The 135,572-nt window shown below is 42.4% G+C and overlaps 1 protein-coding gene across 1 annotated transcript; it reads left to right on the top strand.

Moving 5' to 3' along the window:
- Window positions 1-13,883: 13,883 nt before the first annotated feature.
- Window positions 13,884-75,253, top strand: gipc2 (GIPC PDZ domain containing family, member 2). The gene is made up of 6 exons (XM_059983775.1): window positions 13,884-14,235; window positions 48,794-48,979; window positions 61,620-61,800; window positions 70,193-70,302; window positions 71,264-71,345; window positions 73,037-75,253. Exons 1-6 carry the CDS (start codon window positions 13,951-13,953, stop codon window positions 73,186-73,188), a joined length of 996 nt encoding a protein of 331 aa, XP_059839758.1. The 5' UTR covers window positions 13,884-13,950; the 3' UTR covers window positions 73,189-75,253.
- The last annotated feature ends 60,319 nt before the right edge of the window (window positions 75,254-135,572 follow it).

The following is a 135,572-nucleotide window of genomic DNA, read 5'->3' as shown; positions in this document are numbered from 1 at the left end:
GGAGCCAGCAACCCTACCACATATAAGCCCAGGACTACAGAAACGGCAACTGAAGCTCCAAAGACCTCATTCATTGGAGAGGAGATCTTCACCTAGAAGATGTATGAATTCATGTGGTGAAAGAGGAATTACAGGGCCAATCGATCCTCAGCTCTGGACTGAGGACTCTGGCAAGCTGCTATCAGCAGCCTATGCCTCAGGAGTGATGGGCTGAAGAAGAAAAAGGAGAAATTTGAATTTTAAAGAGAAAGGCAAATTTTGGAGAGCAACAAATTGAAGCTACACCGCATAACTTGGGCTTGACCTCTCACCTTCTTTAAGTACACTGAATAGTTAAAAGTTGTGGACCAGGATATAACTTGAAACAGATTAAACCATAGACACAGAGATCTTGCAATTCACTCTGTGAATCTGGATGATGATATTTGGCAGGTCATCCTGAATTTGTCAGCTGGAAATGAAAGGCAGCTGTGAAGGAACAGAGCCCTCTTGTGGTAATCAGACTATAAGACAGCCACTCAGTGGCCACTTTATTAGGTACAGGAGGTACCTACTGTATGTTTGTGGTCTTCTGCTGCTGTAACCCATCTGCTTCAAGGTTCAAACACGAGGAAATCTGCAGATGTTGGAAATTCAAACAACACACACAAAGTGCTGGTGGAACACAGCAGGCCAGGCAGCATCTATAAGGAGAAGCACTGTCAACGTTTCGGGCCGAGATGTCGACAGCGCTTCTTCCTATAGATGCTGCCTGGCCTGCTGTGTTCCACCAGCATTTTGTGTGTGTTGTTACTTCAAGGTTCAATGTGTTGCGCATTCATAGATGGTCTTCTGCACACCACTATTGTAACATGTGGCTATTTGAGTTACTATTGGTCTGGCCATTGTCCTCTGACCTCTCTCATTAACAAGGTATTTTCATCCACAGACCTGCTGGTCACTGGATGTTTTTTTTTATTCACGCCATTCTTGTAAACCCTAAAGACTGTTGTGCACGAAAATCGAAGGTGAGCAGCAGCTTCTGAGATACTCAAACCACCCCATCTGGCAGCTAAAATCATTACATTTATTAGATCACATTTCTTCCCCATTCTGATATTCGGTCTGAACAACAACAGAACCTCTCGACCATGTCTGCACCCGTTTATGCATTGAGTTGTTCCATGTGATTATTCAAGGCCATGCTCTCCTCTCGCTGCAGCCATCAGGAAGAAGGTACAGGCGCCTCAGGACCAACGCTGCCAGGTTTGGGAACAGTTATTGCCCCTCCACCATCAGGTTCTTGAACCAAAGAGGATAACTTCACTCAACTTCACTTGACCTATCATTGAAATGTTCCCACAAACTCTGGACTCACTTTCAGGGATTCTTTCATCTCATGCTCTTGATATTCATTGCTTATTTATTATTATTATTTCTTTCTTTTTGTATTTGCACAGTGCATTGTCTTTTGGCCACTAGTTCAACATCCAAGTTGGTGCAGTCTTTGATTCTGTTACGTCTATTATTCAGTGATGGATTTATTGAGTGTGCCCGGAAGAAAATGAATCTCAGGGTTTTATATGTTGATATGTATGCACTTTGGTAATAAATTTATTTTGAACTTTGAATGTAATTGGCTGATTAGATACTTGGATTAACAAGAAGGAGTTCAGGTTATTACATAACATGAGAAATTAGTGTTGTTACCAAAAGCTAAGAGATTGAAATAATGTTTGGAAATTTAAAAAAAAAGCAATAAAAACGAACAAAATAATTTCATTCACCTCATTCCATTTGCATTTAGAACTAATTAGACTAGATTAGATTCAACTTTATTGTCGTTGTGCCGAGTACAGATACAAAGCCAAATGAAATGCAGTTAGAATCTAACCAGAAATGCAAAGAATTGTGTTATTTGCAAAATAACTGCGAATAAAAAGTAAGTGCTACAACACACAAATATAAAAATACTGAGACAGTACAATATGGGTACAATGCTGCTTAGTGCTGTGATGTGAGGGTCAGCAGGGTCACAGCCTCAGGGAAGAAGCTCTTCCTGTGCCTGCTGGTGCGGGAGCAGAGTAAAAAGTCCATGGTTAGGGTGAGATGCATCCCTGATAATGCTTTTCACCCTGCCCGGGCAGCGTTTATGGTAGATGTTCTCAATGGTGGGTAATTGGGCGCTGATAATCCGCTGGACAGTTTTCACCACGTGCTGGAGTGCTTTGCGGTCTGATATGGGACAATTGCCACACCACACTGAGATGCAGTTGGTGAGTATGCTCTCAATGGTACAGCGGTAAAAGTCCGTCAGTATCCTGGGACAGAGGTGAGCTTTCTTGATGCTCCACAGGAAATAAAGGCGCTGTTGCGCCTTTTTGATCAGGATGGAGGAGTTCAGGGACCAGGTGAGATCCTCGGAAATGTGGACACCAAGGAATTTGAAGCTTGATACACACTCCACTACAGCTCCATTGATGTAGATGGGGACGCGAGTGTGGCTCCTAGCATGCCTGAAGTCCACAATGATCTCCTTGGTCTTCTGGGTGCCAGGTTGTTGTCAGCACACCACGCTGCCAGGTGCTGGACCTCGTCCCTGTAGGCCGTCTCGTCAACCTCTCTGATCAGGCCAACCACCGTGGTGTTGTCTGCGAACTTGATTATGGAGTTAGAACCATGTACAGGAACGCAGTCATAGGTGAAAAGGGAGTACAGAAGAGGGCTCAGCACACAGCCTTGAGGCACGCCGGTGTTCAGGGAGAGAATGGAGGAGGAGAGGTTGTCTAACTTAACAGATTGGGGTCTGTTAGTCAGAAAGTCCAAGGTCCAATTGCAGAGGGATGAGCTGATACCAAGCTGGCGAATTTTGGCGATCAGTTTGGAGGGGGTCACAGTATTGAATGACGAACTAAAGTCAACGAACAGCATTCTGATGCAAGAGTTGGGGCTGTTTAGATGGGTCAGGGCAGAGTGAAGTACCGTGGAGATGGCGTCCTCTGTTGACCAGTTGGTGCGATAGGCAAATTGGTGGGGGTCCAGGGTAGTGGGATAGAACCAGTCTGTCAAAGCACTTTGCAATGATGGAGGTGAGTGCAACTGGGTGGAAGTCATTCAGGCCCGCGGCAGTGGAATGCTTCAGCACTGGCATGATGGTGGGGATCTTGAAGCTTACAGGGACAACTGCCTGGGCCAGGGACAGATTGAAAATGTCCGTGAAGACCTAATGACCTTTTTGAAATAGTTACTGTTACCTTGTCAAAAATGCACAATGATATGAATAATTCCCACAAACTAATGAGAATCAAATGAGATCATACCTCCTAATTGTTCAAATATAAACTGAGAATTTCTGTGGTTTCCTGTGGGTGTACAGATTTTGTGGCACTAGAAAGAATAGACAAGGCATATTAGGTGATTTCTAATTAGCTTATTATTGCCACATTCAAGATTCAAGATTGCTTGTTGTCATTCTTCAGTACACGTTCAAGTTTATTGTTATTCGACTGTATACATGTATACTGCCAAATGAAACAACTTTCCTCTGGACCAAAGTGCACAACACAGTACATATAACTCACACACAACACAAAAAGCAATACTGCCACAAATAAATTAACAAATAATAAATATATTCCAGAAGGTTGACGTCTAGCGTAAGGTGCATTTGTGACACCAATTGAAAAGTAAATAGTGTAATGTTATTGGCACCCTATACGTGCTGCGACCCGGCTGGTGGTGTGGAGTTCAGTAGTCTCACGGCCTGGGGGAAGAAGCTGTTTCCAGCCCAGTGCTACGGGGAGTGGGGGTGGCTTCCTCACCGACACATCGTTCAGTTCATCAAACCGTGTGTAGGATTCTTCAGTACACGGGGTAAAGGAAAACGAAATGATTCTTATCTGAATCTGATTTGTGTGACAAAAACACAATAGGCATTAGGAACACAATAAATAAACAAAAACACTGCAATGAATATGGATTTAAAAGCAATCCTATGAAACACAGTGTACAAATAACTGTTACATACTTTGACGCGTTGGCACGTGGCCAAGTGGTTAAGGCGTTGGTCCAGTTATCTGAAGGTCCCTAGGTCGGGCCTGAGCTGAGGCTGTGCGTGTGTCCTTCAGCAAGGCACTTAACCACACATTGCTCTGCGATGACACCGGTGCCAAGCTGTATCGGCCTAGTGCCCTTCCCTTGGACAACATCAGTGGCGTGGAGAGGGGAGACTAACAGCATGGGCAACTGCTGGTCTTCCATATACATACAACCTTGCCCAGGCCTCAGTCAACATTGAAATCGATGGAGAGCCGAAGAAGAATATACTTTGACTGTATAAAGTGACACTAGGTGATGTGTACGTAATGATGGGTGGGGGAGTGAGCTGGGTCAATGATGGAGGTGTTGATCAGCCTGACAGTTTATGGGAGGTAACTGAGGTCGAGTGAGAAACCTTTGGTTATTTGCCACTTAGATGCCTGTGATGCTGCCTTGTCAGTTTCTCTTTGTGCATCATGTACACACACCTGTGTGTTTGACAATAGACCTGCCTTTGACATTTCGCCACATCAGTACATTGAGGAAGTACAAGGAAAAAGCAGAATACAGTGTTACAGTTCTGGAGAAAGTCTGGCTCAGGCAGATAATAAAGTGCAAGGCCACAATGAAGTAGATTGGGAGTTTCTACCTTGCTACTCCGCGAGATTCCATAAGACACAGGAGCAGAATTAGGCCATTCAGCCCATCGAGTCTGGTCTGCCATTCCAGCATGGTGATCCCGATCCCAGTCATTCCATACACCTGCTTTCTTGCTGTATCATTTGATACCCTGATCAATCAGGAAACTGCTTTAAGTATACCCATGGACTTGGCCTCAGCAGCTGCTTGTGGCAGAGCATTCCACAGATTCACTGCTCTCTGGTTAGAAAAAAATTCCTCCTTAGCTCTATTCTAAAGGGTGGCCCCTCAATTTTGATGCTGTGCCCTCTGGTTCTGGACTCCCCCACCAGAGAAAACATCCTTTCCATATCCACCCTATTTAGTTTTTCAACACTTGATAAGTTTCAATGTGATGCCCTGCATACTTCTAAATTCCAGTGAATTTAGGCCATAACAGGCCATAACTGCCAAATGCTCCTCATATATTAACCCCTTCATTCTTGGAATAATTCTTGTGAACCTTCTCTGGACTTTTCCCAATGACAGCACATCCTTTCAGAGATATGGGGCCCAAAACTGTTAACAATACTCCAACTGTGGCCTGATTAGTGTCTTATTAAAGCTCATCATTATCTCCTTGCTTTTAGATTCTATTCTCCTTGAAATAAATGCCAACATTGCATTTGCCTTCTTTACAACGGACTCAGCCTGTAAATTAACCTGAGGAGAGTCTTGCACAAGGACTCCAAAGTCCCTTTGTACCTCTGTTGTTTGAATTTTCTCCCCACTTAGACAATAGTCTGCATTTCTGCTCCTTTTATTCAAGATTCATAAGAACATAAGAAATAGGAGGAGGAGTCAGCCATCTGGCCCGTCGAGCCTGCTCTGCCATTCAGTAAGATCATGGCTGATCTGGCCATGGACTCGTCTCCACCTAACTGCCTTTTCCCCATAGCCCTTAACTTCCTTACTATGCAACAATCTATCCAACCTTATCTTAAATATATTTACTGAGGTTGCCTCCGCTGCTTCATTGGGAGAGAATTCCACAGATTCACCACTCTCTGGGAAAAGCAGTTCCTCTTCGTCGTCCTAAATCTACTTCCCTGTATCTTGAGGCTATGTCCCCTAGTTCTAGTCTCACCTACAACTTTATCCATCTCTTTCATAATTTTATATGTTTGTATAAGATCTCCTCTCATTCTTGTGAATTCTGCGAGCACAGTCCCAGGTGACTCAATCTTTCACTCCGTCTGTGGACTCTCTTCTGTGAACTTCACGAGTGTCATTTGCTTACTCTATTGTTTGCATGATTTCTTCTTTTCTCTCTGCACATTGGGTGTTTGACAATCTTTTTTAATGTGTTCTGTTGGGTTTCTTTGTTCTGCGGCTGTCTGTAAGGAGACGAATCTCTAGGTTGTATATCATATAGATACAGTACTTCGATAATAAATGTACTTTAAAATTTGAACTTGAGGTTAAGAGTCCATTTTATTTTACAAGATGTCCATTTAAGAGTCTATGGGATAGAAGTTGTCCTTGAGCCTGCTGGTAGGTTCTTTCAGGCTTTTTAATCTCCTGCCAGATAGGAAGGGGAGAAAAGAGAATGTCTGTGGTGGGTGGGCTCTTTGGTTATTTTACTGAGGCAGTGAGAAGTGTAAAGAGAATAAAGTTGGATTAAAAAGATGCAGTGTGGGGGACACTGAAGTTCAGCACTCCCACGGTGCTATAGTGAAGTGTCAGGTAGATCTGCTCCAGTCGCAAGGATATCACCTGTACCCAGAATCTATTGACACAGTGACACCAATCCTGTCTGTGTATCTACAACTGACTGGCAAGTAGCTTTTACAGGTGGCTCAGAGTGATTGTGTCTTGAGTTACCAGACATACAGACTAGAAATAGCCCAGGGCTTATCCTGTAATTTGTGCTAAATTAACTGATCTTATTTCATCTGGAGATAGAGGAGGTCCAATTACACTGAATTTCCTTGGGTTAGGGAGGGGGTAATTGGACTAGCTTTCCTGCTCTTTGTTATAATCCTTTGACCACTGCAAGTGGTTTGAGTATAAAAGAGTTTCCATTCTGATACAGCTTTTGTACATTAAATTTAAAACCAAAATCTTACATTAAGCCACCATTTTAAGTCAAAAAGAAATAAAGATAGAAACTTGCCTAGTCCTGACAAAGGGTCTCGGCCCAAAACGCCAACTCTTTATTCCTGTCTGCAGATGCTTCCTGACCTGCTGAGCTCCTCCAGCATCTTGTGTGTGTTGCTCTCTCAGGGTGGAGGAGCAACACCTTATATTTTGTCTGGGTCACCTCCAGCCTGATGGCATGAACATTGATTTTTCCTTCTGGTAAAAATATTTATTTCCCTCCTCCTCCTCTCTTCTTCTATTCCCCACTATAGTCTTTTACCTCTTCTCAGCTGCCTATGAATTCTCCCCGGGCCCCCTCCTCCTTCCCATTCTCCTCTGGTCCACTCTCCTCTCCTATCAGATTCCTTCCTCTCCAGGCCTTGACCTTTCCCACCCACTTGGCCTCACTTATCACCTAGCCATCCTTCCCCTCTCCCCACCTTTTATTCTGGCATCTTCCCCTTTTCTTTTCAGTCCTGAAGAAAGGTCTCAGCCCGAAATATCAACTGTTTATTCACTTCCATAGATGCTGTCTGACCTGCTGAGTTCCCCCAGCATTGTGCGTGTGTTGCTGATGGTCATTTGTTACCCTGCCTGTACTGCTTTTCATATGGAGTTATTTTTCCCTCAGGGAAATCTATCCATTGAGGATTTTGATTTTTCTCATTATTTCTTACCATTGTTTATCTAACAAACAGCTTTTTGTCTCTCCTACCTATGTAATTTTCCCTTTTTTAAAGTTCAGTACATGAATTTCTTTCTGAATTGTGTCTCTCTTGAAACTGAATACGTTCCACCACTCGGTTCATGAAAAGTAAAGAGCCTGAATTAATTGAGCGTAACACACACAAAATGCTGGAGGAATTCGGCAGGTCAGGCAGCATCTATGGAGAGGAATAGACAGTTGATGTTTTGGGTGGTGACCCTTTCTTATTCTTTTGTCTATACACTTCTTAGCATTAACTCCTCTCTTAGAGTTATTTTTCAGCTCCTTGTTCAGTTTGCTCGGTATTTGTATGTTACAATGAGTAGCCATGGTCACTCATGTGGGTCCCAGCTATGCCAGTCTGTTTGTCAGCAACATGGAACAGTCTGTGTTCCAAGCTTACACTGGTGACCGTCCCGCTCTTTTCCTATGCTATACCGATGACTGCATCCAAGCTGAACTTGTCAACTTCATCCACTTTGCCTCCAACTTCCACCCTGCCCTCAAATTCAACTGGTCCATTTCCAGCGTCTCCCTTCCCTTCCTCGATCTCACTGTCTCTACCTCCACCGATGTATATTACAAATCCATGGACTCTCACTGCTACCTGGACTACACCTTGTCCCACCCCACTACTTGTAACAATGCCATCCCCTTTTCCCAATTCCTTGTCTCCATCACATCTGCTCTCAGGATGAGGCTTTTCATTCTAGAAGGAAGGAGATGTCCTCCTTTTTCAAAGAAAGGGGCGTCCCTTCCTCCTCCAGCAATGCTGCCCTCAACCACATCTCTTCCATTTCATGCACATCTGTTCTTACCATATCCTCCTGCCATGCAAACAGGGGTAGTATTCCTCTTATCCTCACCTTCCACCCCACCAGCCTCCGCGTCCAGCACAGAATTCTCTGAAACTTCTGCACTTCCAACGGGATCCCACCACTCAGCACATCTTTCCCTCCTCCTTCACTTGTTGCTTTCCACAGGGATCGCTCTCTTGTCCATTCGTCCCTCCCCTGTGATCTTCCTCCTGGCACTTATCCTTGCAAGCGGAACAAGTGCTAACCTGCCCCTACACCTCCTCCCTCACCGTCATCCAGGTACCCAAACAGTCCTTCCAGGTGAGGCGACACTTCACCTGTGAGTCTGTTGGGATCATTTAGTGTGTTTGGTGTTCCCGGTGTATCGGTGAGACCCTACGTAGATTGGGAGACCGTTTTGCCGAGCTTCTATGCTCAGTCTGCCGGAGAAAGCAGGATCTCCCAGTGGCCACCCATTTTAATTCCACTTCCCATTCCCATTCCGATATGTCCATCCATGGCCTCCTCTACTGTTGTGATGAGGCCATTCTGAGGATGGAGGAACAACACCTTATGTTCTGTTTGGGTAGCCTCCAACCTGATGACATGAACATTGATTTCTCAAACTTCTGGTAATGTCCCCCCAACTACCCCCCCCCCCCATTCACCATTTCCCATTTCCTTCTCCTATCTCACCTTATTTCCTTGACTGCTCATTACCTCCCTCTGGTGCTCCTCCCCACTTTTATTTCTTTCATGGCTTTCTCTCTCTTTCACCAATCAACTTCCCAACTCTTTGCTTCATCCTTTCCCCTCCAGGTTTCACTTGTCACCTGGTGTTTCTCATTCCCCTCTCCCCGCCCTTTAGATCCACTCCGCAGATATCTTCTCCAGTCCTGCAGAAGGGTTTCAGCCTGAAATGTTGACTGTACTTCTCTCTCGCTGTGAAATGGGAACACCTCTTTTTCCCTTAATAGAGAGACAGAGAGCCTGTGGTATGTCGAATTACTGGGTGAACAAGTAGTCTTTGGGGTACTGTGTCTTTATTGATGCTTTGTTGCATGCTTGAGTGCTTGGTTTGGGATGCTGATGCTTTTTTTGTTGGTGAGGGAGGGGGGATTGTTGTTTTGCTGCTGTTTACTTGTGGGAGGGGGAGCTGGGGGGGGGCTTTGGGGTTCTAATGTTTAACTGTCATTCATTCTTTGAGGCACTCCTCTGTTTTCGTGGATGGTTGCAAAGAAAGGGTATTTCAGGATGTATCAAGACGTACAAAAAAGCTGGACGAGCTCAGCAGGTCAGGCAGTATCCGGCTGAGTTCGTCCAGCTTTTTTGTACGACTTGATTTGACCACAGCATCTGCAGTGCACTTTGAGTTTAGATTTCAGGATGTATATTGTATACATTTCTCTGACATTAAATGTACCTTTGAAACCTTTGAACCTGAGCCTCTGTATCTCCCTCTGCAATTGGAAGACCTCAATCTGTATGTATTGGTGATAATATCTCCTCCTCGCTGACGATCAACACTGGTCCTCCTCAGGGATGTGCAATCGGCCCATTGCTCTACTCTCTCTATACCCATGACTGTGTGGGTAGGCATAGGTCAAATACCATCTATAAATTTGCCGATGATACAACCATTGTTGGTAGAATCTCAGATGGAGAGGGTGGACAGGAGCGAGATATACCAGCTACAGTAGTTCAGAAGTGTCGTAGCAACAACCTTGCACTCAGTGTCAGTAAGACCAAAGAGCTGATTGTGGACTTTGTAAAGGGTAGGACGCAATCCTCGTAGAGGGATCAGAAGTGGAGAGAGTGAGAAATTCCAAGTTCCTGCGTGTCAGGATCTCTGAAGATCTAACCTGGTCCCAGCATATGGATGCAGCTGTAAAGAACGCAAAGCAGTTGCTATATTTTGAGGAGATTTGGTTTGTCATTGAAGATACTCGAAAATTTCTACAGATGTACCATGGAGAGCATTCTGACTGGCTGCAACACTGTCTGGTATGCAGGTGTGGGGCTAATGCACAGGATTGAAAGAAGCTACAGAAAATTATAAAATTAGTTGGCTGGAGAGCGTCCAGAGGAGGTTCACGAGAATGATTGAGGGAATGAAAGTGTTAATTTATGAGGAGCATTTGATGTCTCTGGGCCTATACTTGCCTGATTTTGGAAGAATGTGGGTGGGTCTCATCGAAACCCATCGGTTATTGAAAGGCTTAAATAAAATGGATGTGGAGAGGGTGCTTCCTACAGTGGGCGAGTCGAGGACCAGAGGGCACAGCCCCAGAATGGAGGGGTGTCCATTTAGAACAGAGATGAGAAGAAGCTTCTTTAACCAGAGGGTGGTGAACCTGGGGAATTCATTGCCACATACAGCTGTGGACGTCAAGTCGTTGAGTATATTTAATACAGAAGTTGATAGTGTTTTGGCTGGTCAGGCGTCAAAGGTTATGAGGAAAAGGGGTTAAAGGGATAAAAATTAGCCATGATGCTCGATTTATTGGGTGGAGGGGTGGAGATCCATCTCTACCAAAGGCGGTGTAAGGCGCTCCTTCCCACCACTTGCCTGCAGGTCACCCTTGGGCAAGATGTAGCACCTGCTTAGCCCACTGATCAGGGTCATGTGAAGCCATGGAGCAAGTGGTAGTTGGTCGTATGAGCAGCTGGTGCATATTAGAAGTCTTGGTTAAGTGAGCACTGACACCAGGCAGACAATCTCTAAGGAGTATTGATAATGGCTGGGGTCACCCATCTTGTAAAGGCACTGCCCAGAAGAAAGCAATGGCAAACCGCTGCTGTGGACAACCTTGCCAAGGATAATCATGGTCTTGGGAAGACCATGATCGCCCATGCCATATGACACGGCACATAATGATGATGATGATGGCTGTTGATCTCTTGTCTCCTCATAAACATAAACATCCTGTAGCTGCTTCCGACACATATTCCAGCCAACATACTGCAATATTTTTGCTGCTGTTAATAATTCAGTTCTTCCCCTGGCCTGTCCTGTGATTGGAGAACTGTGTATGTGCATGGGTATGTGGGAGGGAGGGAGGAAGGGGGCTTGTTTTCCTTCTTACTCTGACTTCTCAACTTTTTCTCAAGTCCTGATGAAGGGTCTCGGCCCAAATTGTCAACTATTTATTTATTTCCATTGATGCTGCCTGGCCTCCTGAGTTCCTCCAACATTTTGTGTGTGTGTGTGTGTGTGTGTGTTTGTGTGTGTGTGTGTGTGTGTGTGTGTGTTGCTCTGGATTTCTAGCATCTGCAGATTTTCTTGTGTTTATTTTGCAATTGTTGTTCTGGTCTGTTGTCTGCATTAGTTTGCTGAGCATTCTGGGCATGCTATGTTGACTCCAGAATGTGTGATGGCTCCTGCGGGCTGTCCCGCAGCACATAAGACCGTAAGATATAGGAGCAGAATCAGGCCATTTGGCCCATTGTCTGCTCTGCACTTCATCATGGCTGATCCAATTTCCCTCTCAGCCCCAAACTCCTGCCTTCTCCCTGTAATGTTTCATGCCCTGACTAATCAAGAATCTATCAATCTTTGCCTTAAATATACCTAAAGACTTGGCCTCCACAGCCACCTCTGGCAACAAATTCCACAGATTCACAACTCTCTGTCCAGCGAAATTCCTCCTCAACTCCATCCAAAAAGGATATCCCTCTATTCTGTGTCTCCTGGTCTTTGACTCCCCCACCACCTTCTCCACATGCACTCCATTGAGGCCTTTCAACATTTGATAGGTTTCAATAAAGTCACCCCTCATTCTTCCGAATTCCAGTGAATATAGGCCCAGAGCCATCAAACACTCTTTATATGACAAGCCTTTCAATCCAATAATCATTTTTGTGAACTCTGTCCAGTTTCAGCACATCCTTTCTATGATAAGGGGTCCAAAACTGTTCCCAATACTTCAAGTGAGGCTTCACCAGTGCTTTATAAAGTCTCAACATTATACCCTTGTTTTTATATTCTTGTCCTCTCAAAGTTAATGCTGACATCACATTTGCCTTTCTCACCACAGACTTGACCTTAACCTTTATGGAATCCTGCACAAGCACTCCCAAGTCCCTTTGCAGCACATCCTTACGTTGTGTTTTTGTTCACACAAATGATGCATTTTACTGTATGTTTCAATGTATGTGTGATAAATAAATTAATCTGAACCTGCAGTAGTTAAGAAATGTGCCTCATAGAATCATAGAGTAACACAACGCTGATGCAAGCTCTTTGGCCCAACTCATCCATACTAAGATGTCACCTCTAAGTTAGTCCCATTCATCCATTTGTGGCCTCAACAGAGTGGATGTGGAGGGAATGTTTCCTCTGGTGAGGGAGTCTAGACACAGTCTCAGAATAGAGGAGTGTCATTCTAGAATGGAGATGAGAAGGAATTTCTTTAGCCAGAGAGTGGTGAATCAGCAGAATTTGTTGCCTCAGGCAGCTGGGGAGGCCAAGTCATTAAGTATATTGATGGCAGAGGTTGATAGATTCTTTTTTAGTCAAGGCATGAAAGGATATGAGGAGAGGGAAGGCAGGGTGGACAGAGAAAATGGATGAAATGGCAGAGATGGATGGGCCAAATGGCCTAATTCTGCTCCTTATATCCAGTCTAAACTTATTCTATCCGCTTACTTACCCAACCATTGTTAATGTACCTGTCTCAACTAGTTTCTCAAAATTATTTTGGGAAGACAAGAATCGCTGGACTTGTAAGGGAAACAATAGCTCATTTTTTTGTGTTTTGTGTCTTTGAAGTCTAGCAAAAAAAAAGGATACCTGCAAACAGGAGGAAATCTGCAGATGCTGGAAATTCAAACAACAACACACACAAAATGCTGGTAGAACACAGCAGGCTAGGCAGCATCTATAGGGAGAAACGTCTCGGCCCAAAATGTCGACATCGCTTCCCCCTATAGATGCTGCCTAGCCTGCTGTGTTCTACCAGCATTTTGTGTGTGTTGTTAAAGGATACCTGCATCTTTTCCTATGATAAATCTTCAATATTCATGTTTCCCCCAATTTAACTGGTCAAAAACTTTCACTGGTAGGTCGACAAAATGCTGGTGGAATTTAGCAGGTCAGGCAATGTCAATAGAAAGTCGACGCTTCGGGTGAAGGCCCTTCATCAGGATGTGAAAGAAAGGGGTAGGGGAAGTCTTCTGTGTGTGTTGCCCTGCAGAATCTATTGTGTTTATATTATTGGTAGGTCAAACATGTTAAAATTCCTGATTCTCTCAAGCCTAATTCAGAGGTTGAGAGGAGCGAATAAAAGTCTCGGTACTGCAATTATTCATATACGATGACATAACAAAAACTACCCTTTTCCAGATAACAGATTCAGTTTCTCTTCAGTAAAATAATCTCACTAATTCCTTTCAACTTCTTCCACCGCCCCAGGTGCTCTCACCTGAGACGCTATGTGCATGACGTCAATGCACACGGAATTACAAGGCAATTGGACGCATGCGTTGTGAGCGTACCCCGCCAGCACCGTTGCCGGCATGCGCAGACAGAGCATGCGCTGCGAGAATTCCGCCCCTTGAAGCTCGCTGCCCCGCCCATCGCCGGGGGCTGGGCAGATTGCGCATGCGCGTTACATGGGTAGTTGGCAGAGTCGGTAGCGGGGTAAGGTTCCGCTGCACACAGAGTGGAAAATGCCGCTGGGCTTAAAGGGGAAATGGAAGCACAGATCGCGGGACAGCACTACCTTGGTGGAGAACGAAGGTGGCGCAGGCTGGAGGGGTGGCGGGATCGGGGCGTCTACCCCGAGCGCGGCCGGCGGGGCTGGGCTGCCTGCGCCGCCGTCTTACGCCCGGCCCAAGCTGGTCTTCCACACGCAGCTGGCGCACGGCAGCCCCACCGGCCGCATCGAGGGCTTCACCAATGTCCGTGAGCTTTATGCCAGGATTGCCGAGGTGTTCGATATCCCTGCCTCGGAGGTAAATGGCCGCTAACGAGCTTTCAATTGCCCCCCTTCCCTGACCTTGTAGTGTCTCCTTTTACTTCCCATTCCTTTTTTCGATCAGCCCTCTACCCCCTTTCCCAATGACCCGCACACCCCCTCTACCCCGTTTCCCAATGACCCGCACACCCCCTCTACCCCCTTTCCCACTGACCCGCACACCCCCTCTACCCCCTTTCCCACTGACCCGCACACCCCCTCTACCCCCTTTCCCATTGACCCGCACATCCCCTCTACCCCCTTACCCATTTAAACCACCCGGCCCCTCTCATTGACGTGCCCCATTTTGCAGCCTTCCCATTTAAACCTCTGTCCCCTCTACCCCAGTTTACTCCCCTCCCACTTTTCTCCATCCAGCCCCTCCTTCCCTTTGACCCTTGCCCTCTTCCACTCCTTTTCCCTATGGGTTCCTAATCACCCTCTACCACCACCTTCCTGATTGGCGCCAACTTGGCTTTTCACACACCTCCCCAACATCTCATGGGCTCTTTTTCTCCTCTTGTTTCCATCTGTCAATAAATGACCCTCCTTAGCTCCCTTTCCAATAGGGTCCCTCTACTTTGTCCCTTCTCTGTTTGGACCACATCTGCCTCCTTTGCACTCCTTTCCTCCTTCCTCTTCAGTGGGGTATACTATTTATTGTATTCACTGTGGCTCATCCTTTGTCTCCCCCTTTTCTCCCTCTTCATTGAACCTGCCCTCCCCTTTTGAATTTCTTCTCCAACTAGCATATTTGTGAGTCTCCAAATGTTTCAAGCACCTGTTTTGAAACTTAAGCTGGTTTATGGGAGAGATTGTATAATTTTACTATGAACTGATACATCTTTTCTTTCATGGTAAATCTGCAGTGTTCTAAACATCTCCATTCTTAAGGGAGATAGATCTTCCCCTCCAGCAATCTCTGGTTTTTATTTGAATGGTTATGGGAAGAAAATGCAGTGCTGACTTACCAGAAGTGCTTATCGTAGCACATTCCATTTCTCATTGAGGGGATTGAACACTTAGACAGAGCAAGCGAAGTGTAACCACTGCTGTTGACTTGCCTGCCATTGGTTTGGGTCGACCACGGACATTCCGTCCTAGCTGTCTACATGGTACGAAGCCAGGGCAGCACGGTGGTTACTACAACACTTTACAGTGCTGGCAACCCAAGTTCATTTCCCACCACTGTAAGGAGTTTTTATGTTCTCCCTGTAACTGTTGGTTTCCTCCAGGTGCCCTGGTTTCCTCCCACTGATCAAAGATGTACTGGTTGCTCATTGTAAATTGCCCTATGATTAAGTAGGGTTAAGTCGAGGTTTGCTGAGTGGTGCAGCTTGAAGGGCCGATTCGGTGTTGATAGTAAATATATGGAGGGCAAGCAGTTGCCCATGCAGCAGCCTCCCCCTCTCCATGTACATGATTAGTCCAAAGAATGATACAGTTTGGCATCACAGGAGTTGCCAGTTAGCGTTGAACTCAACGTTGGACTGCCTGAGGGACCCCATCTGCTGATTTTTTTTTTCCCATTGGGGTTTACTCCTGAAGCCTTACTCATGAGTGGGTATAATTGCAAAGCAGGAGATCTGCTTTGATGGTGGCCATCAGTTTTCTTTCTCCTAGATGAGCTGCCAACCACAGCTGACGAGCCTCATCTGACCAGTCACTGGTTTTAAGATGCCAATAACCTGACTTTGCCCCTTATCCTATCATAAGAAATAGGAGTAGGCCATCCGGCCCGTCGAGCCTACACCGTCATTCAATAAGATCATGGCTGATCTGTCCGTAAACTCAGCTCCATCCACCTGCCTTTTCCCTATAACCCTTAATTCCCCTACTATGTAAAAATCTATATAACTGCATTGTAAGTATATTTAGTGAAGAAGCCTCAACTGCTTCCCTGGGCAGAGAATTCCACAGATTCACTATTCTGGGAAAAACAGTTTCTTCTCACCTCCATCCTAAGTCTTTTCCCCTGAATCTTGAGGCAATGTCCCTGTCAGTTGAATGGTTTTGCCAGGCTTAGTCGCTCAGCCACATGTGAAGGCCAGGAGCTGGACTTGATTGTCAATGGCTATTAGGTACACATGCCAGTGGGGGTTTTTCCCCATTACCACCCCTGGTTATAGCAGCCTTAAGGTTCCTGTAATACAATGGGCCCTTACATTGTTGAGCAGCCTCATATGCAGCACTTTGTTAAAAGTCTTCTGAAAATCTAAGTAACTAACATCCAATGACTACTTTGTCTATCTTGCTTGTTATTTCCTCAAAAATTCCCCTCTCTTCTCTCCACCCCTACAAGCTATAATAACCTTGAGGGGAAACAGCAGAGAATTTCCATGCAGTAAGCTCCATAAAAGGCCAGTGTAATAGTGGCATGTAAATATTGACAATACCCTGTTCTTTCTAGACATTGTTCCTTAAAGGGCAGGCATAAAAGCGATTAGGAAATCGCTGCCATTGATGGTGCAACACTCTCACAGTGCAGCTCGGACTTGTTACTCTGTGTTACACAGATTTGAATGTAGTGCTTAGAATTGATTTTGATGAAGACTTAAATGGGAATCAGTCAGAATCAAGTTGTTTATCACTGACATATGTTGTGAAATTTGTTGTTTTGTGGAAGACCCGTTTCACACAAAATATATGATATGTGCAAAAATAGTGAGGTAGCGTTCATGGGTTCAATGTCCATTCAGAAACTTGGCAGAGGGAAAGAAGCTGTTTCTAAAGCGTTGAGTGCATGTCTTCAGGTTTCTGTACCTCCTCTCTGATGGTGGAAATTAAAACTTGAGGTTAGTATATTTTAAAAGTTACTATAAGAAGATTGTTAATTTGTACTGAGGGAAGATGGTGTTGAATGCTGAGCTATAATCAATAAACAGCAGGCTGATGTAGCTATTGCTGTTGTCCAGGTGGTCTAAGGCCTGGTGGCAAGCCAATGAGATTACATCTTCTGTAGGTCTTGTGACATGACCAACCTCTCAAAGCACAGCAGATATGCCACTGGGTGATGGTTGTTGAGGCAGCTCACTCTGCTGCTGGGTACTGGGATGATTGACCTTTTGAAGCAGGTGGGAACTTCCTACTGAAACAGTGAGAGATTGAAGGTGACCTTGCACATTCCAGCCAGTTGATTGGCACAAAGTTTTCAGTACCCTGTCATTATGCCAGCAGGCCTGACGCCTTTTGATGGTTCACCCTTTAAAGAGTGTTCTGATGTTAGCTTCCAAGGCAGAGATCATGGGGTTGAAGGATGCTATGGGGATTCACATAGTGTAGTGTATTTCTCCCTTTTAAAGTGTGCACAAAAGGCATTGAGCTTTTTGAGGAGTGAACATTGCTGCCTTTTGTGTTATTAGGCTTTGTCTTATAGGAACTAATGGCATACAAACCCTATTACAGCTGCTGTGCTTCCAGTTGTGTCTCTAAATTCAGTTAATTGCCTTTTCACTCTTGCAATGGCCTTGGGTTGTACTTGGACTACTTGTGGGGTTCTGGATCGCTGATCTTCAATATCCCCGATTGAACTCTCAGGAGATGGTGAATCTCCTGGTTCTGAAAGACTATGTTCTGGCAACTGCACACTCACCTGCACAGTCAGTGACAGTAGCAGCCCATTCATTCGTATCTGAATATGGTCCAGTCAACTGATTCAAAGCAATTTTGTAAATGCTTATTCCCCCTTGATCATAACTTTAGTTTTAGTGTCTGTCTGTATGATTGGAGTAGAAGTACAGCCAGATTATTGGACTTGCCAAAGTGTAGAACTGCAATGACACAGTAAGAGTTGCTGATGGTTGTGTAACAGTGATCGCAAGTGTTGGGTACTCTGGTTCCACAGCTGACATATTGGTGGTGGTTGTTCATAGACTTTTTCAAGCTGTTGTGGTTGAAGTTCCCCATTGATCAGAACTGGATCCGTGAAAAGACAAACGTGGATTGGATAGAGGCATCAGAGGGAATGGCAAGGAAAGCATGCAGACCAAGGTTGGATTTCTGAATTGGCCATCAGATTTCTGAAATGTCAATGAACCCATTGTGTTTGCTCTTTTTGCACTATTTGTATATTAATTTATTATATATTTAATTAATTTATTATAAATATTTAAAAATTGACTACTTAAGCACTGTCCCAATTAGCCAGTTTCATGGAAATAAAGAAATACTGTTTAACTGAGTAACAAATTATGTATTTAAATGAAATGCAGAACAAATTAGAACCTTACTAGTACCACTACACTACTATAGTTATCAATGGAGGAGTTCATTCCATGTACTCTGCCCTGTTTTATTGATTGACTAAATGAACAAGATCAGTGCAGATGATGGACTGCCTTTGTCCAAATCTTAATTTTCATTATAACGTTCAAGATGATTGTCAATACATTCACTATTCCTAACTTGTTGAAGTCATGAAATCATTCGTTTTTCACTTCTGCTATTTCTGGCATCTCCAAGCCTGAAGGCTTGAACTGTGGAGAGCTAAACAGTTCTGAATTGTCATAATGCTTATTTCACAACTATCAGTGACAATAATTTCCGCTTTTTGAACACAAACGCACGCAACTGGTGCTAATTAAAAGCTGATTGCACTAAGCATGGTGACGCTAATCAGAAACTTTAGTAGGCCTCCTGTCCCAATTAAGCAGCACAGTGTCCCAAATAAATTAAGAGAATTACAGTTATTTTCTCAATTTAGTCCTTGTTATTCAGGAGTTGTTTCAAATAGATGGCTAGCCCGATTAACTGGAATCCACAAATGAGAAAATCAGCAGATGCTGGAAATCTGAGCAATACACACAAAATGCTGGAGGAACTCAGCAGGCCAGGCAGCATCTATGAGAGAAAAAAAAGTACAGTCAGCGTTTTGAGCAGAAACCCCGAGTCCTGCCAAAGGGTTTCAGTATGAAATGTTGACTGTACCTTTTTCCATGATGCTGCCTGGCCAGCAGAATTCCTCGGGCATTTTGTGTGTTAACTGGAATCTGCTGTCTGTGTGTGTTTATTTAGTAGACGCCATACACTGATGTATCACTTCTCAAACATCCTTGTTCAAGATGTTCATATTCAAAGTACAGAAGTACATTGTCTATGTACTTTGATAACAAATTTACATCTCTTGATTCATTTTCCTGCAGGCACTCACAGTGGAACAAAGAAAATACACTAGAATTAATGAAAAACTACACGCAAAGTCTGACAAACATCCAATGTGCAAAAGGCAATTTGTGTATATACAAAAAATAAATAATACTGAGCATGAGTTTGAGTCCTTGAAAGTGAATTCAAGGACATTAAAGCAGATAAATTAGTCCCTGAACTCCTTATTTTTGTCAATTTGTGTGCTTGGACCATTTCCTATATTAACACAGTGTTATATGTATAAATTTGTTACTGTATCTATGAGCACTTGAAATAGGGCTCTGATAATTTTCACTGCTTTAAAAATGTCCCTTCAAGTTACAGTCCCCTTGAGAATACTGATAGACGCACATCCTGGATTTTTCTCCCACATGATACACCCACAGCCTGCTCTGCAAGTGTATCTCATATCCTGTCTGGATCTGTAATTTGATCTGGCACATTGAGCCAATAATTCTGTCAATCTATTTTCCCCCTTGCTTAACATAATTATTTACACTAAAGAATTTACTATGAATAATTAGGCTTGAGCTCTTTCCTGGCTTTCTGTTAAGTTTCTTAAATAATCTTTGAAAAAATGTTTGTGATTGAAATACGTTTGGTCTTTAAATAAAATTAGTAATGTTGAATTGAAAAGTATATATTGTGCTGTTGAAGATCGGGTCTTCATAGTAATAATTAATGTAATTGTGAACTAGCAAGCAGGAGATCCTGGATGCCATGACAAACTGTCAGGTGCATGACGAGGGAAATCCTCTACATCCTGTTTCTAAGGAAAATGATTTTGTGCTTGAAGTAGTTATCAACTCTTAGAGTTTAATGCTGTTGCTAAGGAAGGTTTTCCTATTTTGTTTGAAAACTGTCCACAGAAAAACTATTTTCAGGAAACCTTTCTTGCTGATCTTGTTTCTCGGTGCTTATGAAATTAACACAGAGTACAGGTGTCCCCCCCCCCTTTGCAAAGGTAGAGTGCTCCTATGAAACCTTTCTTAAGCTGAAATGGTGTAAAGTGAAGAACCATTAATTTATATGGGAAATTTTTTTTTGTAAAAGCAAAAATCCTCTTCGTAATGTGAAAACAGGTTACGAATGTAGGTCTTTTGTAAAAGCGAAGTGGCATAAAGCAAACATTCGTAAAGCAGGGGACACCTGATACTAAATATCGTTTGATTCACTTACACAGCATTTGAGGTTACCTGTGATAATCAGTTGAACATGTTTGAGGAGAAGGTGCAGAGATGCAGATACTCAGGTAAATAAAGCTAACTTGTTTTATAAATTTTGATCCACAATCAATGTGGCATAAAATTTTGAAGTAAAAGGCATTTTAAAACCCATTTTTACACAATCATCACTGGTAATTTTTAATGAAAATTTGATTTTTGGATTCCTTTCTGAAAAAGTATTACATATTTAATATTGCATTTACCCAGTGCACAAGTTGTGGATCACTTTTGACTGTGCTTCATTTAAGAGCCCTTATTGCTGAAGTCTGCATTGTAAGATTAGTCATCAGTCACATATGAAATTGGATTTTGAACACTAATCACCCATTGGCCATTGCTGAGACAACTTCCATTCTTTGAGTATTTGCCTTTATGCTAGGTTTGTGAATGAAAATGAGAAGGGAATTCTGTCCACTTTGAGGCACAGTGGAGTTGATTTTCACTGCATGCCTTTTGTCTCACTAATGATCTTGGCTCCCTCAGTGAAAAGGACCTTGCGTTTGGTTTTCCCTTAGATGTTCATCTCAATTTTGTGTTTGCTCCTTGATGGTATGAAAACAAGCAGATCTACTATGGAAGCTTTCTATGTGTTGGCTGCTTGCCATTGCTGCCTGCCACACATCCAACAGTGCCCTTGGGTCAGCTGCAGGGTCATCAGACAAGGATCACTACCTTAGATCTGGTACATCTCCTGGTGGTGGAGCAGTGGCAAGGATGTCTCCCTGGCACTCCCTGCAGTGGGGTTAGTCAGTCCCCCAAAATCTGTCCTTTCTCCTTAGCCACAGCCAAAAGCTAACCTTTTCTGCCTCTTAAGCCAACTCTCTGGTGGCTGATGTGAGCCTCACTCCATTCGCTGCTATATCATGGAGTAACCTTGTCTTCAGTGTGCTGACAAAGCCCAGCATCCTACCTCCACAGGGTAGAAGATGGTCCTGTAGCCAGCTTTCTTACACTCTACTGCCAAGTCTGAGTACTTCAGCCTCTTCTGCTCATGGGCAGCCTCCACTCCTTCTTCCCATTGGATGGTTAACTCAATGAGGAGGACTGTCTTGGTAGCCCTGGACCATAGTACTATGTCTAGGCAGAGAGATATGATGGTGATTTCCATGGGGAGCTGCTGCTGCTCTGCCGAAATCTGCTTCATGTTCCACTCCTTGCCTGAAGGAGCTCTTGGGTGGGTGCATTGAGCGCTCTTACCACCCTTAACAAATGGGATGAGTTGTCGTCCCACTGGGGAATGGCTGTTTCCCACATCTTGACTGCAGATCTCCAGGATCTCTGCTTGCTACTTTAGGACCTGGTTGTGTCACTATTGGGAGTGCCCTTGGGACGATGCAGTCTTACACTCTGCCAGGATGTATTGGAGGTTGGCATTGGTGGTTTCACTCGGGGCGGCTATCCTTACTGCCGAACCACTAGTGAAGATTTCAGGGGCAGGGCAAGGTATCATAGATTACCCTCATGAGGAAGTTGAGTCTAATGTGGTATATTCCACAGGTTAGACTGGCTGAATGACCTATTGGTGGTGCCCTCCCATGTTGTCCAGCTTCCCTAGTGGCCTTGTGCCACTGCCTTCACCCTGTAGCGCTCTTGCTCTTTGTCACCTCCATGACCATTGCTTTCCTCTTTCTTTGAGGCCTTGGACGAGAAATATGCTGCCTGCCCCCAGCCAAGTCCTGTATGTCCAGACTGGACTCTGAAGGCATCATTTTGGTGCTGCAGCCTGCTGATGGCTTGAGCTTTCCATATATGGCTGGTATGGATTGGGGCATTGGCACTCCTCACCAGAAGTTTGGTTGTTTCTCTCAGCTCAGTGACCAGGGTTTTCTCATGCTTGTACCCGAGGCTGATGGATTTCAGTGGCAGTGGCAACATCTTCTGGAAGAGGCAGTGTCCAAGAAATACTGAGGTAGCTCCAGCTATTTCTGGATATATGAGATGGCCATCTCATCTGCCCTACTGGCTATTGAAGGAATTTTACACATTTTCAGGGTCCACATCACTTTTTGGTACAGTCTGAACTCATAATACCACACTTTATATTTTTCAGGTAGTTGGCTCTGGTTGATTCTGGCCAGACTGTCTGTGAGCTGTTTCTGTGGTACTTTTTCCCACCTGCCTGTCAGAGTGCTGTGTGGTGTACTGCTACCTCCCAAGGCTTTGGATGGGTTGCTTAGCCAGCAATGGGATTTCCTGACCTACAACAACCAAAGTGATGTTGTCACTTCTGACCCCTTTTTGAAGGGATAGGCTTTGCAACTTGGAGGGCTTGGATATTCATCCTTGCTCATGTTGTTAGCTCATCCGGCCTTTTCAGCAGCTTTCTTATGCATGCAGTCATCTGAAGGGTGCTTGTGACATCATCCATATAGCTGCTCAAAGGAAGAAGCCTCTGTCCTGATTGTAGCTTTATCCCTCCAACCACCTGCCTTGCTCCAGTTAGGATGATTTCAAAGACTGTCTTTGAGCAAGATGGTACATCCCATTACAGTGCCTACTTGGAGCTGCTGCCACCCCACTTGTAAAGTCTCAAAAAGAGAAGCCCATTTGTAGGTCGCTGAAGTAATTGGAAACCAGGCCCTGAATGCAATCGGGAATGTAAAAGAACTCCATTGCAAAGATGATGAGGTGGTGAGGCACTGATCCATAGGCATTCATTAGATCCAGCCATATGACGTGTAATTCACCTTTCTCATGCTTGCTTTGTTGGATCTTGTCCCATATCAGTGATGCATGCTGCACACCTGTAAAGCCTAAAACTCCTGCCTTCAGTCAGCTGGTGCCAGTGTATCCATTGCCCATGAGGTGGCAGGTCATCCTCTTAGCCACGACAGAGATGAAGATGTTCCCCTCCATATCCAGCAGTGCAGTGCTCCTGAACTGGTTGATAGAACTGGAGTTCTGCTGTTTGGGGATGAACGCTGCCACAGCTCTTTCCCACCCTGATCGGATGTGCTGTTTTTTCCAGGCAGATCTCATTAGGTTCCACAGTGTCTTTAGTACACAAGGTTTTGTGATGCACTGATGTCAAACAAGGCAGCAATATTGTCCCAACAGTTTTCTCAGGGTTTCTGGCTGATTGTTGCAATTCAACTTCAACAAACCTCCTGTGGGATGGAGCTGATCTTTGGAACTAATGGGAAGCTGTCCTATCTTGCATTGTATCGTGACTAGATTCCATTAAGAATTAGAATCAGGTTCAATACCATCAGCATGTGTTGTGAAATTTGTTAACTTTGTGGCAGCAGAAAAATGCAATACATGATAGAGAGAAAACTGAATTACAGCAAGTGTGTATGTATATAAATTAAATAAGTAGTGCAAAACTAAAAAAAGTAACGAGATTCAATGTCCATTCAGAAATTGGATGGCAGAAGGGAAGAAGCTATTCCTGAATTGTTGAGTATGTGGCTTTAGGCTTCTATACCTTCTTCCTGATAGTAGCAATGAAAAGAGGGTGTGTCCTACGTGGTGGAGGTCCTTAATGATGGATGTTGCCTTTCTGAGGCACCGCTCCTTGAAGTTGACCTGGATTCTGCAGAGGCTAGTGCCCATGATGGAGCTGGACAATTTCCAATTTTGCAACCCTCTGTGGCTTGTTTCGATTCTGTGCAGTAGTACTGCCCCCCCCCCGCCCCCAAGATGGTAATGCAGTGAGTTAGAATGATGTCCACAGTCCATCTGTAGAAATTTATGTTTATGGTGATATACCAAATCTCAAACTCCTAATGAAATATAGCCGTTCTCTTGCCTTCTTCATAGGTGTGTGATATGTTGGGTCCTCAGAGGTATTGACACCCAGGAACTTGAAATTGCTCAAGTTCTCCACTCTCTCCATTTCTGATCCCGCTGAGGACTGGTGTGCATTCCCTCATTTTATCCTTTCTGAAGTACACAATCAGTTCTTCGGTCTTACTGACGTTGAGTGCAAGGTGGTTGCTGCAACATCATTCAACTAATTGGTATATCTTGCTCCTGTACATCCTCTTGTCTCCATCTGAGATTCTACCAAGAATGCTTGTATTGTTAGCAAATTTATGGATGGTGTTTGAGCTGTGCCTAGCTACGCAGTTGTAGTGAGTAGAGCAGTGGGCTAAGCATACATCCCTGAGGTTCACCAGTGTTAATTGGTGGAGATGTTATTTCCAGTCAACACTGATTGTGGTTTGTGGTGAGGAAGTCAAGTGTCCAGTTGCAGATAATCAGGCGACCTACGATAATCCTATATCTGTTAGGGTTGATAGCTGGTTAACTGGTAATTTTGCAAGTTCTCAGTACTCTGATTTTGTTAGGCTGCCTTTTTAAAGCCCTATCTTGTGTGTGACATCTGTGTGAACTAGATGTGAAATTGTTTTCTAACAATGAGATGATTAATGGGTATTTGCCAAGAGTGGCACAGCATGAGAGATCTCTTTCAAATTACAAATTATGAAAGATGGCACATACAAAATGTCACCATTTTTTGAATGTAAACATGTTTTTCATTTTTTTTTCTCTTGTTGGCTTAGTCACAGACATTCAGCTTGTAACTGGATGGAAATGTTTGCACCTACCTGCTGAGATAGTTAACTTTGCTTTGGAGCCAGCTTTTAAACTGAGTGGTTCGTATGTCATTGCTTTTGTAATCCCTTGATATTTTAGAAGATTCAATCATTGTGTTTAAAATGGAGTCTGACTGCCTGAGCCTGTTGGTAGTTGAATTGAATGATTCTTTATTACTGTTCTTAATGCAAATATCCAGTGAACCAATCATGTGGCAGCAACCCAGTGCATTAATAGCATGCACACATGATGAAGAGGTTCAGGTGTTCAGACCAAACATCAGAATTGGGAAGAAATGTGATCTAAGTGATTTATACTGTGGAATGATTATTGGTGCCAGATGGGGTGGTTTGAGTAGCTCAGAAACTGGTGATCTTCTTGCACAAGGGTCTCTGCAGTTTACACAGAATGGTGTGTAAAACAAAAATATGTCCAGTGAGTAGCTGTTTTGTAGGCAAAGATGTCTTGTTAATGAGAAAGATCAGAGGGGAATGGTGATACTGGTTGAAGCTGACAGAAAGGTGACAGTAACTTAAATAAGTACACTTTACAAAAGTGGCATGAAAAAGAGCAGCTCTGAACACACAGCACGTTGAGCCCTGAAGTGAATGGACTACTCTGGGTTCTATTCCTGTACCTTTAAAAAAAAATAGTGGCCACTGTGTGTATGCTCTTGTAAAACACTTGGGAGAAGACCATGATCAAGACAAGTTTTAATTATATTTCAGAGTCATTTAACATAACTAGAAACAGTTCTATTGTGGGGTTAATACAGAGTGAGGGGCCATGACTATAGGTCATAGGTGAGAAGTAACATCAGGGAGCTGCTGGAAAGCTTCTCTGTAAAGGCAATTGGTGCTAGGACGATTGTAGCTTTTAAGACTGGGGTCACCTACATAATTCGCAACTGTGCTATGGCTTAAAAAATAAGTTACTATAACCGAACATATTAACCATGAATGTAGAAGTTTTTCAATTTTTCTATATTTTTATTATGAATAAATGTAAAAAAAAAGTAAGCAACACAATGCTGGAGGAACTGAGCAGGTCAGGCAGCATCTATGCAAATGAAAAAACAGTCGATGTTTTGGGCTGAGACCCTTCATCAGCACTGGAAAGGAAGGGGGAAGGAGACAGAATAAAAAGGTGGGAGATGGGGAAGGAGTACAAACTGGCAGATAATGGGTGAAACTGGGTGAGGGAGGGGTGATGAAGTGAGAAGTTGGGAGAGGATAGGTGGTGGAGAAGAAAGAATCTGTTAGAGGAGAATGGACCAGGCAAAAATATTTCAGAGTCAAGGAACAAAATGACCGACCATGATTTAAGTGAACAGTGAGTTAGTTTGAAGTAGATAAATGGCCGCTGTTGTTGCTATATTTTTCAGTTTCTTGAGCAGTTGAGCTGCTGTCAGACTGGGGAAGACTAACTGTAGCTGTGATAATGTTAGTGCATATTGACCTTTTAACAAGAACAAACCCTATCTGTAGTTAGTGTTTTTTCAACACTATACCTTGTTAAATGGACTACTAGTTTTACTTAGAGATACAGTAAGGACTGGGCCCTTCCTGCTCTTCGAGCCATGCCACCTACAACCCTCTGATTTAATCTTAGACTAATAATGTACTCCATAATGTACTAGTTAGGCACAGGAGTACATTCAGCCAGAGACTCAATCCACTGAGATGTAACACTGAGTGTCAATAGACAATAGGTGCAGAAGTAGACCATTCATAGACCATGAAGCCTGCACCGCCATTTTGAGATCATGGCTGATCAACTACCATCAATACCCGGTTCCTGCCTTGTCCCCATATCCCTTGATTCCCCTATCCACAAGATACCTATCTAGCTCCTTCGTGAAAGCTTCCAGAGAATTGGCCTCCACCACCTTCCGAGGCAGTGCATTCCAGACCCCCACAACTCTCTGGGAGAAGAAGTTTTTCCTTAACTCTGTCCTAAATGACCTACCCCTTATTCTCAAACCATGCCCTCTGGTACTGGACTCTCCCAGCATCTGGAACATATTTCCTGCCTCTGTCTTGTCCAATACCTTAATAATCTCATATGTTTCAATCAGATCCCCTCTCAATCTCCTTAATAGGAAGTCATTCCAACCTGTGGCCATCAAACTTTATAACTCCTCCCTTGGAGTGTCAGACACCCTGTGCCAATAGGCTGGTGCCTATTCCACTTAGCCTGACTAACTTATTATTTAATTATTTATGATTTTATATTGCTATATTTCTTCACTATTCTTGGTTGGTGCGGTTGTAACGAAACCCAATTTCCCTTGGGATCAAAAAAGAATGTCTGTCTGTCTGTTAATGGGACAATTTGCAGTGATCAATTAACTTACTAACTAGTACATCTGTGGACTGTGATAGCAGTTTAAAGTGATCTCCAGACATGGTCTAAGTCTGCAGAGACATTATTGTATCGTCTGATATTGGTCACAGCTCCCGTGCATGATGTATAATTTTTGGTTCAGTTTTTCTTGGATCCCAGTGGCTGTACTGTGAAGATTGAGTATGACTAATTTGATTCTGTAGATATGACCTTCCACTAACCAATTATATAGAAATCTAAGTTGCGTATTTTATAGTAAACACTGTCTGTTCAGGCGCAGATTAATCATTTTTTTCCAGTATTTTCTCTACCATTTAGCCTGTTAGCAATTCCCATATCCCAAAAATCAATAATTTAAAAGCCCACTTATCAATAACTTATAGACTTGGGGGGAGGGGAGGAGGGAGAAGAAAGAATGCAAATTAGAGGAACTGTTTAGCTAAATGTCTCAAATGTTCTGGTTTGTTGGTTTGCCAATGTTTGCAACTACATGCTAAATTCCAGCAAATTATGACATTAATGATGCACTCAATGATGGATAGAGCATATTTTTATTTTACAGAAATGGCAGATGCAATATTGATGTTTAGATTTGCATTGCTGTTGTCTTGAATTTGCATACATTTAAATTTGAACTGCAGCAGGGAATCAAATTTAATTAGGTGAACATAAACACATGCTGAAACTGGAGAGGGTTCAAAGGAGCTTAATGAAAATGATTCCAGTATTGAATGGATTGTCATATGAAGAGCATCTGATGGGTCTGGGCTTGTATTCACTGGAATTCAGAAGAATGAGGGGTGGCTGTCGCCCAGTAGCACTCACATCTACAGTGATGAAATGCTTTCAGAGGTTGGTCATGACTAGACTGAACTCCAGCCTCAGCGAGGACCTGGACCCATTGCAATTTGCCTTTTGCCACAAAAGATCAATGGCAGATGCAATCTCAATAGCTCTTCACATGGCTGTAGTCCACCTGGACAACACAAACTCCTATGTCAGGATGCTGTTCATCGACTATTTCTCAGCATTTTACCCCATCGTTCCCACAATCCTGATTGAGAAGTTGCAGAACCTGGGCCTCTGTACTTCACTCTGCAATTTGGATCCTCGACTTCCTATCCAGAAGACCACAGTCTGTGCAGATTGGTGATAACATCTCCTCCTCACTGGCGATCAACCCTGGAATACCTCGGGCATGTGCTTAGCCCACTGTTCTACTCTCTATATATGCATTGACTATGTGGCTAGGCATAGCTCAAATACCATCTATTAATTTGCTGATGATACAACTATTGTTGGTAGAATCTCTGATGGTGATGAGAGGGCGTACAGGAGTGAGATATGCCAACTAGTGAAGTGGTGCTGCATCAACAACCTGGCATTCAACGTCAGTAAGGCGAAAGAACGCATACCAATCCTCATAGGGGGAATCAGAAGTAGAGAGGAGTGAGCAGCTTCAAGTTCCTGGGTGTCAAGACCTCTGAGGATCTAACTTGGTTCCAACATATGGATGTAGTTATAAACAAGGCAAGACGGTGGCTATACTTCATTAGGAGTTTGAAGAGAGTTGGCATGTCAACAAATACACTCAAAAACTTCTATAGTTGTACAATGGAGAGCATACTGACAGGCTGCATCACTGTCTGGTATGGAGGGACTACCGCACAGGACTGAAAGAAGCTGCAGAAGGTTGTAAGTCTAGTCAACTCCATCTTGGGCACTAGCCTACAAAATACCCAGGACATCTTTAGGAAGTGGTGTCTCAGAAAGGCAGCATCCATTATTAAGGACCATGAGCACCCAGGGCATGCCCTTTTCTCACTGTTACCATCAGGTGGGAGGTACAGAAGCCTGAAGGCACATACTCAGCGACTCAGGAACAGCTTCTTCCCCTCTGCCATCCAATTCCTAAATGGACATTGAATTTTTGGACACTACCTCACTTTTTAAAAAAAAAAATACAATATTTCTGTTGTTGAATGTTTTTTAATCTCAATATATAATTGATTAACTTGTTTATTATTATTTTTATTTTATTTATTATTATTATTATTATTCACCCCCCCCCCCATTGTGTATTGCATTGAACTGCTGCTGCTGAGTTAACAAATTTCACGTCACATGTTGGTGATAATAAACCTGATTCTGACCTGAATGAAACCTATTGAATAGTGAAAGGACTTGATAAGAGTGGATGTGGTGAGTAGTTTCTTATGGTGAGAGAGTCCTGACTGAAAGACACAGCCTCATAGAGTGGAGAGGCATCCTTTTAGAATGGAGGTGAAGAAATTCTTTAACCAGAGAGTGGAGAATTTGTGGAATTCTTTGCCTCAGGAAGCTATAGAGGTCAAGTCTTCATGCATATTTAAGGCAGAGATTAATAGATTCTTGATTTTTTAGGGTATGAAGGGATATGAGAAGGCAGGAGATTGGGGCTGAGAAGAAAATTTGATCAGCCATGGTGGAGGGGACTAGACTGGCCAAATGGCCTAATTCTACTCCTATATCTTATGGTCTTACAAGAGATGCTGGAAGTCCAGACCAACACCCACAATCCTGGATGAGATCAACAAGTCAGGTGGCATCTTTGAAGAGGTATGAACAGTTGAATATTCAGGCCAAGACTCTTCATCAGGATTCATTAGGTGAAACTAGCTCTTGATGTAAAAATGTGGTATACATTTAGAACAATTAGTTTTGCTTGGTAAGAAATTCTAGTTCATGGTGTATTGAAATAAATCATGCATTTTGTTTCAGCTGGTGTGATTTTTAAATATCCCTGCTTGTATTTTAATCAATTTTTGAGGATGAGGGATTAGATGTTATTCCCAGTGGCTCTAAGAAGAATCGAGGTTTGTGTTGTTAATTTCATTGAGAGGAAACAAATGAGGGAGGGAGTGATTGGGTAGGACTAGAACAACCTGTGCATTTGAACTGGTTGATGTTGCTGCCAAGCGAGAGGCCAACAAAGTGTGCATTACAAATTCTTATTAACAAAGTTAATGGTACATCACTGCATCTGTTGATATATCAACCACCTGTCACACTGTAATATTTGCAGTAACTTAGTTTAGATGGACAGAAGGCTATGTTGCAGTTTGAGAGGAGTGGTAACTTTACCCAACTTGCAGTTCTCAAGCTAGAGTTCAAACTGCTTTTGTTTAATTTTGCATGTCTGCTCATATTAAGAGGATGGGAACAAAGAGATTGCTGGGATGTTTTGCTTATTGCTTATAATTTATAATTGCCTTTATGGTGTTTTTTTAAAATATCTAAAACAGCAAGAGGTTCAAACTGATTTATTTTCTGAATTAGCAGCTTTTTTTAGGATCCAATTTGGAGGGATGGATTATAGAAATGAATTCCTTTATTGAATTGACTATGTGAATTGAGCAATTGATCTACCGGGGAAAGAGGAGCAGAGATGGACTCGAGAGGGAATGGTCGCCTTCTTGTGTTTTTTTTTGTTGATGGTGGTTGAATCGCCTCACCCAATCCATTTAGCTTTCAGACCATAGTCTTTCTGTTGAAGTGTTTCAGATCTGAAACACTGTTTTTCTTCTCTTAAATGCGGTCTGACCTGATGAATATTTATAGCACCTTTTTATTTTATGTAGCCCATTAATTATTTGGTTATATTCTTCACTGCTAGTATACAGTACAGTTCTCTGAAGACTTTTTATGCAGCTCTGATTTTAGCTTTATTTTTACAAACTCGTACACATCTTAAATGGGCAATGTGAGGAAATACCAAAGGTTCAGTATAATTGTATAGAAATTCAATCCTGAGTAAATTATTTCAGCCTGCATAACTAAGATAGCAAGCCTTTCCAGGGGACTGAAACAATGTGAACTTTATAACAATTGGCATGAAACTGAATCAGTGAACATTGATGGTTGTTCGTCACACTGAAGGGTCATTGGATTCTCTCACCAGCCTTCAGTTAAGACTGCTATTCTGTCCAGAAACCCACTGGATTTTTGTTTTTGCATCCTATTCTGTAAACTCTAGAGACTTGTGTGTGAATATCCCAGTAGTTTATTGGTTTCTGAGATGCTTAAACCACCCTGTCTGGCACCAACAGTTATTCTATGGTTAAAGTCACTTAGATTTTGATGTTAGGACTCAACAAAAACTGAACCTCTTGATCATGTCTGCGTTCTTTTATGTACTGAGTTCTTGCCACTGATTGGCTGATTATTAGGTACATCAAGTTAATGTAAATATCTAAAGTGGTCACTGAGTGTATTTTACTTCATGTAAAAAGATGCTTGATTACAGGTTAGTCCAATATTTAACATCTGCGCATGTCCAGAACTTTCTTTTAACTGTTAAACATGAGATTCTGCAGATACTGGAAATCCAGAGTAACACAAATGCTGAAAGAACTCAGCAGGTCAGGCAGCTTCTATGGAAATGAATAAACAGTTAATGTATTGGGCTAAAACCCTTCTTCAGGACTGGAAAAGAAAGGGGAGGATGCTAGAATAAAAAGGTGTGGGTGGAGGATAGCTAGAAGATGATAGGTGAAACCAGGTGGATGGGAGAGGTAAATGACTGGAGGAGGAGTCTGGTAAGAGGAGTGGGCTCTGAGACAGTTAAAAAAAAAATCAGCATACTTTTGTGACTTCAAAGATGGGCCAGTCTGTATGAAGTCATTTTTTAATGCAGTGGATATTGATGAGCTTCGTAATGTACACATGGTTTTAACGCAGAGCTTTGTACTGGTAAACCACAGGTTCATTTGGAGATAAAGAAAGGCATTTTAGGAGTGAGGACACAAATTTCAGAGTTTGATTGTAATGGTTGTCTCTGAACTGGCAAGACTTCTGGCATTAAGATAAAGTTGAACTGCTTAATGTTGTGAGGAATTGGAACTTTAAAGTATTTGTGTTCCAAAGATAAAACACCAGTAAAGGATAAAGGCATATCTGGGAATGGTTATTGTATGAACAATAACAGAGATTTAGCTATAGTATGAGATGGTATAATTGTGAGCATTTTTAAGAAAGGAAACAAGTTCAACTGTGCTGACTGTAGAAGAGGTGGTGTGCTGTCTGCCACAGGGAATGTCATTGCCAAGGTGTTCTTCAGCAATCCTGTTCAGCAACCCTATGGCTGAACAGCTGCCCTGTAAGTCAATCTCATTTCTGTTCACCTTGATGCAAATTGGACATTACTTTTATTGCATGATATACAATATACATGACTTTCATCAATCTCACTATTGAACTTGGCTCCCTCAATTTGGAGGAGCTGACGTTGGTTTTTTCCTTGGATGTTTATCCTAATCTTATGTTTGCTCCTTAGTGACGTGAAAATGCTCGCCACTCTCCAGGATACATCTATAGAGATTTGTTGGAGTCTTTGGTGACATACAGGGGGTTAAACAGCCAGTGCAGAGTACCCCTGTGGCCATCCCCCTCAACAACAGGTTGGTTGTTGTTGATTGGGGGGGGGGGGGGTGGAGGTGGGGAATGATCCAGCAGAAAAATGTCACAGCAGTCAGGTCTCTGGCACTCAGTCTGGACCTGTTACTCAAAAGCGAAGGAGGGAGAAAAGGTGAGCTGTGGTGATAGGGGAGCAGAAAGGAGGTTCTGTAGACGAGAATGAGATTCCCGGATGGTATGTTGCCTCCTGGGTGCCAGGGTCCTGGATATTTTCGATCGGGTTTGCAGCATTCTTAGGTGGGAGGGTGCACAGCCAGAGATCGTAGTCCATGTAGGTACCAATGACTTGGATAGGAAGAGTGACAAGGTTCTGCAAAGTGAGTTCATGGAGTTAGTGTGAGGTTACAGGGCAGGACTTCCAAGGTTATGATCTCTGGATTGCTACCCATGAGGATAGAAATAGGAAGATTATAGAGTTTAACACGTTGCAAAGGAGTTGGTACAGGAGAAAGGGCATAAGACTTTTGGATCATTGGGCTCTCTTCCAAGGAAGTGTGACCTGTGGAGAAAAGACTAGTGGGGGTGTGTCTCTGTCTGTGTGTGTGTTTCATGGGGATGGGAACCTGAAGGGCATAGATCAAGAGATTGAGACCTGCAATTATGATACTGTAGCCATTAATGAGACTTGGTTGCAGGAGGGGCAGGACTGGTAGCTCAATATTCTGGCATTCCATTGTTTTGGATACAACAGAGCAGGAGGGATTAAAGGAGTGGTGGTGTTACTAGTCAAAGAAAGTGTCATGGCACTCCTCAGTCAGGACAGACAGGAGAACCTGTCTAGAGAGGTGTTATGGGTGGAACTGGGTTATAAGAAAGGTATGTTAATGGGGCTATATTACAGACTGCCCAATAGTATGAGAGATTTAGAAGAACAAATTTGTAGAGATCGCAGACTGTTGCGAGAAGCATAAGGTTGTTATAGCAGGTGATTTTTAATTTTCCACATATTGAGGTCAGGTTGAGAGCCCATTATTAAGTATCTCCAGCACACAGGGCATGCTCTTTTTTCACTGTTATCATCAGGTAGGAGGTACAGAGGCCTGAAGGCACACACTCAGTGATTCAGGAACAGCTCCTTCCCCTCTGCCATCTGATTCCTAAATGGACATTGAACCCATGGACACTACCTCACTTTTAATATACACCCTATCCTCATTATATGTAGGGGATATGTCCCTCGCGGTCGACGCATTATGTGAAAATGCATATTGTGAATAGTTATTTAAACGGAGAAAATAGGGATGCTTTCTGGAGGGCTTCCTAACTATGTTTTATCTGTAATTTATTCACATTTTCAATACCAATATGACACAAATGCAGTACCACAAGGCAACATTCATATTATAATCAATTTGAGGTAATATTCAACATAATAAATCATAGAAAGTTAACTTACTAGGGTGTATAGTACTCAAACCCTTAAGAGCATGGGAGTTTAGTGAATGGTAAACTGAGAGGCTTCATCTTACAGTCTCTTTTGGCATTGGAACACATAAGCAAAGTCAATCTATCCTTTGCTGCCTTGAAACCTGACAGTTTTTTCATCCTTACTTATGTAAGTGCATTTCGGCATATGTTTCCAAAAAAGCCTGGTCTTGTCTGCATTAAACACCTGCTTTGTTGTGATGCCTAATTCAGCTATCATAGCCCGCAACTGCACAGGGTAGTGTTCAACAGCTTCGTGGTCAGCATTAGGTTGCTCACTACACACAGCTAACCTGTGAAGCTTGTGATGATTAACAAACTTAGAAAACCATCCCCTACTTGCATTAAAGCTAACAATATCATCTGATCCTTCCTCACTAGCCTCTGAACAAAGGTGACCATAAATTTCCAAAGCTTTCACACGAAGATGATGGGAGCTAAGTGTTATTTTTTTCTTTGTTTCATGCTCAGTGTACAAACTCAACATTTTCTCCATTCTTGTCATAATTGGGTTATGCACTTTGGTAACAATCTTTGAAGACACTTGTGATGAATCAATCACTGCACTTTTTATTTTCTCAGCATTTTTCTTTGTTTCTGATTGTGGACTCACCCAGGCCAAAGTAGCGTCCCAGAGCTGTGTAACCTTCACCTGATGCAGCCCTGCTTATAATTTCCAACTTTTGTTCAAGTGATAAAATGGTTCTCTGCCACTTGGCTGATGGCCCAGGACTTGACATTGGATGCTTAGGAGGCATAGCTAAATATTTCAAGCACAAAATCACTACACCGTAGGTAAAAGCAACAAAAGTTTAAGAGCGCAAGATCGCACATCCAATGCGATGGTTGCCAAAACCAATGCGAGACTGGCAGGAGTGAGACTGTGAGGCGTGTACACGTGACTTCTATTGGCGGGAATGCGGTGCTTCTTGTCTCAACAGTGAGACTGCGAGGCGTGCGCACATGATTTGTATTGGCGGGAAAGCAGTGCTTCTCGCATAACTGAGTTTTGGATGCATATAAGGAGAAGTTGGTAGAAATAGGTTCCTGGCTTAACTGTGAATTCCCATTGTCTGAAGACGAATATAATAAGGATAGGGTGTGCAGTATTTCTATTTTTTGCATGTTTTTTAATCTATTCAGTTAACATATACTGTAATTGATTTACTTATTATTATTTTTATTTTATTCTCTATGTATTGCATTGAACTGCTAAGTTAGCAAATTTCACGTCATATGCAGGTGATAATAAACTTGATTCTATTTCTGATGACTGGGACTCCCATACTGTAAGAGGACGAGATAGGATTGAGTTTGTCAAATGTGTTGATGATGGATGTTGAGAGGTAATTCATAGTATGAAGATATGGTATGCTTGTCAGTTCCAGACCAGAACAACATACAGTTAGTTCCTCCTTCTCCCAACCTGGCCCTTTCACCAAAGCTTTGCAAATTATTCTTTCTGATTTATTTATCCGGTTCCCTTTGACAGCCATAATGGATTCTATCTCCACCACATCTGCAAGCAGTGTTCTGCGGATTTCAGCCATATGTTGTGCTTAAAAAAAAGTCCTTTTTGTGACACTTAGTTATCATGTCATTGGATTGTGTTGGTTGTTATCACTAACTATGCATTTCAGTCTGTTTCTATGTAGATGTGATAAATGAATCCAAATTTGTCTGAGCTGTAGTATGGTCTACCTTCACTTCCTCAGAATTTTATATACTTCTATTAAATCTCTCTTCAACCTCATCGTTAAGGAAAACTGTTTGGGCCTCTTGTAACTGTGTTCTTCATCTCAGAAAATCGTTCATTTATTATGTGCTCTATTTGATCATGGCCTTTCTGATGACCATGATTGTTCTTGGCAATTTTCTTTTGCAGAAGTGGTTTACCATTGCTGCCTTCTGGGTAATGTCTTTACTCTTGTCAATAGTCTTTAGAGGTTGTCTGCCTGGCATCAGTGGACATGTAACCAGGACTTGTGATATGTACCAGCTGCTCATACGATCATCCACCAACCTTTGCCCATGGCTTCTTGTGACCCTGATCGGGGGAGCTAAGCAGGTGCTACACCTTGTACAAGGGTGACTCGCAGGCTCGCTGAGGGAAGGAATGCCTGATGTCGTCTCAGGTAGAGACATATCTCCAGTCCACCACCCATCCCAGGAAATGTTCTTGTAAATTTTCTCTCATCCTATCACAAACACATTATTCCAGTTCTTATTTTGCTATGTTTCTATGTAAATTCCATTCTCCTGATGCAAACTTAACATAATGGGTGTGGGAGTTTCATATCTAGCAATGTACAAAACATTTTTCAAATTCTTCATGCAGTAAGAATTTGTCTTACTGTCTGGAGTGTACCACCAAGGTTAATATTTGAGGCAGATTTAATTGAAGTATTGAGAGATTTAATTGTTAGGTCAGTTGGATTGGTTGCCAAATGTGCATACATGTCCTGTGGTATGCTGAGTGGTGAGTAATCACATACCAGAGCTCTTGGCTTTATGCAATCCAGCACCCACAATTATATCTCTACGATCTTCACTCACTTTGGGTTGCTCTGTTATGATCTTGTGGTTGTTGCCCAAGTGATAAACTTAAAATTACTCGCTCCATTAATCTGCTGATTCATTGGCCACTAAATAGGACCTTCATATTGGTCCAGCCTACTACACTAATTACTGTGGTTGACATTTAGAGATGTAGTGGAACAAGCCTCTGTTCTCAATATAGTTACAATCAGGTATGTAAATCTCATTGAATAAATACAGGTGTCCCCTGCTTTATGAAAGTTCGCTTTACGCCACTTTGCTTTCATGAAAGACCTACATTAGTACCTGTTTTCGCTAACCGAAAGAAATCCGAAGAGGATTTTCATTTTTATGAAAAAAGGCACCAGCTTTAAACTTGTGTTTACCTCGAGAAAGACTACCATGATTGTGAAGCCTTGCGCGGGCAGGTGTGTGCGCATGCGTGTACGTGCTGATTTTTTTCCTACAAATCGGTTTTTGGCCGAATCTGGTAAGTGAAACTACACTGCACATACATTATTTCTACTTTATGTAGTCTGTGTATTTATCATATAATTCCTGTTTTTATTATATGTTAATGTTATTTTAGGTTTTATGTGCTATTTGGTATGATTTGGTTGGTTATTTTTTGGGTCTGGGAATGCTCAAACATTTTTCCCATATAAATTAATGGTAATTGCTTCTTCGCTTTACACCATTTTGGCTTACAAAAGGTTTCATAGGATTGCTCTACTTTCAGATAGTGGGGGAAACCCTTAAGTCAAAAATATAAGTTTTAGATACAATGATAATGCCAGACAGGTGATTGACAGCCCATCAGATGTGGACATAATCATTTTTGGTATGATTAAGTGTAGCACTTATTCCCTGCAAATGGCCTAAATGCTGCACCTGCTGAACACCACCTCCCTCACCTCAATTCAGGGACCCAAACAGTCCTTCCAGGTAAGGCAACACTTCACCTGCAAATCTACTGGGGTCATCTATTGTGTTTGGTGCTCCTGATGTGACCTCTTCTACGTTGGTGAAACCTGTTGTGAATTGGGGGACCTCTTTGTTGACTACCTCCACTGCAGCTGCCAAAAGCAAAACTTCCTGCTAGCCAAACATTTTAATTTTGATTCCTGATCTGACATGTTGGTCCATGGTCGCCTCTTGTGCTAACGTGAGGCCACTTTCAGGCTGGAGGAGCAATGCTTTATAATGCGTCTTGGAAGTCTCCAACCTGATGGTATGAATATTGATTTCTCCTTCTGGTTTAAAAAAAATTCTTCGTTTTCCCCTCCCTCTCCTGACTTTTTACTCTCTTCTAAACCTGGTCACTTCCCCTTTCTTTTTCTCCTATGGTCCGCTCTCCTCTCCTATCAGATTCTTTCTTCTACAGCTCTTTGCATTTCCTGCCCATTTGGCTTCACCTATCACCTTCCAGCTGGCAACACACACAAAATGCTGGTGGAATGCTGTAGGCCAGGCAGCATTTATAGGAAGAAGTACAGTCGACGTTATGGACTGAGACCCTTTGACAGGACGAAGGGTTTCGGACCATAATGTCGACTGTACTTCTTCCTATAGATGCTGCCTGACCTGCTGCATTCCACCAGCATTTTGTGTGTTTTGCTTGAATTTCCAGCATCTGCAGATTTCCTCATGTTTACCTTCCAGCTAGCCTCCTCCCCCGCCTTTTTATTCTGGCGTCTAGCTCCTTTCTTTCTAGTCCTGAAGAAGGGTCTTAGCCCAAAACATCAACTGTTAATTAATTTCCATAGATGCTGCTGGACCTGCGTGGTTCCCCCAGTATTTTATGTGTTGCTTTGGTGTGACTAGATGGCCAGATAGGTGAGGCCCTCCAGCGGTTGATTGGATGAATTTAAGACAGATATGCCCCTCCCATCCTTTCTGTACATAATACATGTCCCAAATAATCATAAATTAGCTAGGACTGTAGCATAGTAGTTAGCACAGTGCCAGCGACCCAGGTTGATTTCCCGCTGCTGCCTGTGAGGAGTTTGTATGCTCTCCCCGTGACCATGTGTGTTTCCTCCAGATGCTCCAATTTTCTCCCACAGAACAAAGACAAATTTAGCATCCTGTGACTAAAGAAATTCCTCTTCATCTCTGTATGTCCTTTCTGTTATAAGGCTGTGCCCTCTTGTCCTGGAGTCTCCCACTATCCATTCTATCTAGTCCTTTTAATATTCAATAGGTTTCAATGCCAATCCCCCTCATTCTTCTGAACTCCATTGAGTACAGGCGCAGAGCTGTCAAATGTCCACGTCCTCAAATCATGGTGCAGCTGTGTGAGTAAACACAAATGCACAGCTGGACCTTAGTGGTTTGAAAATGGATCACTCTATTTGTGTACACACAATGATTGGTTTCTCTGTGTACATGTGTATAACTATATACAAATAATTTGAGATGTAGCCTGGGACTGATGCCACAAGGCTGTAGCTCCATAGATAGCAAAAAACAGACAATAGGACTGAATCTATTGATGTCTGTTCTCAACCACCTGGTACATTTCACATTGTTCTCGCTTACCTTGATCTATTACTGTAATTTTGAGTTTTGACCTCAAGGAGTTGCTTGGACCTCCAATTAAAACAGACTTTTGTCTTATTCAACACACCCACCATGTTCCCTGTACGTTTGGCTGATTGTCTGAGAATGTCTCATAGTGGTGTCACTTTTGTTCCCAAAAACCAAGAAATGTAGGAGATGATAGCTGGAAAAGGCTGGAGAAAATGGCTGGAGAAGAAGGAACCTGAGGAAAATAGAGTGGACCATGGGAGGAGGAGGAGGGGCACTGGGGAAGGTAATAGGCAGGTGAGGTAAGAGTTGGGCCAGAGTAGGTAAATGAAGGGGTGGAAAAAAAAATTACAAGTATGTTCATTGTATCAGGTTGGGTTCCAACTAGACGGAATATAAGTTGTTGCTTCTTCAACCTGGGAGGAGCTCAAGAATGCCTGAGTGCTCTCCATTCACATAGCTGTACATTGTGATTTCTAAACTGGTCATTTCTTACAACTACTAATGCATCAGTAGAAGTAGTTTGAAGGGTGGCTCTTGTACCAGTGGTTCCGATACATTCTCTGACATCCCTGTACTCCATCACACACTTATTCACAAAGCAGCTTGAGGAATATTTAAAAGAAAATCAAAATTATACTGTGAAGACAGTGATAGAATTAGGGAGCAGCAGTAAGATGGCCGGCAAGTTGGATTAAATTGGTTGCTTTTTAAAACTGGTATGCTTTTGATGGGCTGAATGGTGGCCTTCAGGGACTTAACAATTTTTCCATTTCAGATTCCTGCCTCCTCCCAGATGATTGGAATAGAAATCTTGGTTATACTCTCAACTCTGTCCCTTTTGGAATGAACAGACCTGTGTGAGGCTGCTACTTCTCCCAATATCATTAAAACTTTCCATATCAAATTGAAGAAGTGGCATTATTAGTACGCAAGGACTATTTAAGTGGCCATTCCCAGTGCTTCAATGGGTGCTGAGTGAGTCAGGGTCAACATGGATGTGAGCTAGACTGCTCATCCTCTGATAGCACAATGGTGTCTGTTATGGGCTTGGACTTTTTGAATTACAGGTGGACATCAGGTCAGACAGCTGGCAAACAAAGTAGTCTTCTGCCTGAATTTTCAGGCGTGGTAACTAGCACCTTAGTAGAAATGCTCACGAAATAGAAAAGAATTGAGTATTTGGACCTTTGGTTGTTTTCGTCACAGTGGACCCTGAATGTTTGGGTATTAATATATTTTTTTGGATACCAAAGAACTGGCGCCACCCTGAAACTTCAGCTGTCTTTTGCTCTCTCCTCAGATGTTGATGGACCTGTTGAATATTTTCAGCATTTCCCATTGTGATTTTTAGATTTCCTGTGATTTTGCTTCTTTTTCCTAACTTGATATGGGGAAATTTGTTTTCTTTAGCACAGTCAGCTTAAGGGCACAATTAAAAGTATAGTGTTGCATTGCTTTCTTTATAATTTTTCTTGGTATAGCCTTTGGCTTATTTGTAATAGGGCAAAGTACAACATAGGCACAGCCAGTGGATTGGAAATTATTCTGCAGTCCAATGAAATAATCCTCCAGAGCCTGTTTCATCACACTTGAATGACAAATAACCAATGAATCATCAATTTAGAAAATTTATAATTGAACATTATATTACTGTATGACAACCTTTCAAACAATTTATCACAGTGCACTAAGTGCATGTTATTTACAGTTTGGCTCTTTGGTCTCAGGTGACTATTTATATTTGGACTGAATGTTGAAAGACCTGGAAATTGATACGGCACTGTTAGAATTGGTTTCAATAGTTATTACATTATACAGCTGAAGGAGTAACTCCAGTTTTAGAGCTGCTTTTCTTTTGGGTGAGTCATGAAATTGAGGGCCTATTTGTCCTCTTGGATGTATATAAAAGTTTCCTTTTTGTTTCATATACCAGAGGAGCTTTCCCCAATGTTTTGGCCAATGTTTATATATCAACCAACACCTGATTTCAGATCTATCTATCACATCTAAATCGAAATAGTGAAATGTGTTGTTTGCACTAACAATGAACACAATCCAAGGATGTATTGGGGGCAATCTGCAAGAGTCACCACACATTTCGGTGCCAACATAGCATATCCATAGTGGTCAGCAGAACAACTCAAACAACAGTAAAACAAGCCCCTTTGCCACCCACTTACACACAGACTCCTTCTGTGCCTCCGACCCCCAGTCCTTGGGTCTGGACCCTCAGGCATTTAGGCATCGGGCCTCCAACCCCTTGTCCCTGGCCCAGATGTCAGGCCTTCGACTTCCGGACACGCTGACTCGGTGGCTTTGACCTCTGGACTTGCTGACTTTGGTCATTGACCTTTGGATTTTAATCTCACAATTGACCCTGATACTATCCTTAAAGGTTGCTGGTCCTGATTTTTATTCTTGACTGTTCTGGAAAATGTGAAGATAATAGATTAGAATGCCTCTGCCATCTCCAGGTTTCTACATAAAGAGGCTTTTTCAATGAAGTTCTTAACAAGGGCATTGCGAGGGCTATACTCCAATAAAGAGGGGGTGCCCTTGTAAAATAAGGAGCAAATTTATCAGGCATCAGATGCTCACATGATGAATTCCTTCCCTAAAGATCACCTCCAGTGTCTCGCTTCCTTAAACTATTTAACTCTGCCCACGTACCCTATTAATTGATTACATGCTAAATTTTGTCTGACTGCATTCCTTTGAACCTTTTTATTTAGTTAAACTGTCAAAACTGTATGCATTCTTTTTATCAAATTCTCAAATGTGTGTCATGATCTATGTGGAAGTTTTACGCCAAATTCAACAACGTATGTTGAATCCACTTTTCTAAGAAATAACGAGGCACCAATGGAACATGTATTGGGGCTACTAAGTTTGGAATGTAGCACGTTGGAGATTGAGTTGTTCAGAGACACCAATTTAATCATACAATATTGCCTTTCATTGCAAGTAAATTATTTTTAGAAGCAGTTGTGGCTACAGGGGCGTGAGCATCTGGCATTAATGTATATTTAACTCAACCAGATTTGATGAGGTGACATTTAAAACTGAGTTTTCCTGCTTGTTGGCTACCACAAATTTGGCAAGTTTTCCATGAAAGAGTTGACCTCTAGTTTTTCTTTCTCTTGCTACAGACTTCAACATTACAATGTGTTTTAAATTGTGCTGCAAGGAACATTTTGTGCATTGTTTCAGAAAGTAAATAGAATCTTGGTCTTTATTCTCAGGTGAATGAAATGTAAAGAGATAGAATTCTTGTATTTCTTTTGAACAGAAATTACTATTGTAAAGCAGGAATCGGCAGTTATATTGTGCGCAGCGAGCTCCAGCAAATGACTGTGTAGTAAGGGCATGTAACTTGAATGTTGGGTGATATTGAGTAATATTTATAGAACACAGAATAATACATCACAGTACAAACCCCTCAGCCCACAATGTTATGCTAACCTTTTAACTTTAAGACCAGTCTGACCCTTCTGTTCTACATAGCCCTCATCTTCCTTTAATCCAAAAAGAAAAGCCTTAGCTTGCTCATCCTCTCATCATAAGATATGTTCTTCAATCCAAGCATCATCCTGGTAAATCTCTGCACCCTCTCTAAGCTTCCACGTACATCCTATAATGAGGTAATCGGAACTGAGCTCTGTACTGCAAGTGTGGTCTAACCAGTGTTTCATAAAGCTGCCACATTACCTCTTGAACTCAACCACCTATCAACTTGTGCAGCAACTTTGAGCGATCTAAGGATGCTTTAATGGCCAGCATTTTTAAATTAATTGCTCTTGCTTTCACAAAAGGGCCATTGAATCTTTTATAGTCATCTGAGAGAGCAGGCTTTGGGTTAAGTGTCATTTAAAAATACTGCCACCACCACCAGTGTAATTTACCCTTCCTATTCCTCTGGAATTTTTTTTATTGAAGGGTACTCAAAGTCACAACTTTAAAAAAGACCATTTCTCTTTACCATCTTCTCTTCCTTCTTCCCAGCCGTGTTCATACATGGACAGTCCTCTTACTCTACAAGAGGCCTTCAGGCCTCATGACTTCAGCTGTTGGACTATGAATTCTGGACTTCTGATCGCCTTCAGACCCTCATCTTTGGTATCAACCACCGGACTAGCTGATGACGCGATTCCGCACCTTAAACTCCGAGCATGCCGATTGACCGGCCCTTATGTTTGCTCTGACAGCCCTTGGATTATTAGATCAATAGCTAGAGGTGCTGTACTGGACTATCACAGTTCTTTAGTTTACAGAGTCCCATTTCCCCCCCCCCCTCCAAAATTTTGTACCTGCACTGTTTAAATCTAAAAAAAAAATACGTCTCAAAGTTGAAGTGAGTTGTGGCCATGGCTTTTCATTTTGGAGTGAGAGGATGAGAGGTGATTTGATGGAAGTGAATAAGATTATAAGAGACATAGATAGTGTGGATAGCCAGTGCCTTCTATCCCCAGAATGGCAATGGCCAATATCGTTGCTCATCCTTTTAAGGTGAGCGGTGAACAGTATAGCGAAGATATTGGAGGTAGCTTTTTTTTTGAATGCACTACCAGGGCTGATGGTAGGGGCGGATACTTGAGGACATTTAAGAGAATCTTAGATGGGCATGTGGATGAAAGGGGGAAAATGTAGAGGGTTGTGGGCTCTAGAAGGGAAAGGTTAAATCGATTGTGGAATAGGTTAAATGGGCAGCAAAACTTCATGGGTTGAGGAGCCTGAACTTGTTCAATGGTCTATAAATTTCAGTGACTTCTGGTTTAGATGGCACTAGACTAACTTCTGTCAAGATATTAAAATCCTCCTTGGTCTCGGCTGCAATTTAAATTCATCGAAGAACTGAGGGAATTGAATGAGAATCCCATGACATAATTCAGTAACTGATTTTTTTCTCTCTTTTTAATATGGAGCTAGTTGACATTTTGTTTATGTAACAAGCAATGCCATCACTCGAGTCAAATAGGGTTGACAGTTGTTGGGTCCTCGGATGGCTGTAGAGGCCTATACAGGATGCATGTATTCTGCAACAGTGTGGGCAAGAGTAAGTGGTGGTTGTATTAAGTGGTTGTAGTTTTTAGCTTTTCATTCTCTCCTTTCGCAGCTACCACTTGTTCTCTGCAGAATCACGGAGGATGCTCTCGTAGCACAGCTCCCTCTTGAGCAGGTTAACAAGTAGAGCCCTTCAGGCATCTAAAATACATGTTAGATTCCTTTCCTTGGTAGCTTGCATATCTGAACATGTAGAAACAAATACCGTGCCTCAACAACAACAGCCTCATTTTATTGAATCCTTAGGGCTTGCTATCAAAGTCAGAATCAGGTTTTGTATCAATGGCATAAGTTGTGAAATTTGTTTTGTGGCAGTTTTACACAGTAATACATAATTTAAAAAATGAATATACGTATACGAACACGCAAAAGTTTGGGCACCCTGGTCAAAATTTCTGTTACTGTGAATAGCTAAGCGAGTAAAAGATGACCTGATTTCCAAAAGGCATAACGTTAAAGATGACACATTTCTTTAATATTTTAAGCAATATTGCTTTTATATTTCCATCTTTTACAGTTTCAAAATTACAAAAAAAGGAAAAAGGTCCAAAGCAAAAGTTTGGGCATCCTGCATGGTCAGTACTTAGTAACACCTCCTTTGGCAAGTATCACAGCTTGTAAGCACTTTCTGTAACCAGCTAAGAGTCTTTCAATTGTTGGGATTTTCGCCCATTCTTACTTGCAAAAGGCTTCTAGTTCTATGAGATTCTTGGACCGTCTTGCATTCATTGCTCTTTTGAGGTCTATCCACAGATTTTCGATGATGTTTAGGTCAGGAGACTGAGGGCCATGGCAAAACCTTTAGCTTGCACCTCTTGAGGTAGTCCATTGTGGATTTTGAGGTGTGTTTAGGATAATTATTCTGTTATAGAAGCCATCCTCTTTTCATCTTCAGCTTTTTTTTTCACAGACGGTGTGCTGTTTGTTTCCAGAATTTGTTGATATTTAATTGAATTCATTCTTCCCTCTACCAGTGAAATGTTTTCAGTGCCACTGGCTGCAACACAAGTCCAAAGCATGATCGATCCACCCCCATGCTTAACAGTTGGAGAGATGTTCTTTTCATGAATTTCTCCACCCTTTTTTCTCCAAACATACCTTTCATTGCGGCCAGAAAGTTCTGTTTTAACTTCAGTCCACAGGACTTGTTTCCAAAATCCATCAGGCTTGTTTAGATGTTCCGTTGCAAACTTCTGACACTGAATTTTGTGGTGAGGACGTAGGAAAGGTTTTCTTCTGATGACTCTTCCATGAAGGTCATATTTGTGCAGGTGTCGCTGCACAGTAGAACAGTGCACCAACACTCCAGAGTCTGCTAAATCTTCCTGAAGGTCTTTTGTAGTCAAACAGGGGTTTTGATTTCCCTTTCTAGCAATTTTACAAGCAGTTCTCTCTAAGTTTTCTTGGTCTTCCAGACCTCATCTTGACCTCTGCCGTTCCTGTTAACTGCCATTTCTTAATTACATTATGAACTGAGGAAACGGCTACCTGAAAACGCTTTGCTATCTTCTTATAGCCTTCTACTTTGTGGGCATCATTTACTTTAATTTTCAGAGTGCCAGGCAGCTGCTTAGAGGAGCCCATGCCTGTTGATTGTTGGGACAAGGTTTGAGGAGTCAGGGCTTTGAAATTTGCATCACCTGGCCTTTCCTAATGATGACTGTGAACAAGCCATTGTCCTAACAAGCTAATTGAGGTCTGAGATGTTGATAAAAGTTATCTGAGAGCTCAAATCTTGTGTGTGTGTGTTGCAAAAAGAGAGCAAAGAAAAATAGGTAATGTACATGGATTCATTGTTCAGAAATCTGATAGTGGAGGGAAAGAAGCTATTCGTGAATTGTTGAGTGTCTCTCTTCAGGCCTCTTTATTGGGTTGCAATGAGACAAGGGCATGTCCTGGGTGAAGGGGGTCCTTGAAGATGGATGCTGCTATTCCATATTCCTGCAAATGATTAAAATTGATTCTGGTGATCAGGGTAGCAATGCCAATAGGTGACTTTTGCACTGACAATCCAGCTGTTCTGCTGCACCCTTATCAAATATAAACACATGTACAAGTAAGAAGGGTAGTTATAGAAGTCTGAGCTTACTCCACTAATCCTCCACAAATCTGTTTTTCTGCCCAGTCCTATTATCTGGACTTCAGCTGAGCCTCAACAATTGTTTACAAATGCAACATTTCAGTATTAAGAAATTTGGTCACCAAAAGAAATGAAGTCATTTATCTCAATGGCTCAATTTGCAAGAAATCCATGGTGCCGAGTCATGTAAATAGATAATTTTTTTTACAAACTGGCTAGCAATCGGAAAGGAGCCACCTACCAGTTAGTGGATAAACAGGAAATGCCGCTGCTTGCAATATATGCTGGTGTAGATCACACATTGCCTTAGGACAAATTACATCTTATCCTGTTATTCAGCTACTTTGAATAGTTGGGTTTGGACCTTCTGGACATGAAAGTGTGTCCTAGGGTGTTATGCAAAGCAAGGCAAGGGATAGCAGCTTCACATTCATTTGTGTTTGACATGCACATCAAAACTTGGTTAACAACCAACACAGTTAAAAATCGGGCAAGGTGTAGCCTGCAATTGTTGCCACATAGTCCAGTGACAACATAGCATGCCCATGATGTTCAGCACAAAAGCCGCAACATTATTTTGCGCAACACGCACACAATGCTGGTGGAACACAGCAGGCCAGGCAGCATCTATAGGAAGTACAGTCGATGTTTTGGCCTGAGACCCTTTGACAGGACTAACTGAAAGAAGAGATGGTAAGAGATTTGAAAGTGAGAAGGTGAAATCCGAAATTATATGAGGAGGCAAGAGGGGGAAGGGTGAAGCTAAGAGCTGGAAAGTTGATTGGCAAAAGGGATACAGAGCTGGAGAAGGGAGAGCATCATGGGACGGGAGGCCTAGGGAGAAAGGAAGGGGGAGGGGAGCACCAGAGGAAGATGGAGATCAGGTGGGGAGTGATTTTGAGAGTGACAAAGAGAAACGAGAGAAGAACAAAACGAGAGAAAAAAAGGGGGAAAATAAATAAATAAGGGATGGGGTAAGAAGGGGAGGAGAGGCATTAACAGAAGTTAGAGAAATCTGAGGTTCAGTGTGGAACTATCCTAATGGCAAGTAGAAGATGTTGGAAGTGGTCCAGTGGCTGTGGCTTGTCCCATTTTGAAAACTCTCCCGCACAAGTTTGACTATTACCATCGGATATCACAGATTTGGAAGTAGTGAAAAGGCAAGGGTTAACAATGTCCGGGCAAGCATACATTCAGATGGTCAACATCTGTAGCTGTTGGTCAGTTTTGTATAAAAATGGCATTTCTCTGTTCAAGACTTGAGAACAGTGTGGTGACAAGGGCTAGGCTGTTCTTGTGTGCAAGTAAAATTCAAGATTCATGAATATTTATTGTCATTTCCAGTACACGTCTAAACGAGAAAATAATTGTTACTCCAGATCTGAAGCAACACAAAGCACAATTAAGATGAACATAATAATAAAAACAATAAATATAAGTACATACATACAATGTATACAAGTTGAGTGACACTCGACAGAGGAGCTGACTGGCAGGAAATGATGTGGTGGTGGGTGTGTGAAGGGGTGGGTTAGTGGGTGTGGGACAAACAGTCCATGAGCAGCGTTGCCAGAGTCCAGTTAATCAGCGATGCATAAGCAATCACCATTTTATTAAATGATCTCCTTACACTAGCATTAAACTAATTGTGTACTGTGTCTATCATGAATGAAATATCTTAGTATTGTTGGCTTGAAAAATATTTTAAAAATAAATGAGAAAATTTAAGTAAAGCCAGATTTCAGTATGTCAGGTGAGTTCATTTCAGGTAACTTGTAACCCACGGTGCCTCTGTGTTGATATGAGTCTGTCTACTCTTTGTGTGTGGAAACAGTGATAGTTTAGTGTAGAAACTAACATTACTGGAAACACAGCAATCAGGCAGCATTGGTGGAAAGATTTAGTCAACATTTCGGGTTCATCAGATCTGGGAAAGAGGAAGCAAATGAAATCTGATGACTTGTCATTGAACTGCATGAAAAGTTCGATCAGACATTTAAAAACACCAGGATTGAGAGGTTTAAGGAGGTGAGCTTTATGCCTAGGCAGCAGATGATGGAGGGAAGGCACATGAATTCAAACAGTAAGATGAAGGGTTTTGAATCTGTTTGGTAACAGATAAAATGTTGGCAACAGTTGGCATGCTTCTTGTCATCTTCTAAGACCTCTTCTGTACTTATAATCAATGTAATTTTTTTCCCATACAGATTTTGTTCTGCACATTGAATACACACAAAATTGACATGGACAAACTCCTCGGCGGGCAGATTGGCTTGGAAGACTTTATTTTTGCACATACAAAAGGTCTCAGGAAAGAAGTGGATGTTTTTAAATCAGAGGAGGCTCTGGGATTGACCATTACTGATAATGGGGCAGGATTTGCTTTCATAAAGGTAGGTCTTGGTTCTATATCTGAGGAAAGTCCACTATTTGTGCAACAGGATAGACATTGCATTTTTCTCACTGAGGATTTAATTTGTCTTTGAAAATGAATGTTTCTAAAATGTTAAAATCCTTCTCCAACTGCGGTGTTCCCAGCTTTGGCTGTTAACAATAATAATCTAGTTATTTTGTATATATTTAGCGATACACCATGGTAACAGGCCCTTTCAGCCCGTGCCACCCAGTTACACCCATGTGACCAATCAACCTATACCAACCCATATGTCTTTGGAATTTGGGAGGAAACTGGAGCAGCTGGACGAAACCTGCACAGTCACAAGGGATTGCACATACACCTTACAGCCTGCTTTGGAATTGAACCTAGGTCATTGGCTCTGTAATAGTGTTAAACTAACCACTGCATAATCACTGTTTGCTAAAATCATGAGCAGGCTCAATATAACCAGGGCAGACCATCTAAAGTCAGCAATGTTGGTAACACTCGTGTCCCAAGAAGCAACATAGTCAATTAGGCATGATTGCTCCAATCAGCAAGTGGCACTTAAGTTCTCTCTCATTCTGCAAATGAACAAGGATGTTGTCAAAACCTGAGTTGTAGAGAAAGGATGAATAGGTTAGCAATTTATTCCCAGGAGTGAAAGACAATGAGGTATATAAAACTGAGGGGGTACAGACCAGGTAAATGCAAGCAGGCTTTTTTTCACTGGTTGGGGGAGACTAGAAGTAGGAGGTCACAGGTTAAGGGTGAAAGGTGAAATATTTAAGGGAAACGTAAAGGGGAGCTACTTCACTCAGAGGTTGGAGAGATTATGGAATGAGCTACCAGAGGAATTGGTGGATGCGAGTTCAATTTCAACATTTGAGAAATTTGGATAAAAGGGATATGGAGGGTTTATGATCCAAGTGCAGTTTGATGGGACTAGGGAGAATAATAGTTTGTATGGACTAGATGGGCTGACGGGCTTGATTCTGTGCAATTGTAATTTAAATCCTTTCACTTGTCAATATCTAAGCTTTCAGTGTATATCTTCACCCAAAAAACAATGGGTCTGGCTGTTGCTTCTTTAGTTTAAAAAAAAATTGATAAAACCTGTGAAGCGGTTTCAAAGCTACATTTTGACATGGCAGCAGTAAGATTTTGCAAGTATAGGTTGGCACTATCTGCCAACTGTTTTCTTTTTGACTATTGCCTTCAAAGTGTTGAGACATTTTTATTTGCCTACCCTAGAGTGTTGGAGAGGGATGTGTTTTCTGTAGATAGCTGTCAAAGCTGTGGCTTCTCTTCTGCAGCTTTGACTGCATTTCAGAAACTGAAATAAGTGATTTAAAACAAAAAATTGTGCTTGTTTCCTTGGGAAAAGGTGAAAGGAAACACCTGAGGCAAAAACATGGTAGCGTGGTGGCATTGTGCTATTACAGTACCAGTGACTCAGGTTCAATTTTGACCACATGGTTTTCTCCCAAATTCCAAAAATGTACGTGTCAATTGGTTTATGTATTTGTTGAGGTACAGTATGGAATAGGCCCCTCTGGCCCTTCCAGCCATGCTGCCCAGCAATTCCCCAATTTAATCCTAGCCTAATCATAGGACAATTTACAATGACCAATTACCCTACCAACATGTATGTCTTCAGACTGTGAGAGGAAACCACAGAGCACTTGGAGGAAGCCCCTGTGGTAACGGGGAGCAGGTAGGCAGTGGTGGGAATTGAATCTGGGTCATTGGTGCTGTTCTAACTACTACGCTACTGTGCCCCTCCCCACAGTGATTGGTCATTCGTGGGTGTAATTGGGCGGCATGGGCTTATTGGGCTGGAAGGGTCTGCTACTTAAATAATATTAGATTAAATTTAAAAAATGAAATAAAAAAGGGGTATTTTTATTTCAGTATCATAATCTGGATGTACTGCTGGAAGGGAATTGGAAGCAAACTCAATAATAGCTCCTACTTGCATAATAATTAGCAGGACTATATGGGGGTGGGGGGAAGAGAAAATCTCTTGGATAGTTCTATTAGTGAGATTGCACATTGGGCAAACATATTTTGTTTTTGCATAACATGAAAAACTTTTTTAAGCGCAAATAATGGTTTGGAGTTGGGTTTCATTTTTAAAAAGAAATGTATGCATGAATGAAGGGAGTGGGAATGCTGAGCTAGTTTCCTGTCAGGGGAAGTGTCTAAAGGGCTGGGTAAGGGAGTGTGTGTTTCCAGAAGGCAAGTAAAAACTGGCAAAAGGGAAGGAAGTCATTATTGCTCTGTATTTGTCATGAAAAATGATCCATTTATTTCTTCATTTTATCAAAAATGGAAAGAAATACAAATGGAAAGCTGTATTAGTCCGGCAGTAAAATTTATTGTAAGATTGGAGAATGAATGTAACTCTGAAGCAGGTTATGAAATTCACAGAACAACACCCACAAAATGCTGGTGGAACACAGCAGGCCAGGCAGCATCTATAGGGAGAAGCGCTGTTGACGAAGAGTCTCAGCCCAAAACGTCGACAGTGCTTCTCCTTATAGATGCTGCCTGGCCTGCTGTGTTCCACCAGCATTTTGTGTGTGTTGTGTGAATTTCCAGCATCTGCAGATTTCCTCGTATTTGCTCTATGAAATTCTCAGATTGGACTTTGTTAACTATTAGCAATAATTAAATACACACTCAACAGGTTTTAATGAGCTTTTAAAACTTCACAAAAAGTTGCACTGTGGCCATTTTATTAGGTATGGTCAAGAGGTTCAGTTGTTCTTTGGACCATACATCAGATTGGATGTGAGATGGGGAGGTTTGAGTTTCTCCTCCTGGACTTTTTCATGCACAGCAGTCTCCCAGAGTTGGCAGAATGGTGTGGAAAAACAAAAAGCATCCAGTAATCATTTCTGTGAGTAAAAATGCCTTGTTAATGAGAGAGGTCAGAGGAGAATGGACTGGTTCAAGCTGATAGGGAGGCAACAGTAATTCAGATAACCATATGAAACAACAGTTGTGCGCAGAAGAGCATCTCTGAATGCACAATACCTCGAACTTTGAAGTGGATGAGCTATAGCAGGTGATGCACTGGATTCCATTCCTGTGCCTAATAAAGTGGCCACTGAGTAAATTTTCAAGTTGTATTTGCTCGAATGCAATTGTGCTGGTTCCAGATGTGTTAGTTTATCAATCGTTTCCAAAGAACACATTTATCAGTTCCTGAGAGCAGTATGTTTTATGGGGGGGGGGGGGGGGGAGAGAATAGACTTTCTGTGAAGACACCAGATTACCCAAAACAGACAACCATCTTATTTCAAATTTCCTTGAAGTTGTGAAGGAAATCGTGTTAGTGGGAGATGGACTGAATCATTTGGGGCACTGATAAAGTTGCTTTGGTCTAGCAGTGGGTGATGGTAAACACAAGAAATTCTGCAGATGCTGGAAATTCAAGGAGCAACACACACAAACGCAGAGGAACCCAGCAGGTTAGACAGCCTGTATGGAGAGGAATAAACAGTCTATGTTTTGGGATGAGCCCCTTCACCAGGACTTGGAACAAAAGGAGGAAGAAGCCAAAATAAGAAGGTGGGGGAGGGGGATGAAGTGAGAAGCTGGGAGGTGATTGGTGGAAATTTTAAAAGGCTGAAGAAGGAATCTGATAGGCAAGGACAGTGGACCGTGGAAGAACGAGAAGGGTCATTAGAGGAAGGTGATGGGCAGGTGAGAAGAGTTAAGGGAGAAGTCAGAATGGGAAATGGAAAAAAGGGAGGGGAGGAAGATATAAAAATCAATGTTCATGGCAACTGTGTACATATTACAATTAAAGAGACACTTATTTTGCTACAAAGTGAATGTCACATAGAACCTTGAGTGTAATGTAAGCATGTATTTTGTAATTTAATCTGTGCTGTGCGACCTAAACAATTGGTGTTCTACAGTGCCATCTAATGGCAATGCATTGTCAGTAATGCCTGTTGATAATGAACACTCATAGCCTGCTGACTTTTTAATTAAGATGTTCACCATTTCTCATACATGGATCCCAGCAGCTGCTTTTACCTTTGCCAGGCTATCTGTCTGTAAGGTCCTTTTCATGACTAAGCCTGACCAGAATTACTCTTAATTGCTATTCACTAGTTGTAGTCAGTTGATTAGGTTTAGGACTGGAATCTGGTTTGGTTCCTGCTCAATCCGCTAGCACTAAGGAACAGAAATAGACCATTCACAATAGACAGTAGGTGCAGGAGTATGCCATTCGGCCCTTCTAGCCAGCACCACCATTCACTGCGATCATGGCCGATCATACACAATCAGTACCCTGTTCCTGCCCTCTCCCCATATCCCTTGACCCCCGCTATCTATAAGAGCTCTATCTAACACTCTCTTGAATGCATCCAGAGACTTAACCTCCACTGCCTTCTGGGCCAGAGCATTCCACATATCCACCACTCTCTGGGTGAAAAAGTTTTTCCTCATCTGTTCTAAATGGCCTACCTCTTATTCTTAAACTGTGGCCTCTAGTTCTGGACTCACCCATCAGCAGGAACATGCTTCCTGCCTCCAGGGTGTCCAATCCCTAAATATGTTTCAATCAGATCCCCTCTCATCCTTCTAAATTCCAGTGTATACAAGCCCAATCGCTCCAATCTTTCAACATATGACAGTCCCACCATTCTAGGAATTAACCTTGTGAACCTACGCTGCACTCCCTCAATAGCAAGAATGTCCTTCCCCAAATTTGGAGACCAAAACTGCCCACAATACTCCAGGTGGGGTCTCTCCAGGGCCCTGTACAGCTGCAGAAGGACCTCTTTACTCCTATACTCAATTCCTCTTGTTATAAAAGCCAGCATGCCATTAGCTTTCTTCACTGCCTGCTGTACCTGCATGTTTGCTTTCATTGACTGATGTACAAGAACACCTAAATCTCATTGTACTTCCCCCTTTCCTAACTTGACTCCATTTAGATAGTAATCTGCCTTCCTGTTCTTGTCACCAAAGTGGATAACCTCACATTTATCCACATTAAACTGCATCTGCCATACATTTGCCCACTCACCCAACCTGTCCAAGTCACCCTGCATTCTCATAACATCCTCCTGACATTTCACACTGCCACCCAGCTTTGTGTCATCAGTAAATTTGCTAATGTTACTTTTAATCCCTTCATCTAAATCATTAATGTATATTGTAAACAGCTGCAGTCCCAGCACAGAACCTTGCCGTACCCCACTGGTCACAGCCTGCCATTCTGAAAGGGACCCGTTAATCACTACTGTTTCCTGTCAGCCAGCCAATTTTCAATCCATGTCAGTACCATGTGCCCTAATTTTGCCCACTAATCTCCTATGTGGGACTTTATCAAAAGCTTTCTGGAAGTCCAGGTACACTACATCCACTGGCTCTCTCTCCCTTGTCCATTTTCATAGTTATATCCTCAAAAAAAAACTCCAGAAGATTAGTCAAGCATGATTTTCCCTTCACAAATCCATGCTGACTGACTGATCCTTCTACTGCTATCCAAATGTGTCATAATTTCCTCTTTTATAATTGACTCCAGCATCTTTCCCACCACTGACATCAGGCTAACCGGTCTATAATTCTCTCTCCCTCCTTTCTTGAAAAGTGGGACAATAAATTCACCCGTTTCTGTCTTCAATGACCCAATTTTGGCCTTAACTATTTTTTTGTTGTTCACATATCTAAAGAAGCTTTTACTATCCTTCTTTATATTCTTGGCTAGTTTACCTTTGTACCTCATTTTTTCTTGGCGTATTGCCTTTGTTATCTTCTATTGCTCTTTAAAAGCTTCCCAGTCCTCCGGTTTCCTGCTCATCTTTGCTTTGTTATACTTCCCTTATTTTTATACTGCCCTTTACTTCCCTCGTCAGCCATGGCCACCCCTTACTCCCCTTGGGATCTTTCTTCCTCTTTGGAATGAACCGATCCTTCACCTTCTGCATTATTCCCAGAAATACCTGCCATTTTTGTTCCACTGTCTTCCCTGCTAGGGTATTGTTCCATTGAACTTTGGCCAGCTCCTCCCTCATAGCTCCATAGTTCCCTTGTTCAACTGTAATACTGACACATCCGATTTTCCCTTCTCAAATTGTAGGTTAAAACATATCATATTATGGTCACTACCTCCTAATGGTTCCTTTACCTCAAGGTCCCTGATCAAGTCCGGTTCATTGCACAACATTAAATCTAGAATAGCCTTCTCCCTGGTAGGCTCCAGTACAAGCTGTTCTAAGAATCCATCTCGGAGGCACTCCACAAACTCCCTTTCTTGGGGTCCAGTACCATTCTGATTCTCCCAGTCTACCTGCATGTCAAAATCCCTTATGACAACTGTATCATTACCTTTGCGACATGCCAATTTTAACTCTTCATTCAACTTGCACCCTGCATCCAGACTGCTGTTTGGGGGCCTGTAGATAACTCCCATTAGGGTCTTTCTATCTTTGGAATTTCTCAGTTCTATCCATACTGACTCTACACCCCCAGATTCTATGTCCCCCCCTTGTAAGGGACTGAGTATCATTCTGCACCAACAGAGCCACCCCACCCCCTCTGTCAGTCAGTCTGTTCTTCCGATAAGATGTATATCCTTGAATATTCATTTCCCAGGTCCTGTCCACTTGAAGCCATGTCTCAGTTATTCCCACAACATCATACTTGCCAATTTCCAACTGAGCCTCAAGCTCATCTACTTTATTCCTTATACTTCGTCCATTCATATATCATACTTTTAATTCAGTACTCCCCACTCCTTTCATATCAATTCCTTTTTCACTTGGCCATACTGTATGATCTCTTCTTGAGCTTTTTACTCCATTGAGTCTGTTGTCCTTTTTAACTTTTATTTTCACTTTCCCTTTAACTCCATCCTTATATTTCCAGTTCATCCCCTCCCCCCACTACTTAGTTTAAACACATCCGTGTTGCAGTGGCAAACCTGTCTGCCAGAATGCTGGTCCCCCGCTTATTAAGGTGCAACCCGTCCCTTTTGTACAATTCATCCCTACCCCAAAACAGATCCCAGTGGTCCAAGAATGCAAATCCTTGCTTCCTGCACCAGTTCCTCAGTCACACATTCAGATCCATTATCTCCCTGTTCCTGCCCTCTCCAGGACGAGGAACTGGAAGCAAACCAGAGATGACCACCCTGGAAGTCCTGCTTTTCAGCCTTCGTCTGAGTTCTCTGAAGTCCCACTGCAGAATGTCCTTCCTCTTCTTCCGGATGTCATTTGTGCCAACATGCACTACCACTTCCGGCTGTTCACCTTCACCCTTGTGGATTCCCTGCAATCAGTGCGTGATGTCCTGGATCCTAGCACCAGGGAGGCAACACACCATCCTTAAATCTCACCTGTTGCCGCAGAAACCCCTTTCCATACCTCTTACTATGGAGTCCCCTACTACCATGGCTCTTCCTGATATCTGACTCCTCAGCTCTGCTTTTGCACCAATCTTCAGCCCATATACCTGTCCACCTCTCAGACTGGCAGTATCTTCTGTCCTGACAGCTTCCAAGAAGGTGAACCTGCTTACAAGAGGTACATCACCTGGGGTCTCCTGTACTTCAAACATCCTTTCCTTCCTCATGGTCACCCCCTTTCTCTCTTCCAGTATCCTCAGTGTAATGACCTCACTGTAGGTCCTGTCCAGAAAACCCTCATTTTCACAGATAAACCTGAGGTCATCCAGTTCTTTCTTCAGTGCTGCAACATGCTCCTTCAGAAGCTGAATCTGGACACACTTTCCACAGCTGTAGCAGCCAGGGGCACCATCAGTGTCCCTGACCTCCCACATCATGCACGTAGCACACTGAATCAGCTTAGCAGTCATGTCTTCACCCTCTGCAATTGTGCCTGGCGTAATCTCCTCACCAAAGACTAGCACTTCCCTCAACCAGGCCACTCCACTAGAGCTCTCCCTCTTTTTATTTGCTTGAGTTTTGCGAGCTGCAAGGTCACCTGACCTCGATTGCCCAATCAGCTGTTTTCTGTTGAGTCTGAGCTATTCAAATCTTGATTGCCAGTCAACTGCTAATCAATTCTTGATTGCACTATCCAACTGCAAAAACCTCTCGAGCCAAAGATTAGCACTTTTCACACTAGGCACTTCCCTTGACCAGGCCGTTTCAACCTGTTTCACTTGCTCTGCCATTTGACCAGATCAAAGAACAATTGAAGGAGGATGAGGGGTGACTTGATAGAGGTGTATAAGGTAAGAGTCATACGTAGGGTGGATAGCCGGAGACTTTTTCCCAGGACAGAAATTGGTAATACAAGGGGGACACAAATTTAAGGAGAATTGAGGAAATAGAGGTGGGGGGGAAATGTTAGAGTGGTGGGTGAATGGAACGCACTGTTAGAGTTGCTGGTAGAGGCAGATACATTAGGGACATTTAAGAAACTCAGTCATCCAATGCTCCTTGTATGTTAACCCTTTCATTCTCAGAATTCTGGTGAACCACCTCTAATGCTGTCCCTTGCTAAGTTGCTATTAACAGAAGCCTTCTTTGATTGCCTGCTGTACAAAAAAAAATTCCTGTTAACTCTGCTTGCTTTTTAAAACTGGCATGTCAAGTCTATAAGGAACTGTCTCTAATTCGGTTCACAATCTCCTGCTCCACAGACAAGTGCCGACAGGCCTTGTTTGTTTTTTTATCATATGCTTCATGAAATCATGAAATGGTATTAAAGGTCCATAACACCATAGGACATAGGCATTTTGGCAATTTTGTCTGCTCTGCCATTCAACCACGGCTGACCCTTTTTTCTTTCCCCTTCTACAGCCCAACTCCCCAGCCTTCTGGTAACCTGTGATGCTGTGGCCTGTCAAGAAGCTATCAATCTGTCTTAAATACACCTAACAACCTGGGCTGTGTAGATGCCTGTGGTAATAAATTCCACAAATTCACCAACTTCTATCTGAAGAATTTTCTCATCACAAGTGCCTTATAAAGCCAACAGCATCACATCCCTGCGCTTGAATACAAGACCTCTTTGAAATGAACGCTAACATTTCATTTGCCTTTCTCACCATCTCCTCAATCTTCAAGTTGACCTTTAGGGTGTTCTGCACATGGACTCATAAGTCCCTTTGCATCTGAGAGTTTTGGATTTTCTCCCCTTTTAGAAAATAGTGTACACATTTATTTCTTCTATCAAAGTGCATGACCATGCATTTTCCAACATTGTATTTCATTTGTCACTCCCTTGCCCAATTCTCCTAAACTGTCTTAAGTCTTTCTGCAGCCCTCCTGTTTCATCAACACTATCTACCCCTCCACCAATCTTTGTATCATCTGAAAACTTGGCAACAAAGCCATCTATTCCATCTAAATCATTGATATACAGCATAAAAAGAAGCAGTCCCAACACTCGTCACTGGCAGCCATCCAACACGGATTCTTTTATCCCCACCTGCTGCCTTCTTCCAATCAGCCAATGCTCTAACCATGTCAGTAACTTTTCTGTAATACTACGGGCTCTTAACTTGGTAAGCAGCCTTATGTGAGGTACTTGTTAAAGACCTTCTGAAAATCCAAATATACAACATGCTCTGCATCCCTTTTATCTATCCTACTTGTAATCTCTTCAACAAATTCCAACAGGTTGAGGGCAAGATTTTCCTCAAGGAAACCATACTGACTTTGACATATCTTGTACTGTATCACCAAATACTCCATAACATCTCATCCTTAACATCTTGCGAACCATTGAGGTCAAGCTAACTGGTCTATAATTTCCTTTCTGCTGCCTTCCTCAAAGAGTGGAGTGACGTTTGCAATTTTCCAGTCCTCTGGCAAATCATTAAAGATCATTGCTAGTAACTTCAGTCTCTATATTTCCTCTTTCAGAACCCTAGGATGCAGTTCATCTGTTCTGGGTGACTTTCAGCTTTTTGAGCACCTTCTTTCTTGTAATAGTAACTGCACACACTGCTCTTCCCTCACACTCTTCATCATCTGGCATACTGCTGGTGTCTTCCACAGTGAAGACTGATGCAAAATACTCATCTAGTTCATCTGCCATCTCCTTGGCCCCCTGGTCTCATTTTCTTGCGGTCTTATATTCACTCTCATCTTTTACTTTTTTACGTACTTGGAAAATCTTTTACTATTCACTTTGATATTGTTTGCTAGCTTGCATTCATATTTCATCTTTTCCCTCCTAATGATTCTTTTAGTTCTCTGTGTAGGTTTTTAAAAGCTTCCCAATCCTCGATCTTCCCACTAATTTTTGCTTTGTTGTATGCCCTCTTTTGCTTTTACAATAGGTTTGACTTCCCTTGTCAGCCACAGTTGTATTATTTTTTCCATTTGAGTATTTCTTGGTTTTTGGAATACATCTATCCTGCACCTTCTTCATTTTTCCTAGAAACTCATGCCATTGCTGCTCTGCTGTCACCCCTGCTAGCATCTCCCTTCTGATTTACTTTGGTCAACTCCTCTCTCATGCCACTGTAATTTCCTTTACTTCACTGTTATACTGCTGTATCAGGCTTTATTTTCTCCTTGTCAAATTTCAAGTTGAACTCAATTATATTTTGATCACTTCCTCTTGAGAGTTATTTTATCTTAGCTTCCTAATCACCTCCACTTCATGATATAACACCCAATCCAGCATAGCTGATCTTTTAAAAATCTTCGCTCCCACTCCAAACCTGTGTTCCCTAGTATTGGTCTACTCTAATAGAATCAGAGCAGGTTTAGTATGACTGGCATATGTCGTGAAATCTGTTGCTTTATGGCAACAATACGGTGTAAAAACCTGGGAAAAATCTATTACCATTCAGCTTATCTATGCCTCATAACTTTAAACTCTTCTGTAAGGTTCCCCTTCTTTCTCCTATATTCCATTGCCTGGGCAATCTTTTCGTATAACTCAGACATATTGATCAGCCATGATTTTGATGAAAGATGGAGGTGGCTTGAATCTAAATGGCTCAATCCTCCTTTCTCATAAGCAGTTTCCAATATGGTAAATATCCCTGGATGATTCACAGACTCAAACTTAGTTAGACTCAAACATCAGGGGATAGAAAGGAAAGTTACCAACATGATGGTAACTATGATAGCAGAATATAGCATTAATGGCAAGACTCTTGGCAATGTGGAGGATCAGAGGGATCTTGGGGTCTGAGTCCATAGGATGTTTAAAGCTGCTCCACAGGTTGACTCAGTGGTTAGGAAGGCATATGGTGCATTGGCCTTCATCAAACATGGGATTGAGTTTAACAGCCAAGAGGTAATGTTGCAGCTGTATACCCAAAGCCTGGACTGACACCTTGCCCTACTGTCCTGTTTATTTATTGTAATGCCTTCACTGTTTTTGTGCACTTTATGTAGTCCTGTGTAGGTCTGTAGTCTAGTGTAGCTTTCTCTGTGTTATTTTTTATTATTACGTAGTTCAGTCTAGTTTTTTGTACTGTCATGTAACACCATGGTCCTGAAAAACATTCTCATTTTTACTAAGCATTGTACCAGCAGTTACAGTCGAAATGACAATAAAAGTTGACTTGACTTAACGACTTGATATAGGACTCTGGTCAGACCCCATTTGGAGTACTGTGTTCAGTTCTGGTCGCCTCACTACAGGAAGGATGTGGAAACCATAGAAAGGATGCAGAGGAGATTTACAAATATGTTCAGTGAACTCGGCCTTTTCTCCTTTGAGCGGCAGGGGATGATAGGTGACCTGATAGAGGTGTATAAGATAATGAGAGGCATTGATCGTGTGGATAGTCAGATGCTTTTTCCCAGGGCTGAAATGGCTAGCATGAGAGGGCACAGTTTTAAGGTGCTTGGAAGTGGGTACAGAGGAGATGTCAGGGTAAGTTTTTTTTTACGCAGAGTGTGAGTGCGTGGAATGGGCTGCTGATGGCGGTGGTGGAGGCAGGAAAGATTGGGTCTTTTAAGAAACTACTGGATGGATACGTGGAGCTTAGAAAAATAGAGGGCTATGGGTAAGCCTAGGTAGTTCTAAGGTAAGGACATGTTCGGCACAGCGTTGTGGGCTGAAGGGTCTGTATTGTGCTGTAGGTTTTCTATGTTCTATGTAATGTTTGGGTGATTGGGAAGGTGGTAAATGGATTTATTTATTTCAGAGATGCAGAGCAAACAAGCTCTTTCAGTCCAACGAGCTGTACTGCCCAGCAGACCAAATATTTAACCCTAGCCTAATCACAGGACAATTTACAATGACCAATTAATTACTATCTTGGTAGTAATGACCAATTAAATACTGGAGCGCCTGGAGAATACCCAAGCTCTCCGGGGAGAGCTTATAAACTCCTCACAGAAGGCACAAGAATTGAACTCTGAACTCTGCCTCTGATGCTGTAGTAGTATTGTGCAAACTGCTATGTTACCATGGTGCCCCATTTAGGCTGGGAATTCCAGAGCTTATGGATGACATAGCAGAAGGCATGAAGAAATGCAGGGATATGAAAAAAATCCAGATCTGATGATGCTGCTGTAGATCTTTGTGTGTTGAATTTGCCATAAAGTAATAGTTACAAAAATAGCGGGTGAGTATTATCAGATCTGTCAGCATCAGTAAGTCAGGTCATGTCATGGCACCAGTTCCTCATGGATCCAAACTCTTACTGCTTTGTTTTAACAATGTTCACTCTCCCCTCTCTCTCAGCGCATCAAGGAAGGCAGTATCATCGACCAAGTGAAAGTAATTCTTGTCGGTGACCATATTGAATCGATCAATGGCAAGGGTGTGGTTGGCTGCCGGCACTACGAGGTGGCCAAGATGCTGAAAGAATTGCCAAAAGGCAAAAGCTTCACACTCAAGCTGGTAGAAACCACTAAAGCATTTGGTAAGTTTCAAAGCCTCACAAATGTCCACTTCCAGCCAGCTTTCCTCCATCAAATACAGTGGACCAATTTATTATTGTAATAATACATTGTAATGGTAACACAGACCAATGTCATACTTTTCGTTCAGCTTTCTTTCTGCCATGCTGAAGTGATCTTGAAATTGGGAAACCATTTGAAAACAATCGCAAGTGTCAAATAGGAAAGAGTGGCCCAAAAGTAAAATATTACAGGTGTTGGGAATCTGAAATGAAAGCAAAAAATGCTGGAAGTACACAGAAGATTGGTCTGTAAGTGTAAAGTGATGTTTCAGGCAAATAGTTTGCTAACCCTAACTTCCAAATCCCTAATCGTAATACTGTTTCTTTCTCTTTCAATTCCCTCTGATGTGCGAGATATCATCATGATTTTCTTTTCCTATTTACCACTCTACCACTGATTATTTGCAGATTAATTTTTGGTTTCCACTGTTAGCAGAATAATTTGGTTGAAAGGATATTAAATGCTTCAGTTTAGTGATTTTCAGCAAATCTCCAGCACTTCAACTGGTAAAGAACAGGCTTGAATGTTATAGGATATGTGACTATATATTTTTGCCACCAGTCACATGGTAAACCTGCTCTTCACAATACTTTTACTTCTTGTAAAATTATTTGAACAGAGGTGCAAACCTGACTTGAGATGAATTCTTTGATGTATTCGCACTCTGGTGGTAACATAGCAGTTAGTGTATTGCTTTGCAATGCCAGTGATCCACATTCAATTCCTGTCACTGTCTGTAAGGAGTTTGTACATTATCCCTGTGAACACAAGGCTTTCCTCTTGGCACTCTAGTTTCCTTCCACATTCCAGAGATGTACAGGTTGGGGTTGGTAATATGTGGGCATGTCATGTTGCTGCTGGAGGTGTGGCAACATGTGCAGGCTGTCCCCAGACATTCTTGGACTGTGGTCATTGACACAAATAACAATTTAACTATATGTATCGATGTAGGTATGACAAATAAATCTTTAATCTAGGGTGAGGATAGAGGACAGAGACAGAATTTTTTTTCAGAAAAAGATTTTTCTGCTTCTGTGTAATTTCTCCTTTTAACCCTCCTGTCAGTAACTCTGATCTGTTGTCCAGATCGGAAGCAGCATCTTCAACACCATCACAATGAGCACGGGGGGCCCCTGAGGCTGTGTGCTCAGCCCACTGCTGTTCCTGGGCTGACCCACGACTGTGCTGCAACACACAGCTCAAACCACATCATCAAGTTCGCTTATAACACGGCCGTGGTGGGTCTCATCAGCAAGAGCGACGAGTCAGCATACAGAGAGGAGGTGCAGTGGCTAACGGACTCGTGCAGAGGCAACAACCTGTCTCTGAATGTGAACAAAATAAAAGAAATGTTTGTTAACTTTAGGAGGGCATGGAGTGACCACTCTCTGCTGAACATCGACAGCTCCTTGATAGAGATCGTTAAGAGCACCAAATTTCTTGGTGTTCACCTGGCGGAGAATCTCACTTGGTCCCTCAGTACCAGCTCCATAGCAAAGAAAGCCCAGCAGCGTGTCTACTTTCTGCGAAGGCTGATGAGAGTCCATCTCCCACCCCCCATCCTCACTACATTCTACAGAGGTTGTATTCAGAGCATCCTGAACAGCTGCATCACTGCCTGGTTCGGAAATTGCACCATCTTGGATCACAAGACCCTGCAGCAAATAGTGAGGTCAGCTGAGAAGATCATCAGGGTCTTTCTTCCCGCCATTACAGACATTTACACTACACACTGCATCCGCAAAGCAAACAGAATTATGAAGGACCCCACGCACCCCTCATACAAACTCTTTTCCTTCCTGCCATCTAGGAAAAGGCACCGAAGCATTCAGGCTCTCACGACCAAACTATGTAACAGTTTCTTCCCCCAAACCATCAGACTCCTCAAAACCCAGAGTCTGGACTGACACCAACTTACTGCCCTCTACTGTGCCTATTGTCTTGTTTACTTATTGTAATGCCTGCACTGTTTTATGCACTTTATGCAGTTCTGGATAGGTCTGTAGTCTAGTGTAATTTTTTTTCTGTGTTGTTTTTATGTAGTTCAGTGTAGTTCTTGTACTGTTTCATGTAGCACCATGGTCCTGAAAGATGTTGTCTCGTTTTTGCTGTGTACCGCACCAGCAGTTATGGTCGGAATGACAATAAAAAGACACTTGACTTGATCTATCTTGATCAAGATGGTGCCATGTTGCAACTTCTGGAGTCATGGCTCAGTTTTAGTTGTTTTTAGTTTTTTTTCTGGGGGGGTTTAATGGAAATGGTTTTGGGGATAAGGGTGTAATAGGCCAGGTTAGGGATTAAGGGCATGGATGTGGGGGAATTAGAGGACACACAGGGTGGAAATATGTCTCAACCCAAGGAGGTGTAAGGTGCTTCTTCCTTCCACTAACCTGAAGGTTCCCCTTGGGCAGGGTGTAGCACCTGCTTAGCGCTCCAGTCAGGGTCAAGTGGAGATATGGCATAATAACATAGAGTTGCTGGAGGAATGAGCACGTGGAGGAAATGGATAGTCAACATTTCAGGTTGAGACTCTTCATCAGGATTGGAAAGAAAGAGGGGCGATGGCCAGTATAAAAGGTAGATGCAAGATCAGTGGAAATGACAAACGGCTGGAGAAGATGGACTATAATAGAAGACAGTGGACCACTGAATAAAGGGAAAGAGGTGTTGTGGGGAACTGTTAGGAGGAGCGTCTTGTGTGAAGGGTAGATGGAGAGTGTGAGGAAAGGGCAAAGAAATGTGTTGATATGGCGTGGTGGGAAGAGGAGATGAAAAGGGGAATGGATGGAGGGAAGTAATTACTAGAAATTAGAGTTCAATGTTCATGCAATCAGGTTGGAGACTACCATGGTTGAAAATGAGCTGTTGTTCCTCTAATCTGCGTCTCACCTCAACTTGGCAAAAGTAATAGACTGAAAAGTTGAGAGTCATTTATGAAGAGCATAAAAGGAAGGAAAGTAATTTTAAGTGTGTATGCATCATCAGTCAAACCAACAAGCATGTGCAAAATAAAAATTAACTAGGATGATGCTGATGGATTAGACCATAGACATGCCAGATTTCATTCCTTCTAGGAAAGGAAAGACTAAGAAATGAACTAATCAAATTCTTTAAAATTAAGAAAAGGCATGATGCCTAAATGACTGTCCAAACAGACGTTCCTACATGCAAGAGTTTAGAACGTCATGACACAATGGGTAGTAAGAATCTGGAGCTCACTAACAAAATATTTGGTAAATGTGATTTAGTCAACCTGTGAAGGAGAAAGGACCAGAAGGCTGAGCTGATTTTTTTCCAAGGAACCTCTTGGTGCATGAGCAAGATGGACCATGTGGTTTGTTTCTGTGTTGCAGACCAGGTGGGACCAGATATGGAATGTGACTGGGCTGCCACTGAAAATATTGGAAAGAACAATAAATCCTATAATTGCAAGATTAGATAAGCCTGTTTCTATGCTGTAGTGCTCTGACTCAATGTTTTGTTCTTGGAATATTGGTTAAGGGATGAATTTTGCCCTGGACATCAGCTCTTCCTGTGCTGTTTCACATTATGTCAAAGGTCTTTGGTTTCCATGTGAAAGCAAATGGGGCTTCAGTTTAATGACTCATCCAAAAGTTGGCTTCTGCAACAGTGCTTCACTGGAGTGTCAGCCTAGAGTTTCTTTGTGCTTATTTGTGTGGAACAGAAATTTGAACCTACAACCTTCTGGGAATATACAGTATAAGAAACATATAACTAAGGGAGCTGACATTGTAATGTGGCCACAGCAACATCTATATGAGTGCAGGTTCTCTTCTCCCACTTTGACGACATCGGTGTGGGGCTGTAGGATATTAACTAGTCCTTGTATCTGTTGTAAGATGCTTATTGGTGAGCTCAGTGATCAGTTGATCTGAGTATGCTTCCTCTAAAGCTTCACTGTTTAAGATGACTGCAAGCTTGTGGCTTGGAAAGCAGGCAGTGACTGGCTTCAGGCCAGGGTGACTCACAGGTTAAAACAAACCTGATCAACTGGGATTGATTTTTTTTTTTGTTTTTGGCTACTCTGACAGATTTTGGCTCCATCTTTTACTCTGGTACTGTCCTAGGATAAAAGTGGTGTCTGCTCTTTTCTTTATTGACGTAACCTTATGTAAACGGCAGAATGAGAATCAGCTTTGTTACCACTGACATAAAGATAGTCCTGAAATTTGTTGCTTTGCAGCAGCCAAATATTCAAGGCAAGAGTTGTTGGATAAAAAGATCTTTGTCACGACCCAGCGGACCTTCTCGCCCCTCTCATCAGCCTGGGATAGATCCCTTCAGACCCTGGAGAATAATCTACCATTTTGTTCTTAAGTGGACCAAGCACCACTACCACTTTGATAACAGTATACTATTCCCTGATCTCACTATCCTTGGTCCTTTTCCTTGCTGAATATTGAAGCAATATATAAGAACACAAGAAATAGGAGCAGGGGTAGGCCATCCAGCCCATTGAGCCTGCCCTGTCATTCAATAAGATCATGGCTGATCTGTCGTAAACTCAGCTCCATCTACCTGCTCTTTCCCCATAACCATTAATTCCCCTACTATGTAAAAATCTATCTAACTGCATGCTAAATATATTTAGAGAAGAAGCCTTCACTGCTTCCTTGGGCAAAGAATTCCACAGGTTCACCACTCTCTGGGGAAAAACAGTTTCTCCTCATCTCCTTCCTAAATCTTCTCCCCCCACCCACCCTTCCCAGGCATAAATTCCCTCCTTTATCTTGAGGAGTGGTCCTACCTCTCTCAACTTACCTCATATGTTTAAATTGCCTTAGGATTCTCTTTAGTCCTACATTCTAAGGATGCTTATGGGCCCTTTTGCCCTACTGATTCCCTGTTCAAGTTCTTTGCCAATTCCTTTTATATTCTTCAAAGGCCCTGTTTGATTTCAGCTTTCTAAATCTTGCGTACGTGTCCTTTTTCCTTTTGCTTAAATTGCAATATCTCTCATCATCCATGTTTTCCTGAGTCTTGCTGTCCTGTCTTACTTCCCCACAGTAACAGCTGCTCTGAATTTACTCTCCGTACTGTTGCAGTGCGATAACATTGTTGGCTTTGATTGGGCTCCATCTGTGGTGAATTCTTCGTTCTAATAACAGAACATAAAACATAAAGCCATACTGCAGAAGAACAGGCCCTTCGACCCCATGATGTATGTGCTGACCATGATGCCAAAATAAATTCATCCCATCTACCTGTATCTCCCTCTGTTTCCTGCTTGTATTGTGCTACAATTGTGTCTGCTTCTATTTACCATCTGTGGTAGCCTGTTCCTGACACATACCTCTCTGTTTTTATTTAATAAAAAAAAATAAATTCTTACCTTACAAATCTCCTTTAAACCATCTCCCTCTCACTTTATAGCCACATCCTCTAGTTTTCTTCCCTGGAGAAACTGACTCACTCTACCCTATCAATGCCTCTCATTATTTTATAAGCCTCTATCAGATTGTATCTCAATCTGCAGCATCCCAGAGGGGGGAAAAATAGAAGATCGTCCAACCTCCCCATATAGTTCATATCCTTTACTGCAGTCAGCATTCTGGTAAACCTTTGCACCCTCTCCAAAGCCTCTACAACCTTTTAGTAATGGAATGACGAGAAATGCCATATTACTGAGATGATTCATGTAAAGCAAGCCTCTTAGTATTTGCAGTGATCAGCTAATGAAAACCTCATGATCTATAGAAACCAGCATTTGGCAAGCTGGTTTCTGCACCATCTTCCCACCCCTTTGCATTTAACTCCATTAACATTACCTGAAGGGGGGCATACACTTGCAAGAAAAAAATCTGTGAACCTTTTGCAATTACCTGGTTTTCTGCATTAACTACTCATAAAATGTGATCTGATCTTCATCTAAGTTACAATAATAGACAAACACAATCTGCCTAAACTAATAACATAGAAACAATTGTACTTTTCATGTCTTTATTGAACACATTGTTTAATAATTCAGTCCAGGCCGGAAAAGTATGCGAACCCTTGTATCTAAAAACTGGTAGCACCTCCATTAACAGCAATAACCTCTACCAAATGTTTCCTGTAGCTGCTAATCAGACTTGCACAACAGCAGGGAAGAATTTTAGACCATTCCTCCATACAAAACTGTTTCAGTTCATCAGTATTTCTGGGATACCTTGCATGAGCCCTCCTCTTCAGGTCATTCCACAGTATCTCAATTGGGTTAGGGTTTAGACTCTGACTTGGCCATATCAAAACACAAATTCTTTTTAAACCTTTCTATTGTTTATTTACTCTTGTGTTTTGTATCATTGTCTTGTTGCATCATCCAAGTTCTATTAAGTTTCAGGTGATGGACTGCTACCCTGACATTCTCCTGTAAAATGTCTTGATACAATTTTGAATTCATTGTTCCCTCAACGATGGCAAGCTGTTCAGGCCCTGAGGCAACAAAGCTGCCCCAAACCATGATGCTCCTTCCATCATGCTTCACAGTTGGGATGTGGTTTTGGTGTTGGTGTGCAGTTTTTCCTCCAAACATAGCGGTATGCATTTCTGCCAGAAAGTTCAACTTTTGTCTCATTTGTCCACAGAACATTGTCCCTAAAGCATTGTGGAAAGTCCAGGTAGTCTTTTGCAAACTTGAGATGTGCAGCAATGTTTCTTTGGAGAGCAGTGGTTTCCTCCATGGTGTCCTTCCATGAATGCCATTCTTGTTCAGTGTTTTTCCTATAGTGGACACATGAACAGAGACTTTAGCAAGTTCTAGGGATGTCTGCAAATCTTTTTCTGTTGCTCTTGGGTTCTTTTTCACCTTCTTCAGCATTGCACATTTTGCTTTTGCTGTGATCTTTGCAGGATGCCTATTCCTAGGGAGAGTAGCAACTGTACTGAGTGCCCTCCATTTGTAGACAATCTCTTTTACTGTGGACCGATGAACACTCAGGTTTTTAGAAATGGTTTTGTAGCCTTTTCCAGCTTCATGCATCTCTACAGTTCTTCTTCTAAGGTCCTCTGAAAGTTGTTTTGTGCACATAAAGAGAACTTTCTTGAGAAGAGCAAGCTCTGTCAGTAACCTGACCTTTTTTTTTATATGGCAGGAGACCTCTACAACCCACACCTCAAATCTTCTCATTGGAATATCTGACCCCAAATAGCTTTTGTAGAAGGCATTACCTCAGAGGTTAGATTGTTCCTAGAGTAGGTTAAAAGGTCAGCACAATATTGTGGGTCAAAGGGCCTGTACTATGCTGTAATTTTCTATGAATGATCTTCAAACTGCAAAGATGCTGGAAATCTGAAATCTGAACTATTGATTTAGAGTTTGGAAACAGTCCAACTAATTTATGCCAACCAAGGTGCTTACCTGAGCTGGTCCCACTTGCCTGCATTAGTCCCAGATCATTCTCAACCTTTCCTGTCCACACTCCTGTTTACAAATCTTTTAAATAACAACAGAAAATGCTGGAAAGATTTAACAGGTAATATAGCAACTGTGCAAAAAGAAATGGTAAACTGTTAACATCATCAGGGTCTTGGCCTGAAACGTCAACTGTTTACTCCTTCCATAGATGCTGTCTGGCATTTCGTGTGTGTTGCTGGGATTTCCAACATCTGTAGATTTTCTCTTGGCATGTGAAATAAAAATCATGTTAATGTTTAAGGTCAAAGGCCCTTACTCAAAAATAATCCTTATTTTTGTCTTGCATGCTAACGTAGCATCCTCACAAATACATCTGAGCTGGTTATCTGAGCTACTGTCTTTGGTTGTAATAAAAATATTTCTAATGCAATCCTGACTATATTGTACTGTAATTAACTTGTATTTAAGGTTCCGCCTTTGGTCTCACTCATTGTAGAAACATCAACTGTACTTGTTTCTTGTGGGTTTCTTTTATTAGATCTCTTAATCTCTCAAATCCACCACCTCATGGCCCTTGAGCCTTCTTGCCTACCTGCATTGCACTTTCTCTGTAGCTGTAACACTATATGCTGCATTATTGTGATTCCCTTTGTATTATCCTGATCTACTCATGTTTGCAATAATATGAATAGTATGAAAAACTGCTTTTAATTATCTTGGTGCATGGGACAATAAATCAATTACCAGTTTGAGAACTCACAAATTACCTGATATGATTTATATAGACAGTTTGTCTTTAGCACATTGGTTATTTATCAGTCTGTGTATGTATGGTTTTTCAGACTTGATTGTATTTTTGTATTTATTTATTTTTCCTCTAAATGTCTGAAGAAAATTTCAACGTGTATGTACTAAGATAATAAATTTACTTCAGAACTTTTTAGAGCGTTAATTCATCTTGCGACATTTAAATTTCATATCATTTTTGTCAGATGTGATTGAGCCCCGATCACGAGGAAAGCCTGGTGGCGAGGGTAAGATTGGCACAGGAAGGGGCACACTACGATTGCGTTCAAAGGGACCTGCAACTGTGGAAGAGTTGGTAAGTGAGTCAAGGTGGAGTGAAGTTTTAAATACTTCAAGTATTTCAAATCCACAAAGTCAAAATGTTTGTACGTTGTTTTCACTTGAAATGGAACTTGCATTAAGCCACATGGCCATAGAACGCAGGGCAAATGCAGAGCAAAGCTTTTGTTGTTCATCATCAGTGAAATTGCCCAGCAAGAATTCCGGAGTACCTTCTTTCTGCAACAGAGTGGTATTTTTATACGTAGGGTCATCGAACACTACAATGCAAAAGCAATTCCTTCGGCCTATCTAGTCCATGCAAACTATTATTCTGCCTATTTTGAATCATTATCTATTAATGATAACTAGGGAGCTATTTTGAGGTTTGGCCCTGTTTCTGGGAAGAACAAGACTTCTTTGGGGGAGAAAGAGGGAATATCAATGGAACACTGTCAACTTAAGGCTTCTGCAAAGTGGAGATGGTGAGCAAAACAAAAAACTGCTGGAGGAACTCAATAAGTCAACTACTTCTGTGGAAAGAAATGGACATTTGATGTTTTGGGTTGAGACCCTTTAAAAAGAGGTTTGCTTTATTTGTCAGATGCATTGAAACACATCACTGGAGGAAAGCCAGTAGTCAAAAGGAAAATGTTCAAACTCTTTACAAACAGCGATGGTAATTTAACCCCGGTCTTACAGCTGGCATTGTATAGCATTACGTTAACTGCTATGCTATCATGCTGCCCATCATCTGAAAGGCTGGAGGTGGTGATAGTTGGCATAAAGAGGTGAGGGGTTGCTCAAGAATTGACTATTTATTGAGACACAGTGCAGAATAAGCCTTTCCGGCCTTTCAAACTTTTTTTTTCTCCTTGTGTACCGGAAATGACATTAAACAATCTTAAATCTTGAATCGTTTGAAAGTACTGACATCATTGTGACAGATTTGTTTATTTCATTCTTTAATTATGTGTTTTTTTTTGTTGAATTAACAGCCAACTGAATTCGAAGAAAAAGCAATCGGTAAAGTTGATGACCTGTTAGAAAGTTATATGGGCATAAGGGACACTGAATTAGGTGAGTTAATTGCTATTTTTCATGTGTAAGTGAATGATAATAGTGTTGACAGTTATGCAGCACAGAAACAGGCCTTTCCACCCAAATGGTCCACGCTGACCAGGATGCCCCATCCTACCTCGTTCCATTTGCCAGCTTTTGGCCCATAACCTTCTGAACCTTTCCAACCCATGGAAAGCATAATAATATTAATAGTGATATTATTAATAAAAGATATAATATCTTTATTATCAAGCTTATTAGAGATACTGCAGTAACAGGCCCTTCTGGTCCCATGAGCCCTCACTACCCAATTACATTGATGTAACTAATTAACCTACTAACCCTTTGTCTTATGGTCGTGTAGTGGAATAATAAATCAGCCATGAATGTATGGTGGAGCAGACTTGATGGGCCAAATGGCCTAGTTCTACTCCCATGTCTGATGGTCTTACCCAGGCAACTATGGAGCATGGGATGAAATGGGGCAACCTGAAGAAACCCATGCAGTCATGGAGAGAATGTATAAACCCTTTACATGCAGTGACGGAAATGAACCTGGCGATGTAATAGCCGCTAACGGCTATGCTATCGTGCCGTTTCAAACTGTACTTACCTTAACTGGCTTTTAAAACTTGTACTAAACTCAAGCACTTTTCCTGCTGAGCATGCCACATATGTGTGTGAATATGTGCGTGTGTGTTACCCTCACCCCCCACCCACACACAAAGTTCCTATTAAATTTTCCCCCTCATCTTAAACCTATGTCTTCTTGTTCTTGATTATTCCATTATTCTCCAACCCTGGGAAAAGGACTGTGCATTCACCCATATATGCCCCTCATTATTTTACACTAATGACTTGGTACTTCTGTACATTATTTTAAAATTATGAAAATTAAAGTTGGGGATAAGAAATAAAAGTGACCAATTGAAGATTATTTGACATATCCGAAATCTGTTCAGATGGTTGTTACATGTCCTTTAGCAGATGATGTGTATTGGAAGAGCGTAGGAGATGAAGGGACTCAGGTCGGCATGAAAATACGATCACAGATTAACATTTAAAAAAAAATTAATGGGCAAGAATGTGGACATACCACAAAAATTGCCCATCAAATCCCTGTAATCTGCTTTTGGTCTCCTAAATCTAGAGGAGAGCATATTGTGCATGCTGACTACAATATACAGGATGGAAAACTAACCATATTGTTTCTCACCAGCTGCCCAGTAAATGTGTTCGGGCTCTCACTATCAGGGTTTAAATTTTGGTTAGCTTTATTTTATGTACGTCAAAACGTGCAGTGAAATGTGTTGTTTGCATCAGCGACCGACACAGTCCAGAATTGTGCTGGGGGCAGCCTGCAAGTGTCACTACGCTTCCCACAACTCACTAACCCGAGCCAGCACGTCCTGTTGAGGATGACAGTGAACTGATCTAAATCTTATATCATCCACCTCATGAAGTGCCTGTTGAAGATGCTACACTGTATGATTCATCAGTTGATTCTCTGTTACCTGTCTGTTAAATGTTACTGGCTGGCTCAGTAAATTGCTTCAATCGCTATTGCTGAGTGGTTAAGTTGCACCATTGTAGGCTGAGTCTTGAAAGACAGCTGGTATCACACAGGATCCTCTTTTTTTTTAACCATTTTAAAGGTTTTTATACAAATTCATGATTTTATTAAAACCTGTTCTCTCCTTTGTTTTCAGCTGCAACCATGGTTGAGGTTGGGAAGGACAAGAAAAACCCTGATGAATTTGCAGTGGCACTCGATGAGGCCCTGGGCGACTTTGCGTTTCCGGATGAGTTTGTCTTTGATATCTGGGGTGCCATAGGTGACGCAAAGAAGGGAAGACTTTAGTGCCAACGTTTCGATAGGCAGCGTTTTGAAGCTTCATTGATAGTTCCTTTTTTAAAAAAAAATGCCAAATGGACTTTGTTGCCTGAGAGTGGAGTGAGCACATTTTTAAAATTGTGTTCAATTTGTCCAGTAACTTCTTAGGCCATCACAAGACCATCCAATAAAACACAGACCACCCTCATCCCTGCCCACTACCTTCCCATGTTGGAGTAGAGGACAATCTTACCTTACTAATCAGTCAATCCCTCTCTCTCTTTTCCTCTGTCTGTCTCTCTTTCTCTTCAGGTTTCAATAAATTATTGACGGATATATCACTTCTGTTTTTCTCTGGTTTCCACTAGAGAGCAGTACTACATGCCATTGTTAAGTGGACTGAGCCCCGTACGAGCTCACCCTTTCCACTATTGAGGATCTACAGAAGGTGCAGCACTTGTAACCTTAGTGACTATATATCACTGGGCAAAGTGTTTTTTAAAGAAAAAAATTGAGAAAGATTTAGTTCAAATAACAAGTACAGTTTCAAACATTGCTCTTTCTGTGAATGAGAGTATTTAACATTTATGTCACCAAAGTTAATTTTGGAAATAGCATTCATTCCGAATTATAAATGATGTTGGACCAAAGATTTTCTAAGAATATTTGTACACTCCTGTCAATCCAATGGGGTTTTTTTCTATAATTTTAGACATTTGGACAATGTATTTTCACTCAAAATACGTATAAAGAATTACAAGCCAACAAGTGTTTTTTTAATAATTGCAGCCTCGTTTATAATTTACCAAGTCTTAAAATGATTTACCATGGTGTGCCTAATGATGTTGCACTGTATTTTTATAGCTAAATTGTTCGCTAATTTTGTTTGGATCTTTGGTACCAGGACAGCCAATTAATCATATATTTGATAGGACTTTATTTTAATAATCTAGTGACTCAATTTTATTCACTTAGTCTGTAAATACACATTGCCTATTGACTTATCTGAATGTAGATTGGAGTTTAATTGTGGTGGTTTAGGTTATCACTACTTGGGATGATACCCTTGTCTCGAATGCCAGCCTCCAAAACTCACTAATTCAACAGCACTTCCTGAATCATCAGTGACGCAGGATGGGTTGATAATAAGCCAAGACTCCTGATCAAAATAATTTTTGTGTAATCCTTTTTCAGTGAGTCAAACAGTATAACTTTTTCCACCCACTGCTTGGAGCAGGTTGTTTTCACTTAAGTGTGGTATGTACTGGATATAATTAATGAGATTGCATCATGCATTGGATGTCTATAATCTTCAACATCTTGTTTATTTATTTAAGCTCTTTGTTCTACATCCAGATGGATTTGTGTTGTTATTACTATATTTTTCAACGGGGTTTTGGTTCTCATTCCATTTTATATTGCTATAACTCTACATTTGTTTAAAATGAATCAGTTACCTCAAATGGTTCTCCGAGAGCATCCAGACTTGATCTCTGTGGGTCCATACACATGATTTGGTCTTGGGTGTGTGATTTTCTGGAGTTGCCCATCCTCCATCACTGTGCGCTATATATATATATATATATATATATATATATCTACACTGTTGGCTAAGCATGTGTTACATTCAGGTGCTACATTCAGAAATATAATTGTATAAACATTCCTATGTATGTACATGCATCAAAAGCAGTTGATGCTTGTAAGTTTGTGCACCAATGAGACATCACTTCTACCAAAGCTCTTTCCAATTCGGACCAAATTCAGAAATGGGAATATCAATCAGCTTGGAGGCTGGCGGTGATCTAAGTTTGCCTGTTTTAACTTTATGGGACTAGCTTTCTCTCCAAGTACAACTGACTTTCTTCTGCACTTACAATCAAAGGGAAGATAACTCCTCCCAGTAAAAATGACTCTTTGAGCATTGGTCTATTAAGCATGCACAGTCATAACTGGGCTTCACAAAGTTCATAATGACTACTTTACCTAAAGCAGTGCTTCGGTGTTGAACTACTGAAAACACAATGATTTACACTACATGTTAAAATGCCTTCTGTAAAGAGATTTTTCTATTAAAGTTTTTTTTCACAAACTGTGTCAAATTGCTTTTCTTGTCCTGTATGGAAAAATTTTGAGTATTTTACGCCAATAATTAGCACATCTTTTTGTCATACCTCCAATGACTGACTTAAAATATTTATTTACCTATACCAGCAGTGTATTTTGTTAGCCACATCCTTGCTTTCAAGAATGGTGCTCATCAAATACAGATATTGCAACTGCTGGCCAATCATATTGGTTTCTGGACACAATAGAACAAATAAATCAGGTGCCACAACAGTGGAGCTCAGGCTGGTGGAACACATTTTCAGTGAAACACAGGTGCTCATGGATAATTTTGAACGTGAAGGCATTGTTTACTATTGTTCTCAACCGAGTTGGAATTTATTATAGAAACCGAATATTGGCACATTCCACTCATCCTTTTGTACTTTTCATTTCTAGATGATTAATTATGTAACCAATACAAAGTTTATTATCACTGTCAGCAGTGCAGTGCAATACATAAAAAAATTACTACATTCCAAAAATAGCGCAAAAGGCTATTAATGAGGTAATGTTCATGGACTGTTCAGAAATCTGATGACGTGGGGACGAAGCTGCCTGACAAAGGGTCTCTGCCTAAAATGTCGACTGTTTACTCTTTTCCATAGATGCTGCCTGGCTTACTGCATTCCTCCAGCATTTTGGATTTCTGGCATATGCTGATTTTCTGGTGTCTGCTAAAATGTTGAGTGAGGGTCCTTGTGCTTTTGGGTGGTTGTATTTTACTGGTATCTTGTGTATTTGCTGTCCTCTATGTGCTAGCACTAGGTCTCAAGCCATACTGTCACCTGTTTGCAGCCACCAGGATAGAAGCATTGGAGGTGTTGTGCTCCATCAGGGGCGGTGTGGCTTGGGTCTGGACTTTTTTTTTGTGTGGCTCTATCTTACTGATATCTTTGAGCTATGTGTGCTTTGTGCTGTGTGATTGTTGGTGCTGTGTTTTGCACCTTGGCCCTGGAGTAATGCTGTCTTGTTTGGCTGTGTTCATGTAGGGTTGAATGACAATTAAAATTGAATTGATGATAGTAGCATGAAGAGGGAATGTCCCAGGTGCTTGAGGGTCTTTAATAGATGCCACCACCTTGAGGCATCACCTCTTGAAGATGTCCTCAATAGTGGGGGAGGGTTGTGCCCGTGATGGAACTGGCTGAGTCTACAACCCTATGCAGTGTCTCCATTCCAGGCAACCACTCAGAATGTTCTCCAGTGTACATCTATAAAAATTTGCAAGGTTCTTTGATATATTAAATCCCCTCAAACACTTAATGAAAGAAAGCAACGAACGAGCAATTGTGATTACATTAATGTGTTGGGACCAGAGTAGACCACCTTGAAATATTATTGCTTGAACTTGAAACTGCTCACCCTTTTCACCTCTGACCCCTCTGAGGACGCGTGCGTGCTTCCATCTTCCCCTTCCTCAAAATCTACAATCAAGTCCTCGGTCTTGGTGACACAGCGCAAAGGTGTTGTTTCAACACCATCTGAGATTCTGCAATAAGTTGTGTCATTGCTGAATTCATAGATGGTGTTTGAGCTGTGCATAGCCACACAGCTGTGAGTAGAGAGAGCAGAGCAGTGGGTTAAGCATCTCAAATCATTGAGGTGCATCCACGTTGACTGTCAGCAAGGAGTTGTTATTACTGGAAGGTGTGTCGAGGACTGGCTCCTGGACTGATGTGGATGGCTTCGCTTGCCTCACATTGAACCGACTCCACAGCCTGTAGACACACTTCAGAGACTCCGCCTTCATTATGTACGGGTGTTCATGGATTCCTTTGTATTTCTTTACTTTCCTGCAGGTGCCATCCCATCTCCTGTACTCAAAACATTGATTTATGAAGGCCTAAGTGCAAAAAGCTTTCTTTATGACCCTGTCTATTTGTGACGCCACTTTCAACAAATTATGGACCTGTATTCCTAGATCCCTTTGTTCTACCATACTCGTCAGTGCTCTACTGTTTGAGACCTACCCTGGTTGGTCCTACCAAAGTGCAACACCTCACATTCATCTGCAGTAAATTCCATATGCCACTTTTCCAGCTGATGCAGCTCTCTCTGCGAGCCATGATAGCCTTCCTCGCTGTTCACAACACCCTCAATCTTGGAGTCATCTGAAAACTTGCTAATACAGTTAACCACATTATCATACAGATCTTTGATTTTAGATGACAAACAACAAAGGTTAGTACTGATCCCTATGGCACATCACAAGTCATAGACCTCAAGTCAGAGACCATCTGTTACTACTCTGGTTTCTCCCACAAAGTCACTCTCTGATCCAATTTACAACTTCATCTTGAATGCTGAGCGACTGAACCTTTTTAAATAACCTATGCAGGACCTTGTCAAATGTCTTGCTAAACTCCATGTAGACATCATCCACAACCCTACCTTCATTCACTTCACTGGTATCTTTCTTGAAAAACTCTTCAAGATTGGTTAGACATGACCTACCACACATGAAGCCATGCTGACTATCCTTAATCAGTCAGTGTCTATCCAAATACTTGTATAAATGGTTCCTTAGAACACCTTCCAATAACTTTCCCACAACTGATGTCAGACTCACTGTCCTATAATTTCCTGGTTTATGTTTAGAGCCTTTCTTAAACAGTGGAACAACATAGGCTATCCTCTAGTCCTCTGGTACCTCTCCTGTTGCTAATAATTTTTAAAATATCTCTGCTAGGGCACTGGCAATTTATGCACTTGCCTCCCGTAGGGATGGAGGGAACATCTTCTTAGGCCCTGGTTTGCCTGCAAACACTTCTGTAATCTGTACAGATCCATGAAGTTGATGTTGCTTTGCTTCACTTCTATAGAGTCTATCTGAATCCCAAGTAAATGCAGATGCAGTGAATGCATTTAAGATCTCCCCCATCTGTTTTGACTCCATACCTGGATTACCATTCTGGTCTTCTAGAGGACCAATTTTGTCCCTTGCAAACTTTTTTGCTCTTAACCTATCTGTAGAATCCCTTGGGATTCTCCTTCACCTTGTTTGCTAGAGCAACTCCGTGCCATTTTTAGCCTTCCTGGTCTTAAGTGTTCTCTTGCATTTCTTGTACTCTAATGGCATGTTGGCCTTCATAACAAGGGGAGCTGAGTATAGGAGCAAAGAGGTCCTTCTGCAGTTGTACAGGGTCCTGTGAGACCACACCTGGAGTACTGTGTTCAGTTTTGGTCTCCAAATTTGAGGAAGGACATTCTTGCTATTGAGGGAGTGCAGTGTAGGTTCACGAGGTTGATTCCCGGGACGGCGGGACTATCATATGTTGAAAGATTGGAGCAACTGGGCTTGTATACACTGGAATTTAGAAGGATGAGAGGGGATCTGATAGAAACATATAAGATTATTAAGGGATTGGACACACTAGAGGCAGGGAACATGTTCCCAATGTTGGGGGAGTCCAGAACCAGAGGCCACAGTTTAAGAATAAGTGATAGGCCATTTTGAATGGAGCTCAGGAAAAACTTTTTCACCCAGAGAGTTGTGGATCTATGGAATGCTCTGCCTCAGAAGGCAGTGGAGGCCAATTCTCTGGATGCTTTCAAGAGAGAGTTAGATAGAGCTCTTAAAGATAGTGGAGTGATGGGATATGGGGAGAAGGCAGGAGCAGGTTACTGATTTTGGATGATCAGCCATGATCACATTGAATGGTGGTGCTGGCTTGAAGGGCCGAATGGCCTACTCCTACACCTCTTGTCTATTCTCTGAGCACCTCATTTGTTCCCCCCTCCCCATCTCTTCTTGCTGTGCACCTTTTTTTAAAAAAAAATCTCTGAACGAGGGCCTTGAAAACCAAGATCTCTTTCAAAATCTCTTGAAAACCAAGTTTACCTACACCAGTTATCTTTACCTTTTATTCTGGCATGCACATACAGCTTCGTATTCTCAAAATTTTGCTTTTGGAGACCTTCCACTTACCAAGCACACCTTTGCCTAAAAACAGCCTGTACCAATCCACACTTGCTAGCTAATTTCTGATGCCATCAAAATTGGCCTTTCCACCAATTTAGAATCTCAGCCCACAGGCCAGACCTATCTTTTTGCATATTTACTTTAAAACTGATGGTATGGTCATAGATGCAGTGTTCCCCTACACAAACTTCTGTCACTTGTCTCATCACCTAACAACAGATCCACTATTGTGCACTAACTGGTTGGGTCTTATACATACTGTTTCAGGAAGTACTGAACACATTTTTCAAACTTTATCCCATCTAGTCCTTTGACAGTATGGGAGTCCCAGTTCATATGAGGAAAAGTTAAAATCACCTTCTATAACAACCTTGTGTTTCTTGCAACAGTCTGTGATCACTGTACAAATTTGTTTCTCTAAATCCCTCAGACTGATGGATGGGGGGGGGGGGGGGGGCGGCTGTCTATAATATAGCCCCATTAATGTGAGCAATCCTTTCTTGTAACTCCGTTCCACCCATAATGCCTCACTAGACAAGTTCTCCAGTCAGTCCTGACACAGCACTACCATGACATTTTCCCTGACTAGTAATGTCACCCCTTTTCCTTTAATCCCTCCCACTCTATCACATCAAAATCAATGGAACCCCAGAATATTGAGCTGCCAATCCTGCCTCACCTACAACCAAGTTTCACTAATGGCCACAACATCATAATTCCAAGTGTTGATCCATGCCCGGAGCTCATCTGCCTTTACCTACAATATTTCTTGCTTTGAAGTATATGCGGCTCAGGACATTAGTCACATTGTGCTCAACCTTTTGATTTTTGACTTTGCCTTGAAGTTTTACTAACAGCTGTCTCCACAACCTCTCCGCTAACTGTTCTGGCCATCTCTGGTTCTCATCCCCCTACAACTCTAGTTTAAATGCTACCATGCAGCATTAGCAAATCTTCCTGCTAGGATATTAGTTCCCTTTTTTAAGTTCAGGTTCAAACCATCTCTTCTGTACAGGTCCCACCTTCCCAGGAAGAGAGCCCAATGATCCAACAATCTTATGCCCTCCCTTGTACACCATCTCCTTAGTCACATGTTAAATTGTATAAATCTTCCCATTTCTGGCCTAACTAACACATGGCACAGGTAACAATCCTGAGATCACAACCATGAAGGCCCTGTCCTTTAACTTAGCACCAAACTCCCTGAACTACATTTGCAGAAGCTCATCACAGGTCCTACCATGTTATTGGTACCTGCATGGATCGGGACCTTCGGCATTTCACTCTCCTACTTGAGAATGCTGAGAATTCTATCTGAGATGAACCTGACCCTGGCACCCTGGAGGTAACATACTATCTGGGAATCTCATTCTCACCTACAGAGCCTCCTGTCTGTTCCCCTAACTAAAGAATCCCCTATTATCACAGCTCCTCTTCTCTTTCCTCCCCTTCTGAGTCACAGAGCTGGACTTGGTGCCAGAGACCCGACTGCTGTGACTTTCCTCTGCCAGCTCAATACCCGCAACAGTTTCCAAACTGTTGTTGAGAGGGATGGCCAGAGGGTTACTCTGCACTGGCTCCTTAACCCCTTCCCCTTCCTGACAGTCACCCAGTTTCCTGTGTCCTGCACCTTGGGTGTAACTACCACTCTCTATGTCCTATTTATCACCCCATTCAGCCTCCTGAATGATCTGGAGATCATCCAGGTCCATCTCCAACTCCTTAATGCAGTTTGTTATTAATACCATCTGGGAGGAGGTATAGGAGTCTGAAGACACCCTCAATGTTTTAGGAACGGCTTTTTTCCCCTCTGCCATCAGATTTCTGAATGGTCCATGAACATTAACTATTTTGCTCTCTTTTGCACCATTTTTAAATATATTCTTATTGTACAGGGAGAAGGCAGGAGATTGGGGCTGAGAGGGAAATTGGATCAACCATGATGAAATGGCTGAGCAGACTGGGTGGGTTATGAACCAGCATTACTGTACTCCTTGGGCAGTAGTGTTAGCTATGATCTATGGTTGACATTTTATTGGCTGCATAAGTCAGAATGGTCAAAGTTTAATTGTGCTTTGCTAACTTATCCCAAGGCATGAAGGGCACTAGGTATTATGTGCAAAGCTCCTGCTCCTGGTGCTTTTCAATGACGTCTGACTGGAAAGTGTGCGTAAGTGAGCATTAATGGAGGTGAATACAGTACTTGGCCTTGATAGTCATTCATTACTTCTTGAGAATCACCGAAGTACAATTGTTGCTTAAGCATGCTTAATTGTCATGCAATTACACCGTGCCAAACAGACTCATTTCTAAACTACTGAAAAAACTTTGAGAAAATTAGAGCCATGGCTAACTTCAAAAGATGTTGAATTTCTTCATTACTTAGTTCCAGGAAACTTGCAAATATTTTGTGGAACTATTCCAGGTTGAAAAAAAGACGTCTGAGATTTTTGGTTGGATGATATCCTCCATGTGCAAAGTGGAGTAATTGAATGTGAAGTGATGCCCGAATAACATGCAAACTTCAATCATGTCTGTGTGTTTGCTGTAAATCCTGATCTCCATACTCACTCCACTGCCCTTCTGTACAGAGCTACGCAGCATGGGAAACAGCTTCTAAAAATCACTTGCAATGGAAGCTTTCTTAAGGGTTTTTCATGAGATTTCTTTACTTCTGAAACTATAGTGAGTTAAATAAAATACATCTTAAATTTAATACAGAATCACTAAGTCTGAATATATTAATACTGTCAATTATTCTCACAAGTGTTAGTCAAGATAATACTCGTGTGCAACACTAAATAACTACACAGTGTAATCAAGAGTAATCTTGTGCCGTAACGATAACTTAAAGATCCTCCAGTTTAAGATTGGTGCTGGTGAAGCTCAGCGACTATTTATCAGTCACAAACAAAAGGAAACAACTGAATACTTTATTAATAAGCACTTTTTTTCCAGTAAACAATCTCTACAAATAATAGCCTTTAATTTTCTTTTGGATTTGGAGGTGATTTGATGTGGCAGAACCAAGGCGAGGCCAAGCAGTGGCCCCATCACTGAGAGTCAGGGAAGACCCAAGGTTTGATCGATTTAAGCGCTGGGCCAAATTGGAATGGTTAGGCATAGGCCCCTGAACGTATTGAAGTGACAAAACCCAATGTTTGGATGATGGTTTAAGTACAGGGCCAAATGGAAAAGGTCAGGGCGTCTGGACAGGGGCAAGGGCCGGAATGGTTCAGCTAGTTGCTCCATGGCATTTATTTGGCTCTGTGCTGAATTGATGGTGTGGCTTCATGTCTGTCAACAGACTTTCTTTCATCGACCTCAGTTCTGAATGCTATTTGCTTGCTTGCTTTTATTTTTTGCACAATTTGTGGGTGTTTGAAGGTCTTTTTTTAATGGGTGCTTTTGGGTTTCTTTGTTTTGTGGCTGCCTGTAAGAAGACGAATCTCAAGGTTCTATAGTGTATACGTACTTTGACAATAAATGTACGTTGAACTTTGAGCATAATACTTCCTTCAAAATAATTCTGCTAAATGTTTACCAATATTAACAAACTTAAGACTCATGGATATTGTTGTTTCAAGAACGAATGAAGAATGGATGGAAATGAATGTCTTTTCACCATGCACTTCAAATCAGATGAAAACCAACCAGTGCAGAAAATGATATAAAAAACCATACAAAATAAGTGACGCTTATACAAAATGAGCTGCGCCTCTAGAGGTCAGAACACTTATCCTCCCACACACCGGGACCTGGCCATCTCAGAGCAATTGCCAATTAAGTTGTAAGTAGCTTTCCAAGAGATTAATTAAGAAAGAAAACTAAAATGTGATGCATTTAAATAAATTCTTTCAAGTGCACGTGGCTGTTAACATGGACCTATTATCTGTGATTTTTTTAAATGCCCTGAATTGTTATCGTGAAGTAAGTCACTTATTATTTCAGCTTCTATTATATAATTGTGTAACTACACACAGTAAACTTGTTCTGGCTCATAAATGATGCACTAAAGGATAGAGGCTGATGACTCCATCTTTTCTGTGCTGGCCTCGGATAGAATTATCCAATTAATCCCATTCCCCTGCAATCTACTAACCATTTTCCATTGTGCATACATTTAATTCGGATTTTGATTCTGGATTCTGAATTGAGAATCAGGATCAGGTTTAGTGTTGCTGTTGTGGAATTCGATGTTGTACTGGTGATTCTAAATTCAGAATCAGATTCCGATTCCATGTGTGCACAGTGAAACCTGGTGTTTGCATTAACAACTAGCACAGTCTGAGTCTGGGCTGGGGGCAGCCAGTAAATGTCGCCACGCATTCTAAAGGGGGCATGATACAACCGGGCTGACAAGGGAAGCCAAAGGCAACATAAAAGCAAAACAGAGGGTATATAATATAGCACAAACTATTGGGAAGTTACAGGATTGGAAGCTTAAAAAAACCCAACAGAAGGCACTAAAAATGCATAAGAGGGGGAAATGATGAAATATGAGGGTAAGCTAACCAATAATATCAAATAGGATACCAAGTTTTTTTCAGATATATAAAGAGTAAAAGAGAGGCATGAGTAGATATCAGTGAGTAGATAAAATGACACTGGAAAGGTAGTAATGGGGGAGCAAGGAAATAACGGATGAACTGAATAAATATTTAACATTAGCCTTCACTGTGGTGTGTCTGAAATTCGAGTGTCAGGGACAGAAGTGACTGCAGCTGTTACTACCAGGGAGAAGGTGCTTGGGAAGCTGAAGGACCAGATGGACTACACCTCAGGGTTCTGAAGGAGGTAGCTGAAAAGATTGTGGCAGCATTAGTAATAATCTTGCAAGGATCAATAGATTCTGGCATAGAGCTGGCTGTTTACAATCCCTCTGTAGTTTTTTCTGATCCTGTGCATTGTTACCTCCACACCAGACAGCGATACGACCAGTCAGAAGGCTCCACATGGAACATCTGTTAACATTTTCCAGTGTCTTAGGTGATGTAACAAACTTCCTCAGACTCCTGATCTCTCTTTTCTTAACTTCATCTTCCTGAAATCCACAATCAATTCCTTGGTCTTACTGATGTTGAGTGGAAGGTTGTTTTTGCAACAGCATTTGTCCAGCTGATCTATCTCACTCTGTATGCCTCTGCATAACCAGCTGAGATTCTACCAACTACAGATACTTGAGCTGTGCCTAGCCACACAGTCACGGGTGTAGAGAGAGTAGAGCAGTGGGCTAAGCATACATCCTGGAGCTCCACCAGTTTTGATTCCGATCCACACAGACTGTAGTCTCCTGGTGAGGAAGTCGAGGATCCAGTTGCAGAGGGAGGTACAGAGGCCCAGGGTTTGGAGCTTGTTGATTAGTACTGATGGGATGATGGTGTTGAATGCCGAGCTGTTGTGCAGGTGATCCAAGGCTGAGTGGAGAGCCAGTGAGATAGCATCCATTGTTGCCCTATTGTGCTGATAGGCAAATTGCAGCAGGTCCAGATCCTTGCTTAGCCAGAAGATGATTCCAGCCATGACTAATCCCTCAAAGCACTTCATCACAGTAGATGAGAGTGTAACTGGGTGGTAGTCAGTGAGGTAGCTCACCCTGCTCTTCCGAGGGCACTGGTGATGGTTGCCCATTTGAAGCAGGTGGGAACCTCTGACTCTAGCAGTGAGTCCTTGAACACTCCCAACAGTTGGCTGGCACAAGTTTTCAGAGCCCTACCGGGTCACCATCAGCTCAGGTCATTCCATTGGATGCTGAGGTTTTGGAGAGGGTGCAGGAGGTTTACCAGGATATTGCTTGGGTTAGAGGTCATGTGCTACAACGAGAGGTTGGACAAATTTGGTTTGTTTTCTCTGGAGTGGCAGAAATTGAGGAGAGATCTGATCAAGGTTTATAAGATTATGACAGGCACAGATAGAGTAGACAGATAGTTGCTTTATCTAAGGGTTAAAATGTCTAATACCAGAGGGCATGTACTTAAGGTGAGAGGGGGTAATTTCAAAGGAGGTGTGAGGGACAAGTTTTTTTTCACAGAATGTGGTGATTGTCTGGAATGTGCTCCCTGGGGCAATGGTAGAGGCAGATACATTGCTTTTAGGAGACATTTAGGTAGGCATGTTTAGATGAATGTGAGGAAAGTGGAAAGATATGGACAGAAGAAGGCATATATATCTATACAGATGTAGGCAGAAGAAGTGGCTTGTTGGAATTTGTTAGCCATTTGATTACTAACTTAATTGGTTTGGTGCAACATTGTGAGCTAAACGGCGTGTTCCTGTGTTTTATATTCCATTTTTTGTGAGTATAAAAGATGTTTAGCTCTTCTGGAGCAACACATCACAACAATTTATGATGTTAGGTTTTCTCTATAGGAAGTAATGACCAGCAAGCCCTGCTAGAACAACTGATTCTATTTTAAGCTTCACTTAGAATAATTCTTTGTTCATAAGGTAGCCTTCTGTAGGTCATACTGGGCCTCTTCTAGAGTTCTGGATCACCAGTCTTGAATACCACAGATCTAGCCCTCAGCAGACCATGGATTTGATGTGGTACTAATCAGAAACAGACATCTACCTCCCTGAATACAGTGCATTATTCTTTTCACTCTCAATTTTGGAGCTTGCCAAAAATATCTCTTTCTCTGTAAACCAGAGTCATAATGTGACATTTGCCTGGAGGAATGCAATAGCTTTTAAAGTATACTTATTATCTAAGGTTTTACATTCCGGTAAATATTCTGTTGAATGGAAGAATCTGAAAGGCAATTAGTGGTGGTTGGCATACACCGAAATGGAGTCGATTGCAGTGAGGTCAAGTTTACTTGACTTCCAGTCCAGTGGAATGTGCTGGGAGCAGATCAAGTAGAAGAATCACTTTGGACCCTGACTATTTACAGGAACTCCATGGCAGCTTGGTGCATAACAGTGAACGTAATGCTATTACAGCGCCATTGACCCAAATTTAATCCCACTGCTGTCTACTTGTTATGCTCAGTCCATCTTTGTAATAGCTCTCCCCATGATTGTGTGGGTCTCCACTGGCTGCCCTGGTTTCCTCCCACATTCTAAAGATGTATGGGTTCATAGGTTAATTAGTCACTTGGGGGTAATTGGGTGGTGCAGGCTCGTTGGGATGGAAGGGGCCCATTGCAGTGCTGTATCTCTAAATAAGTAAATAAATAAAATAATAAACACAAGAGATTCTGCAGATGCTGAAAATCCAGAGTTACACACACAAAATGCTGAAGGAATTCAGCATGTCAAGCAGCATCTATGGGGAGAAATAAATAGTCAACATTTTGGGCTGAGACCCTTCATGCAGACATTATATACCATCCTGACTTAGAGTCTTGTCCCCAAAGAGCCGATGGCTTATTCTCTCCATAGTTGCCTCTCTTACAGGTTCACTTGTCTGTGGAACAGGAGTGAGTTGGAGACAGTTCTTTATGGAATTTACATGCTGATTTTAAAATGCGAGAGGGGCTTGTCAGGGTTTGTCTGAGGCATGGGAGATTGCTTGGGTTATTAGCAGCTTAGCAAAGGCAAATGAAAACAAGTGAGGGGTAAGTGGAGCAGATGTCAGAGTGAGCCAGTGTTAGGGTGGTCAAGCCTTGGCTCAACAGGCTTCGGCAAGAACAGGTGGAGGCTAAGGGTGACTTGGAATCATTTATGCCATTGTAGAACTTAGGCTTAAGACATTAGAGCCAAAGGTATAATAAATGTAGACAGGATGGGAGTTAGGCAGTGAGATACCTAACAGTCTCCCTGATGATTATGCCTTTAAGAAGTACATCCAACTTCAGCTCCTGATTGACAAGGTCAAGGAGCTGGAGCTGGATGTGCTCAGGTACATTTGGGAGGGTAAAAACCTCATAGATGAAACTTTTACTGAGGTTAACTTGTCACAACCAGGACAGGATTCAGTTGTAGATAGGCAAGCAGATTAAGGAAAGGTGTGTGAAAACAAAAGGGCTGTTGTCATCAGGGACTTCAACTTCCCTAATATAAACTGGGACCTTCTGAGTGCTAGAGTTTAGATGGGCAGAATTTGTTAAGTGTATCCAAGTGGGTTTCTAAATATGTAGATAGCCCACCAAGATGAGCGGCTGTACTGGACCTGGTGATGGGTAATGAGCTTGGCCAAGTTGTTGACCTTTCAATTGGTGAGCCAATATGGAACAGTGATCACAGCTCCTTAAATTTTATGATAGCTATAGATAAAGATAATTATGGACCTTGCTAGAGAAGTAGCATACTTATGCTAGGGCAATTCAGGGTGAAATAGGAGGTAGTGTTGGCTCTCTTATAGAGCTTCAAGATGGATAAATCCTTAGGGCTTGATGGGATATACCCCAGGTTATTGAGAGAGACGGGAGGTGAGATTTCTGGGGCCTTGACCAATATCTTTGTATCCTCTCTAGCCTCAGCCAAGGTCCCGGAGGACTGGCTAGTAGCTAATGTTGTTCCACCATTTAAGAAGGGAACCAGGGAGAGTCCTGGAAACTATAGACTGGTGAGTCTCATGCCACTAGTCGGAAAGTTACTGGAGAGAATTCTTAAGGATAGGATTTACGAGCATTTGGAAAATTATGACCTAATTTGGGAGAACCAACATGGCTTTATGCAGAGCAAGTCGTGTCCTAACTAACTTAACTGAATTTTTTGACGAGGTGACAAGAGTGATTGATGAAGGTAGAGTTGTGGATGTTGTTTACATGAATTTTAGTAAGATGCTTGATAAGGTCCCTCATGGGAGACTCATTTAGAAGATTAAGATGCATGGGATCCATGATGAATTGCCTGTTTGGCTTCAGTACTGATTTGTGGATAGAAGATGGAGGGTAGTAGTCAAAGAGACTATTCTAGCTAGAGTTCTGTTATTAGTGGTGTTCTATACTGAGACTTCTGCTGTAAATGAAAATGTATTTGGATGGGTTATTAAGTTTGCAGATGATATGAAGATTGGTGGACTTGTGGATAGCATAGATGACTGGTAAAACTGGATATAGATACAGCAGAATATTGATCAGTTGTAGATATGGGCAGAGGAATGGCAGTTGGAGTTTAACCCAGCCAAATGTGAGGTGTTGAACTTTGGTAGGCCAAATGTTAAGAGACAGTGCACTGTAAAGGGCAAGACCCTTAACAGTATTGATAAGCAGAGAGAACTTAGGGTCCGAGTTCATAACTCCTTTCAAAGCGGCTACACAGGTTGGAAGGGTGTTGAGAAGGCAGATGGCATGCTTGCCTTTATTAGTTGACGAACTGAGTTCAGAAGTCAGAAAGTTACAATGCGGCTTTATAATACTCTAGTTAGGCTGCATCAGGAGTATTGCGTACAGTTCTGGTCACCCCATTATAGGAAGGATGTCGAGGCTTTGGAAAGGGCGCAGAAGAGTTTACCAGGATGCAGCCTGGATTAGAGGGCATGTGCTATAACGATATGTTGGACAAACTTGGGTTGTTTTTTTCTGGAGCGCCTGAAGCTAAGGGGAGATCTGACAGAGGTTTATAAGATTATGAGAGGCATTGATAGTGTCGACAGACAGTATCTTTTCCCCAGGGTTAAAATATCTAACACCAGAGGGCATGCTTTCAAGGTGAGAGAGGGTAATTTCAAAGGAGATGTGAGGGGTAAGCATTTTACACCAAGAGTGGTGATGGGTGATTGGGATGCACTGCCTGGGGTGATGAAAGAAGCAGAAATATTAGAGAATTTTGAGAGCTGTTTTGATAGGCACATGAATGTGAGGGAAATGGAGGTATATGGACATGTTGTAGGGAGAGGAGATTATTTAGATTGGCCATCTGATTGCTAATTTAATTGGTTTAGCACAAAGTTGTGTCCTTGCGCTGTACTGTTCCTCCAGGATTTTGAATGTGATACAATAAATAAGATAACCTGTAATAGGCCATTGCCTTGGGCTTGAGGAAAACTCAGTATATTTTGGGTTCTCAAACTTACTGATGTGCTTGGAGGCATGCAGACACTGCCTGGCAACTAAACAGCAAAAGGGACTGGATGGGATAGCCCTGCTGTCTTCTGCTACATCCAGGGATTGGGCTGGTCGGGGCCAAGACAATCATGAGGCACGCGTTGATTGGGAGAACTGAATAGTTTAGTCGGTTTGTGGAATGACCTCAGTCTGCTGAGGGACTGGAACAAGGAAAAGTGTAACACAGGAAAAGGGCCCACAGTGCCTGTGCTGACCACAATGCCAAATTAAGTCATCTTCTGCCTGCGTAGGCATGTATATACACTTAATGGACACTTTATAAGGTGCTCGTTAATGCAAATATTCAATCATTCAATCATGCGCCAGCAACTCATTGCATAAAGCATGCAGACATGGTCAAGAGGTTCAGTTATACAGACCAAACATCAGAATGGGAGAGAAATGTGATCTAAGTGACTTTGACTGTGGAATGATTGTTGGTGTCAGATGGGGTTGTTTGAGTATTTCAGAAACAGCTGATCACCTGGAATTTTCACACACAAGTCTTCAGACTTCACAGAGAATGGTGCGAGAAACAAAAAAATATCTAGTGAGTGGCAGTTCTGTGGGTGGAAAACCTTGTTAATGAGGGAGTTCAGAGGAGAGTGGCCAGACTGATTCAAGCTGACAGGATGGTGACAGTAACTCAAGTAACCACATTTCTGAATGCACAATATGTCAAACCTTGGAGTGGATGGGCTACAGCAGCAGACCAGGAACATGTAGTCAGTGGTCACTTTATTAAGTGCAGGAGGTACCAAATAAAGTGGCAAATGAGTGTATCTTAAATGGCTCTTTTGTGTGTGTTTCCATTAGTGAGATTAGTGTGCAAACTTAAAGCACATGGTATAGGGGGTATGGTATTGATGTGGATAGAGAATTGGTTGGCAGACAGGAAGCAAAGAGTGGGAGTAAATGGGACCTTTTCAGAATGGCAGGCAGTGACTAGTGGGGTACTGCAAGGCTCAGTGCTGGGACCCCAGTTGTTTACAATATATATTAATGATTTAGACGAGGGAATTAAATGCAGCATCTCCAAGTTTGCAGATGACACCAAGCTGGGCGGCGGTGTTAGATGTGAGGAGGATGCTAAGATGATGCAGGGTGACTTGGATAGGTTAGGCGAGTGGGCAAATTCATGGCAGATGCAATTTAATGTGGATAAATGTAAGGTTATCCACTTTGGTTGCAAGAACAGGAAAACAGATTATTATCTGAATGGTGACTGATTAGGAAAAGGGGTGGTGCAACAAGACCAGTCATTGAAGGTGGGCATGCAGATACAGCAGGCGGTGAAAAAGGCAAATGGTATGTTGGCATTCATAGCAAAAGGATTTGAGTACAGGAGCAGGGAGGTTCTACTGCAGTTGTACAAGGCCTTGGTGAGACCGCACCTAGAGTATTGTGTGCAGTTTTGGTCCCCTAATCTGAGGAAAGACATTCTTGCCGTAGAGGGAGTACAAAGAAGGTTCACCAGGTTGATTCCTGGGATGGCAGGACTTTCATATGAAGAAAGACTGGATCGACTAGGCTCATACTCACTGGAATTTAGAAGATTGAGGGGGGATCTTATTGAAACGTATAAAATTCTAAAGGGATTGGACAGGCTAGATGCAGGAAGATTGTTTCAGATGTTGGGGAAGTCCAGAATGACAGGTCACAGTTTAAGGATAAAGGGGAAGCCTTTTAGGACTGAGATGAGGAAAAACTTCTTCACACAGAGAGTGGTGAATCTGTGGAATTCTCTGCCACAGAAAACAGTTGAGGCCGGTTCATTGGCTATATTTAAGAGGGAGTTAGATATGGCCCTTGTGGCTAAAGGGATCAGGGGGTATGGGGAGAAAGCAGGTACAGGGTTCTGAGTTGGATGATCAGCCATGATCATACTGAATGGCGGTGCAGGCTCAGAGGGCTGAATGGCCTGCTCCTGCACCTATTTTCTATGTTTCTATGTTTCTATTACTACCGCTGGCAGCCAGTTCCAGGCACCACCACTCTCTGTGTGAGTAACTCCTGTGCCTAATAAAGTGGGCACTGAGTGCGTGTTCATGGTCCTCTGCTCTGTCAGAATCTGTCACGTTCACCAAAACATAGAGTGAAATGGTGTAAAGGTGTTGTTACTGACTTGATGGGTCATGTTTGCAAATACACATACAGCAGTCATTACTCACATGTCATAGAGTCCTAGAGCACTATAGAACAGAAACAGACCCTTCAGCCCATCTAGTGTGCACCAAACTGGTCATTTGCCTAGACTCATCTACTTACACCTGGGCCGTAAATCTTGATACCTCTTTCATCTATGTACTTATCCACACTTCTCTTAAATGCTACAATTGAACCCACATCTTCCACTTCTGGTGGCAGCTCGTTCCACACTCACACCATCCTCTGAGTGAAGAAGTTCCTCTTCAGATTCCCCTTAAATATTTCACCTTTCACCCTTCACCCTTCACCTATAACTTGTAGTTCTAGTTGCATCCAAGCTGAGGAGAAAATGACTGCTTTTCTATTCACTGTTTTTTGAAAGTCCTCTTCATTCTTTTGGACCTTGATGGCTCTCCTTCTCGATGGAGGTGAAACGCTGCAGGGATTGGCGTTAATTTTCAAGATTCAGGATTGTTTAATGGCATTTCCAGTACACATGTGTTAAGGAGAAAAAAATAATTGCTACTTTGGGTCTGATGCAGCACAAAAAACAATAGGGTAAAGAACACAATATTAAAAAATCAAATATAAATTTATTAGATAGAATCGATCTATGTATATGTTATGTCCATAAAGTGATGTTTGGCTCAGGAGTATCGGTACATAAGGTGATTGCCAGGAAATGATAAAGTAGTTGTGTTTTGGGGTGTGGAAGGTGGGTTAGTGGCTGGCGGTGTTGATCAGTCTTACTGCTTGGGGAAAGTAACTAATTTTGAGTCTGGTGGTCCTGGTGTGGATGGTATGTAGCACTCTTCCTGATGGCTATGGGTGAAATATGGCACTGTAATGTTTTAAACTTTTCAAATTTGTACTGTCAGCTAAAATCTCCTTCTTAGTTGGGCCATGGGCTGATCTAAACAGAATCAGCTTCTCACTGCCAGTAATTCTAACAATAAACACATGGCTACTGATTTGATAGATCAGTAACATTTTGTAAAATTGGGCTCAAATGTTCAAGTGAAGGTAATTAAATATTAGGCAATATTCTTTTTCAATTGCTTGAAGTCATGGAACGCAGCTGTTTAACCCCTTGTATTCCAACCTGATTAAGCCTTTGGTGCCGCATCATACAGTGTAATAGGGAAGGTATCATGACCACCGATACAGAAATGTAATAATCATTTATTTTCCTATTTAGAGATACAGCAGGCTAATGTGCTCTTCGAGCCTAACAAGACTGGCCCACCCAATTACTCATATGTGACCAATTAACACAGCAGCACAGTGGTTAGCACAAAGCTTTACGGTGCTGATGACCTGGGTTCATTTCCTGACACTGCCTGTGAGGAGTCTGTATGTTCTCTCTGTGACTGTGTAGGTTTCCTCCAGGCGCTCCAGTTTCCTCCCACACTCGAAAGATACGCCGGTTGGTAGGTCATTCCACACTGCATCTCAATAAATAAAAAAAAACAACAACTTACCCATACATTTTTTGGAGAGGAAACTGGACCATCCGGAAGAAACCCCAGGCAGTCACGGGGAGAACTTACAATCTCCTTACAGCCAGAGGCAGGAATTAAACACGAATCTCTGGCACTGAAAGCGTTACGCTAACCACTATGCTGCATCCCCCCCCCCCAATACTCTTTTTTTCCATATTTTCTTTCTTGTAAAATGCTGATTGACCCATTATAAGCAAAAAAAAATCTGCAGATGCTGGAAATCCGAAACAAAGGCAGGACATGCTGAAGATACAAGAGTCTGCAGATGCTGAAATCTGGGGCCAAAACCAGGCTGCTGGAGGCACTCAGTGAGTTAGCAGCACCTGTGAAGGGAAAGGAATTGTTGATGTTTCTGGTCAAAATGCTTCAGCAGTTCAGAATATGCTGAATATACTCAACTAGTCAGGCAGCATCTGTGTATAGGGAAACAAAATTAATATTACAGAATGGAAACCTTTTCAGAACTAAAATTGGACCCAACATAAGAGATCGAGGAGAATTGGCATGCCATCAAGGACTCTTGCAAATTTCTACCGATGTACCATGGAGAGCATTCTAACTGGTTGCATCACTGTCTGGAAACACTGCAAAGGGTTGAAAACTCAACTAGATCGATCATGGGCACTAGCCCATCCACCATCGAGGACATCTTCATAAGGCCATGCCTTAAAAAGTTGACATCCATCACTATGGACCCCCACCGTCCAAGAGGACATGCCTTCTTCTCATTGCTACCATCAGGGAGGAGGTACAGAAGCCTGAAGACACACACATATATATACATACATATATATATCTATCTATCTATCAGAAGTCCTCCCTTGGAAGTTTGCACAAGTAATTAACCAAGTCAGTCTTTAGTGGATGTACCTTTGTCAGAAATTAGAGCGTTGAGTCTGTGTGGATAGGTCTCTATCAGCTTTGCACATCTGGACACTGCAATATTTCCCCATTCTTCTTTACAAAACTGCTGAAGCTCTGTCAGTTTGCAAGGGGATCATGAGTGAACAGCCCTTTTCAAGTCCAGCCACAAATTCTCAGTTGGATTGAGGTCCGGACTCTGACTTGGCCACTCCAGGACATTAACTTTGTTATTTTTAAACCATTCCTTGCAGTACTGCACTCAGTTCTGGTTGCCTCGCTACAGGAAGGATGTGGAAGGTGCAGAGGAGATTTACAAGGATGTTGCCTGGATTGGGGAGCATGCCTCATGAGAATAGGTTGAGTGAACTCGGCCTTTTCTCCTTGGAGTGTCGGAGGATGAGAGGTGACCTGATAGAGGTGTATAAGATGATGAGAGACATTGATTGTGTGGATAGTCAGAGGCTTTTCCCCAGGGCTGAAATGGCTGACATGAGAGGGCGCAGTTTTAAGGTGCTTGGAAGTAGGTACAGAGGAGATATTGGGTAAGGTTTTTACACAGAGTGGTGAGTATGTGGAATGGGCTGCCAGTGATGGTGGTGGAGACAGAAATGATAGGGTCTTTTAAGAGACTCCTTGACAGGTATATGGAGCTCAGAAAAATAGAGGGCTATGGGTAACCCTAAGTAATTTCTCAGGTAAGGATAAGTTCGACACAGCATTGTGGGCCGAAGGGCCTGTATTGTGCTGTAGGTTTTCTATGCTTCTATTCCTATGTGGCTTAGGCTTTATGCTTGGGGTCATGGTCTTGCTGAAAAACAAGTCATGGTTCTCTTACAGACTGCATCAGGTTTTCCTCCAGGATTTCCCTGCATTTTACTGCATTCATTTTACCCTTTACCTTTACAAGCCTTCAAGGGCCTGCTGCAGTGAAGCATCCCCACAGTGTGATGCAGCCACCACCACACTTCACGGTAGGGCTGGTGTGTTTTTGATGATGTCTGGTGTTATGCTTATGTCAAACATAGCATTTAGTCTGATGGCCAAAGAGCTCAATTTCATCAGACCATTGAACCTTCTTCCAGCTGACTTCAGAGTCTCCCACATGCCTTCTGGCAAACTCTAGCCAAGATTTCATCTGAGCCTTTTCCAACAGTGGCTTTCTCTTTGCTACTCTCCCATAAAGCTGCTACTGATGCAGCATCCGGGCAATAGTTGTATGTGCAGTCTCTCCCATCTCAGCCACTGAAGCTTGTAACTCCTCCAGAGTTGCCATAGGTCTTTCGACAGCCTCTCTCACTAGTCCCCTTCTTGCACAGTCACTCAGTTTTGAGGATGGACTGCTCTAGGCAGATTTACAGCTGAGCCATATTCTTTCCATTTCTTTGATGATTGACTTAACCTTACTGTAAGGGATATTCAGTGACTTGGAAATTTTCTTGTATCCATCTCCTGCTTTGTGCTTTTCAGTAACCTTTTTGCAGAGTTGCTTGGAGTGTTCTTTTGTCACCATGGTGTAGTTCTTGCCAGGGTACTGACTCATCAGCTGGACCTTCCAGATACAGCTGTATTTTTACTACAATTAATTGAAACGACTTGACTGCATACGGTAACCTCTATTAAACTAATTATGTGACTTCTAAAACCAATTGGCTGCACCAATGATGACTTTGTGTGTTATATTAAAGGGGGTGAATACCTGTGCAATCAATTAATTTGTGTTTTATATTTGTAGTTAAGTTGGATCACTTTGTAGAGTTCTGTTTTCACCTTGACACAAAAGATTCTTTTTCTGTTGTTCAGTGTCAAAAGAAGCCAGATTATATCCACTGAGATGGAGACAGAAAGATCAGGGAAGGGGAGGGAGGTGTTGGAAATGGACCAGATAAATTTGAGGGCAGGGTAGAAGTTGGAGGCAAAGTTGATGAAGTTAACGAAGGGGATAAAGGAAGACAGAAAGATCAAGGAAGGGGAGGGAGACTATCTCTGGAGTCAGCTTATCTACTGATGTCTACTATAAGCCCACAGATTCTCACAGCTACCTGGACTATTCCTCTTCCCACCCTGTTACTTGTAAAAATGCCATCTCCTTCTCTCATTACTCCATCTCTGCTGCATCTGCTCTCAGGATGAGGCTTTTCATTCCAGGATGAAGGAGATGTCTTCCTTTTTTTGAGAAAGGGGCTTCCCTTCCTCCACTATAAACTCTGCCCTCAAATGCATCTCTCCCATTTCATGCACATCTGCACTCACCCCATCCTCCTGCCACCCCATTAGGGATAGGGTTCCCCTTGTCCTCACCTACCACCCCCACCAGCCTCCGTGTCGAACATATAGTTCTCTGTAACTTCCGCCATCTCCAACGGGATCCCACCACCAAACACATCTTTCCCTCTTTCTGCTTTCCACAGGGATTGCTCCCTACATGATTCCCTTGTCCATTCATCCCCCCATCCCTTCCCACCAATCTCCCTCCCGGCACATCCTTGTAAGCAGAACAAGTGCTACACCTGCCCTTATACTTCCTCCCTCACCACCATTCAGGGCCCCAGACAGTCCTTCCAGGTGAGGCGACACTTCACCTGTGAGTCGGCTGGTGTGGTATACTGTGTCCAGTGCTCCCGGTGTGGCCTTTTATATATTGGTGAGACCTGACGCAGACTGGGAGACCGTTTCGCTGAACACCTACGCTCGGTCTGCCAGAGAAAGCAGGATCTCCCAGTGGCCACACATTTTAATTCCATGTCCCATTCCCATTCTGATATGTCTATCCATGGCTTCCTCTACTGTCGAGATGAAGCCACACTCAGGTTGGAGGAACAACACCTTATATTCTGTCTGGGTAGCCTCCAACCTGATGGCATGAACATTGATTTCTCTAACTTCTGTTAATGCCCCTCCTCCCCTTCTTAGCCCATCCCTGACATATTTAGTTGTTTGTTTTTTTTTCTCTCTCTCTCTGCCCATCACTCTGCCTGTTCTCCATCTCCCTCTGGTGATCTCCTGCCCCTTTCTTTCTCCCGAGGCCTCCCGTCCTATGATGCTCCCCCTTCTCCAGCTCTGTATCACTTTTGCCAATCACCTTCCCAGTTCTTAGCTTCATCCCACCCCCTCCGGTCTTTCTCCTATCATTTCGGGTCTCCCCTCCCCCTCCCACTTTCAAATCCCTTACTATCTCTTTTCTCCGTTAGTCCTGACGAAGGGCTAACCCGAAACGTCAACTGTATTTCTTCCTATAGATGCTGCCCGGCCTGCTGCGTTCCACCAACATGTTGTGTGTGTTGCTTGAATTTTCAGCAGCTGTAGATTTTCTCATGTTTGCTGTAGGTCATAGAATTGGCTTGGATTAGTAGTGTTTGAAGTTATACAAACTGATGGTTGAAGGTTAGTAACTGTTCTTGAACCTGGTAGTGTGGGACCCAGGACTCCTGAGCCTCCTTCCCAATGATGGTACAAGAGGAGGGAATGGCCTGGATGGTGGGGATCCTTAATGAATTTATTTTTTGATGAGGGTTATTATTTTCTTTTGTAAGACCTCAAAGTATTGTTTGATGAAACTATCTGTATGAATCATATGCAGAACAAATTTTTCACTGTACTCCAGTACATGTTCCTGCCCCTGTCTATAAGGAGTTTATACATTCTCCCCGTGACAGCGTGGATTTCCTCCAGCTGCTCCATTTTCCTCCTACAGTCCAAAGACATAGCGGTTGGTAGGTTAAATGGTCAATATCAATTATTCTGTCATTAGGCTAGTGAAATTGGGTTGCTGGGCTGTGGGGCCTGATAAACCGGGAGGACCTGTTCCGCGCTGTATCACAATAACAAGCCAATTCCAATCCAAACATTCTTCAGACAGATCCACATGTTAGTTAAAGCATAGAACAGTACAGCACATTATAGGCCCTTCGGCCCACAATGTTGTGCCAACTCTCAAACCCTGCCTCCTATATAACCTCCCACCTTAAATTCCTCCATATACCTGTCTAGTAGTCTCTTAAACTTCACTAGTGTACCTGCCTCCACCACTGACCCAGGCAGTGCATTCCACGCACCAACCACTCTCTGAGTGAAAAACCTTCCTCTAATATCCCCCTTGAACTTCCCTCCCCTTACCTTAAAGCCATGTCCTCTTGCACTGAGCAGTGGTGCCCTGGGGAAGAGGTGCTGGCTGTCCACTCTGTCTATTCCTCTTAATATCTTTTACACCTCTATCACGTCTCCTCTCATTCCCCTTCTCTACAAAGAGTAAAGCCCTAGCTCCCTTAATCTCTGATCATAATCCATGCTCTCTAAACCAGGCAGCATCCTGTAGTATCCACCAGCACTATCAACAATTTCTTCCTAACTAGTAAACAGGTTCAGAGACAATCCGAGTCACATGGAGTCACAGAGTACTACAGCTCAGAAACAGGCTCTTTGGCCCATCCAGTCCGTGACTGGTCCCATTGACCTGTACCTGGGCCATAGCCCTCCATCTCTTCCCATCCATGTACCTATCCAAACTTCTCTTAAATGTTGTAATCAAATCTGTATCCACCACTTCCACTGCCAGCTTGTTCTGCATTTGCACAAACATGTGAATGAAGTTCCCCTTAAATATTACACCCTTCACCCTAAATCTATAACTTCTCATTCTAGTCTCACGTAACCTCATCAAAAAAGCCTGCTAGCAGTTACTCTGTTCATACTCTTCATGATTAAAAGATCAAAGTAAATTTTATTATCAAAGTGCATGTATATCACCATATATAACCCTGAGATTCATACTTTGTATACCTCTATCAAATGTCTCCTCATTGTTCTATGCTTCAGAGAATAAAGTCCTAATCTTTTCAACCTTTTCCTATAACTCAAGTCCTGGCATCATCCTTGTAAAATTTTCTCTGCAGAATTTCAACCTTATTAACACTTTTCATGTAGGTAGGTGACCAGAACTGCTCTCAATACTCCAAATTTGACCTTACAAATATCTTATACAATTTCAATATAACATCCCAGTTCCTGTACTGAGTATTTATATACATACATAAATACATATATACATAAATGATCTGGATGATGGGGTGGTAAATTGGATTAGTAAATATGCTGATGATACTAAGGTAGGAGGTGTTGTGGATAATGAGGTGGGTTTTCAAAGCTTGCAGGGAGATTTATGCCGGTTAGAAGAATGGGCTGAACGTTGGCAGATGGAGTTTAATGCTGAGAAGTGTGAGGTTCTACATTTTGGCAGGAATAATCCAAATAGAACATACAGGGTAATTGGTAGGGCATTGAGGAATGCAGTGGAACAGGGAGATCTAGGAATAACAGTGCATAGTTCCCTGAAGGTGGAGTCTCATGTAGATAGGGTGGTGAAGAAGGCTTTTGGAACGCTGGCCTTTATAAATCAGAGCATTGAGTACAGAAGTTGGGATGTAATGTTAAAATTGTACAAGGCATTGGTAAGGTCAAATTTGGAATATTGTGTACAGTTCTGGTCACCGAATTATAGGAAAGATATCAATAAATTAGAGAGAGTGCAGAGACGATTTACTAGGATGTTACCTGGGTTTCAGCACTTAAGTTACAGAGAAAGGTTGAACAAGTTAGGTCTCTATTCATTGGAGCGTAGAAGGTTGAGGGGGGATTTGATCGAGGTATTTAAAATTTTGAGAGGGATAGATAGAGTTGATGTGAATAGGCTGTTTCCATTGAGAGTAGGGGAGATTCAAACGAGAGGACATGATTTGAGAGTTAGGGGGTAGAAGTTTAAGGGAAACACGAGGGGGTATTTCTTTACTCAGAGAGTGATAGCTGTGTGGAATGAGCTTCCTGTAGAAGTAGTAGAGGCCAGTTCAGTTGTGTCATTTAAGGTAAAATTGAATAGGTATATGGACAGGAAAGGAGTGGAGGGTTATGGGCTGAGTGCGGATAGGTGGGACTAGGTGAGATTAAGAGTTCGGCACGGACTAGGAGGGCCGAGATGGCCTGTTTCCGTGCTGTGATTGTTATATGGTTATATGGTTATTCTGATTTTTGAAGGCCAATCTGCCAAAATCTCCCTTTATCTCCCTCTCTGCCTGTGATGACATTTTCAAGGAATTATTGACCTGTATCTCCAGATCCTTCTGTTCTATCACACTCCTCAGCGCCCTACATCTCACTGTGTATGTCCTACCCTGGTTTGTCCTCGCAAAGTGCAAGGAAGGTTCAAAAGGTTACAAGTGGGCATGTTGTAGTGGCACCAGAATATGTGACAACACTTGCGGGCTGCCCCCAGCAGATCCTTGGCTGTGTTGGTTTTTAACCCAAGCGACACATTTCACTGTATGTTTCAATGTTTGTTTGTTTGTTTGTTTGTTATGTGCCATATCTTATGACTTGGGCGATTGTGGTCTCTCCTTGGCCATGATTATTCTTGGCAAATTTCTGAAGTAGTTTCCCATTACCTTCTTCTGGGCAGTGTCTTTACAAGATGGGTGACCCCAGCCATTATCAATACCTGTCAGAGATTGTCTGCCTGGCATCAGTGATCACATAACCAGTACCTGTGATATGCACCGGCTGCTCATACGACCATCCACCACCTGCACCCATGGCTTCACGTGACCCTGACTGGGGGGCTAAGCAGGTGTTACACATTGCCCACGGGTGACCTGCAGGCTAGTAGAGGGAGGGAGCACCTTACACCTCCTTTGGTCGAGATGTATCTCCACGCTGCCACCCATATTTCAATGTACACATGATAAATAAATGAATCTGAATCTGAAGTTGTGGTTTAACCACCAAAGCTCATTATTCTCCTTGAGGCAGACTGTAATTTGCCTCTTCATTTTTGATCACAATTAGCCTTACTGTAAACATTCAGTGACATTGAGATTTCCGGAATGCTCGTCAGTTCTCATTCCTGGAGGGAGACTCCTTTTCATGGGAGCCAGTTTAATACCAACGTCAGCCCATTTCACTAGGGTAACCTGTGTTGATGTGGGTGTGCACATTTAATCACCGAGGACTCAACGTAATTGGCACTAATGAAAAGAGAATGGATAGCCCATGAGGAGAGATCGGAGAGGCTGGATCTATTCTGTCTGGAGTGGAGGAGGTTAAGAAGGGACAGGATTGAGATCGGTAAATGTTTGGGGGATCTAGATAGGATCCCTTGATAAACTTGAGAATCAAGACTCATTTATTTGTCACGTGTACATTGAAACGTGTTGTATTAGTTTTAAGAACTAACACACCCGAGGGTGTCGCCACACATTCCAGTGCCAACAGTGCATACCCACAATGCTTGGCTGAATGACACAGAACACAAGCAACAAAACAACAAAGGCACTATAAGCCTGTTTCACCTGCCCACTTGTGCACAGGCACAACCCTCTAACCGTAAGACAGTTTGTATTCTTCAGCCTGCAGCCTCCAGTGGACCTGGATTCAGATGCGAATACACAGATATTGGACCTCTGACTACCCCAGTGGCCAGAGGAATCTAGAAGACATGGAATTAGGGCAAGGGGAAGATGGTAGAGGGGATCTGAAGGGTCCACCTTCAGCCAGAGAGTGTTAAGTACCTGAAGTACAGTGATTGAGACCATAAGATGTAGGAACAGAATTAGGCCATTGGGCCCATCAATGTTCCACCATTCCTAGCAGTGGAAGCAGCGGCACTGGGAGCTTTTTGTGTCCAGCTGAGCGACCGAGTCACCCAGGCCAAGTACTGGGAGATGGGATTAGTATGGTAGGTATTCACCGGTTGGGGTGCACATGCTGGGCTGAATGGTCCATTTCTATGATGCGCTCTTAAACAGAATAGCAATGCTTGAAATCCAGAGCGCACACACAAAAGTTTGAAGGATCTCAGCAGGTCAGCAGCATCTATGGAGAGGAATAAACTGTCGACATTTTGGGCTGAGACCCTCCATCGGGCCTGAAACTTTGACTGATTATTCCTTTCCATAAACGCTGCCTGATTTACTGACTGACCTCTCCTCTGTTTGGCAGTGTCATCAGGGATAACCTGTTCCTGAACTCCGCAGATTAATGTCCGCTTTCTAAACTTGAATGCTAACAAAAATACAGCAATCACGTTTAAAATCTGCAATTAATTAAATGTTTTTAGTTCCCTTTGACTACAGGAGAGTTTTGGACTTTCACATTCCTGGAAATTCTGGCTTTACACCTTCTTGTTGCAATAAAAGGAAATGTGGGCTTTGGCTTTATATCAGCCCTTCTCAAAACCCAGGTTCCCTTGACATTAAGTTAATTATTTTCAGCTGTGGTGTTGTGAGATTAGCAGTTGATTTAAGACTACCTTCCTAAAGCATCTTGTGTCTGAGTCAGAAGACACTGAGTTGAAACACCTCTCCAGATGTTGAGTCTGCATTCTTGGCTGGCACACCAGGGGACTTCTCCCATTACTGCCTTGTGACAGAAATCAAAATCAGGTTTATTATCATTCTCATGTGTCATGAAATTTGAATCTTGTGTCAGCAGTACAGTGCAAAGATATTAGTATAAACAGCAAAATGAATAGTCTAGTGCAGTGCCATAGTGGTTAGCACAGTTATTTTACAGCACCAGCAGTCACTGATTGGAGGTTCGATCCCTGCCACTGTTTGTAAGGAGTTAGTATGTTCTCCCAGAGACTGCGTCGGCTTCCTCCGGGTGGTTTCCACCCACATTCCGAAGATGTAAGGGTTAATGGATTAATTGGTCACGATGCTGTACTGGGCAGCATGGATATGTTGGGCCAGCACAGGGACATGAGGTAGTGTTCATAGGTTCATGGACCATTCAGACGTTCAGAAATCTGATGACAGAGGGGACGAAGCTGCTTCTGATTTGTTGGAGTAGTGTACTGGTTAATGCAATTGCTTTACATGCTAGCATTCAACGACAGGGGTTCAATTTCCGACGCTGTCTGCAAAGGGTTTGTATGTTTGTCCAGTGGCCGTGTGTGCCTCCTTCAGGTGAGCCAGTTTCCTCCCATTTTCCAGCGTTACTGAGCTGTGGACATGGTACGATGGCACAGGAAGTGCGGCGACACTTGTGGGCTGCCCAGCACAATCCTCGCTGATTCGACTTGATGCAATGAGCACTTCACTGTATGATTCAGAATCAGAATCAGGTTTATTATCACCGGCATGTGACGTGAAATTTGTTAACTGAGCAGCAGCAGTTCAATACAATACATCACCTAGCAGAGGGAGAGAGAAAAAATAATAAATGAAATAGAAATGATAATAATAAATAAACAAGTAAATCAGTTACATATATTAAATAGATTTTTAAAAATGTGCAAAAACTGAAATACTGTATATTAAAAGAAGAGAGGTAGTGTCCAAAGATTCAATGTCCATTTAGGAATCGGATGGCAGAGGGGAAGAAGCTGTTCCTGAATCACTGAGTGTGTGCCTTCAGGCTCCTGTACCTCCTTCCTGATGGTAACAGTGAGAAAAGGGCATGCCCTGGGTGCTGGAGGTCCTTAATAATGGACGCTGCCTTTCTGAGACACCGCTCTTAGAAGATGTCCTAGGTACTTTGTAGGCTAGTACCCAGGATGGAACTGGCTAGATTGACAACCTTCTGCAGCTTCTTTTGGCCCTGGCCAGTAGCTCTCCATACCAGACAATGATGCAGCCTGTCAGAATGCTCTCCATGGTACAACTATAGAGTTTTTTGAGTGTATTTGTTGACATGCCAAATCTCTTCAATCTTCTAATAAAGTATAGCCATTGTCTTGCCTTCTTTATAACTACATCGATATGTTGAGATCAGGTCAGGTCCTCAGAGATCTTGATACCCAGGAACTTCAAGCTGCTCACTTTCTTCACTTCTGATCCCTCCATGACGATTGGTATGTGTTCCTTTGTCTTACCCTTCCAGAAGTCCACAATCAGCTCTTTTGTCTTACTGACATTGAGTGCCAGGTTGTTGCTGCGGCACCACTCCTCTAGTTGGCATATCTCACTCCTGTACGCCCTCTTGTCACCACCTGAGATTCTACCAACAGTGGTCGTATCAGCAAATTTATAGATGGTATTTGAGCTATGCCTAGACTATATCATGGATATAGAGAGTAGAGCAGTGGGCTAAGCACACATCCCTGAGGTGCACCAGTGTTGATCGTCAGCGAGGAGGATATGTTATCACCAATCCGCAGAGGTTGTGGTCTTCCGGTTAGGAAGTCGAGGGACTAATTTCAGAGGGAGGTACAGAGGCTCAGGTTCCGCAACTTCTCAATCAGGATTGTGGGGATGATGGTATTAAATGCTGAGCTATAGTCCATGAACAGCATCCTGACATAGGTGTTTGTGTTGTCCAGGTGGTCTAAAGTCGCGTGGAGGACCATTGAGATTGCGTCTACCATTGACCCATTGTGGCAATAGGCAAATTGAAATGTGTCCAGGTCTGGGTCCTTGCTGAGGTAGGAGTTCAGTCTAGTCATGACCAACCTTTTAAAGTATTTCTTCACTGTCGATGTGAGTGCTACCAGGCAATAGTTGTTAAGGCAGACCGCATTATTCATCTTAGGCACTGGTATAATTGTTGCTTTTTTGAAGCAATTGGGAACTTCTGCCCATAGCAGAATGTCTTTGAATACTCCCTCTAGTTGGTTGGCACAGGTTTTCAGAGCCTGCCAGGTACTCCATTGGGACCTGCCGCCTCGCGAAGGTTCGATGTACATCTGACAAACAAAGCTAATCTTGAGTGTGTACAGGCTCCTGTACATCCCCCCCTTAAGGAAGTAATGAGAAGAGGGCATATCCTGGATGGTGGTGGTTCTTAATGATGAATGCTGCCTTTTGAAGATGTCCTCAGTGGTGGGGAGGCTTGTGACCGTGATGGAGCCGGCTGAGTCTACAGACCTCTGCAGCTTTTTCCAGTCCTGTGTGTTGGAGCCTACATAACAATGAGAGGTGTAATCAGTCAGAGTGCTCTATACATCTGTAGAAATTTGCCAGAGTCTTTCGTAACATACCAAAGACTATTTGCCATGGGAGAGAGAAGCAATGATTAGTGCTGGGACCGTTGCTGTTTACAATCTGCATTATCATTTACATTTCATGGGTTTATTTATCATTCATTTACTGTTACTGTCACGGTGTTGAGATACAGTGGAAAACTTGCCTTGCATACTTTTCAGACAAATCAATTTATTCATCAGTCCTAATGAAGGGTCTTGGCCAAAGCATTGACTGTTTATGCTTCTTCACAGATGTGGCCTGACCTGCTGCATTCCTCCAGCATTTTGAACAAAGTAAAACTATTTTAACTCATGGTGGCGCAAGACTATTCCGACACTATAGTGCAACACTATTCAACACTAACTCAGAGGTCAGAGCCTCGGAGTTGGGAGATCAATTCTGACACCATCTGTCAGGAGTTAGTACATTCTCCACATGAACATGTTGTTTTTCTGCAAGTGCTCTGGTTTCCTCCCACAGTCAAAAGACAGACTGGTTAGGTTAGTTGGTCATTGTAAATTATCCTGTCAAGAGGCTAAGGTTAAATAGGTGGGTTGCTGGCCAGTGTGGCTTGTTGGGCTGGACTGGCCTGTTCCACACTGCACCTCAATAAATAAATAAAACAATAACAGAGAAAGTCCTGTGTTGCAAGATCACTTGCAAGTTGCAAGTGTGAGGTCCAAGATCCGTCATATTGCATTAGGGAATCAGAATTAATATCACCATCACCTCTTGTGCAATTTGTGCTGTGGCAGCAATATATTGCAATACATAAAAAGAACTGTAAGTTACTGTAAATATATATATTTAAAAATTTAAATTAAATAAGAAGTGCAAAAAGAGATGAGAAAAAGTAGTGAGGTGGTGTTCATGGGTTCAATGTCCATTTAGAAATTGGATGGCAAAGGGGAAGAAGCTGTTCCTGAACCATTAAGTAAGTTCCTTCAGGCTCCTGTACCTCCTGCCTGATGGGTAGCAACGAGAAGAGGACGTGTCCTGGGTGATGGGGGTCATTAATGATGGATGCCGCCCTTTTGAGGTATTGCTCCTGGAAGGTGTCCTGCATGCTGGGGAGGCCAGTGCCCATGATGGAACTGACTGAGTTTATATCTTTCTGTGGCTTAGTTAGATCCTGTGCCCTGAACCCCCAGCCCATATCAGGTGGTGATGCAGCCAGTTAGAACACTCTCCATGGTACATCTGCTGAAATGTGTGTGTTTGATGACGTACTAAACCTCCTCGACCTCCTAATGAAATGCAGCTGCTGTTGTGGCTGCATTGAATAATTGGACCCAGGATAGATCCTCAGAAGTGTTGACACCCAGGAATTGCTCACCCTTTCAACTTCTGCTCCCCCAGTGAGAATTGGTCTGTGTTCCCTGGTCTTACCTTTTCTGAAGTTCACAGTTAATTCTTTGGTTGAGTGGAAGGTTGTTGTTGTGACACCACTCAACCAGCTGAACTATCTCACTCCAGTCTGCTCTCTCATCACCATCTAAAAGTCTGACGATAGTTATGATGTCAGCAAACTTATAGATGGCACCTGAGCTGTGCCTAGCCACACAGTCATGAGTGTAGACTGAGTAGAGCAGTGGGCTAAACACACATCCTTGAGGTGCACCAGTGCTGATTATGAGCGAGGTGGGAGTGTTATTTCCAATCCACACAGACTGTGGTCTTCCGGTGAGGAAGTTGAGGATCCAGTTGCAGAGGGAGGTCCCGAGGTCCGGTTTTTAGAGCATTTTGAGCAGAACTGTTGGAAAGATACTGAGCAGTGTCAATAAACATCAGACTGTCATAAATATTAATATTGTCTAGTTGATTCAGGGCAGCATGAAGAGCCACTGAAATTGCATCTACAGTAGACCTATTGTGGCATTAGGCAAATTGCAGTGAATCCAAGTCTTAGCTTAGGCAGGGGTTTATTCTAGCCATAGCCAACTTCTCAAAGCAGTTCGTAACCATAGTTGTGAGTGTTAGTAGACGGTTGTCATTAAGGCAGCTCACCCTGCTCTTCTTGGGCACCGGTATGATTGTTGCCCTTTTGAAGCAGGTGGGAATTTCTAACTGTAGGAATGAAAGATTGAAAATGTCTCTGAACACACTCACCAGTTGGTTGGCACAGGATTTCAGAGTCCTTCCAGGCACTCCATCAAGGCCCATCGCCTTGTGAGAGTTCAACCTATTGAAAGGCAATGTGGCGTCAGTCGCCAAGACAGAGATGACAGGGTCACAGGATGCTCATAGCTGTGGTTTTATCCTCCCTTTCAAAGTGTGCAAAAAAGGCATTGAGTTCTTGTAGGAGTGAAGCATCACTCCCATTCCACGGTGTAAGATAGTGCTTTGTGGGAAGAATGGCCTGCAAATCCTTCCAGAGTTGACATACATCCTATTTCACCTCTAAACTCAATCAGAGTTGTTCTTTTGCTCTTCCAGTAGCCCTCCACAAGTCGTACCTGGCCTTCTCATATAGTCCTGGATCACCAGACTTGAATGCCACATATCTGGCCATCAGCAGACTACGAATCTCGTGGTTCTTTTAGGGACACACTCCTGGTTCTTGTAGGGACACATTCATCTGCACAGCTTCTAATGAAGTCAGTGAAAACTGGTGTGCCCATTCATAGTTGAAGATGAATCCCTGAATACTGTCCAGTCCACCAACTCAAAGCAGTCCTGTGTGTCCCTCCATCTCCCTTCTCCATACCTTCTTGGTCCTCACTACTGGTGCTGTAGTCTTCAGTCTCTGCCTGTACTCATGGAGTAGAAGTACAGCCAGTTGATCAGACTTTCCAAAGTTTGGTCATGGGATGGCACAGTAAGCATTGTTGATGTTGGTGTAATAGTGCACACAAAATGTTGGTGGAACGTAGCAGGCCAGGCAGCATCTATAGGAAGGAGTACAGTTGAGGTTTTGCGAAACGTCGACTGTACTTCTTCCTATAGATGTTGCCTGGCCTGGTGCGTTCCACCAGCATTTTGTGTGTGTTGTTTGAATTTCCAGCATCTGCAGATTCCCTCGTGTTTGTGGTGTAACAGTGGTTCAGTGTGTTGGCTGCTCTACTTCCACAAGTGATAGGTTGTGATAATTATGAAGAGACATTTTCAAGCTGGCCTGGTTAACGTCCCGCAAATGATGGGAAGGCTCAGGGTGTGCAGTTTCATTCCTGTTGATTACTTGCTCAGTTCGTTTAGACCTTGTTTGACAGGCGCTTGAGGTGAAATGTACACCACTACCAAGATAATGGCTGAAAACTGGCTCCCGCAGTAGATAAAATGGATGATTCTTGATGGCTAGATGTTCCATCTCGGGAGAGCAGAACTGAGGCAGAACCACCACGTTTGTGCATCAGGAGGAGTTAACCATAAAGCATACTCCACCTCCTCTGCCTTTGAGAGACCCAGCAGTCCCATCTTGCTGGGGAATCATGAAGCCAGCGAGTTGCATCGCTCTGTCTGTAATGGGGGGGGGGGGGGGAGGGGTAACTCAGACTCTGTGAAACACAAAAAACCCCCAGTCTCCCATGTCCATCTGGTACAGCAATCTTGCTCTGAGGTCTTTAATGCTATTTTCCAGAGACTATGTGTTTGCCAGCAGAATATTTGGTAGTAATAGTCAGATCTCTCTTATCCTTAAAAGGACTTTTAATCCAGCACGGCATCCTCTCTTCCACTGAATTTAAAGGGGGGCTGCACTTGTGACCAGACGCTGCAGTCCGAGATTCAGCAACTTTGAGTAGCAATAGATTTTTAAAAACACCTTAAAATCATGTTGCTTACTGTATTGTCCCTGTAGCTGTGGATTTTGTCTGTAGCAGTCCAGAATGGTCATTTTTTTTTGATTTCCATGGGAGCTGCTCGCATGAGTCGCCTTCTTAGTGGTGCTACCAGAATTATTCAATTGTGCTGAAACAGTGGGATCTGTGATAATCTTATGATTTTTTTAAAATTTAGAAATACAGTGTGGAATTGGCCCTTTGAGCCATGCCTCAGCCGCAACCCCCGACAACACTGATTTTACCCTAACCTAATCACGGGACAATTTACAATGTTCGATTAACCTGCTTGGTAGGTCTCTGGAATGTGGGGGGGGGGGGGGGACCAGCTGATTCCACGGGCAGGATGGACCGAAGCTCCTGATAGAGGACGCCGGGACTGAACTTTGAAATCGAACTGTAATGGCGTCGTGTTACCCGCTAGGCTATCGTGGCACCCCCAAAATAATGGGAATGCACTGCCCAAGCTGGCAGTGTGAATGATGAGACCCGCACATTTGAAATGTGTTCAGAAAAGCTGCTTGAATTCCAAAGGCCGATGAAGGGATTGGTATGGATGAGTAACGGATGGTCATTATTGACAATCTGCCTCTCTGTTCTATGAATCCATGTCTCTATTTTATCACCAGGAGAATTCAGAATATACAAAGCCTGGTGGAGTCCATAAAACATAGGAGCAGAATTAGGCTATTTGGTCCATTGAGTCTGGTCTGCTATTTCATTATGGACAATTTATTATCCCTCCAAACCCCATTTTCCTGCTATCTCCCCATAACCTTTGTCACCCTAACTAAACAAGAACCCGTCAACTCTTAAGTACAACCAATGACTTAGCCACCACAGATTCATCACCCTCTGGTTAAAGAATTTATCCTCATCTCTGTTTTAAAGGGAGGTCCTTCAATTCTGAGGCTGTGCCTCTGGTCCTAGACTGTCCCAGTAGAGGATGCATCCTCTCCCCATCCAGTCAATTTGGATCTTTTGATATTCCACAGGTTTCAATGAGATTCCCCACCACTTCATTCTTCTAAACTCCAGTGTGCAGAGGCCCAGAGCAATCAAACATGCCTTATATGTTAACCCTTTTATTCCCAGAATCATTCTCATGAACCTCCTCTGGACCCTCTCCAGCCATCCCGTCTCATCCAGAAGTGGAGCTGGGACAAGGATGGGGAGGATGCCAAGTACAGGGGGGCATTGGTAAGTTTTTCAACATTGATAAAGAACCTACAAATGCGGTTCAATGCAGATAAATGTGAAGTGGCTAACTTCGGAAGTTGGTTAGTTACTGCCTGTAACGCCACTGGTGTTTAGGGTGGCAATGAAGGTCCCCCATCTCAGTGTGTACTAGGCCATCTTCTCTATTGTGCCACAGGAGTGGTTCAGGGTCTCTATTTCTGCCTCTCTGGTACAGTGCCAGGTTGTCTTCAGTCTCCTGCGTTTCCTTCTCTCTTAAGGGTTCCAATGATGGAGTCGGCCTCTCTTCTCATCACGAGCCCAATCCACCTCCAACATTTTCTCATGATGATTGTGGCCATGTCTTCTTGGTGACTCTGAGGGAGTAGGGCATGTTTGGAGATCTCTCTTGGCCAGAAAATACTGGGGATCTTCCAGAGGCTCATGGTGTGGAATGACAACAGCTTGGCAAGGTTGTTCTCTGTCACGTGCCTGCATTCTGACTCATACAAGAGTGTGGACAAAATACAGCTCTGGCACAGCTTCACCTTGGTGTGGACTCTGTGCCTGGATGATCCCCATATGTTGTTCATTGATCTGAAGCCATTTCTAGCTTAGCTGAGTCTGCACTGGATGTTGTCCTGGGTTCCACCATCCTGCCGAATGATGCTGCCCAGGTTGGTGAACCTGCTAACGTGGGCAAGTTGACACCATATGCCTTGACGGGAGGAGGAGGAGGAGGAGACTTTACATTGAGGGTCATGGTCCCAGTCTTTCTTGGAAGGAAGGGGTAAAGTTTTCTTGGCTTTGGTTAAACACCTGGTGTGTGTGTGTGTGTGTGTGTGTGTGTGTGTGTGTGTGTGTGTGTGTGTGTGTGTGTGTGTGTATGTGTGTGTGTGTGTGTGTGGGGCATTGCAGCTTTATAAAACACTAGTTAGGCTCCATCTGGGAGTATTGCATATAGCTCTAGGCACCCCATCATAGGAAGGGTTTCAAGGCTTAGGAGAGGGTGTACAAGAGGTTGCCTGGATTAGAGGGCTGTTCTATAATGAGATGTTGGACAAACTTGGGTTGTTTTCTCCGGTGTGCCGGAGACTGAGGGGAGATCTGACAGAGGTTTATGAGATTATGAGCGCCACAGATCGAGTAGACGCAGTATCTTTTCCAGGGGTTGAAATGTCTAATACCAGAGGGCATGTACTTAACGTGAGAGGAGGTAATTTCAAAGGAAGTATGAGAGGCAAGTTCTTTTACACAGAGTGCGGTGGGTGTCTAGAATGCGCTGCTGGGGGTGGTGGTGGAGGCAGAATCATCAGGCACTTTTAAGAGACGTTTAGATAGGCACATGAATGTGAGGGAAATGGAAGGATATGGACATTCTGTAGGCATATGATTACTCATTTAATTGGTCTGGCACAACAGTGTGGGCTGAAGGGCCTGTTCCTGTATGTTCTTTTTCAATCTTTTTACTAAGTTTTCAAAAACAAATACATAGCGGTCATAATAGTACAGAGGGAGTCGGAGTACATTGTTGGCAATTAACACATGTGAGTAGAAACTATAGGTAACACCAATATAATTGACCTCCCAAGCTCTTAATATAGACAGGATAGAAAGAAATAAAAAGATGGAAAAAAACCCAAACGAAAAATCAAAAACAAAGTAAACTAAACTAAGCTAAAACTAAACTAAACAAAGCTGGGCTATTCTACTATAATGGATAAAGTCATTAATGTCATCAACTCCGCTCCCCTACTCAAATTAATAAATAATATAAAGGAATCAGAAAAGGTCAAATTATATTCTATGAAAGTATTGGATAAATGGCCTCCAAATTTCTTTAAATTTAACCGAGGGATCAAAGGTACCACTTCTAATTTTTTCTAAGTTTAAACAGGATATGGCTTTGGAAAACCATTGAGATGTAGTTGGAGGATTCATCTATTTCCAATTTAATAAAATAGATCTTCTAGCCATTAAAGTAGTAAATGCAATTATCCGCTGAGCTGAAGAGGGCAGGTCAATCGTTGGTAAAACAAAAATTGCAGTGATAGGGTAAGGTTGTAAATCAGTGTGCAAAACTGTAGAGAAAGTATCAAAAATATCTTTCCAAAATTTTTCTGAAAGAGGGCAAGACCAAAACATATGTTGTACTATGTTCTATGTACAAGCAAGTGGCAGTTCAAGTCTAGATCACACCTCTCCAAACAGCAGATTATTCCCAGTCAGTTGCCAATTATTGTTCGGAAGTTGTGTATCCAAATGGGAAAGGGAAACAGAGTGACCTTGGAGGACAGACCATCCCTGTGTCCATATGTTTGGATTATTGAAATTCACCCTGACTGAATTCAGAAACAGAATCAAAATCAGGTTTAATATCACTGGCATATGTTATAAAATTTGTTGTTTTGCGGCAACAGTACAGTGTATAATAAAAAACTATTTATTACAATAAGGAATATATATACTTTTTTATTGTAATAAATAGTTTATATATATTTAATTAAATTAATTAAATTACTTAATTAATTAAATTAAATATGTAGTGTTAGAAGAGAGCAAAAAAAGAGAAAAAAATTAATGATGTTGCATTTAAGATTTCCTTGTCCATTCAGAAATCTAATGGCAGAGGGGAAGAAACTGTTCCTAAAACATTGAGTGTGTGTCTTCAGGCTCCTGTACCTTCTTGCTGTTGGAAACAATTGGGAGAGGGTATGTCCTGGGTGATGGGAGTCCTTAATGATGGATGCTGCCTTTTTGAGGCATCTCCTTTTGTCGATGTCCTCGATGCTGGGGATTTCACATACTGTATCAAATAAAATTCTCTCTCATAGGACTAAATGTAAAAATATTAAATCAACACAGAATTTACCTTTTTCAACTTGTCTGTGTTGAACCAATGATGCAGTTTTGTGTTAGAAAAACCAGCAACACTCTGACCATTTTGATCACTTTGCAGTAAAATGGACTTGGTTAGTTTTTTGTTTTAGTTGCACTCAATGTCAGTAAGATCAAAGAGCTGATTGTGGACTTGTGATTGTGTAAGATGAGGGAACACAAACCAATCCTCATAGAAGGATCAGAAGTGGAGAGAGTGAGCAATTTCAGGTTCCTGGGTGTCAATATCTCTGAGGATCTAACCTGGTCCCAACGTATTGATACAGCTATAAAGAAGGCAAGACAGAGGCCTTCATTAGGAACATAAGAACATAACATAAGAAATAGGAGCAAGAATAGGCCATCTGGCCCATCAAACCTGCTCTACTACTCAATAAGATCATGGCTGATTTTGGTATGGACTCATCTCCACCTACCTGCCTTTTCCCCATAACCCTTAATTCCCTTACTATGCAAAAGTCTATCCAACCTTGTCTTAAATATACTTACTGAGGTAGCCTCCACTGTTTCATTGCCCTCCTGCTTCAAAACATCCACCATTGTCCCTGTACCCGAAAAGACCAAGGTGACATGCCTGAACGACCGGTGTTCTGTCGCATTCACCTCAATAATAAGCAAATGCTTTCCGAGGCTGGTCAAGGATTACATGCTGCCATCCACACTGGACTCCCTACGATTCGCCTACCGACACAATCGATCGACAGATGACGCAATAGTCACAGCTTTACACATTGTCCTTACACATGTGGAGAAGAGGGATGCTTATGTGAGAATGCTGTTCTTGGACTGCAGTTCAGCTTTCAACACCATAATTCCATCCAGGCTTGACAAGAAGCTCAGGGACTTTGGCCTTCACCCTGCCTTGTGCAGCTGGATCCTGGACTTCCTGTCAGATCACCGGAGGTGGTAAGAGTGGGCTCCCTCACCTCTGCCACTCTGACCCTCAACACAGGTGCTCCTCAGGGCTGTGTACTAAGGCCCCTCCTTTACTCTCTGTATACTGATGACTGTGTCGCTACCCACAGCTCCAATTTGCTAATTAAATTTGCTGATGACACTCCACTGATTGGCTTAATCTCAAATAATAATGATGCAGCCGACAGAGAAGAAGTCATCACCCTGACACAGTGGTGTCAAGAAAACAACCTCTCCCTCAATGTTGCAAAAACAAAGTAGCTGGTTGTGGATTACAGGAGGAATGGAGACAGGCTAACCCCTATTGACATCAATGGATCTGGAGTTGAGAGGATGAACAGCTTTAAATTCCTTGGCATAAACATCACTGAGGATCTCATATAGTCTGTACATACTGGCTGTGTGGTGAAAAAGGCACAACAGCGTCTCTTTCACATCAGACGACTGAGGAAATGTGGTATAGGCCCCCAAATTCTAAGAACTTTCTAAAGGGGCATGATTGAGAACATCCTGACTGGCTGCATCACTGCCTGGTATGGGAACTGTAACTCCCTTTATCGCAGGACTCTGCAGAGAGTGGTTTGGACATCTGTAGTGAACTTCCCATTAATCAGGAGATTTATGAAGACAAGTGTGTGAAAAGGGCCCGAAGATCATTGGAGACCCAACCACAAACTGTTCCAGCTGCTACCATCTGGCAAGTGGTACAGCAGCATAAAAGCCAGGACCAACAGGCTCCAGGACAGCTTCTTGCACCAGGCCATCAGACTGATTAATTCATGCTGACGCTACTGTATTTCTGTGTTATATTGACTATCCTGTTGTACATAATATTTATTATAAATTGGTATAATTGCACATTGCATATTTGAACGGAGAGGTAATGCAAAGATTTTTTACTGCTCACGGATGTGAAGGATGTAAGTAAGAAAGTCAATTCAATTCAGAGGATTCTGTAGATTCACCACTCTCTGGGAAAATCAGTTTCTTCTCATCTCCATCTTAAATTTACTCCCCTGAGTCTTGAGGCTGTGTCTCCTAGTTCTAGTCTCACCTACCAGTGGAAACAATTTTCCTGCCTCTATCTTATCTATCCCTTTCATAATTTTATACGTTTCTATAAGAACTCCTCTCATTCTTCTGAATTCAATCAAGTTTGAGGAGATTTAGTTTGTCACCTAAAACACTAGAAAACTTCTACAGCTGTACCATGGAGAGCATTCTGACTGGCTGCATCACTGTCTGGTATTGGGGGTGGGGGTGGTGGAGAGGCTACGGCACAGGAACATAGTAAGCTGCAAAGAGCTGTAAAATTACTCAGCTCCATCATGGGTAGTATCCAGGAGACCTTTGTAGTATCCAGGAGATCTTCAAGGAGCGGTGCTTCAGAAAGGGCCCCTGAAACCCAGGACATGCCCTCTTCTCATTGTTAGCATGAGGAAGGAGGTACATTCAGAAGAGACACATTCAGTGATTCAGAAACAGCTTCTTCCCCTCTGCCTTCTGATTTCTAAAGGGACAATAATCCCACTAACAGTACCTCACAATTCCTTTTTAAATTTCTGTTTTTTGCACTTCTTGTCCTAATTTAATTATAAGTGTGTGTGTACATGTTAATATATATGTGTATATGTATATGTGTGTGTGTATATATATATATATATATATATATATGTATATATCATTTTCTGTAATTCCTTTTTTTCATTTATTTATCATGTATTGTATTGTACTGCTGCCACAAATTTAACAAGTTTCAATACATATGCTGGCGACATTAAACCTGATTCTGATTGTGTTCTTTCTTGTAAGAATGCTGTATAATTTGTATTTTCTTGTGCATATTGCTGATCCTCATTGACCTTAGCTCAAGAAACTGGTATCCATCATTAAGGACACTCAGCATCTGGGACGTGCGCTCTGCTTGTTACCACCCACCATCAGAGATGAGGTACAGGAGCCCGATGATCCGCACTTAATGTTTTAAGAACAGCTTCTTTCCCACCACCATTTGATTTCTGAACAGATCATGAAACCATCAATCCTACCTCACTAATCCTCTTTTTTGCAATATTCATTTACTTTTATCGTATTTAAAGTACGTTTGTAATTTTTTAGTCTTGAACAGTGCTGTTGCCACAAAGCAACATATTTCACAACATATGGCAGTGATTATAAACTGGATCTTGATTGTTTAAATTACTCAGGAATATTGAAGCCATATCTAATCATCCTGAAGAATAACCCTTTTACTGGCTCAAACCTGCAAACACAGGTCGCTCTCACAATTTAATTGAAAATGCCATGTTAGATTTCTATTGTTTTCTATTTTAACTTCATTTGAAATTCTCCAGGTAGAAACCTTCTCAGGCTGTACCTGGGTAACAGATAGGTTCCGTTTTTACAGGCATCCATAAGTGAAATTTGTCTGTAGGTCAGAAGCATCCATTATCAGGGACCCCCTGCCACCCAGGACATGCTCTCTTCTTGCTGCTGCCATCAGGAAGGTGGTACAGGATCCTCAGGACTCACATCATCAGTTTCAGGAGCAGTTATTACCCCTCAAGCATCAGCTCTTGAACCACAACCATGGTCCAACAGTGAAGGGGATAAATTCACTCAACTTCACTTGCCCCATCATTAAATGTTCCCACAAACAACAGAGTAACTTTCAAGGACTCTTCATCTCATGTTCTCAATATTTATTGCCTATTTATTTATTATCATTAGTCCTTTCTTTTTGTATTTGCACCGTTTGTTGTCTTTTGCACCCCGGTTGAACTGGCTATTTGGGCAGTCTTTCATTGATTCTATTATGGTTATTATTCTATAGATTTATTGAGTATACCCTACAAGAAAATGAATTTCAAGCTATATATGATGACATACAGGATATGTACTTTTATAATAACCTTATTTTGAACTTCTAACTTTTAATTTTGTTTGAAATTCTCCAGATGGAAACCTCGTCAGGCCGTCCTGGGTAGCTAATGGGTTATATTTGTTCAGGCATCCATAGGTCAATTTGTCGGTAGGTCAGAAGGTAACCATGGTAACCAGACCTCCACAGTGTTGTAACAAATGACATCAAGAACACATAGGAACAGCTCTTAAAAAGGAGAGAGAGAAGGGAAACTGGTTCTGCTATCACAAAGAATTTTTTAGAGGAATTCAGCAGGTCGAACATTAATGTTTCAGGACACAGCTCTTCCAGCAAATTGTTTGCTGCTCCAGATTCTAGCAGCTTTAATCTCTTGTGTCTTCCATTTGTATGTATGTATATCAGATTTTTGATTGTAATAATAGACCATAAGACCATAAAACATAGGAGCAGAATTAGGCCATTCAGTCCATCGTGACTGCTCCACCATTCCATCATGGCTGATTTTATTTTTATCCTTCCATTATCCTGTCTTCTCCCCATAACCTCTGACACCCTTACTAATCAAGAACCTAGTAAATTCCTCTTTAAATATACCGAATGACTTGGTCTCCACAAACATCTGGGCCAATGTATTCTACAGATTCACCCACTGTCTGACTAAAGAAATTCCTCCTCATCTCTGCTCTAAAGGGATGACCCTCTAACTTGAGGCTGTGCACTCTGGTCCTGGACTTCCTTATTACTGTATAGGAAACATCCTCTCCACATCCACTCTATCTCGGCCTTTCAATATATCCAATGGATTTGAATGAGATCCCTCCCACATTCTTCTAAACTCTAATGAGTACAGGCCCAGAGCCATCGAACACTCCTCATACATTAACACTTTAATTCTGGACCAATTCTTGTGAACTTCCTTTGAACCCTCTCCAGCGTCAGCACGTCCTTTCATATATAAGGGTCTCAAAACTGCTTACAATACTCCATGTGCGGTCTGACCAATGCCGTGCAAACCCATAGCATTACACCTTTGAATATTATAAGAGGGTGTTCATACATAGGGATGTCTATAAATACAGAGAAACTAATCTGTCCTGTATCTGATTCTACTAAAGCAACTTATATTAAATTGTTAGAAATATAGTATGCAAGCAGCATTAATACTGTTTTACAGAGAATGGTTCGACTGTAACATGCTCTTTACCCTACAAATCTCCTCATAATAACTTTATTATAAAATATTGAGAGGTCTAGATAGAGTGGACGTGCAGAGAATGTTTCCAATAGTAACCAAAAGATTAATGTGAGAGGAGCATTTGATGGCTCTGGGACCGTTTTTGCTGTAATTCAGAAGAAATGGGGGGTGGGGGAGATCTCATTGAAACCTACCAAATATTGAAATACCTAGACAGAGTGGATATTTCCAATAGTGGGTGAGTCTAGGACCAGGGGGCACAGTCTCAGAATAGAAGGATGTCTCTTTAGAACAGAGATGAGGAAGAATTTGGGAGTGATGAATCTGTGGGTGCCAAATCGTGGGGTATATTTAAAGTGGAGGTTGATAGGTTCTTGATAAGTAAGGGTGTCAAAGGTTGTGGGGAGAAGGCAGGAGAAGGGGGTTGAGAGGGATAATAAATCAGCCATGATGGAATGGGAAGCAGAAGTCTGTATGAGGTGTATAGACACAAAGAGGATTTCTCTGGAAAGTTATCAGTGTGCAAGCTCCTTCCTTTCATCAGTTACATGAAAAATGCAGTCAGGTAAGGAACCAGTGAATTCAAAAACAGGTAAGAGTCTAAAATAAAACCAGGAAATAGTTGTATCACTCTGCCTCTGTGGAGAGAGAGAGAGTCATTACCAAATAACTGCTCCCTGACAGCTTGTAATTGTTACCTAATCACACTTCATTTATCAACATACAGGGAACCGTCAGACCCTGTCTCCAAAGTGTTCAAAACCTCAGCTCAATGTGAAGCAATAACTATAATAATTAGCTTTATTTGTCACCTGTACATTGACACATTAACACATAGAGTGAAATGTGTTGCTTTGGATCAGTGACCAATGTATCCTCCGGGGATGTGCTGGGGGCAGCCCGCAAGTGTTGCCATGCTTCCGATGCCGAAGCATCAGGCCCACAACTCGCTAACCCTAATTCTAGCCATAAGACTCTGGATTGTGGGTTGAAACCGGAGGAAGCCCAGGCGATCACGAGGAAGACGTACGAGCTTCTTACAGACAGCAGTGGGAATTGAACCTTGATTTGTGATCACTGGCACTGTAAAGCATTTGCACTCACCTCTGTGCCTCCCTTTAGTAACCAATTAAAAACTTGGGCACTTTCTAAACACTTGTTTGCATATACAGTATGAAATATATTCTTCAGGTGTCAATTACCAATAGAACTGCATACTACTCAATCCTTTATTTTCAAACACAGCCAATCATGACTTAGTTTTAGTGAGAACTATCGTCAGTAGTGGTGTTCAATAGGTTATTCCTTATTTTTGTAATTTATTTTTTTAATTAAAGTTCATCAAACAAACATTTCCATAAGATGTATTTCAGACATTGTACATATATATCATATAATCATATATATCGCAAAATCTCCAGAAAGTATTTATCTGGGGTATACACTCATAGAAAAGAGTGGAAAGAAAAAACAAGCAAAAGGAAAGAACTATGTACAAGTAGGGAGTGATTTTTTTTTACAACAGATTCATTGATTTGTGAGAATAAAATCAGGCCTATGAGGCATTATGTAGTTAAATCATTTTTCCCCAGTATGAATCAAATTGTTCCAGCTTATGATTAACAGATGCTGTTATCTTCTCCATTTTGTAAATGTCCATTGCAATTTCCATCCATGCATTTAAAGTTGGGCTCTCCTGTGATAACCATTTCCTAGTAAGAGTCTTTTTACCAGCCACCAACAGTATATTCATTGAATATTTATCTCTTTTCAACCATTCTTGAGGTATATATCCAAAATATATGGTCTTACTCTCCAAGGGTATTTCACATTTAAAGATGTCTTGTAGGGCATTGTGTATCCCCCTCCAATAGCCTTTGATAACAGGGCAGTCCCAAAAAATTTGATAATGATCTGCATTTTGATTTCCACAATTTCTCCAGCAAACAGGGAGGTTACTATCATAATGGGATTTCTGAGAGGGTAATAAAATATCTTATCAAGTTTTTCCATCCAAACTCCCTCCATTTCTGTGAATTGGTACGCTTCCATTGATATCTCCATATTGTTGTCCATTCTTCCTCAGATAGAATTATCCCTCCTTCCTTCTCCCATTTTGTTTTAATGTATGAAGTCAAATGTGTTCAATAGGTTATTCCTATGCTACTCAGTTAGCTGCTCTCACATGGGAAGAGTTTACATTCTTTACAAGCTGGGTTATCAATAAAGTTCAGTTGAATATCCTGCATGCTGGCACCCTGGTGTGCTTTGCACTCTTCCTCAATTTCAAACACAACATTGTCCAGTTGAAAGGTGCCCTCTTCAATCCTTCATTAGCAAGCTTGTTTTGTTTTGGTATATCTTTTGTACTTGGGTTCCATGCTGTTCAAAGAGGAGTTATGCTATCAAGAATTCACAGGAATGATTCTGGGAATGGAAGGGTTAATGTAGGAGGAGCATTAGTTGGCTCTGGGGGGATGGGGGGGTGGTTGGGGATCTAATTGAAACCAATCAAATATTGAAAGGCTTAGACAGTGTGGATGCAGACAGCATGTTTCCTATGGTGGTGGAGTCTAGGAACAGAGGGGAATTGATTTAGAACAGAAATAAGGAGGAATTTCTTTAGCAGTATGTAGTGAATCTGTGGAATTTATTGACACAGACGACTGTGGAGGCCAAGTCATTGGATATATTTAAAGCGGAGGTTGATAGGTTCTTGATTAGTCAGGGGATATGGGGTAAAGGCAGGAGTCTGGGGCTGAGAGGGAAAATGGACTAGCCATGATCAGATGATGGAGCAGACTCGATGGGCCAAATGGCCTAATTCTGCTCCTATGGCTTTTGGTCTTATGGATCTCACTCAGTGTGTGACTGCATACTCTCTGCACACTATCTCTGGCTGTACATTATCTTAACCTTTGCCTTGCCACTGCATCTGCTAATCCACTGTTAATGATTCAGTTCAACGACCCCTCTCATTGCAAATGGAAAGGAGATAAGAAAAAATAATCTTAAATTGCAGAGAAGGTGGCAATTTGAAATCCATCTTAAATGCAACTAAAAATGACCTTTCTTATCTTTCTTTCCCTATTCTGATGACAGGTCTTCAATCTGAATGATTGATTCTTTCTCTCTCCACAGATACTATCTGACCAGAATGGCATTTCCAGTATTTTGTGATTTTATCTTTGGATTTCAAAGCTGTCACTGAGACAGATGTCTGTACTGTTGGGAAGACAAAGGAGAATAGAGTTGTAGATTCATGAGTTCATAGAGCAATTGAACAATAAAGCAAAGCGGAGAAATGTAGCAAGCTCCACAGAGTAGTGGACTCAGCTCAACACATCACAGGCACTTCCCAGCTAACAGGAGTCACCAGCCATTCATTTCCAAATCATCACCTGCAGCCTATTTAAGCCCAGCTCTCATCCATCGTCTTTGTTCGCTCATTAGAACCGCTCATTAGAACTCGGTTGCTCCGAGCCTTCAGTTACCTTGTGTTAAGTACCAGTTTTCTCTTCTGTTTGGTGGCCCCGTGTGGCTTATTACTTTGCAGTTTATTATTAAAATGATCGTTAAACCATCTCCAATGCTCTGTGTTTGTGTCAAGCCTCCTCTGCGTTTCCTGACACATGGCTTCCCCTCTCCGGTAACATATACAGGAGGTGTTGCCCCTAGAAGGCAACTTAAATCGTCAAAGATCCCCACCATTAGGGCCATGCCACCTTCTCACAGCGACCTTTGGGCAGGAGATGCAGAAGCATAAAGTCCCATACCACTAGATTCAAGAACACTACTTTCCTTCACCCATTTGGTTCTTGAACCACCTGGAAACCCCTATTCAGCATTCCAGTTTAGCGACTCTATGGCCACTCTGATCACCTTTTACTGAAATGGACTGCATTTTATTTGTCCCGAAATATTGACCTTTTATTCCCTTCCATAGATGCTAACTGAACTGCGGATTTCCTCAGAATCTTATGTGTTGTTTTGTATTTCCAGCATCTGCAGATTTTCTGGTGTTTATTAATTATACACAATTTTTACAGTAGAAAAATACAAGTAAAGGAAACATCGATGGAAAAGAATAAACAGTCGGCATTTCAGGCTGAGACCCTTCTTCAGAATCCTTCATATAATTGATGTTTTTCTTGTGAATGCGGTCTACCTGATGCTCTCTGCCTGTGATGTTAGGTTTTCATTGCCCCTGGGCAGGTGTGTAGCTACGTACATGACAATAAACTGGACTTTGACTTTGGTATATGGAATGAGTGGCCAGAGGAAGCTGTTGAGTCAGGTACATGGATAGGAAAGGTATTGAGGGTCAGACACAGGCACAGGGACTAGTTTAGACGGGTTCCTTGGTCAGCACGGATCAACTAGGCGAAGCGGACTGCTTCTGTGCTGTAGGACTCTACGTCTCCAAACTCATTCAACTCCCCCAGATTCTATCGCTCACCCACACACCAGGGACAGTAGGCAGTGGCCAATCCATTCACTGTCCTGCAGGTATTTTGAAAAGGTGGTTGGAACATGTGCTGGATTGGGGCCCGACCCTACAGGCCAACTCTCCCATTGGTGCTGCTCTCCAACGTTCACTCTCTGGATGATGAGCAGGATTGCATTTTGTCTGTGGCTGACCCAGTGCGCAATATGGCACTGCTACATACTCGTTCTTGCGGAAACATGGCTCCAGGACAACATCCCATGCGCCATCAACCTTCAGGCCAGGGCACTCAGGGACTTGTTCTAATATTATTTTGTGACTGTATGTGCCATCATGACTATATGCGTTGTGTGCAACAGTACTGTGTTTTGACTTTGGCCCCAGAGGAACGATATTTCAATTAACAGTATACTTGTGTATGACTGAATGGCCATAAACTTGAATGTGGTGGGAGGGGTGAGCAATGGAGCACACGGAGGAAGACCATGTGTTGTTGGGAGGATGGGCAATCTCCACAGAGACAGGACCTGAGGTAGGATTGATTTGGGTCTCTGGAGCCGCCAGAGCTCTACCAGCTGAGGCCAGGACAAGATCAGCCATGATTTTTTTGAATGGCACCTCAGTCCCGAGGGGCCTAATGGCCTTTTGCTATTTTTTATGTCTCTACAACAATGTCAAATCTTTTCTTGCAGCTGATCAATTTTAAGCCTCGGGTGGCTCTGTAGTCCAGTATAAACATGCCGTTACAACACATGCAAAAGGCAGTACTTGGGGGGTGGACGAGGCAGTGCTTTGTGGAGCTCTAGGCCAACTCCAGCCAGCTTTGTGTTCTGCAGACTGTTGCTAGGCGCTGGCCATAAACAAGCCGCTGTATCTGTTAGTATCTGTTTCCTTCTTGTCGGGAATTTTGGGAATCTAATACATGGGAAATTTATTGCCAGGGCAACAGTGTACAAAGTGCCCTAACAGCCGGTCAAGAAGAAAGGTGAAAGGCTTCCTGATGTAGCACATTTCACAACATGACAAAGCACCACATCGTCAATTCAGTTATTCCGGAGTGTAGCTCAGCAGCCAGTTTGTACACAGGTAAGACATAGAAAAACGCAAGGAACTAATGGCTTTACTCTGCCGGGCAACTATTGGCCTGAACATGGGATGACATGGTAGGGTATTAGTTAACACAACGCTTTACAGTACAAGCGACCCGTGTTCAATTCCCGCAGCTGCCTCCGAGGAGTTTGTATATTCTCCCTGTATCCACGTGGGTTTCCTCCGGGTGCTCTGTTTTCCTCCCATTGTCCAAGGATGTACTGGATGGTAGGTTAATTGGTCATTGTAAATTGTCCCATGATTAGGCTAGGGTTAAGTCAGGGGTTGCTGGGTCTCACAGCTCAAAGGGCTGGAAGGGCTTATTCACACTGTATCTCAATAAATAAATGTTAAAAATACAGCAACAGACCCTTTGGTAGAACTTCCATAAGACCATTGGACACAGGAGAAAAATTACCATTTGGCCCATCAATTCTGCTCTGCCAATCCATCATGGCCAGTTAACTGTATTATCCCTTCTCCTACCTTCTCCCCGTGATCCTTGACCCCCTTAATAAACAAGAACCTACCAGCCTCTGATTTAAATATACCCAATACCTTGGTCTCCATAGCCATCTTTGGATATGAATTCCATAGATTCACCACCTCTAACTAGAAATTCCTCCTCATCTTTGTTCCTAAGGGATATCCTTGAATTCTGAGGCTGTGCCCTCTGGTCCTTGACTGTCCCACTATTGGAAACATGTCCACTCTATCTGGGCTTTACAATATTTGCTAGGTTTCAATGAGATCACCCTCATTCTTCTCAAGTCCAGAGAGTACAGGCCCAAATGCTCTTCCTACATTAACTCCTTGATTCCTGGGTGAGTGTGAGGGAAGTGATTTGGAGTTAGCCAGTGCAGTCGGAGTTGTATAAGATGCTGGTGAAGCCTAATTTAGGAGTACTGTGAAAAGTTTTGGTCACCTACCTACAGGAAAGATCCCAATAAGATTGAAAGAGTGCAGAGAAAGTTTGCAAGGATGTTGCCAGGTCTTGAGTACCCAAGTTATAGGGAAAGGTTGAATGGCTTAAGACTTTATTCCCCAAAGTGTAGGTGAATGAGGGAAGATTTGATAGAGGTAAACAAAACGATGAGGGGTAAATGCATTTTCCACAGAGGTTGGGTGAGACTAGAACCAGAGGGTGAAATGTTTAAGGGCAACATGAGGGGGTACTTTGCGAGGGCAATCAGGTCTGACCTTCTAAAGTCAGCAATGCTGGCAACACCCATATCCCAAGAAGCAACATAGTCAATCAGGCATAATTTTTCCAATCAGCAAATGAAAATTTAAGTTTGTAAATGTACAAGGATGTTGTCAAGACTTGAGAACTTGAGTTATAGAGAAAGGTTGAATAGGTTAGGAGCTTGTTCAAAAGAGTGTAGGAGAATAAGGGGGATTTGATAGTGGTATATAAAATGAGGGGTATAGATAGGGTAAACGCAAGCAGGTTTTTTCCACCGAGGTTGGGTGAGACTAGAATTAGAGGCCATGGGTTAAGGGTGAAAGGCGAAATGTTTAAGGGAAACATGAGAGGGAACTCCTTCACTCAAAAGGTGGTGTGAGTGTGGAACAAGCTGTTAGTGGAAGATATAGGTTCGATTTCAACATTTAAGAGAAATTTGGATTGGTACATGGATTGGAGGGGTTTGGAAGGCTGTAGTCTGGTGACAGTCAATGGGACTAGGCAGATGAAAAGTTCAGCATGAATTAACTGAGCCAAAGCGCTTCCTTCTGTGCTGCAGTGATTTATATCTCTCTGACTCAATGACTAACTATGACAGATGAATGCTGCAGAGTTGGAGGCAATGCTTTTGGCAGGAACAAGTGGTTTGAGCTGTTACACTGGCAGTTTGAGGATCTACATAGGGATAGACTTGCTGGCTGTTGTGAGACTGCTGGCAAGTTCTGTCAGCGTTGAGCAGGGTGTTTCTCATTAGTGAGGTGTTTCCACTTATAGAACTGCTGCTCTCTGGATGTTTTTTGTTTTTCACACCATTCTCTGTAAACTTCAAAGACAGTTTGTGAAATTCCCAGAAGATCTGCAGTTTCTGAGATACTTGAACCACTGCGTCTCTTAGCAACAATCATTCCACGGTCAAAGTCACTTAGATCACATTTCTTCCCCATCCTGATGTTGGATCTGAACAAAAACTGAACCTCTTGACCATGTCCGTATAGAGTTGCTGCCACATCATTGGCTAATTAGATATTTTCATTATCGAGCAGGTGTACAGGTGCACCTGATAATGTGGCCACTTTAATAGTTTAATAGTACATTGTGTTTTATAGATTTACTCTTATATTTATTTATTTTTATTTTTATTGTGTTCTTTATTTTTATGGTCTTCTTGCAAGCAATCTGAGAAAGATTATTACCCTGTCAAATCTGGACAGATGCTTGGAAGTTCAAATTCCTGGGCGATGAGGCAAAATTTGGGGAATGAGTGTTCAGGTGTAATTCGCTGTGCATGTATGAGGTGTCTTACAGATCTCCTTTACAATACTGTGGCGACAATTTGCTATTTCATTACTTTCTGTTCCAGGCGGAAACCTTTTCTGGCATGATAAGTGAGGACATTTTCTGGAGTTCCAGTAAGCAAAAAAACCTAATGGGATTTGTATTTGGCAATAAAGATACTTTGCTGTCGAACTTTAAGAATACACTATGATTTAATGCAGATTATGGAACAAGTATAGGAAAATAAATGTCTGGAAAAATGCACTCAGTGACCACTTTATTGGGGGCAGGAGTAGAACCTGGCACAGACTTCTGCTGCTGCAGCCCATCCACTTCAAGTTTCGATGAGTTTTGCACTCAGAGATGCTCTTCTCACTGTTGTAACACGTGGCTACTTGAGTTACTGTCACCTTGAAACAGTCTGGCCATTCTCCTCTGATCTCATTAACAAGGTGCTTTTTTCTCACAGACTTGCCACTCGCTAGATGTTTGGCTTCTCACACCATTCTCTGTAAGATCTTAGAGACTGTTGTGCATGAAAATCCCAGGAGATCAGCAGTTTCTGAGATACTCAAACCACACTTCATGGGGCAAAGTCACTTAGATCACATTTCCTATTCTGATATTTGGTCTGAATAACAACTGACCCTCATGACCATCTCTACATGCTTTCATGTATGGTGTTGCTGCCACATGATTGGCTGATTGCCCACTTTCGGTAAGACGGAGGCATGCTTAGACGCAGCAGCGACTATGAAGCCATCCAAATATATTATTGTCTTTATTTGATGTCTTTTTTATGATTGCAAGATACTGCTGAACATTAAGAACTTCAAGTACAGTACTGCAAGTCTACCCCATCAGTAAGTTGCTTGTTAGCAGAGGAATTTGGGCTATATATGTATTTTCTGTGTGGCTGTATGTTTATGGCTATTTTCTATGTGCTATACGTACCCTGAGCTGTGTATATCTGTTGGTACTGTGTTCTGCACCTTGGCCCCAAAGTAACACTGTGTCATTGGCTGTATTCATGGCTATTCATGTATGGTTGAAGGGCAATTGAACTCGAACTCGAACTCGACTGGTTATTTGCATTAACGAACAGGTGTACATGTGTACCTAATAAAGTGGCCACTAAAAACTCCTGAAACAAGATCAATTGTGGAGACAGACTGGGAAAAAATGATCACATTCTTTGCATTCTCCAACAAATAGGCAAATGTTTTTAGAGATTAACTTTATTTGTAAACCATATCAGATTGTAAGTATGTGGCAAGTGCACATGCAACCAACTGAATTGACGTGCGGCGGGCCCTCTCTTTTTCATGTAGGTTTTCTGGTTCTGGTTCATTGCTCCCACACAGTAAGTTGTCCAGTGTGTATCGTTACCAACATGACTCAGTAAAAAAGTTTAATCGTACTACTCCGCTGTCATTCTGGCTCCATGCGTATGTTTAAATTTGTCACGTGCACATTAATACATTGAAACATTCCGTAGGATTTTGTGAAAAAGACAGGTGAGAGTTTTATGTGTTTGGCAAAAGCTACAGCCCTTTACTTATGTTAAACACCAACCTAAAGAAGTTGCCTTTCACTGACACTGTCTCTTAAAGAGAACACAACAGCTCAGTGATGGTGTTGGTGAATTATGTGCAACTGTTTCTATTAAGGACGATATGTGTTATCTGCTGTCACCCATCACAATACCCTGCACAGTCTCCCCCAGGATTCACTAACACCAGCATTGTGAGTCTTTCTGGAGCTTGTACGAGCTGCCCGGCTTGGGTCCTACGTGTCTTGGCTGGAGTAACAGCAGATCCCTCTGGCTTCTCCAGGGGTGTGTTGACGTGCACATGGTCATGTCGTGGTGCAGGGGTATGGTAGCGGAATCATCCAGGTTTTGGTGGGCCGGTTTAAGGCGAACTACAGAAGCACATCCAGGTTTATCCTTCCTATCTACAATAAAAGTCTTTTCGCCCAGTTCCAAAACATGGAACGAGCCATCGTAAGGGGGCTTAAGGGAGTGTTGATGTGCATCATGGCGGACAAAAGCCAACGAGGTAAAACGTAGGTCAGCTGGAACCCAAGGGCACTGTACGCCATGATAGGATGTAGGAATAGGTGTAAAAGAACTGGGATTATTAGGGAGGGTGGAATGCTGCTGAGGTGCCAACTTGGTGGTTGTGGCATCAGGAATAAAAACTCCTGGCACCCGTAGTGGAGGCCCATACACCAACCCAGCTGTGGAGGACCGCAGGTGACCTTTTGGTGCTGCTCTGAGCACAAGCAGGGCCCACATGCCGAACTTGTCCATCAGGGAGCCCTCTGTGCACCTTAAAGGAATGTTGTAACTGCTCACACACTGCAGCGAAACACTGGCGTGATGCCTCTTAATGCCGAGGTTCTGTGCCATCGTGGCCCGGCGGTCTGACGTGAACTGGGGACTGCTGTTGGAAGAAATATCAGATGGGGTGCCAGACCGAGCGACCCAGGTGTTGATGGAGGCGGAGACATTTCTGCAACCATCGTAGGTGATAGAGAGACAGCATCTGGCCACCTGGTAGTACGGTCCACCATAGTAAGGAGATGCGTGAAACTGCGGGAGGAGGGGGATGACCAGCCAAGTCCACGTGAACATAGCAGACTTTGAAAGGTGACGATGGTGCCCAAACATGGTTAATTTTCACCCTCTGATACACAACACAGACTCCACTCAAGTCTCACACATCTTTTCTCAGGCCATGCCATACAAACTTTAAAGCAACCAGTTTCTTTGAATTCTTCCCACCTGGATGTGAGAGGCCATGAATGGAGTTAAAAGCACAATGAAGCGAGGGCGACCCATTGAGACGTTGCACAGGAGAGAAACTCTTACGTCCCCAGCCTTGACGTCAGCCGACTGCAGCCTTATGACTGCTATCCTGTGAGCCTGGACCTCTGGGTTGGTAGCTTGGTTGGCTGATGTGTACGGTATCAATGGCAGGCTGTGAGAGGCAATCAGCCACAGCATTATTTTCCCCTTTGATGTACTGTATGTCAGCCATGAATTCTGACACGTAGACTAGGTATTGTGTCTGTGCACAGCTACATATCGATTAAACAAAAGCACGCACGTGGGAGATGGCTATAACTGCTGTATTCACATTGAGGCAAGAGAGGGAGAGAACAATGCGTTTACATAGATGACAGTGCATGTGCAGACAATAGATCAATACGTAGTGCTAAACAGGAAGGGTCATTGCTCCAAAAGAAATAGACCCATACATTACACTTCCTCCCCTTTAAGATTAACGCAACATAAAATGGTATACGTACAAAACATTCAACTTCCCTTTCATAAACTGATATTCCAAATAAACATGCTTTCACAATAACAGTCCATAAGTAACTTGACAGTTCTTTTGGGTGTCACTCTGCCTCCTTGCTGCTTCACGTGGCAACCAGCTGACCCATTTATTCTGTACTTCCCTCTGGAGGTTTGGTTTCAGGAGCTCTCTGAACGATCTCGGATTCCTGCTCATGAACAGCACCGCAGGTGTTTGATTTGTCATTGCATGAACAGAGTTCCGATACACAAAAAGGAAGTTGACCAACTTGTGCGGCAGAGAAGTGTCCTCCTTGTCCATCACTTTAATGGACTTCTTGAATGTTTGGATAAACCTTTTAGTTAACCTATTCATTGCTGGGTGGTGAGGAGCTGACTTGAAATGTCCAAAGCCATTTTTTACATGATCAGTCAGAATTTTTATGACGTGTATTGTGGTCTGTTGTCGCTGGTAAGGCTTTTCTGGCAAAGGTAGTCCTCAGGGTGGGAACAGTCTTTACTGAGGTGGTTGACTTCATTGGTATAATCTCCGCCACTTCGAATGAACATCCACAGCACTCAGAAACATGGAGTCCATGAATGGCCCAGTAAAGTCATTGTGTACTCTTTGTCATGGTGACTATGGCCACTCTCACGGGTGACGGGTGTAATGGTGCCTGTGGGGGAGCATTTTGAACATTTCGGCATCCCAAACAGCTTTTGGCCAAGTCTTCAATCTGTAGAAACATAGAAACATAGAAAACATACAGCACAATACAGGGCCTTCGGCCCACAAAGCTGTGCTGAACATGTCCTTACCTTAGAACTATCTTGGCTTTACCCATAGCCCTCTATTTTTCTAAGCTCCATGTAGCCATCCAGGAGCCCCTTAAAAGACCCTGTCATTTCACCTCCACCACCATCACCGGCAGCCCATTCGATGCACTCTGTGTAAAAACTCACCCTTGACATCTCCTCTATACCTACTTCCAAGCACCTTAAAACTATGCCCTTTCATGCTAGTCAATTCAGCCCTGGGGAAAAGCCTCTGACTATCCACATGATCAATGACTCTCGTTATCTTGTACACCTCTATCAAGTCACCTCTCATCCTCCGTCACTCCATGGAGAAAAGACCGACTTCACTCAACCTGTTCTCAGGCATGCTCCCCAATCCAGACAACATATTCCCTTCTCAAACACCTTCTCATTAGCATAAGAAGCTGCGTCAGTCTTTGGACAGTGCTACCATTTGGCTGCCATTGCCTGTCGATGCCACACTGAGAGCTTTGATTGAGTGCCTGTCTAGTTGGATTCTTCTCAACCATTCATGTCTGCAAACTGCTGACCCTCCACATAAAGCTCTAATTACTGTATTTTGCCTCCGTATGTCACATTCATTTTCAGTTTGCTCTCTGTCACCTGTGTAGGTCTTTAGTATCACTGAGGTCTTCTCTAATGGTTTCTCAGGAAACAGTCTGTTGTAGTCAGCCTCTGAAATTATAGTCAAAGCTGATCCTGTATCCAGCTCCATTTTCAGTTTTACACCAGACACATCTATTGTGATCCAGATTATTTTGTGATCTGCTTCAGTTATACTATGCAGTTCCAGGCATGGCAGTTCACCTTTGTTAGACTCTACGTTGTCTGATTCTGTTTTACATTCGGTAACTTTATGCTTTTGTTTAGTTTTTTGAGACTTTTCACTCGGTTGTGCTTTTTGTCTGGCTTGCACACTCTCGCTCTGTGACCTTGTCTGTGACACTTTCTGCAGAGTTTTTCTTTGAACCAACAGTCAATTGCATCATTGGAGGATTTGACACATTTTTGGCTCTTTGCACCATCCAGGGTCACATTGTGTATTTCACATTCTAACTTACTTTTCTGTTGTTCTGCTACATCCTTTGCTACAATCTCTAATGATATTGCAATGGTCAATGCTCGTTTTAAGGTTAGGTCTCTTTTGAACAGTAGCCTCTTTTGAGTGCTTTGACTATGCATGCCACATCCAAGCCTGTCCCTTAATTCATTGGAGAGTCCATCTCTAAAGTCACAGTACTGGGAAAGTTTGCACGGTTCTGCAATGTATTCAGAAATGCTTTCATCCTTTGACTGGTACCTTTGGTAAAATCTAAATCTCTCAGCTATCACCAGCAGTTACGGGCTCAAGTGATTTTGTAAAATTTTAACAATTTCATGGAACGTCTTGCTTGCTTCCTTTGCAGGGGTTGCTATGTTGTGTAAGGGACTTTATGTTCTTGGGCCCATTAACCTAAGAAAGGTAGGGGTTTTCTTTAGTTCCTCCACGTTGTTTGTCAGTTTCACCCTCTTGATATATGACTCCCAGCCTTCATTTGTGCTATCAAATTCATCAGCTTTACCAACTGAAGCCAACGTCATGCTATTTTCGCTTTAAATTCAGCTTGTCTTTCACTATGTACTATGCACTGTACTAAGCCTTTGTTAGTGTCCGTGACAGCAATTTCGTGCTGATTAACTCTCGCTGTTTTGTCTCGTAACTGTCGGTGCAGTTTGTGATATTCCCTAATATTCAGGCTTGTACTTGTCGCCAATTTGTCGTGTCTGTGCACAACTACATATCGATTAAATAAAATAAAGCACACATGCGGAAGATGGCTTTAACTGATTTATTCACATAGAGAGAGAGAGAGAGAGAGACAGAGAGAGAAAGGTATATACAGTACCTATAATAAATATTTACCCCACTGGGAAGTTATCATGTTTTATTGTTTTACACCATTGAATCACAATGGATTTAATTTGTTTTTTTAAATTTGTTTAATTTGATCAACAGAAGAAGACTGTTGTGTCAAAGTAAAAACAGATCTCTATAAAGTGATCTAAATTAATTACAAGTAGAACACACAAAATAACTGCATAAGTATTCTCTCCCTTTTATATGATACATCAAATCATCCATCACTCATGCAGGCAATTGGTTTTAGAAGCCACATAATTAGATAAATGGAGATCTGCTTTTGGAGACCTGTGTGCAGTCAAGGAGTTTCAATTGATTGTAGTAAAAATACACCTGTATCTGGAAGGTCCAACTGCTGGAGAGTCAGTACCCTGGCAAAAACTACACCATGAAATCAAAAGAACTCTCCAAGCAACTCTGCAAAAAGGTTATTGATAAGCACAAATCAGGAGATGGATACAAGAAAATTTCCGTCGCAGAATATCCCCTAAAGTACAGTTAAGTCAGTCATCAAGAAATGGAAAGTAGATGGCACAGCTGTACATTTGCCTTGAGCATTCTGTCCTCAAAAACTGAGTGACCATGCAAGAAGGGGGCTTGTAAGGGAGGCCACCAAGAGACCGATGACAGCTCTGGAGGAGTCACAGCTTCAGTGGCTGAGAAAGGAGAGACTGCACATGCAACAACTGTTGCCCAGGCACTTCACCAGTCACAGCTTTATAGGAGAGTGGCAAAGAGAAAGTCACTGATGAAAAATCTGACATGTAATCTCAGCTAGAATTTTTCAAAAGGCATGTGGAGACTTTGAAGTCAGCTGGAAGAAGGTTCTATAGCCTGATAAAACTAAGATTGAGCTTTTTTGGCCATCAGATTAAATGCTATGTTTGGCTTATGCACATCATCAAAAACACACCATCCCTACCGTGAAGCACGGTGGTGGCTGCATCATGTTGTGGGGAAGTTTCATTGCAGCAGGACCTGGAAGGCTTGTGAAGGTAGAGGGTAAAATGAATGCAGCAAAATACAGGAAAATCCTGGAAAAAAACTTAAAGCAGTCTTCAAGAGAACTGCAGCTTGGGAGAAGATTTATTTTCCAGCAAGACAATGACCCCACACATAAAACTAAAATACACAGGAATGGCTTAAAAACAACAAAGTTAATGTCCTGGAGCGGCCAAGTCAGAGTTCGGACCTCAATCCAATTGAGAATTTGTGGCTGGACTTGAAAAAGGTTGTTCACTCATGATCCCCGTGCAATCTGATAGAGCTTGAGCAGTTTTGTAAAGAAGAATGGGGAAAAATTGCAGTGTGCGTATCAAAAGCCATAACCTTGTTCTTCCGTTATGAACAAACCAAAAGCAGTCGCCTTATGTTGATGTCATTATGTCAGACACCATCTTTTAAAGTGAACACAACGATTCAGTGACGGTGTCTGTGAATTAGGTGGAACAGTAAGTGTCATCTGTTACCTATTACATAACCCCACAATGCCATGAAATGGACTTTTAGCATCAGTGACCAACATAATCTGAGGAATGTTCCAGGGGTAGACTCTAGGTGTCACCTCGCTTCCAGTACCAACATAATATGCTGATAATTTACTAACCCTAACCCTAACCTGTAGATCTTTGGTATATGGGAGGAAACCAGAACACTAAGAAGAAACCCATGCAGTCCTGGGGAGAGCGTACAAACCCCTAACAGACAGTGATGGAATTTAAGCCCAGATTGATGATCGCTGGTCCCATGCTATTAAAGGGCAAATACCTTTGTTCTTTAAGATTCCTGAGATGAGTTTGCTTAATAAGTAGAGAGAAAGCTTTGGAATTAGAATCAGAATCAGATTTATATTCAGTGACTTATGTGACGTGAAATAGTTGTTTTGTGACAGCAGTACAGTGCAAAGAAATATAAAACTTTTCTAAAAATAAATAAAACTTAAAGGAATAATGAGCTAGTGTGCTTGGGTTTGTGGACCATTCAGAAACCTGATGACAGAGGGGACAACATGAACACAAGAGGTTCTGCAGATGCTGGAATTCCAGAGCAAGGCACACAAAACGCTGGAGGAACTCAGTCGGTCAGGCAGCAGCGATGGAGGGGAAGAAACAGTCAATGCTTCGGGCTAAGACTCTTCACCAGGATGGATGGGACGAAGCTTCATATGAATCGGTGTGTATGATTCCTGTATCACCTCCTCGGATAGTAGCAATGAGAGGATGCCACATCCCTGATGGTGAAGGCCCTTTGAGTTGGATGCCACCTTCTTGAGGCGTTACCTCTTGGAGGGTTGTGCCTGTGCTGGAGCTGGCCGAGTTTACAATCCTCTGCAGCTTCTTGCATTCCTATGTGGTGGAGTCTCTATACCAGGCTGGGATAGAAATGTGCAAGTCTTTGGTGACATACTGAACCTCCGAAACTCCTGAGAAAAGTTCCGGTAAAGCAGCAGTGCACTTGGTTGCTGCCACCTCTCTGGGTCTGAACAAAGGTGTAAACATTTGCCTGTTATGTTTTTTTTATGATCACAAGACTGAAGTAAAGCATTCTGTAGTAAATGTAGTCTTCTGGAGTAAATTGAATGATTGATCAGATTAACTGTCTGGAGAAGAAATTTTTAATATGGTGTGAAACATTTGCTTTAATAACACTATAGTGCTTCCCAGAGGGGAGAATGGAGCTTTAAGGAATTATTTAATTATTTAATTATTTACTAATTATTTACCGCCCATTACACTGCTGTTATTTAGGATAGCAAAGAAGTTCTTCCATCTCTGGTGTTGTTCAGGGCTTCCCTCATTTTGCTGGTAGCTACCTCTCGGTTTTCACTACTTGGTTTTCAGTCATGTAATTCCCGGGTGGAGACTCAGGAATGCCGTCACACTCGGATGTAGAAGGATCCTTCATTGATGTTTCCATAACAATTGTTTTTTACCAGTCAGGGTTGTCAGCCCCGAGCTGAACACTAAACCTAGAGGACCAGTGGACCACTCTGGCCTCTACCCTTTGACCTGTTTGGCATGGGTGACTCTACCAAGAGCCAAAGCATAAAGCCCTGAGTCCAGCCAACATAGCTCTCCAGGTCTCTGAGGCACACAGGTCTCCAGGTTGGTTGGAACAACCTACCAACTAAGTTTAAAAAACTGCACGACAGTGTACCTAAGGGAATTGTTGCAGTTTTAAAGACAAAGGGCTATCATATCAAATATTGATCTAATTTATTTTTTTTACTGTTTACTGCTCCTTATAATATTTTTTTGATATTTAGAAATTTTTAATTTCATTATTTTTGAAAGCATTACACTTAACAGAATTTTTTTTCATGTCTAAGACATGAAAAGTACAGTAGTGTATATACAGCCACACTTTAGAGTTACCTGTACACTGTTTTATAGGATTAATATTTTATTTATTGTGCTTTTTATACTATGCCTATTGTGTCTTTTTATGCTGCATTGGAATAGCAATCATTTTGTTCTCCTTTACCTGTGTAATGAAGAATTACAATAAATAATCTTGAATATAACACACACCAAATGCTGGAGGAACTTAGCTGGTCAGGCAGCATCTATGGAGAAGTATGAGGAGTCAACATTTTAGGCTGAGACTGGGCCCTCATGAAGGATCTCAGCCTGAAACATCGACAGTTTATTCCTCTCCAGCCTGAACTGCTGAGTTCCTCCAGTGTTTTATGTGTGTTATTCTGGATTTCCAGAATCTCTTCTGTTCTTGAATGTACTGAGTGGCACCTGACATCACTGTTTCATCCAGTGATCTGTTTGCAGATGGAGGGTTGGTCTGAAACCACAGTCAACACTGTACTGTAGAACACTGTCAATGTACTCAGAAAGCAACAGAGGAACTAGATCTCATAAGACCATAAGATATAGGAGCAGAATTAGACCACTTGACCCATCGTGTCCGCTCCGCCATTTCATCTTGGCTGATCCATTTCCCTCTCACCCCAAACTTCTGCCTTCTCCCCGTATTCCTTCATGCCTTGACTAATCAAGAATCAACCTCTGCCTTTAATATACTCAATGATTTGGCCTCTACTGCTGCCT

The sequence above is a fragment of the Hypanus sabinus genome, chromosome 11, assembly GCF_030144855.1.
Source record: "Hypanus sabinus isolate sHypSab1 chromosome 11, sHypSab1.hap1, whole genome shotgun sequence".
Classification (NCBI taxonomy): domain Eukaryota; kingdom Metazoa; phylum Chordata; class Chondrichthyes; order Myliobatiformes; family Dasyatidae; genus Hypanus; species Hypanus sabinus.
The sequence above is the reverse complement of the archived record's forward strand: the minus strand, read 5'-3'. Positions and strand labels throughout refer to the sequence as shown.

What these genes read in the sequence shown, in the direction of transcription:
- gipc2 (XM_059983775.1), top strand. Translation starts at nt 13,951, where the DNA reads ATGCCGCTGGGCTTAAAGGGGAAATGGAAGCACAGATCGCGGGACAGC. An exon ending in AGAAACCACTAAAGCATTTG is followed by an intron (nt 61,801 to 70,192) that starts GTAAGTTTCAAA and finishes CATTTTTGTCAG; the next exon opens with ATGTGATTGAGCCCCGATCA. An exon ending in CATAAGGGACACTGAATTAG is followed by an intron (nt 71,346 to 73,036) that starts GTGAGTTAATTG and finishes CTTTGTTTTCAG; the next exon opens with CTGCAACCATGGTTGAGGTT.